This window comes from Dromaius novaehollandiae, chromosome 1, assembly GCF_036370855.1.
Source record: "Dromaius novaehollandiae isolate bDroNov1 chromosome 1, bDroNov1.hap1, whole genome shotgun sequence".
Classification (NCBI taxonomy): domain Eukaryota; kingdom Metazoa; phylum Chordata; class Aves; order Casuariiformes; family Dromaiidae; genus Dromaius; species Dromaius novaehollandiae.
In genome coordinates this window covers 94,377,271-94,521,449 of record NC_088098.1, presented here as the reverse complement: position 1 = coordinate 94,521,449, position 144,179 = coordinate 94,377,271, and the positions used below count along the sequence as shown (strand labels likewise).

Here is a 144,179-nt window from a genome sequence, read left to right as displayed (position 1 = left end):
GGTGAGTTTGTAGTGTTGCTGTGAGCTTGCCCTGGTGGGAGTACATGGCTTTGAGACTTACGGGGTCAAAACCACAAAAGGAGGAGCGCTGAGCAGGACTTGCTAAAGCAGCACCTGCATGGGTTTCCTCACACTCTTGTTGTTCAATACTTCTCTAGTTTACAGCACAAACTGCATGCAATTGCCTGTAATTTAGGAGTTGTCTGTATTCTGCAAGATCAACTGGTCTATCCAATTTGATACATTTGTCACCAGAACGAAGCAGTGGTTCTCCTTGTGCTGTACCATGCTTTTAAAACCATGGTAGCAAAGTGAGCTTCTAGTTGCTGTCATGCCAGTTATAATGACTACTGCTGTCTGGGTCAGCGAAAGGTGGCCCCTCACCTGCCTCATGTTCCTTTTGTGGCACCTGGCCGGTTGTGCTGTCTCATGTCGTGGGAAAAAGAGGGCTCTGCTTCCTCTTCCTCCAAATTCTAGAAGTAATCTATTCCTAGCCTGGAAGGGGCCAGAATAACAATTAAGCACCTGATGTTATTATATTAATGTTAAGTTCTGTACGCTCTCTGCAGTAAAACCTGCCGACAAGGCAGCAGAATCACAGGCCTTGGAAACAAAAAGGGTAAGAGGCCAAGTGCCATCCATGGGTGCAAGGCGGCGACAGGTACAAACTGGATCGGTGCGGAGTGACACGATGCAGCTCATGGAGTAAGTGGAACTTCACTTGTTGCTTAGGGAACTGAGAACATGTTTGTGCTGTGTGGTGGAGCATAGAATATCAGCTTAATTTCTCAGTTCCTATCACTCAGAGACGTTGGTTGGAAAATAATGGTTCGTATGTTTTTACTGAGAAACTTATATTTTAGCCAAAAACATTCCTATTAAAAAAAAAAAAAAAAAGAAAGTAGAGAATAAATCATTTCATATAAGCAGAAATCATGATTAGAAGAAAACTCTATTTTCCAGCATTGAGGAATTCTGCTAGTCCCAAATTTTCAGTCTCTAGCTCTTCTACAACAGATTTTAAATCATCTTATGAAGAATTTTCAGCTCTTATCCAGAAGGCAATGAAATGGCTGTATATTTACACTTTTCATAAGTTTTAGTGACTTGGAGCAATCAGTATTCTTGGTGGAAAATATTGAATGCAGAGATCTCTTTGGAGAAAGGAAACTTCTTATGTCATAAGCTGTGAAATGGTATGGAATATGCTAATACAGTAAGCCTGAAATAGGACTGATTGGTCATACTGAGCAAGTGAACCAGCTGAGTCCAGAATTGACATCAGATACTGGCTGTGATGCTAGGTATGTGCAAGTCTCTCTTGGATGCCAGAAAATCTATAAAACTAATTTAATATAAAGTTACAGAAGAAACACTTGGGGTCCATTGAAGGAGCTATTCTGAGGCCATAGAATAACTAACTGAAGGCAGTGTCAGATTTGCTGTGGATGAATTGTGCAGCATCTGTGGCAAGGAAAAAAACAGGTAGTTGTAAAATCCTGATGCCCTTCTGTAGCGAGGGGGCTGGTTCTTCTCTTTTGTGCTGTAGTATTAACCCAGAATGGCTAATATTGAGTTCATATGAAATGATTCAGAATCTGACTCTAGAGTTTCATAACGCTCGCGTGTGCTCTCTCATTCTCTTGCTCTCTCTCGATTTTATCTTCCAAATACCAGGTGCACACATTAAATACCTTAATAAGCTCAAATCTGACAGAACACAGAAACAGCTGTACAGAGTCAGATGTCCTTCTAACCTAGTATCCTGTTTCTGACAATAACCAAAAGTGAATGCCAGGGAAGCACAGAATAACAGATCTAGCAGGGGTGGTGCTTCCTCCAGGTACTTTCTCAGCCTCAGGTTGTTTATGGCTCAGTGACTTCCTGACCTGGCCATGGGCTGTATGTATTTTAGTAATCCACCTGTGTGCAGGGCCAGGAACCATCTCCTCTGGATTGTTTCCAGCCTGACTCCTACTAGCTTCATTTGATGTAAGCTGATCCTTGAATTTGAAGATACAGTGCAGAGCTGATTTGTCTCCACACACAGTCCACAGGATTTAGGATTTTACAGCCCTCTATCATATTCCTTCCTCGGTCATCTCTTTCCCAGACTTAATTTCTATAACAAATGTCTCCAGTGTATTGCCATGTGACATACCACCATTACAATACTGTAAACAGAAACAAGCCAGATTGCTAGGACTGTATCTTTCTTCAGTGCTTTTACAACTTCTGTTCGCACAGTGTCTGAGTATCTGTGAGAGGGGAAGTATCGTTCCCATGCTCGGGAGAGGAGAAGGTGGTGTTACTGCCTGTGCCATACTGCACAGACAGGCCCTGTTTGCTCTGCTTGTGCTCTGAGCTGCCCAGAGGTCACATCCAGCTCACATCTAAAAGCTGCATAGTGTGACGCCCAAGCTGATATACCCTGTCTCTGCAGGACTTCTAAATGAAGGCTCTGTGCTGTGCCAACGTGTGACTACACAAACTCTGTAAGGTAGCTGGGCTGTAGCTGGCTGCACCACAGAGAGCCTATGGAGGAGATGTGGGACTGTATGGCTGCACCTAATTGTGCTGTCGTGTCCAAAGTCATGTGCCTATTGACATGGTGTGATGGAAGAGTGGAGTAAACAGCATCTCCAGAGTAGTACCATACCATTAACCCACCCTTCCTATTTCACGCGCAGTCTGCCTGGCTAGCACAGCAGCTACTGCTGAAACAGAGCTTTTCCAGTGCCAGCTTCTTCATTGCAATGCAGGTGCATGTTGCTGCTCATATCTTGGCAAGTAAAGCCAAGAAGGCTGCAAAATTGACTCTTGATTAAGATTGAATAAACATTACTGGATTCAAGGCTGGCTTTTGCTACAAGCACAGCTCCTTGGGCAGCAGATTGCCAGGGACAGCAAAAATGGTCACAGCGCTATTACCTAGGCCAAAGACCTGAAAAACTACATCTGTGGTGGCTGCTGCCAAAAGAAGAGACTGATTGCGTGGGACTGCAGCTACTGCTGAGTGGGGTGGAGGAGGAATGGCATCCCTCAGCAGCAGCCCCTGCTGTCCTTACATTTCCCGTACTCTTGGCAGCAACAGAAGCAGTAAGGCGCCTCTCCAGAGTTGTACTCTGCCTGGCTGGGTCCTCCCAGTTTTCCCTGTGCTGCTGTGAGCTGTTGGAAAGGAGAGATAGTTCTAGCTTTTTGCTATATTGAAAGAGATAGCATTTCATAGCAATATCCATCATTTGAAGAATACTAACAGCTGTATGAATAGGAGGCCTTTTGTTGTTTATGTGTAAATCAAAATAAATCATCTAGCCTAAAGAATGGCTGTTCTCCACCTGCAATCATATCCAGGGCTTGTTTCTCCCTTCTCTACCTGAGGAGTAAATGTGGCGAGGGATTCTGCATTCTTCAGGTGCGTGTGGCTTGCACACTGTCCAGCAGCAGTGACATTGGATACCCCAGTAATACAGATATCTCATCAGGTGGTCCATGTGTGTTTTCAAATATTTTCATTCTTCCCTCCACCCAGAGAAACAGTATGCAAAGTTAAACGCTGGCCAGACATTCTCCATGATCTAAGACGATCACTGCTTGATGAAAAGCAGGGATGATCATCTGCAGGTTCCTGCTCAGCTCAAGGAGTGACAAGTGGCATCACAGGGAGGTGCTGGCTATTCAAAGCTGGGCAGCTCTTTCTGCCATTGCAGGTGGACCAGGCAGAAGAAGGTTGCCCACAGATGGTATGGTTGCACAGATGGCAACACTGGGCTTTAACCCAGGTGTCGTGAAACACTTTGCTACTTGTGAGTTGCTGGATGTGCTCCAGGTCTTCTCAGCACCTGTGTGCTGTTCTGACCTGGGCTCCTACTTCTTTCCCATGACAGCGTTGACTGGGACACATGACTACTGTAATGTTATGAGAGGAACCTTGTTATAATTCAGTCCGAGAGTATTTTTAAAAGGTGAACGTTTCCAATGTGGGAAGCTGACAAGAAGCTATTGCAGAGCTCTTCGTTTAGCGAGGCTGCTGCTGGGACACTGATGAGCAGTGATACCTTTCTTGTTGGGAGCACCAGGGGCCAGAGAGATACTGAGAAGCTGGAACAAATTCACAGGGAGAAGTGATGGGGGGCCTGGAAAACTTGATTTATAGGAATGATTAAAGTGCTCAGTATGTCAGATTGGGATAAAAGACAGCTGAGAAGAGACACAACAAATAGTTTTGTTGATAAACCAAGAAAGAAGAATTATTTAGGATCCCTTGTGAGGGCAGAAGAGGAGGTAAAATACTGAAGTAAGGAAAGGGAAAATTGTGCTGGATACCAGGAAGAGCTTGTAAAGAGGGCTGTATATTCAGATGAAGACTCAGATTTTCACTTGAATACGTGAAGCAATCTCATATCTTGAAAACTGCCATCTTGGATGGGCCTGTTGCTGGGAAAATAAGGTGGCTGTCCTGTACCAGCTCCCAAGGACCTGGGTTGCCCAAAGTTTACGCAGAGCTGGTTTGTTCAGGGCACCGTATAAACTCCCCATCAGACTGTCCGCAGGTGGGAGTCTAAGTAAAACAGAAGGGACAAAAGACAGCAAGAGTGGGAGTGACATGCCCAGGCTCACATCACTGGATATTGATGATTCATGGAAGAGAATTTAGCCCCCGCTACCAGATCTGGCACTTGGCCCTTTGGGCTGCCTGCTTTTTTCAACCTGGATGACCCAGCTCTCCCAGTCTGTGAAGTTACTACAGGAGGGTATGCTGCTTGTTCGGGGGGAGCCATTCCTTCTCTGAGCATCTTTACGAGACTACTATCTGTGTCTTCAAGTACTAAAAATAATTTCACTTCCTCGCCAGGCTTTTATTTGTGCCATTCCCTTCTCTTCTGTTTTCAATGTTGTCTTTTGGTCATGCCCTTAGGCTTCTCCTGCAAGAAGAATGTAGTGATTTCCTTGTGTTACGCTCTTTTCTTGTACTTTCCTTGTGTTACGCTCTTTTCTACTTCCTGTTTGTCATGTAACCTCAGTAGTGGTGAGTACTCTTTCAGTGTGAAAGCTGTCAAGATACCAATGCACTGTAAGTGTTGAGGGGAGAAAGGTGACCAGATCATCTGATCTACTTTCCTGATACTGACACATTGTTTCCTCATGTGAAGTCCGATTTAGTTTTAGCATTCCCAAGCAATGGATTTCTCACTATTTCAGGGGTCAGCAATGTTTTTTTTTAACCTCACAGTCTTTCTTTTGCTGTCACATTGTTTTTCTTAACAATGGTCCCTTGCACTACACTTGACAATCTGCCTTCTTTCTTGGTATTACATGTTCCAAAAAATGTGATTGGGATGTGGCACATTTCAACCCCTTAGAGATGAGGTCAGTATTAGTATCACCATCTTACAGGTGAGGAAACTGAACCACAGAAGGGAAAATAGATCGCGCAGCGAGCCAGGGACTGAACCTCCGATACCTAGTTCCCAGTCAGATGCCCTTTTCACCAACTGGTCCTGCCTTATGTTACTGTTGCTCAACACTGCTAGAAATATCGATCAAGTCATCCCCTTTTGCTTCAGCATCACTGCCCCTGGATCTGCCTGCTGTGTCTTTAGGAGCTGATGTACCAGGAGTGGAAGGAGGCTGGGTGTGTTAAAGCCTCAGCTTTCACAGGAGACTAAGCTACCTCTTCCCGAGAGTGGAGATGGACATCCCACTATGCCATAAGGAGCCAAACTGAGTCCTGCTTGGGTGAGCTGATGCAGTGCATCATCATCTGCTTCTGAATCATGCTTTTTTATGAAAACATCAGCTGGCATAATGTGATCGTACTGATGTTTGTGTTACAGTAATGCTTGGAAATCTACCTGAGCCCCATGTGTCTCAGCCCTTCTGCACTTAGTAAGACATCTCATATCATTAGGGCTTACAGACTATAGCAATAATACAAGTGCATGGAGCTGTGAAGAAATGGCTGTTATTCCTATTATGCTGATGAAAGATGGCTGGTTACATATACTGTTTGAGAATTTAAAGTGGCTGTGACAGAGCTGAGACTTGAACATATATTAGATAAGTTCATGCTTTAACCACAGGCACTTATTTAAGGATATTTGCAGCTTTTTAAGCAGCACCCCTGGCAGGTCAGCGCCCCCATCCAACATACCTTCTCTATATGGGAAAGGCACAGAGCCATAGAGAACTGAAGCTGCTTGCTGCAGGCCCCGAGCATGAGTTCCAGTGTCAGTCTGGGCTTGAATCACGGGCCATAAACAGGCAGTTGTCTCTGTTTATGACTGGGAGAGTCAAAAATGGCCAGATACTGTGATAGCCACAGCAGTGTCTTGTGTGCCGTTGGTTGTAGAAACAGATATGACTTGTCAATTTTAACCCTGAAGGAGGGATGCTTACAGTCTGACTAACTATCTTTCTTCCAGTAGTATCTAAAAACTGCTGTCAAGGTCTAATATGGTGTTGTGCTGGGTGTTGTACAGAGTAGAGCACAGTGAACTTTTCTGGTGTTCACTGACAGAAAAGTTTATTGTCTTTGGCACCAGTCTGAAGCTCTGAAGGTCCTAGGCTTGTCACTAGTGCTAATGATTCATTGCTGCTGTCCTGCTAGGATTTTGATTGAGGTTTTTAAAGTCACTTACCTACAGCCATCTAGCCAGTCAGTAGAAGAGTTAGAACCAGACTTTGCACACAGCTGGATCTTTTCTTTTAGCATAGTTTGTGACTAGATCATTAGTTAAATTAAACTTCAGGCTGACGTTATGCTGGCAGAACTTTATACCTAACTTGGTGTCTGTCCAGAATGCCAGAGGTAATACGCTTTTCCAATGGACTGCTTAAAGCAAATTATCTTTTTCTGCTTGCTTGTTATTTCCTTCCTTCCCAGGTGGGAGTAACCTTGTAAGTGACTCTGATTAGCACAGATGGCTGTGTCTCTGTTATCCCAGCCCTCCCAGCAGCCTGCTCTGATCTCAGCAGATGGAGTGGGCTTGGTGCTCCAGTGTTAGGAGCTGCAGAGGACAGGTGTACGCTTGGTGGAAGCAGCAGACTGAGTGACTAAAATATTTATGGTGCTCTTCCTGTTGAATAGACTAATGCAGAGACAAAAAGTAAAGTGCAAAAAAAAAAAAAAAAACAAAAAAAACAAAAAAACCCCACTAAGCTGCGAAAGCAACTGGGTTCCCAATTTGGAACTATAAACAGCAGAATTGTGGAGATTGATTTATGAAGAACAAAGAAAGGAGAAAGTTTGTAGAGCTCATTTAAATGATGACAACTGCTAGGCAATGAGGAAGGCAAGACGCTATTTAAAGTGGGGCACAAGGGCATAACCAAAAGGAAGGGAATGAAAGTGAGCATGCAAAATGCTGGCTGAACATCCTAGAAATGTTGCGGGCAGTAAGATCTTTCTTCTGCTTCCTAAAGGGGAGTGGGCCCTGGCACTCGGGATAAATCAGTTTTGTACTGAATGAAACACTTTCGGCTAAACTGCGTCTTAGAACTTTATGGCTGTGCAGCGCTGTAGCAAGGGAGTGAATCTGGGCTGTTTGGACCTCGGATCTGGCTGTGCAAAGGTGAGGTCTTGCTTCTGGGCCTTGGAGGAGCAGCAGGGAGAAACGGAGAAACTGTAATTGCTTGTTCTAAAGCATCTGTCTCTTTCTGCATCTTTTGGTGAAATTGGGGAATTACAGTAACTTCTCTAGCATATTCTGTGAATATCCTTTTTTCTTCCTTGTAGTCTGAGCCGAGCCACTTCTGGCTCGTATAAGCTGCAGGTTCTTCATTCCCAGAGAGCTCTGAGAGGGTTAATGTTAAATTGGAGCCAGGTGCTTAGGCTTTCTTCATGTTTGGGGATTTGTTTGGAGAATTGGAAGATAAGTCAGATGACATGCACTTTGACAAAAAGCTCTAGGGATCTAGATCACTGTGTCACTACACTTCCGTGTCTCTGAGATGGCAAAGTCCATGCTCCCTTCACTTATCTGCGGTTTTGGGAAATCCTGTTCCTCACAGTTTCTTTGGAAGGGGCCAGCTGTGTTCCTTCCCGTAAGGTAATTAGTGCAGTCATATGTGATTCACTGAGTGAAATATGCTTTGAATATCATATAATTTACCACACGGATGGAAATTGGCAATAATGACAACTAAATCAAAAGGTTACGAAGTTTGAGAGCAGTGTGAAAGTGGAATCAGACCCTGCCATTTAACAATGAAGCATTTATGATTTTTGAATGATTTTTGCTTCCTGGAAAGTATCCTGGAGCAATACATGGTAGGTCAAAAAATAACAAAATGCCGGAAGGTTCAAGGATAAAATCTGGGAGTGATGTGCAGCCCACTCAACGTGGAACAATCTTAGTCTCGTTCAAAGGCCCCTTTCAGGTTATTTCCCCTTTCCACTATGATATACCCTAGCTCATAACCCAGTTCACATAATGCTGCCTGCTTGGTAGTTTGGTTTCTTAGTTTTGATTAGAGAGATTAGTGTAATAGGTGAGCATCCAAACACTTTTCCTAGTATCTTTTTTGTTCCTAAGTGCACAGGAAATGCAACATCCATGTTCAGTGTCCATGCAGTGATCTGTAATGAGGTACTGTAGTGCCTTTTCCAGTCTCTATCAGTTTAGAACATTTTTCATAGGGAACAGCTAAGCCCATGAGTACTATTTAATTCTGATTGCGTAGGTATAGAAGCAGGAAATACGATCTGTACGTGTCCTGTCAGAAGACAGGAGCTACTGCACTGTCCATCTAGAAGAGAACAGCTACCTCCTACAGGGGCCAATGCATAGTCTTCAGAAGTAGGTGTAAAAATCCCATCTATACCTAATGACTCAGGTTGGATCAGTGAATAACACATCTTCCGTGCCCTGTGTGGAGAGCAGCTTTCTTGTCTGAAGTAAAAGAACTGAGAACAAACTATCATTTTTATCTTTACTGGTGTAACAACAGATTCTGTGCTTCATCACACATGGATCCAAAACCTTTCGTTGGCTTTTATGAAGTTACTGTACTTACCACAGTCACATCCTATACCGCTCAGTTTTCTACCTTTCTCTTTCTGTCTTCCCAGACATTGTAATGCATAAAGTGCCCTTACTTTCTGCCATTTAATCTGGACTTGGAGTCAGACTAAATGCCAGAATTTTAGTCTGTGGAGGACTTTGAATGTCGCGTTGGTGAATTGGGCTTTTTTCTCATTTGGTCTGTAAAATGTTTCTCTAGGTCACTTTCTTCTTCTCTTTTCCAGAAGATGCTAACACTTGATATGGGAGTCATGTACCTAACATGTCCTGGGACTGTCCAGCCTTCTGCTCTTGATAAGTTAGCTTAGAATTTTTTGGAGAAGGTCTTTCCAGTGGACTCCGAGGCTCTTCTACAGCCATATATTTTATTATGATTTAGTTTTCCTATCAATCACTGTCATAGATTTTTGTGACTTTAGGCCATGATGACAGTGAAAGTTAATATTTTTGTAGCAGTGCTGATCATGATACTCGTTTGCTGTGTTTCTTTTAAATGTTTTGCTGCCTAATGCCTAATATAGTCTTCCTGCTTACTAAACAGCAGGTAAAATTATTTGCATCTTCTAATGTTTCTTTATCTGTTTCATGGGTGCCTTTAGAACAATGACAGGCATATATTTTGTTATGATAAACACAAATGTTACTGATAAGTAAGACCATTTGTTTGGCTTCATGTGCTGACAGTAGTCCCTCCTTCCATTCAACAATGTATTGAGCAGATCTAGGCAATACCATCAACAAAACCCAATATAATCCTGATAGGTCTTATAATATTGCATTACATTTCTTATTTGCCTGTGGTGATCTCATTCTCTGTGGACTGTGACCCAGTCCATACAGAGAACAGTGGGGTAGTTACGTGCTCTTTCCAGACTCCAGGTGTAACTGAAGGCCACTGGCTGATGTTGTCCCCATCTCCAGGTACATATTCAGTGGCACAATCTTTTGGACCTTAATTATTTTTGCTAATAACCCATCATATGCTATAAACTTCCAGAGATGTCTCTTTTGTTATGTACTTTTAAAGACCCTGCAGTAGCCTGTTAGCATTTCTTACAAGAGGTGCCTGCTGCTCTATGCTTAGTATGTTGGAAAGCAATGGTGTGGTGTAGTTGGTGTGTGAGCTCTGCACTCTGAAATTTGCCTCTTTTTTTTCAGACCTGCTGATCTATTTGATCCATTCCATGGTGATTTTGCACTGAGTGATGTGTACCTTCTCTAGGTATTACTCTTGGGCAGGTCATCTATCTTCGGCAGTGTTACTGTGAGGTTTCTTCCCCACTGGATTCTCTTTCTTGTTCTATATCTTGTTTGAAAGTCTAAAGAAACTCTGAAGGGTTGTTCTGTCACTTGACTTAAGCATCTCGCCGGTAACCTTTTGCTCTCCAGCTGCTTTCCTATTTTTACGTTTAACAATGGAATTTCCTTTCAGTGTTACAAGTTAGTTATACATAGCTCTAAATATTTCATGCTATGCTACTGCTTTGCTGACTTCTCTTCTGAGCACTTTTTTGGGCTTGCATTGGGGAAACCTGTTTCGGACATTCATTTCAACTGCTACTCATTTGGAGGGTCATCATCCATTTTAATTCCATAGTCATATAATATACCCTTCAAAAGTATTTGTAACTAGAAAAAATAGGTATAGAAGGAGTATTCTTTGCTGAAAGTATGAAACTTGTAGCATATGCATTTCCTGAATGAATGACATCTAGGGTTCTCATTTCAAATGTAAATTACACATTGCTTCCTACTTTTGGATATGCTTGCAAGTTTCCAAGACTTTGCATCTTTTACTGAACTTGGCATAGATTTGTACCAAAACCATAAAGTAGGAATCTTAAAATATTATTCACCACCTGAGCTACAGTCCTGTACTGTATGCACTCAAACACATTAGGAGGTGATCACACCTGTTACGTTTGTGATTGCTGTTTGTTACTAACTCACCACAGTCACTTCCTTCAGTAATACCTGTGTGTTTTCCAGAAACTAAGTCATGAATAATCTTATTTGCTGTTCCCAGAGCACTGGTTTGATGCCTAGAGTTCTTTATATAGTTCTGAGGAATTTGAAGATTTTTAAGAAGCTGCTCCCTCTCACCCCCAAACCAGAGCAAAATACCAGAGGAAAAAAGCTGTCGTGCTGTTTCGGGCACTGCTAATAATAGAAATTTCTGGCAGTTCCAGATTTCAAAATCAAGGAAGTTTATATAAGTGTTCAAGTTTGGCTGCTTTTCCAGGCCCTGAAAGCTGACCTCATAGCTTCTGGCTGTAAGTGCCCAGCTACTTGTTTTTAGCATCCTTAGCAACTAGTAAGAACTGAAGGTCAGATGAAATGTGAAGTGAGATCAAAGACTCAAGAGTCAGAAGAACTGACTTATTTCTTCTGAATTGTACTACAAACTCATTTTGGCTTGGGCTCTTTTCACCTCTTATGTCACTGCCCGTAGTAAAGATTTGGCCCCTGGAGCTTGATTGATGGACAAAACTGAATGGAACCTGGCTTCTTTGCTGTTTTCTCTCTCTCCTTTGGGTTAAATAGAGGATGTCACACCAATGCTTTGCTCCTGTATTGATTTCCCTATGATTGCAGTGTAGATTTTCAGGTGTCTTTTCCATATGCTGACTTTTCTAGTCTTTGCCACATAAAAGCATGTTTTTTTAAATAGCTACATTTATTAGCTATGCACTGATATTGATATTGCTACTCATTGCCTATAGCAAGGCTGCTCCTATTGCAAGGCAATGGGACCCCATGTCGGTCATGACCTGAAACAAAAGAGTAGGAATTTGCCTTCCATTCCCATCATGGTAGCACCCACTCGCCTTCACTGCCACTCGTCATGGCTTCTTTCCACAGGAACAGTGACAGCCAAGGGTCATGGTGTTTTGAGGTCAGGAGACTGAATTTTCACTTTCCTCTGCAATCACACATTTGCTTTCTGGCCTCGGTGCAAAAATCATTTCTTCCACTGAGCTTTCCCTGCATCGTTCTGTTTTTCACAGGTAAAGAGAAAAATTAGACAACCCTCAAATCCTTAGAAGTGCAACCAGCGGTCTCTCCCATGTGCAGTGGGCAAAAGAGAGAGAGAGAGTGAAAACTCAGAAGGTGATAGTGTCTGACAAAAATGAGGACAATATATAGCTTGGCACAGGTAAATCCTTATTTTTTTAGAGTGACTTGAGGAAACAGAGAACCAGTGGAACAGTAAAGCCAGATCAGTAGAAGTGTGGTGCAGGACAGCCAAAGCGCCTGACAGCCTGCTGGGCTCCCGCCAGAGGCACCCATGTGTTCAGTAAAGAGCTGCCTCTATACCATCAGTCTCTGAAATAGCTTCCTGTTTAAATACGCCAGCTTTAAGGAAGTGACTTAGGCCCCCAAATTCCATCCAATTTCAGAGGGAAGTGAGTGCAGTGCACCTTCAGACTCCGTTCAACCCCTAGCAGGTGATTTGTGAAGGATTTAACGTACTTCATTGTTTAGCGGAGACTCCTTGGAAACCCTGGAGAGGAGGTCTCTCACCTGGATGCGCCAGTGTGGCCAACAAGTTAACTGGGAGCTCCCTCTCCTGGTCGATGGGAGCTGCTCTGGCACTGAGGGGGCCAGGGAGGGAGGCCTGCATGTGCCAGGAGTATGTGTGTCACCACTCAGCAATAGGAGGACAACATGACAAAATACAATTGATTTCAACTCCTTGTGACTGAAGAAAACCGTACTGGCAAGGTCAGCGCTATGAGTATTGAAAAAGAGGTGACACCTCCTCCCCCCCTCCAAACGAATTCTCCCTTTATCTTGCAAAGATAAAATGCACATGCACACCCAGCACTGGATTTTCTGTTTATCAGTAATGCCCACCCTTGCAGTTACCACACAGTGTGACTTCTTTTCTATCGCTCAGGGTCAGGCAGTGCTTTACCTTGTTGCTTTCATTGATTTCAGTCTCACACCTCTTTGTATTTAGGATATGGCAGAAGAAAACATCTCTCCCTTCTCCCCTCTCCCACGCTGGCTGTTCAGTCTCACCTTCCTGGGTTCACTCTGTTGTGTACCTGTCAGTCTCTCCTCTGATGGAGACTTAGTATCTGTGGGATGATCTGCAAAACAAAATGGTCTGGAAAGCAGATCAAGTTACTGTGTTTGCACAGTTTAACAAATCCTTCGCAGTCTCCTGCGCCTTTGGTTCTTGCTGCAAATGACTGGATTCTTCACGTAAGTGTCAATGATTTGGGAGAGCAAAAGACTTAAAGAGCTAACAGTGGACCAATTTTGAATGCCACCAAGGCAAGGCACTTCCCTGCTGATTATCCCCATTTTAACTTGGGGGAAGAAAAAGCTGATGGCATGAGGGTGGCAATGGTCATTTCTGGCAGGGTAATAGAGTGGATCTGTTCCTCAGGTATGGGAAATAGGGGGGATGTGAGGGAACAGAGGACTGGTTTGGAGGAGGTCTGTCACTGAAGGGTGGAAGGGAATTGTAGGCAGGGTAGCTCTGTGTGTATGGATATGGATTGGTTTTAGGAAAATGGAATGCGTCTCTGGATGGAGATGATCTGGGGGGAAAATGTGGTAATGGGAATCTCATATGACCAAGGACAGAACATAACTGTTTTGAAGGGAATTATATGTCCAAATATTAAGAGCAGTTTGAAAAACAGCAAAGTAAGGAAATCTAGGGCAATTGCACCACATCAGGTCATTGAACATTATTTACTTCACTTAACTGGCCTTTACTGCTAGGAAATATCCTACATGTCATTCTTGTTTAACCATCCTGTAGCCCTGGGTGAGCAGCCTGTTGCTGCAGAACAGAGAGGAGAGTGTCTGTCACAAAAGTGGTCTGCCTGAGCCTAAGTTGCAGCTTCCCTCTTGCTCTGCAGATGTCGTGTAGCCCACAGCGGCTGGGAATGATCGTGTTGTTGCCCACTTAGGGTGGTGGAGGTAAGTGTGGCCTCAAGCGTCTGTGTTGGGCCTTGTCCTGTGTGACAGTGGGGACTTAACTGGAAACTCTCTAGCGGTTTTGAAGGGCTTCTTTATGGCTATGGACAGTGAGATGGGAACACAGTATAAAAAGCTGGGTGCCAGTTTACGTGATGACACTGAGAAACACACTACAACTATCAGTCAGGATGGCCGAGCGGTCTAAGGCGCTGCGTTCAGGTCGCAGTCTCCCCTGGAGGCGTGGGTTCGAATCCCACTCCTGACATAGTTTGTTTTGCTGGGGGTGAACGCCAATGGTATCCTGGGCTGCAGTAGGAAGAGCATTGCCAGCAGTCGAGGGAGGTGATCTTCCCCCTCTACTCAGTCCTCGTGAGGCCGCATCTGGAGTGGTGGGTCCAGTTCTGGGCTTGCCAGTATAAGAGAGATCTGGAGCTGCTGAAGCAAATCCAGTGGAGGGCTATTAAGACGATTAAGAGACTGGAGCATCTCTCATACGAGGAAAAGGTGAAAGAGCTGGGACTGTTCAGCCTGGAGAAGAGAAGGCTGAGGGAGGATCTTATCAATGTGTGTAAATATCTGAAGGGACGGTGTAAAGAGGGTCAGGGAAGACTCTTCTCAGTGGTGCCCAGTGACAGGATGAGAAGCAACGGACACAAACTGAAACACAGGAAGCTCTGTCTGAACATAAGGAAAAACTTCTTTACTCTGAGAGTAACAGAGCACTGGAACAGGTTGCCCAGAGAAGTTGCAGAGTCTCCATCCATGGAGACACTCAAAAGCCATCTGGACAGGGTCCCAGGCAACATGTTCTAGGCAACCCTGCTTGAGCATGGAGGTTGGACTAGATGATCTCCAGAGGTCCCTTCCAACCTCAACCGTTCTGTGATTCTGTGATCTCTTGGCAAGGATACTGTGGTAGAACCTCAGCACAAGAGAATTTGCTCTGTGTGACAAGCTCACATATTGATGAGGTGTCATGAGATCATGTGGGATCGGGTAGCCTCAGAAGCCACGAGAACAAGGGACCACTCAGGCACTTCTAGTCTTTGCACAGTTGCACCCTTCACACTCACTGGGCATCTGTGTATGGAGTACCCCTGAGAGGCTACTGTTTTCACTTTGCATTGCTTTTTTTGCTGTCAGTGCTACATGACAAGCACCATCTTGCTAGTCATGTAGCACCAGGCTGATCTCTGTGATTTTCCCCATATCTAAAGCCAATTAGTGTTTCTTATCTGGGTTACTGTCACCTTCTAGCTTTCTTCCTCGAGGGGGTTACAAGGATGTGAAGTTGGCACCAGTTGCATAACAAAGTTCATTTCTGCTGCTTTGTTTTCCAGTGCATAGCTGAACCATTAGAGCAGGGCAGAGCTGTCAAGGTCTCACTTATCACAGAAAGCCTGTTTTTTTTTTTTTTCAGGAAAAACTGTGTGTGTGACTGCAGAGCTTTCTCTTGCTTAGGTTGCTGGTGCATGATTAACTGCTGAGCCGAGGAAGTGACAGGACATCCCTCAACATAGTAAAGCAATGGAGATGTTGGATCAGATAAGGGGCTAAAATAATTAAAAATCTGTGCTAAAATAACACTAGGCTGCTGTAGCCTGCATGATGGTGGGGCTGTGGCAAATATAACTTGCTGATCAGATCCGGCAAAGGGCTGTTCTGAAAGCTTCGGTTCTTGGTGATGGGTGCTGATGGGTCAGAGTTCAGGGCTTGTTGTGCTTGGTAGGAGATGAGCATTTCCCCACTGTTCTCATGTGAAACTTTTGTTTTCACGACCTCTCTGAGGAAGGACTGTTTCAAGCACGTGGCCCACAGCCCAGGCTACTTGCCTGCACACCAGGTGCCATTCACCTGGGAAACACAGATTGGAAAGCTGGGGCACCCTGAGCAGGAGAGAGCTCAGTCCCATTCCTGGGTGTGTGTATGGGATCCACGTAGATGGACCTTCTCTTTGCAAGGATAGGAGGTCACCTGGAAGAGATGAAGTTCATCGTTAATGGAAACAGCTTGTGGAAACTGAGGAAAAGGATGTGTCGCCTACTTTCCTCTCTCAACATAGAGGCTTTCACTGTTTCTGGGAAATGGCTGCTTTTTTGCTTTCACTGCAGTGTTCTTTGCCTCTGTGTACTGAGGTCTCGGCCACAAATTTGTAAAGCACTGCGGTTTGTAGAGCACACAGTGCATTGTAAAACTGCAGCTAATCCACAGACAGTGAGACTGAGATATGTGACAGGAGGAGGATGAAGGGCCAGGGAGAGGAGGGGAAGAAAGGAGCCACTCCAGGCCCCTTTCTGTCCCATCTCCTGGGTGGCTCCACTCAATCCAGTGACTGCCCCATAGATTATCTTTCTTTCCTGTGTCTGAGTATGGGCATTGCTAGCCAAAGATTATTGTATTGATGAGCATGCTCCCATCACCACAAAATGGAGAATGACGCCTGAAAAATAACTGTGGCTCCACCACTTAAATGGCATGTCTGGGAAAATCGTGGCTTCCTTGAGCACTTTTTATTTACGTTTAGCTCTTGAGATGCCTCTGTTCAACTGTGATATGTTCAGTGCTAGGAAAAGCCCTATCCAGAATCACATTACAGCAGCTTTTTGCTAACCTGGTGTCTGTGTCTACTTGACAGGGGACTAAGAAAGTGATCCTAAGACTTGCAGACAAATGACTGTCTGATATAGGGCCAGATTACGTGAACACTTTCAGCCTCAAATGCATTAATGTCCAATCTTCATGCACATTAATTCCTCTTAACTTCTCTCCATCCAGTTAGTCAAATTAATTATCCAGTGCTTTTGCAACCCTCCACAGCAAAGCCAACAGGCTACAAAACATGGAGGGATACTTCTGATCTTTCCTTTCTTCTGTTTTGCATCCTTGCACATCACACTGCCTGCTGACTCTGGGGATGGAGTGGGCCTGGTGAGGGGTACTCTGTATCCTCATTAGCTTTGTGGAGAAGGGAAGAGACAGTGATCTGGAGAATTTTGCTGATCATGGTAATTTGTTTCAGTCTGTGAAAGCTGTTAAGGTTTGTTTAGATACTGTAGGAGGAATTAAACATCTTGGCAGCACAGTGACAGATGAAATTTAACATGGATAAGGCTTCCGTAATGGCTACTGCCAAGAGTAATCCAAGTTTCTCTGCACCTGCCTGGGCTCTGAATTTGCAATCTGCCCTGGAGGCAGAGGGTTACGGTAGATGCTATTGCAGATATTACAGGAAGATATTAAAAGCACCTCAAATTACATGTTATGGGATAAATACTCTAGAAGATCATTTCATCCCTATTCTTCAGAGGCGTACGACGGCTCCTCTTTGAGGTGAGGAAGAAAATGTGTTATGGACATGGCTATTGTTTTCTTACAGAGCATTTTATCTCTTCTTGAAGCATTAGTACTTGCTACTGCCAGGGGAACAGGATACCAGACTGGGCTTTAGGTCTGATCCAATGAGGAAATAAATTATATTTCTATGTAAAAATTATAATGATATACAGGACAGTGCCTTGTCATATCAGTAAGCTCTCAGGTAATACTCAATTCTTAAAAAAAAAAAAAAACCAAAAAAACAAAAAACCCAACAAAAAAGAACTGACACTTTGTTAAATGCTAAAATCTTTGAAATTTTGTGCCTAATTGGGCAACAATTCATTCAGCAGGACAAAGTTTACTCATATACAACTTTCAAAAAGTCTAAGAATCAAATGTGAAAGATAGATTTTTAAAAGGGTCTGGAAAACTCTGCACTCCCAACAAGCGAGTTTGGGGCTGCCACTTTGGCTTCCCCAGGAATGAGGCACAGCAGAGCATATGAGAAGTCCTCTGACCTCTTAAGGTGAGGAGCATAGGGTATACTAGAAAGTAAAAGGAGAACCAAGGGCAAACATTGCATTTACATGTTGCATAACACTTTTAATGTTTATAGTGAATGTTTTAAACCCATGAAACTAGGAAATACAGGCATCTTCAAAGCAAGCATAATTATCGCCTTACAAACACACAGGGTAGACAAAGATCTTTTCATAAGGTGATCAAATGACACTGGGTTATAGATAGCTTACTCCATGATTTACCAGTTCAGTGTCAGGTTACAACCCACTTTTTCCTGGAGCAATAATTCTTTGGAAGCCATTATCACACCAGACTGCACAGCTTTGGGGGGGGGGGGGTTCTCCCTCACTTTGCCAGTCTGATGGATTTGCATCTGTTTTGGAGGTATTATTGTACTGGGAAAGTGTTGTTCGGACAGTCTAGAGGTGAGGTTCCCTTCCTTGCATGCAGTAGCAGCAAAAGAAGAGGCAAGATAAATTCCCAGTCCCCCAACTGTGCCTCACCTGTAACACCTGGGTGTGGGAAAACAGTTCAGTCACCAGGGTCTGACTGTCTTGTGCTAAGTCTATTATGGGGCCAGCTGACATCACTGCAATGTACTGTGGGCTCACAGGAATAGAGCTGAAGCCAATCATTTCATAAGGGCCCTTGAACAGCTACTGGAGGGGACCCATGGTTTTTTTTTTTTTTCCATTGCAGAACTGGGGTCTGTTAATGTAGAATACCAAGATGAAGGTGTCAGATCTTTTTGCTTTCAGTCTGGAGCTACAGGTATGTGTCGTCTTTGACAGGGTGGTGCAAACCAGTGCTGACTGGGAGTCTGAAATGCCTAGTGACATCTCAAGATTTTGCTTTCATTCTGGCTGGGAGCTCAGAGGGCTTTACCTCAAACAAAGCTGTGCAAAATGCTCTAGGGCAGATTTTGAGAAAAATCTCATGCTTGGCTCTTCCCAGAGGGGATGGTGGGAGCTGTTGGGCAGTAAGCACTCCCAGAGAGGGGCACTACTCGTGACTATAGTTCTCAGTACTGGCCTTGTATCCACCCAGTTGCTAAGACACATCCTGGCCTGATGTATTTAATCGTTTTCTTTGGGGGGAGGGGTAAGCAGGGAGAAAGAAAATAATTTGTTTCCACAAAGGCAGAGCTCTTACATGTGCGTCTACGATGTTAGTTTGCAAACTGCATGTCTTCTATAAATGGCCACAGTGATACATTCCTTGAATCTAGATCCTTGTTTGTCTGAGGAAACAAAGAGTATGATTAGCTCCTTGATGAAAAATGGGATTTGAAACCAGTCAGCTTTTACTAGCCAAGGACTTGGCTCATGCTCTTTAAATGTCTGCTTTTTGTTTCCTTTTTTATCATTTCTTATGATGGGAAAAAACTGTTAAGTAAAAAGAGAAAAGATATCCCAATGGTCTCCTGTGTGCCTCTTCCAAAGTACAATTGAAAGGACAGAGGAGGGAGGCATAAATAGAGTTTGGATAGGGAGGGAGTAAAGCTTTGCCACCCCTCTATGTACTATTGTCCAGTATTAGAGCAAGGCCTTTGAAATCTCCTGCTGCTATGAAGGAGTACTGCTCCTCTAGCTAGGAACACTATCTATAGTCTCAGCGCTATAGCTTGGATATTTTGTCAAGGGTTCAGAGACAGCTGCTGAGGACGGCATACTCATCACTGTGTTCAAAGCTGCTCCTACGAGTCATGTCTAGTCCTTAGTGACTCTCGCTCAATTGCAGCTGAATTCTGAGTGGCTGCTGCTGTTTTATGAAAAGAACATCTAATTGTTTAAAAATATAATAGTATCAGCATTTATTGATTTGCAGTTTGTACTCTGCACTTGCAGCAAACTGATGTTTACAGCAGCCTGTGTGGCTAACTTGTGTAAGTGGAGCTAAAGAACCATAACAGTGCCTCTGAGCATGAAAAGGAGTTAATTGTATGTTTTCTGCTGAGGATCTTGGAAGTTACAATAAAGCTTAATGGGTTCCAGTCATGCGGTATCTTACAATTACACATCATTGCCTTCCAGTCAATAAGACTGCTGGTGGCGCTCCATTTGCTAGTACGGGTTGATACAGCCCTGCACTATGCTGTACTTTGCCGTGGGAACACTCAAGTGCGGCAGTAACTTGGCTGGTCAATGAAGTGTTACGTACCATCCTACAGCTGCTATGGGTTGTTGGCTTGTTTGGCAATTTTCAAGATACTAAAGCAGTCAGATGATCTAGATCTCATTCTCTCTTCCTCACTGTGCAACCTGTGTCATTCCAGCCCAGTACCTCCGAGGCTATCTTTATGTCTTATGACCAAATGAATGACCTGCATTTAAAAAGACTGTTCTCTCATTTCTCTTTCTTTAGCTAGAATTGTTTTGTGTGGAGTATATGTTCTGGAGAAAGGAAGGCAGGAGTCTTGACACAGCTAATCCAGTTCGTACTTTACTGAAAACCACACGTCTGCTTCAGCCAGGACTTGGATTTTAAATCCAACCTGTCATATCTGTAGGATATAACATATCCCACAGCTTGCCTTGTATAATTACTGTCTTGTTGGCAGGCCCAGATGAGAGTCCTACTAATGTATACAAACGGAAAATGAACTGTCTCAATCCACAACAGAAAGAATTGGAAGTGTAATTTTTTTCACTGGTGCCATTACAGCAGAGATAGTAATGATAGAGGCATTTTTGTGGGTATTTTTACAGTGTGTCTTTAGGCAATGCCTAAGGTTGTCTGCAAAACAGTATGCCCTATTGCTCCTTGAGGCTAGCTGGATCCATAGGTCCAAATTTTGCTAGTGTATGGACTGCGCAAGCTTCTCCATCCCCTTCAAGGAGTATAAAACTCATTTAATAGCTACCAGCAGGGCAGCTTGCCTTGCTGCAATAGGCCTATTTTGTACAGGAACCAAAATCCTACAGCATATACATGTGTTTATATATACTAAGTCTACTAAAGATGATATTCAGGTGCTGTTGAGTGATTTTCATCCCCTAGCAAAAATCAAAAGCAAAATTAAGCCTACATTTTTTTCAGGCAGGAAATGCAGGAGAGAAGAAAGACTTTATGCCGTGTATAAAGATCAACCTGCTGAGGTTCTGCTGGAGCATAGACAGAAATAAATTCTGGAGTCATGGACTGTCTTTTTAAGTGAACCAGACAATGATGTTTGGTATCATTCAGGATCAGGATTTATTTCATTCATTGTCTTACACAACATAATTTTTATAAGCCTGAGCTTCTGCACAGCTCTGCAGCTGGCTCCAGCTGGCTCTTGCGAGAGCCTCCTACATGTATATCTCTGCTCCATGATACTACCCCTGTAATTCATTAGTCAGGAGCCAGCATTTACTAGGACATGTGGAAATGGTTTTGGCTACATCTGATGGAGAAGGTCTAATAAATTCAAGGAGCATGTGGTTTCCCTTAAAACCTTTTGTGCCCCCTTGCATTTTCAAGAAGTTTTATATTTAAATTGGAGATTAGAGAGATTCAGAATTTACAAGACATCGTGCAAGAGGGCTAATGGGAAGGAGTTGCCGTCATGACTTCTGCTGTTTGTCTAAGGGTTTTGAATGTAGCCAAACTTGCTGGTTTTGGGGCTGACAATCACAAAGTCTTCTAAAAAGTCTTATTTTCAGAGCTGTTTATTCTGAGGTGGGTAAGAGGAAATTTGCTACTGTCCACATCCTCTCTGAGCCTGAAACTTGATTTGTAAAGGCTATTTAGATTCTCCCTTTACAAATGGCATGAAAGGTTATCACTGATTTCTCAGCCAATACCCATATATTTTACAGACCCATATTGTGTTTCCATTGCTTTGTTAGCTGAAGCGAGTCTTTAAAGGATGAGATTTTATTTCTGATCTTACTATGAAAATCGTGAGAAAAAATCAGCTTTTTTTTTTTTTTTAAAGCTGACTGGTCAAGAATGAAATATCTATTGAGACAAAAAGTTAGTGTGACATTTCACCTTTTTTGAGGTTCCAGTGATTTATTCATTTCTAAGTGAAATTTTGTTTCCCATGGAAGCAGAATTCACATCCAGTATCTCAGTGATTTATGCACCCACATGCTGTTTTGGGCATTAACATGTTTTATGTTGTTGTATGGACTTGCAGAGATCCTTTGGCCAAGAGGGGTTTGTTAGGGGAGACTGGTTGGCTTAGGATTTGCCAACAAAACCCTTCTTTGCCTAGTCTTTCCTCTAAATTTCACATTGGGTGACAATATTTTATAGTCACAGCTTGTTTTATGGTGGCCAATGTGAAAAGAATTGATGTTATCGGTCAGGTCTGAATGGACGGGCACATACATCGAAGGACCATGGTGGATGTCTGAGCTGCAGTGGCCAGTGTGAAGATCCACCTCCGCTATGGATTTACAGCCCACGGTCACTCCTGCCTTTCTCTTCCATTTCCCATCGGCAAGGTGAGGGGAACGACCCTGCTCCAGCTTATAGCCCCCAGGGGCAGAATTAGCAGTCCTTGGCCTAGTCCCTGGGCATCACAGGCAATTATGGTAGAAGAACCCTAGTTATTTCTGCCTTCTCGTGGGCCTCATCTTTTCATGGAGACTGATATTTTTCATTTAGGGAATGGTTCCTCCAAGTCATGTTCCAGACCTGTTTGAAATGCTACTTCTGCCTTGTACCTTTTCTGCTGATCAGTGAAGGATTTTAGTTTCATCACTACAGTTCACTCGGAGTGTGGCCATCTTCTTCTTTTCTAAAATCATAAAGCTGCAACCCAAAGGCAGACACTTGGTGTGGACTGGCTGTAAATGTTTGCAGGGATTTGTTTCTGTGACAAAAACGGCCTAAGAAGAGTTGTCTGGGTCTCGCAAGTGAAAGCATGGCTTGTTAAAGAACACAGCAGTCTTGTGGCCAGGAAATACAGTTTCTTCATCATGTGAAATATGTGGTAAGGTGGGGGAAAATATGTCTGTGATGCTGCATACTTGGAGGGGAAATGTTGGCCAAGTGAAGGGACAGAGTGTGTGGGGCAGGGTGTGTGTGAAGCACATAGGTTGGAAAGGGTTTGTGGGCAAGGGAGTTTGTGAGCGTGCTGCGAGTTGGTGAAGAAAAGAGTGGGCTTTGCTGCCAGCTGCATCGTGTGCTTAGTAATACTTTTGTTTGCAGAGGAGGAGAAACATGGAGAAAAAGAATGGTGTCATAGGGCTCTTCTGAGGTAATAAGTAACCTGTGCTTTGAGGAGACTTAACCATAACCACGGGTTATCTGAAAGGTTGGAGTGGAGAATATTTACACTGGTTCAGTTTCCTTCCCTTTCAACTAGTCTCTGTACTTCTGAAACAGTGGCTTGGGGTAAGGCCTTTATAGTCAAAGCACGTGGAGACAGCACCAAGCATTGACTCCAAGTCATGCTCGCTCTTTTCTCCACATAGAGGAGCACCCCAAATGCTCCAGAGGTTACTTTCTGAAACACGGGGGTCTCTAGAGGCTAAGGTTCAACTTCTGTAATGGCTGGTGTACCTCTTCTGATGGCTTTGAGCAGTAGATAGCAAATAATTCAGGCAGTGAGTTTTAGTAGTATCTGGGTGCTTAATTAAGATCCCTGTTTCTGGACCCTATGATGATTGTTGGGTTCCCTGCAGTCTTTTTGGCCAAAAAACCCTTTTTGACTCCTCCTTGCAGAGCTTCTTTTCGTGCTGAACTGGGTATGGCTGTGCTCCCCCCAGGACAGCTACACCTCATTGGGCTTGGACAGTGGTCTGCTTATGCCATCCCTCTGGTGTAGAGATACCTCTTTTGCAGTTACTTGCATAGTATCTAGAGCACAGTCCAAAAGCCAGGCATGGCACTAGCAATGCTAAAGTGCTACTTGGTGCCACCATGTCCCCAAAACTGCAGGCTAAGCAAGTAGCAAATTAATTGCTGGTGACTGCAAAACCTAGTATTTCTCTCCATTTCTTTGTGCAGGAAGGTTCAAGCATAACTGAGGATGCCTGTGAAATTTCATTTGTAATCGAAAAATAAATAATTCTTGCCTGTTGAAGTTAAATCCAGTTACTTGCCAATGAATGCATGGCTCTTGCAAGGCTGTATGCACACATGTTAACCTGGCAATGCATTTGCAGGAGCCTGTGCCAGATCGGTGGTGCCTGGTGCTCTGTGGTATTTACCACATTGCAGACAGGCTGCTAGTCCCCAAAATGCATCCCATTAAAGCCAAGCTGTAAACTGAAATCAGATTAATTTTGGGCTGATAGTTCAACTAAAAGAGATGGCTTTGCACTGAAAGGGGCATACAAAGTCCATGGGGGAGAAATTCAGATGTGCCTTTTAAGGACAGGTTTATATGAGCCTGTCAGCGTTAGTGTGGGGATTGCTACAGTGACCTCTCCCCATACCCTTGGCCTTTTCTTTCAGTGACTTTTCCCACCTCTGATGCCCATTAGGTCTGTGACAAACGCAAGGCTTTTGCTTGTTGCTGCAGGCTTTTTTTTTTTGGTTGAAGAGCAAAGCTACAATAAGCTTTCCGAAGGAGGCATGGAGGAATATGTGAGAGTTGGGTCTTCACTGCATCCCACTGGCTTTGAGCCATACAGAGGGAATGTGCAACAGCTCAGCTGCTAACTGTAATTTGTGGGAAGGTGAGACTTCAGGCAGATGTTGGTACAGGCACTTGTAAGTCTTTATTTCTGTAGTAGATTCCCAGGGCTTGGGGACAAAAGGACAGTAATTCAAAGTGAGGGTGGCACAAAACTTGCTGGCTAATGTAATGCTTTCGGTTCCACTGATTGTTTTAGGCTGAGGATCTGGTGCCTTCTCCTTCTGTTTCAGGTAGATTTAGTTTCATTGTAACTGGTTATTATTGTTGGCATAGGAAGCGAGGGAGCAGCTGCCGCCTTTGTTTGCTCTGATTTTGAATTTAACTTCTGGCATAGGCAGTTTTGTGCCCAGGATCAGAGATTTCTTTTGCATCTATCTATTATGGAACTAGATAAACAAAAGTCTGTCAGCCCAGAAGTTGAGGGAATGGAATCATGCCATTGGGTGAAAAGCCAAAGAGCATGGAAGGAATTGGATACCATATTTAACCCCCCCATCAATTACGATATGACGGTACGTTTTCTGCCCTGCCACATAAAGGATTGTTTCTATATTACATAAAATGTTGGAATATTCTCTCACATGAGGCTAAGAAAGGACAGAAGACTGTGATTTAATTTTCATGGAAAAACTCTTTCTCCTACTAGTTCCCCAGGACCTTCTCAGCAAGCAGGAGAGCAGCAGAAGAATATGCAAATAGAAGAGCTAGAAAACCTATGTCCAGGCTGGATCTGGAGTCAGGGAGAGAGGATAAATTTAGGGCCAATTGTACTTTTTTGCAAAGATCTTTTTTAGGCAGGGAACAGGGAAGGGGAAAAGAGTTACTAGAGCGAACACACAATGGCTGCAAAACTGGCAGCAAGAATTATATGGCTTTGCTGGAGAAGACCCGAATTGTATTTTGACCAGCTAAAATGTTATTAGGCTAGATGTCTGTTTATCTGACTGCATTTGAAAATACTTAGCTATATGGTGTATTGGGACTTAACTCTTGGTGCATACCCACTGGGAAGCTAAGCAGTTAGTTGTTTATAGTAATGTACCAAGCACTTTGGGGAGCTAAGAAGGAAAGGCAGGTAATTAAAAATATCTTTTTGGCTCATCAGGCCTCATTTCCACCCGCAATGAATTGTCTGAAATCTGCGTTATCTGTAGCTTTAGATATTCAGCCTTGTAATAGGCTTTTCCATATATTGCTTATGGTCTACATGAGACGTATTTTTTGTATCTGTGCTCTGTGAATTCTCAGTTGTATGTGCTTGGTCTTTCAAGCCTATTTCTGTTCAAACTAATGACTGGAGAGAGCCTTGCCTAGGGCCACAGATGGTTAAATGTACTTGAATCAATCGGCGTTTAATAGCCAGAAAGAAAGCGTATGGAGCATAGAGCCGGTATAGAAAGGGTATATATACGTGGCAGGCACATTCACTTAGGAAATTACCATTGGGAACTTCTTGTAGTAACAAACTTACCTGTTTGAAAGCTCCGGTCTGACAAATCACTAGGAGCATCCTGAAAATCAAGCAGGATGCACCCTCCTTTTACACTAGAGTGCTTGACAGTCTATAGCCTGTATTAAAACACAGATTAGACCCTTGTCCTTTAGGAACAAGGTGGGATTTTAGCATGTATAGTAAAGACAAGGACTAGTGTAGAAAAATCTAACCGTGATGCTGAGCTGAACGTTGCTGGGAATCTGTCCCACAGCTGAGTCACCTCAAAAACTATTCCTAGTCTGGAAATAAAACATCTTTTACTTGCGTTTGTGAAACGGCTAACAGGCAAGTGGACCCTGAAGCAGATATCCCATGTTAATGGCAGTTCTTGCAGTTCAGTAACAAAACTCATTAGGAGTTAAAGGAGCTAGAAATAATCAAAAGCCATAATCATGAAGAGGCAATTGCTAGTAGCCCGTGTCTAAATAAGAAAGTAATGACTGGTATGGTATATCTATTTTTTGTATACTTTAACCTTTTTGCAAAGCAGAAGTAATGCGACCTGGACATTAGAGCAAAGGACTGGGAACCAAGGGACTCATTCCAGTTTCTGAGACCTAGTCTGTGGAACTCGCTGTACTCACAGCCATAGATTTTGGGCATCTCTCGGAAAGGTGGTACTATTTTCAGTGCAGTCAGTTAAAATGGGAGGGATGTTTTAAAAATGCAATCCCACCACTAGGTGGGGGGGGAAATTGTTATCCTCACAGTAGCTTACAGTGCTCCTTATTAAAAGGAGGGGAACAAAAAGCTTTACTGTACATGCTGCTGCTTTACTGTATAAATTGTTTTTAAGCACGGTCCATCTGAGCTAATGTAGGTGCCTGTGATCTGAGCAGGTCACTTTGACTCTGTATATTCAGTGGAGAATATTTAGTGGAGAACAAAATGAACAATGGTTCATTTTGTCTTTTTCTGAACTACATCTCTAAAACTAGTCAACTGAATTGCTTTGTAGAAGGGCTTCTTTCCACTGCTCTTGACTATAAAGGGGAGCCTAAGGGGACTAGCTGAGGTGGAGACATCTTTGCTGTGGAAGAAGCAGCACGAGGCAGCTGGAACTAGTCCCACACCGTTTCTTCACTACCTGCACGTGCTGCCTTTCACACTCTCCCTTGCTGGGGAAGCCCTGCTGTACCATGCAGAGCAGGATTAGGGCACCTCCTTCTGCCTTTGAAATCTAGGAGACTTGGAAGGAGTCTCCTTGTTTCTCTTTTACCATCTATCCCCTCATGCACAGGGTAACCTCGTGGGAGGAGGGTTGCTCCTCAGTACAGCTGGGGGCTCACGCTGCAGTCAGGGCTCCTGCCTGCTGCAGATTAGTTGGTCTTTCTCATCAGTGTCACACACGCTCCAGCCCTGTGGTCGCGTCGGAGGGAGATTTGGAGTCATTTCCACACCTACCCCCTTCTCCAAGCAGCTTTCAGTTTAGCTCATGAAAAAGTACAAGTCTGGGGGGGTGTTAAAGTAGGGTTTTTGGAGACACTGTTTATTTTTGTAAAATGTGTGTCCATTTACAGTATCTAAATTAAACTGATAATGGCCCTTCAGGTAGTTCTTCATCTTCAAGCAGGTATTTCAGAGAATCTTTGGGCTTGATTCAACCCACAGAGAAAATTAGCAGCAAAGCTCTTCTAAGTTTCAGTGGTGATGGATGAAGCCCAGAATTCAATCAACAAATCCAGATGGGCTCCTGTATGCAATTTTTTCCAGCAAAAATGTTTGCAATTACAGTTTAGTTGGAAGCTGTTAAATTACAAAAAGAATAAAAGTGCTCCCAATCTACATCTCTCAAGGGTATCCAAGTTATCTACTTCCCTGATTTCTGTGTTCATGTTTAGTTAAAAGGACACAAGTTATTGCAACCTCGGTCACTGAATGCTTATTTTCATCTCTTTTGCTACCTTTAGACGCACCCTTACATTAAAATGGACAAAATACACCTGCCAAAAGCTCTAGATGTTGCAGATGCTTCCTGCTTCCTTTACAACATGTAAAAATGTGTTTTTACTTAAGAGCAGTTCATGGTGAAAAGTTGTCTGAGGCACACCTTTGTATTTATATGTTGCTGTTTTGTATTCAGTACTTCTTTTTTTTCAGGTTAGAGTCTTGTTTAGAGGAGGAGGAGGATTTGGAGGAAGAGTGTGTGTGGCAGGAGTGGAGAAGGCCCCACTGGGGGCGATTGCGGAGCTGCAGAGTCCTGTAGCTTGTTCTGCTACTGGCACAGTAGCAGTGAAAATTTTCACAGGAGAATGTTGGCTTTGAATAAAAAGCTGGGGTTTCCTTTCAGGAAAAGCTACCTGCGGATTTTCTGTTTAAATCAATATCTGGAAGCGAACTGATGATTTTTATCTTGCTTTGTCTTAAAATAGTCTTCCGTTTTCATTATTTTTGAATGAAAACAGACCCAGAGTTGTGTTGTATGTAAGCTGAAATGAAACAAAAATCATTATTTTGTTTTGCGTCAAACCAAAAGCATGAGCTTGAAATGAGATTATTCTTTTCAGCCATACAATTCTGAATAAAGGTTTCATGACTTGAATTTATCACTGGAAAGCATATCTGGTTTTCCAGCTGATTTTTAGCTATTAATAAAGTTGCACAATACCAGTTAGCCATAGATAATGTTTATTGGAAGTTAAGAACATGAAAGGGTTGAATGATTGCAGTGCAATACACTTACGACTCACTCTCAGGTAATCCTTGCTTTCATGGTCTGTCCTGCTGCATTTAGAGGCATCAAGAAGATGCATAAGGACAGCCATACAAATGTCATTGATAGAACAGGGCGCTGGGAAATGAATGACCTCCAAGGGGTATTGAGATCCATCTGCTTTATCATCATCATCTGTGCCTGTCTGCAGGGCCGGTGACAGGTGTAAGAGCAGTAGGCCGCTGCCAGGGTAAGGAGGCTGCAGGAGGCAGTAGAATGGCCCTCGCTTTTGCAGCGCCAAAGCCCCACAAGCCAGGCTGCTGCTGCCGGCACCAGAGAGGTGCGAGCGCAGGGCTGCCCCTTCGCGTGGCAATGGCCTCGGCCGCTGCAGCTTCCAGACCTACAGCTCTTTGCCCCACGTCCTTCCCTTTCCCCTTCCCGCAGCAGGAGCAGCCTGTCCCTGGTCTCCTGTCCCTGGACATCAAAACGGAATTTTGCTGATGGAAAGCCTTGAGCTGGCTCTGCTTGGCTGCGCAGTAAATAGACTCCGAGAGCCTGCTTCTTGCTGCGTTAGGCAGTGCTGGGGCATTCATCACCTGCAGCTGCTGATCAAAGAGGGGAGGGACTTTTCCTTGCGAATACCTCCTTGCAGATTAAATTGTGCACGTTGCTCAGGTCAGTTTGATTTTTAGCAGACTGCCATAAATCTGTGCGTGTCTCTCTCTTTTTAGAACAGTATCTGCACCTTTCCTTCTGAGATAAAAGTCAAGCTGACAGTAGAAATAATTCTTTATGTGTACAGACAGTATGCAAAAATACACTTCAGCAACATCAGCTGGAGAATAGAACCATTTATTTCATTTGCTGTTTGCTTTTCTGGCTCCGACATGCTAGACTTTTTGGAAGGGCATGTTGTTATAACTAACTCTGGGTGGAAGCTACACATAAACGGTTCCATTTTTGGTGCAGCTCTAACACCAGAATGGAAGTCTTTGAGATATCAGAAAAGAAACTAATTCTGGTCATGAGGTTTGAACGGCTATCCTAACTTGATAAATGGCTAGGGTAATTGGAAACAGCTAAAAGAAGCTATCCACTCTCTAATCTTGTTGGGGGGAAAAAAAAGAAGTCATCTGTCCTCAAATACATCTCTCCTCTTGCCAAATGACTGCTGAAATGAGAGTTGTGTTCTCTAGCATTTGCTTTAAACTGTATGGAAATAATCTTCCAACACACTGTCAAGACGAGTTACTGTGTTAGCATTATATATGTGCAGGAAACTGTAAGCAAAGTGTCAGAGAAAAGGGGTTAGAAAAGAAAAAGCAGACTAGTATTTGGGACTCCGAGATCTATATTTTCTGCCTGGAAATATAGATCAGGAGGATAAGCCATGTTGGTCTGGGATGTCTTTTAACCTTACAAACTATCTGGCATGTATTTGGATAGGAGCCCTCCTACTGGCTGACATCCACACTGCCCTGGCAATGAGGGTGGTGATTTACTTTGCCTCCAAACTAACCCCAGATTGATCCAAATGGGAGTTGTTAGATTTCGTGTTGGAGGAAATACTATCCTTTAAGTGAGAACTAGAACTGAAGGTTTAACCTCACTTTTTATAATTTCATTCCCCTCATTCTCGAAAACCTTTGTTTTCACGATAGTTTTGGTACCTGATTCTTGCTACGGTAAGATCTGATTTGTTCGGTATTTCTTGCTCCCTGTTTTCAGACTCCATTTTGGAGGTGAGTTAAGCTTGAATCATTTTTATTTCTCCCTGATGCTCTTGTAACTTGGTATTTTTTTCTTTTGTGGCTTGAATTTTTATAATAACAGTTACTCCACTGAGGTCTGGGCTTTCCCTTGTTGCACCAGAAGCTGCAGCTGCTCACGCCAGACTCTCTGCATTCAGAGTCCTTGCTCCCTGACACCCGCAACCAGCCGGAAAGGGCAGCGGGCAGGATCAGTGCCCTGCACAGGGCGCGGGGGCAGAGCCAGAGCCCCAACCGCCCAGCAGCCAAGGGCAGAGTCGCGGAGGGCATGAACCCATGATGTTCTGCCTGCACACGTGAGCTTCATTAACAAGTATATTAGTGGGAACCAAAATGGACTATAATTCTACTTTTTGCACATAGTGATTTTTCATTGTCTGATTCATGATGTAGTGTTTTTTATTTAAGATTTAATGATTTTTTTCTTTCGGATGTTTGTTTAATGCTAACCGACCTGTGTACTTTAAGTGTCCTTCTGAGAGCTTGTTCTGTAAAGCTTATGGGGCTTCTTATCAGCTCTGCTTCAGAGCTGACCTCTTTGGGTATAGCTTTTCTGGCCTTTACCAGTGGAAATCCTACTTTACTGAAGAGCGTTATGGGTGCCATGTTTCCAGCCTGATTGATGCCACAGTGTGGAGGCCTCTGAGCATGTGCTTGTGCAGAGTGTCTCTCTGCCTTTGCACATCTCAGCCCCCTTCGAACCTTGGCTAAACTTGGGTTATCCCAGCATGCCCTGCGGTCTGGCTCTGACTCCCGGCTGGTTACCCTCCTGCTCTAGCCTCAGGAAGGCTCTCCAGCATTCAGATTTAAAATGATTTGCTCAAGGTGGTATGACATTATCGATACGCTTTTCATCGCAGAGCCCCCTTTTCCTATTTTCTTCCATTTGCATGTATGTTATTTATCCTTTTAATTTGATTTAGACAGGCCTTTTTCATAGGAGGTGGTGGACGTTTTAAAAACCTTTGTAAGGCTGCATCTGATGTTGTGCAGTGTTTGAAATGATTTTAGCGAGAGTAATGAACTGGGGATACTGGGCATAACTTGGAGACCGCTGTGGTCAAGGGACCACGGATGCACTTTCCAGGAAGACTAGTCATCTCCTCAATATGATCTCGATAACACGAATTTAAAGGCTGTCTTGAGGCAGTGTTTTTTGTGACGCATTGTACTTTGTGGCCAAAGGCACTGGGAAGGAGTTGACTTTCAATGTGTTCAGCTGGATAAGTCCAATTGGAAAATTTCTGACTCAGGATAGCTTTTTCAGTGAAAAAATAGGGTTTGTGACAGTTTTGGTGCAGAAAGGCTCCTTCTCTCAGAAATGTTTGCTTTTCTTAGAAAAAAATAGAGGTTGAAATTCGTTATTATCAGTGCATGACGCTGCTTCTATCTCTAGTTTGCATTTGGAAAAAGAACCTTTTAAAATGAGTAAGTATTGAGCCAAAAGGTGAGGCCCAGAAGTGTGTGCAGGAATACAATTCTCCGATTTTTCCCTTTTGTTCTGTCGCAGCTGTAACAGAGGGAGTTGGGGCAGCAGTTCCCCAGCCCTGCTCTTGTGTTTCTCTCTCAGGGTTGTAGCGGATAAGCTCTGCTAAATCACGCTGCAGCAAGCGTCACCTTTCCCCTGCTCTCCGTCCTGCTGTCAGCCTGCTGCATTTTACAGTCATGTGGCAGAACTAGCAGCTTGGGCTGTGTGGCTCTGTCTCAGCTACTCTACCTTGGCATGTCAGTCTGGCATATGAATTTTCATTGCTAGTGAAAATGGCTTGCACAGCTCTGCTGGGCTGGGACCTGGAGCCCCAGACAGATGCACCGGTCTAATTGGATGTAAAGTTGGTAGAATTACAGCAAAAAGAGAACTGACGAACTTTGTTGCTCCTGACTTCTCATTTTCTTGCTTTTCCTTTTCTGGGAAATGTTTTATCCATGCCAGCTCCTTGTGCTCGGTGGACTTGAACAGGCTGAAGGTGGGAACGCTGTCAGGTGCAAGGCAAAGTTGGTTTGAAACTTCATCTGTGCAGTTTTACTTCCAAGCGGAAAAATTTCTGCTCAAGTCTTTCATGTGTTCCAGAACATTCACTTTTAATCTGAGTAGGCGTTAGAGGTTTAAAAAAGAACCTTGTAAAATAGTCCTGAAAAAATGAAAAAAAATTACTTAAAAAAGTCACGTGGACTATACTTGCTATTCATTAGGCCTTACTGCTGTAGTTAGTGCTGCCCATGTGTTTTGCTGTAGCTGTTTTATAGCAAGGGGCAGTCTGAAAAATGGTCTCTTAAACTTGTATCGTTGCCCACTTAGCTCTCCACAATACATGAACTACTATTGTTTAAGACTAACAAGAGTTGCCCTTGTGCAGCTCCCTGGGTTCCAGCTTCTTTCTGACTCCAAGGAATCAAGCTTTGACTTGTTACTTATATGGCAGTATTAAAACCCATGGTGCTTCACCACCCAAAAACAAGTCTTTTTTTTTTTTTTGAAGAGATTGTAATTTCCTGGTTTTCAGTCATGTTCATACTCAGAGGAGCATCCCTGGATGGTGAATAAGGCCCAGAGACTTTGAGATTGTTTCTGGTTAGGTATCTCCACTGTGGTAACTTGATGTCACCAAGCTGAGAATTTGTAATGGTCTGTTCATGATAACAACTTGGCCAGTGGTAAATCTGGAGCTGCCTGATCTGAAAGATCTCTGTTCTGTAACTGCATCTCTGTAGGCTTACATATGCCCAGATATCCTTAAGCGTATGCCTAAATTTTTCATAGGCTCAGAAAAGATAGGGAGCTGGAGAACAGTGTGCTGGAATGGGTATGCTTTGAGAGTCCTGGGATAGCAACTGCTTTGTGCAGTTACATCTCACATAAACCTAAAGCTACCATGAACCACCAAGTGGTTTCAACAAGCATAAAGGGGAGCAAACATATTTTGATTTACAATTGGCTTGGTGTATCCTCAGCTCTTGGTTTGTTTTCCACTAAGTCAAACGTGAAGAACAGGACAAAGGGCCATTGTCTGGGACATGCTCTGCTGGCTTCTCATGTCTTGCTCTCAGTCTCTCTTTCTCTCTCTCTCACTCTCTCTCTTTTTTTAAGAATGCATAAGAAAAGGGAGGGTCAAGCACTAACAGGTGTAGGAGGGTAGGAGGGATCCTGCCAGCTTCTCTGGCTAACTCAGCATGGTTTCCCTGGACATGTTTCATTAATGAAGCAACTGCTGTTCTCATCTGGAGAATGTGGTTTAATATTTTACTGGTTTTATCTGTTCTTTCTTCCGTGTAGGACTTCGCAAAGAAGGTACCAAGCACAGAGCTGAACTGATGAAACTGACTCCAGCGGCTGCTGCAGGGAAGTGCTCACCGGCTGACCCTTGCTTCTGGCTCCGCTGAGGTAGATGAGTTCACATTTCATGTAGCTGGCACACACCATGATTCCTCTTGCGATACCCGGCCCAGCCATCCTTCCCTCTGAGTATTGTTTACGGGTCTGTAGTTTCATTAATAAACAACATTGGTACAGGACATGGATTGCTGCAGGGTTCACTGCTTTGTTACAGACGAGCTGATTTATGTGTGGCTAAAATCTGAGAGCAAGACTTCCCCCCATCAGGAATGATCAGCTTTTAGCCGTACTCCTTAGAGGGCTGGGTTAACCTTTGGCTCATACCTCCTGCTCCTGGCAGGGTGTGTGTCCATGCTGTTCCCAGCTCACCCAGGGCCACACTACAGCTTTCACCTTCCTCTGTTGGGTTCAGTGGTTTGCCTGCCCGAAGGCTGAAGGAGCGTAACCTTGCGTCTTAGGGCATGTGCTCCCACAGGGCACATGGGGAGCTCTGTCTGCTGCTTAACAGGTGCAGCAGGCTGGTCCTGGCCTCTCAGAGGCAGGAAGAAGACAGCGTACATTGGCCACTGCAGCCATGCAAGACACCAGGACTGAAGGCAGCTAGCGTGGTTTGCAGCTAGGCACCTCCTCCTGCCCCATGTCCGAGCAGGGAGGAGGCTGCAGGTCCAGGTCCTGTTGTGCTTCTCACTCCCACCTTCCCTGGTTCTGTGCTCTCTAACGCCTTACTGCCTCACGCAGGAAAGCCAGGCTGGCAAGAAGAGCGCAGGGGCTCTGTGAGGGGCTGAGCAGTGAAGATTAAGAAAGGAGCTCAGGGTTTGGCTGTAAGACTTGTTTATATGTTTTGCTGTTGCCTGGACAAAACACAATGCAGGGAGAGATGGAGCTAAAAATAAGAAGGATGGGAGTTTAAATGAAACAGGAATAACTAAAAGGAGGGGGACAGGGAAAGTAGCAGAAATAGAGGGCAGCACCAGCGCGAAACAGAAAGTGTGGTAGGAAAACAATGATGAAAGCAATCACCAAAGCCCCCTCTTCCTACATCATCTTACAAGTAGCGCTACACACAGCTCACCTTGTGTTCACACTAAATGCAGTCTGTTTCCTGTGGGGTTTTGTGTAGGTGTGGAGATCCATCCTCAGAGCTGCTTGCCACTTAGCTAGCTCTGCTTAAGGAAAGGAACAGTTGCCAGGAGAGAGCTAGGGAAAAACAGAAAACTAATACTGGGCTGTAGCCACTCTTGCAGCATCTCACCATCAGCAGAGTACAAGCACCGTACTCGGCTCTTGTGAAAGAAAATGAGGGGGCCTCTCTGGAGACTGAAGAGATGCACTGATCTCCAGTACAGGCCAGAGGTCTGGCGAAGGGAAAAGCACCAAGTCAGCAGTCAGACCTGCTGCTATTTTAGTTCCATTAAAGGCTCTAAAGCCCATTTTTATTTTGGGAAAATACCTGCATCTTTAATGGGCTTTATATCCATAAGATTATAAAAGCTTTCAGTGAGCATCTGCTGTATCTGGGAAGGCTGGCGGGACTAACCTTCAGATTTTAGAGGCTGAGATGAGGAATCTGCTGACAGGGTTTTGAAATAAGACACAGAAGGAACAGGCTGACTTGTGAACCTGAAATATACTGTCACGGGAAAACACCCTTGCCTGCTCACTAGAAAAGCTCAAGACAAAAAGCCTCATAATAACTCCGTATCTGAGAAATCCTATCGACTCCTTTGTGGAAAGCTAAGTTTGAGTGTCTGTAATGTGGGGATCTTGGCTAGCTAAATTTGTATCTCATAGTAGATCTATTATGTACATACAGGTTGTGGGGTGACTTAGAGTTACCAGGAAGCTGCTGTACCCTTTCTGGCCGTGTACAGTGATAATAATCTTGCCCTGTATATATGAATATGTATAAATATATCTCTAGCTATTTATATGAAATGAGAAGGTTGGAACAGTGCTGGTTATTTCTGAAAACTCTTCTGAAACAAATTATCTGTGCTCCTGTGTAGATACTGTGTATCTGTATAATGCACAATTTATTTCAAATTGTTTTTCAGAAATGTCAGCTGACATTCTAAAATGCCCCATTGAAGATGGAGTTGATGTCTTTTTTGGAGACTCCATTTATCAGTGTTTTCAGTTACAATTTGATTATGTCATCGAAGATGGGTATGTTCAGTTTCTGAAAGCACATAGATAAAGAAAGAGGCTTCAGTGATGTGAGGAATTTTTGTTATATACTTGGCAATGTTTGTTTGATGTTTTTTCTACATAAACAATGCAGTAGAACTTGCTGTAACACTTTAAAGCTTCTGAAAGCTTCCTTCAAGTCATAGGTTTCCTTTAGCCTTGCCACCTTAGAAATAAAAATAAAACAAAAAGTGATTAGCTACCCTGGCTAGGGGTGCTGTAAAAGTAAAGTGAGTGCAACCTTGACCTAGTGAAAAAAGATAAATCGTTTATCACAAAATATTTTTGTGACCTATTTTTTCCCCTTCTGAATTTTGATGTTTCAAAAAAATATTGTTGATTTACAGGATCAGCAAACATCAAAAACTTTTTGTGAACAGCTTTGAAAACACTTCTCTTGCTCAAAGCTTCCTCCTCCCCCCATGCCAAATCAGCTCTAGCTCAAAGTGAGTGTTAAATAGCACTGAGTCAGAACACAGGTTTACAACTGACTTACATGGAACCCAAACTCTACCCACAGCATTCAGTACAGTGATGAACCAAAGCACAAACAATGGAGAATCAGCTCACTGCCAATTTCATACAGTCACACGAACTTTCTGCTTTCTGCGAACGTCACACATAAGTTTGTTCATCTTTTTTTTTATTTAGAAAGTATTTCTGTCCTCTGATATGGATGCACATAAAAAATGTATGGAAAATACATAAAACTGGTGCATATTGAATCGACTACAATAAGAATGTCTTTGCAGTTCAGACAGACCAGAGGCCTTTCATCAGCAGATATTTTCTGGAAATAACTGACACTTGACATGTTCACAGAATTCACTAAGCAGTGGGTAAGCAACTGATGATTTATACAACTTAAAATTTTTGTGTAGTGCTTAGGATATTTTTAACTGGGTAGATTGTTTTATAAAGCAGTAACAAAGATAAGAGTCTGACAGGTTGAAGGGTTTCCTAAGACTCTTAAGAATGACTTGGAATCAAGACTCTTGCTTTGTTCGTAGGTCTAACACTTACTAGTGGTTTAAAAAGAGGTATGCCACTCAACTTCTGTCCCATTTAACTCGTTACACAATGTATACGTAAGATGTGTCAACAACTAATTGCTGGAGGTGTTATACTAATGCAAGTCTTAATAGATACTCATTATGCAAGAAGACACACTCTGATGGAAAAGGCTATGGAGTTTAAAATTTTTTACAGCCTAAGCTGGTGAAAACTCAAGAATACCGACTGGAATGAACCATTGGAAACCATGAAATTCAGGAAAAAAGGGGCAATTGTTTCCATTTGGAAAACTAAAAAAAAAGCAACACTAGAGTTTTCTATTGAATTGAAAACTTCTTTTCTTGAGGAAAAAAAATAAAACATTTTATTTATTCATTTATTTCAAACACATCTCAGCTTCACTGGCACGTCAGTTCTCCAGGCCGTTGCCAGGAATTTAAGGTCAACTGGCATTCCTTGGGAAGCAGGATGGATTCAATAATCCACAGTCATGCTGCCTCGAGCAGGGATTCTTTGGGCTTTCAGGCCTCTAGTGTGGAAGTCCACATATCCAGCATTCACTTGCTTCGGAGAAATGCTGTTATATCTGTTCCCTTGATGCTGGGAACCCCAAAGCTTTCATAATTTGAAACTGTAGATTTTCGAAAGAAAGAACCCATTACAGAGCATGGGCTGTCCGGGGGCCACGCAAAACACACATCGAGTGGATGTGTGACTGATGCGCATCTGTTGAGGCAGGATCACTGATGCTTTTGAGAGTCTCCATTGTCCCTGCTGGCCTATGGTAGGAAGAACAGAAGCTCTGAGAACACAAGTTTAAACCACGTTGTCGGCACTTGCTACAGAGTCTCCCAGCGAGCTCCCGGTGCTGTGCAGTCTTTCCCATTAAGCTCTTGGGGCAGTCTGAGGTTGAGGGACTCTTGTGGTCTTTGGGCTCTTGACAGGCTGTCTAGGCAGTAGAAAGGAACATAGCCCCTGAATCAAGAGAAGTTCTTTGGAACTGTGATGTTTCCTTACTGGATTTTGATTTCAGTAGATCACAGTTTTCTTTGTTGGAAAAGTCAATGGCAAGCTCTAATTATAATTTTGGAAAAGTGCAGCCTTAAGTCAGTGCACCCTTTTCTGTTAGACAGACTTTGAGACAGCTCTGCCAGTGTTCCCCAGCTGAGCAGCAGGCCTTGAGCATTTTTCTCTCCCTTCATCCTGAATTGTTGAAGAGCATTGCTAAAGAACAGTTTCACACAGTTGCTGATTTTCAGTGCTGATGTGATTCTTTGTGCATTTGTGTGGAAGAAGTAATCCACCACAGTTACTTCATGAGGATTTGTAAGGTTTCATTTGTTTGGTGATGCTATGGGTGAAAGATTGTTTAAGTGCAAAGTAGCAGTAATAGAGGTCAGTTGTACAAGAACTCATAGCAAAGGAGTATTGGCATAAGAAAAATTGTCCCATTTATTGTATTTTGCTAAGCAATGGGTAAAACATAAGGATATGAAGAAATACACTGGACTGACTTGAATTGAAAATGAGAGAAAAACAAGCTTGTCTTAGCACTGATTACATAAACAAACACAGAGAAAAGGCTTACCTACCTCTGGCAAATAGCTGAAACATTTCAAAATAAAACCTCTGTTGCTGCTCAGCAGAAAACATCCTATTTATATTGTTAGCTCAGTCTCTCCCTGATGCTCATCATATGGTTTAGAAGGGAGAGAGCATTATGTTTCCAGTCACCTGAGCGTAGCTGGGAAACTGCATTACACTCACAAAGTAAGCACAGATTGGATTTCCAGCTTTGCATATACCATCTCACTTTCTTAGCTGTAAAAGGGATAAGGCTTGTGAAATTGCTATAGAAACACTGTTGGCATCTTTACTGTTACAGCCCTTGCTGCTTTTCCTGTTAGTCACAAGCTGGTGACCACAGAGACCATCCCCCACATGAAAAGTAACTTGGTTTTATAATTGCATATAGTGGTATTGAGATGATCTAGATGGAGAGACCTAGGACCTGATGCCCTCTCTTCAGAGTAGATCCAGCCTGAACTCCTTCAAAAAAAATTCTTTGTCAGGATCCCCAGCACTGTTTAAGGGTATCACTGAGGAAGCAAGAAGGGAGATTAGTCTGTACAGCCTAGATCCACACTAGATGCAGGCTATGGAAGTGCCCAAAGGTTATTATGAGGCATAGAAAAAGCTGAAAGCAGCAATTCAGTTCCTCCAGAGTGTGTGTGTTTGAGGAGAGGTGAGTGTTTACACCCTTACTTAAAAATTGTATTAGACTGTCTCTTACCTGGAGGAATGGAAGTGCTGTGGATTCATTGCAGGGAGGGAGGCCATATGAAGGCAGTAAGCGATGAGAAGGGGCATGCCATCAGAAAGTTTGACAAAGGCCAGTATAGACAGTTCTAGGTCCCTGAGCTAAGTCTAGACCTGTCAGTGAGGTCCAAAGATATTGGCAAGAAAGCTGCCCATCAGCTGGTCAAAAGCAGCTCCTTCATGGTGAACAACCTGCCAGCTGTTTTCACAAATTCCTGTTGCTATTGCTCTACAGAAGATACGATCACACCAGTGATGTGGGAGTAGGACAGTCTTTTTAGCCCATTATCTGTCCCACATCCATCTAATGCCTTGTGCCATGGCTTGCTAAACAAACTCCTCAAGCTTTCAGATGTGGATTTTATAGTTTCTTAGTTGCTAGGAAGAATTTTTTCTCATCGCCATCAGCAACCCATGATGCATGGAACCCCAAATCATTCATTATCAGCACACAACACACTAAATACATGCTGTGTTTTCCTCATCCCATCACATAGAGGACCTGTTGTTATTTCAGTGGAAAACTCCCCTGCTGAATAGCTAACAGAACAAAAATGTGCTTTTGGTGACACAACGGCCATTTGCAGTTGTGTAAATAAAGAGAAGGAATTTTCTCACACTCAGCTAAGCAATAAAGTTAGCAGAAAGTGATCTCCAGGGTGTTAATGGCTTTGTAGAGACCCTGATGAAAGGACTGTGCTATCCTGCATCATGCTTGAAGAAGTGCAGGAGACCCAGCTAGTCACTGTGCCTCCCACATGCCCACCCCTTCTTCCCTCAGGAAGGCTGAACTTCATTATCTACCTCAAATGATGGAGTATGCTTGCAGGGATCTTTCTGGGTGCTTGGACTTGAAAAGTGCTTTTCACTTGAAAATTGTGAACTTAACATCAGTTCAACAAGTGGTTCCTAATTGAGAGAGAAATTTAAGCAGTTAAAGTTGTGATCTGTGGCTTTAAACTGCAGGACTTTTTTCTCTGTCAGCTAAGTTGGAAGTTAATGGGGCAGCCGCATTTTGCGTTAAAGAATCTGACCTAGAGTGAGGAGAGACACTGCTTTGCATGCCTGGAATGGGTTTATAACAGGGTTACAGTTAGCCCTTTGTAATTCTAGCTGATTTGATCTAAGGCCAAGGAGAGAGATGGAGCAGCTCACATAAAAATGCAGTCATGCAATATTATTTCATTATTGGCAGTTCTTTTGCCTTTTTATCTTACCTAGTTTTATGCAGAGGATCACCGACTCCTCCCTGACTGTACTAGCTTGCATTTAGAGACTGGAAGGATAGCTCTGGCTGAAGGAAACATGAATCTTGCACAACCGTGACTGCCTGTACCACCCAGAAGGAGAAGCAGAAAGACAGTCAGTCATACAATGTTGACTAAATCCATGAGAGACCTTGGCAGAGAAAAGGAACTAAAGGTTAGCTGATCTGAACAATCTCAAACTAGCAACATCCCCAGACCAGACTGTTCTTCTAAAGTGTGGAAACACTTTCCAGAAACCTGCTTGAGCACCAGTGAAAAGAATTCCCAGAGGCATAAGCAGCTAAAGCAACCATGATTTTGGTCAGTTAAAACTACAGGGCCAAATTCTGAGGGTCCTTAACCTGTATTCTGCTAAATACCTGCTGGCATCAGAGAATTTTGTTTGAGAGGTTAGTAACCTTACAGTGAAGCTGGACTGAGCGAGACTGAATTTGGCTGGTTAGGTAGTTCTGGATCTGGTTATCATTTGGCTGTGAGCACTGGAAACACCTGTCTGCCACAGGAGGTGAATAGGCAGAAGGACTTTATTGTGCCCTAGAATCACAGCTGAACTGACACATGAGGATTAGAGAAATAAATAGCACTGCATGCTTTTGACCATAAGATCTAGAGCTTAAAAAGTGGGTTTTACCCCTTTCAATATGTTATACTTCTCTGCCTCTGCCAACTCCTAAAGTTTTGCTTGGTGTGTTTTTCCCAATGTCCATCTGGGAAAACTGGGTGTTTTTCCCAGTGTCCATCAAGCTCTAGAACACTCCCTCCAGGCTCCCTCTGCCTTCGGAGCTGACTGTGAGGACTGCTTGGCTGATGGCAAAAGCAAGCCCCAAATGACAGCAGGCTGGTGGATAAATCCAGACAGAAAGGGAGGCTTTGTGAAGCCCTGAGCACTGGCCTTGTTTTGCTTCAGTTGAATCAGAGGATAGATTTTTTTTTTGTCATGAAACAGGAAGGGTGGATAGGGACTGAGTCCATGGGAAATTAATTGGAAATACTAGAGGGGAGAGGAGAACAGTTCATTACAGGGGAAGGCTGAACAAACTCTGATAGTACCCTGCTCCAAGGCCAAGTGTCTGCAGCTGGTGGTGGGCCTAAAGTACAGAAATACCCACTTTCCGTCCCTCCTTTGACACTGTGCTGTATATGAAGGGAGTTTGTATTCCCCAGAGGATCTTACTTCATTTAGCAGCTTCTTCAATTTGTAAGGAAAAAAATTGTAGGCTTGTTGATTTGTGTTAAATATATTCTTTTGACTGACTCCCAGAGTTGCAAGCTTCCTGGATTTTGGAATATTCCTTCTTTGTTTTCTGAGTTCTTTGAGGGATGAGCAAATTAAATTACAGGAAGTACAAAGCAGCAGTATGTAAGCCCTGGGCAGCTCTTAAAGGTTTGCTGAAAGGTGTAAAGAAACAAGTGACCAGGTGGTCATAAATAAACCTCGACTACATTAAGTTACTATTTTGAACAGGCAGCTGAGTTGTGTTCTCTGCCTTCCCTCGCTGCTCTTCTGTGAAGACAGTGTCTTTCTGTCTGTTTTTCTTATTGAGTGGTGTCTGTGATCAGGACATTGCACTGAGCACAGAAGCAAGCTGTTCCATGCAAGCTAATTTCCACAGTCATTATCTGAGTAAAAATGAGGTTTTGCTGGACCTTCCCCCACCTGCCCTAATGCAACAATTGCTTTGTTCATTGTGGCTTCCCTATCTGATGGTTTTTCCCCTCCTTTAGGCCTTTCACCAGCCCACCACTTTGTCATACGTGTAAATGTCAGCTGGCTTTAAAAATGAATCAGACCACTATTTCTGCCACCCTCGAATGCCTGATCACCCCATCTCTGTTCTTGACTTCTAAAATGCTCTCTGTAATTTCTCAGTATAGGCCAAGCTGGGCTAATTTAATATAATAGATCAGCCCAAAGTGAATTACTGGAACTTGTTCTATCCCTCAGTCAAATTTCAGACACCTCACACCTCTTTCCTTAGTTGTAACAGCTAATATGTTTAGTACCTCATCCCACACCATATTAGCATCAGTGCCAGGACTTGGGAGGGTTTGCACAACTACTCATCCCATGTTTGGGCTCAGATTATGCCAAAATACAAATTTCACAGACAAAGAGAATTCATTTTCCAGTAAATGAGACTTTATTAAGATTTATTTTCAAACTTTTAAAGGTATTTTTAAATTAAACATGAAATTTATGTAGATTTTTTTAAAGTTTAAACATGAAATTGTATATAGATTTTTTTGAAGTTTAAACATGAAATACAGATATAAACTGTTGAAACAGTTAAATCTCTCAGGATTTTTCTTAGTTTGCTGTTTGTTTTCTAAACACAGTAGTTTGCCAAGGTGGACATGAATTTGCAAATTGTTTTGTGCTAGCTGAGACTTTGGTTTTTTAACCTAGACATCAAAGTTTCAGTCACAACATGTCATCTTGCTTTACTTCAGCTGCAGGAGCATTATTGTTTAATGGAGTGAAGTGATACGATGCTGTGGCTTTAAGGAGCTGTTCTGTCTTATTCAGCGAGCATAGATTTACTTGAAGGGCCCTGAAAAGGCTCAGAGAACTCAGACCCTATCTTTCCATCTCACAGCAATGACTCGTATGATATATGCATTCACATATCATGTGATGTGGTTGCAGCTGGAGAGCTATTAACCTCTCGTTATAGTTAACTCCCAGAAAATCCATGCGGAGGTGAAGGGTTGAATGGAGCCCGTGTTTGTTCAGAGACTTCACTGCTGCCTAGTGAGTAGCAGTTTCAGGCAGTTTGAGGTGTGGGTGGTTTGTTTGCTGTTTCCTGCTCTGTTTGGTGCTATGTTTAGTTTGCTGCTTTAAGTTTGCATCATTGCTTACGAGTGGGTTTGGGAGACAGTGTAGTTCTGAGAGTGCATTTGGGAGACACTGTGTGATGAAGGCGTGGATATAACTTTAGAGTGGTCTTAGGAACAGACATGGCCTTGGGAGTGGGGGTGGGAGGAATCGTGGCCCTGCAAATGCATTTGGGAAGGAACTAGGAGAGCAGAGAGTGTAGGCTCGGGAGTGGATGGGGCCTTACAAAGGCATTTGGAAGAGGATGTGGTCTTGGGAGGGGTAATAGGAGTGGATGTCGTCCTTGGAGAGAATGTAGTCCTCAGAGAGCTCTCCGGGGTAGTTTTTGGACTGACTTTGTCTAAGGATTTGGGATCTCCCCTTGCCTTTGTGTGTGTTGAGCATGGCAGAAAATAGGTATGTTTGTGGAGTGCTGATCCCTTTTTCTCCAAGTGTATAACTGTGGTGCTTTTATTTTGGGTGCCAACTTCCAGAAGTGTGCAGCACCTGTAAATTCTGTGTGCGCAACAGCTCCGAAAAGGAAGCCCGTTCTTGTGAAAAAGCAATCAATTTTGGAAGGCATGAAGTGTAAGTGTCAAAAGGCTGAGAGCTCAGGAATGCCTGCGAGTGAAGTGGTGCTGTAATCTGTGGTTATCCCTCTCTTCCCCACACAAGTGTGTTGTGCAGAGGGAATGCGCTGAGGATTTACTGTGATGGAGACGTTACTGGGAAAGTCTGTGCTAGCTCTTACCAAGAAGTTCATAGCACCTATGGACATGTTCTCCCTTCCGTGGGATCTCCCTGAGAAATCAACTCACCCCGCTGCAGCCACCTTTCTAAGGAAATGCCATGAGCACAAAGGTCCACATCTGTAGCTTCAATTCTCCCCTTTTCTACATCCAGTCATTCATTTTTCTGATCCTTCTTTTGCCTGTTTTCTCTCTCTCTGCCTCCACACTCCTTTGGAATTTACTCCCTTTGCCTCTCTTTTCCTCTCCATTTCTTCTCTTGACAGGACCAATCCATCTCCCCTCTTTTTATTCCTTGCAATTCTTTTTTCCCTGAAAATGTTCTGGCTGCCTGTTGTGCCTTTAACAAAGGCTTTTTTAGAAAAAATCAAACTCACCTTGCAATGAAACAGCAAATTCTTGAAAAATATCCTTCCAACATAATCTCCAAGACATATTTTTCATCTCATTTTCACTTCATTTTTGGCAAAATTTTCTCCTCTTCAGCATGTTAGTCACGAGAGCTATTAGCTGCCTTGGTTACTCCTCTGAGCCTTGTCACCCCCAGCACTTCCCTTATGCTTAATAACAAAGAAACCAGAGTATTTTTCAAGAAACTTTTTGTTGCATGTGTCTCCATACATGGAAATGTTTAATAGCAAGTTACTTATCCCAAAAAATACAAATGCCAGGCCATGAGATATAAAACTTCTTTCAATGAAATTGCTGAGAATAAGCAGGAGCAGCAGAGATGATAGCAGTAAGCTCAGTGCATGTATAGGTTGTTTCATGAATAATCTATATATGAGCTAGAGGCATCTTTGGTTTTGTTGTTGCCTTGTATTGTGTGCTTGGCTTGCATAGGGCTACCTGTGACTGTTTTGTTCCTGTGATTTTTGTGCTCGGATTCCCATGAATGTTTTTCTTTCATTTGTGGTTATGTGTACGCGTGAGAACTTTAGCGACAGGTATGGTCTGTGCATTCTAGACAACATCAAAGCACCACTTGAAGAAGATCGTGTAAATAATGTGCAACAATAGTCTTCAAAGGTCTTAAATAGTACAAAGTCGGGAATAAGATTTCATAGTCTAAATCAGTTATACCCTTTTGTCTTGAATGCAGTTTTCATTTCCAGTATCCTCCGCATCCATGAAATATTTATCAGCAAGATAAGAACCCCAGGAAAGGGTAAGATACAGTGCCAAAAGCTTGACAGACTGATAAATGAGCAGACTAGAAGGATTATGGCTACATAGATTAGAAAAGGACAAATAAGAGGTGCAAATAAACTATGCACAGTAAAAAAAGAAAAGATTGTATCTGAAATCAACTCCGGACTTTTCATAAAATATGTCATTAACCCATGGAGCTCATTGCCATAAGGCATTAGTGAGATTAAAAGGTGATACCTACAGATATGACTTCAAGGCTTAACAGTTATAGGAGAGGGAATAAAAAATTTCTAAGGCGCAGAAACTCTCCTTGCATTAAGATGGAAGTCAACCACTAATTGACAGGGCATAAAATGAAATCTCCCATGTAGGCAAGTTATGCCACAACTGCCCTCAATAAGATTTCTTACAGGTTTGATCTTATGAATCACCTCTGGCTAAGAATAAATCCTGAGGTCATCAGAATGCTGGTGCAACGCGGTGGGAATTGCTGCCTTCCTCTTGGCTTGAAAGTTTACCTCTCACCGTGTGCACAGTGAAGATGCCAAGCCAAAAGATGACTGGGATTACTGCGGTTTGGAGTTTCATTGCTGGTGACTTCTTTGTCAAGACGGAGAAGAAAGTGATTAATGTGAGCCTCCTTTCATGGAGTTTATGTACTGTTACTCAGTGGTCAGTTCCTGGTTTTGCTAAAAAGTGTATCTGAGTAGTGGGAGGGGAATACATAGATGGATTAACTTTGGTGACTGTGAACCATCCCTTTCCTGTTAGTCATCTACTAGTGAAGGCTTTTCCTGCTCAAACTCTGCTGTGGTTGAAGTTCTCTGAAGAAAGCTTTATTTTAGGCTGTTTAATTTTAGCTACTCTTCTGCAGATCTGTGCTGTCTAAGTTTGAACACTGTGTAAACAGCCCCATGAAGGCACAGAATGACACTCATAGTTATCTCTTTGACCAACGGACCACTTAAAAGGAGAACATGCATGAAAGAAAAGCTGTTTTTCTTAATGGGAATAGGAATGAAGTGCCCCAATCATAGCAGCTGTGTAAGTCAATGGTCACTTTCAACTACATCTTTAGATGCAGGTTTGGAGAGGCACCACACGTGTCCTCCGTGGGTTGGGACTTGCCAAAACTCTTCTGCTTCCTCCTGTCTCCTGGGGAACACAGGCTGATACCACAAATCCCTTGGGGCAGCTAAGGGAAAGAGGAAAGGATGCACTCTCACCTGCAGGATATACCTAGCAAGCCACTTTGTGAATCACACTTTGGCTGGGGGCTCCAAAAGGCAGCCATGAGGAAGTTTGTGGGGTTTCAAAGCAAAACATTTTTTGCAGAGATTGCAAATATGTTGCTGTAATTCCAGACCAGGTTCGTTTGCTTCAAGTGCAGTGATTCTGTGATTCTCTGATTTCTAAATAGGTTTTGAGGTCTTTTTTTCAGTTTTTAAGGGCTTAAGGCAGGAAATAATCAATATGATGTACAATAATCAGCCCAAATCAAGAGACAGCCATTGCACAAAAACGTGCAGTTGAAAGTCATTAATAGAGCAGGACATGAACTTGTATTTTTAGCATCCTTTTCTTGTGTCTTGTTACAGGACCACCCTCTTCCTTTGCATTAAGAACACCTTTGATAACTTGGTCTAGAATCTCTTATTCTAAACCACAGCCAGACAGGAAGGAAAAACAAAACCTCTCTAGGAAAGATCCTGCAGTGCAACCCCCTTTTATGTGATCTCTTTAAAGGACCAGATCAGAGGAAACAAAAACAGGAATTCAATCAGAGCACATGCTCTGGAAATGTCTCAGATGAGCCTCACAGAGTCAGAAGGTTCATTTAAATTGAGTCCCATACTTGTTTTTGGAATAGTTGTTTATTGTTCCATAACAAGGTTTTAGAGGCTTTTCAAACTCCCTGGAGATCATGTTCTGGAAAGTTTGCCCATGGCTTGCTCAGATTATTTTCTAGATGGGGTCTTTTACGGGCTGATGCATCCTATTTCTAAGCACGGTGAAGTTAATAGGAGAACTCTTCACCTGCCAGTGCTTCCTTCCCTATTTAGAATTTAGAAACACAAAGGCAGATTGTACAAAAGTGGAAACACAGGTTCTTGTCAGTCTGAACCAGCCGGTTCACTTTTAATGCTGTCTAGCGTAGGGGGTGAGAAGAGTCTGCAGAGGTGGGTTTTCCCTGCTTTGGCATTAGCTTTTGTTGTGCTATTCCCCGCCTCCCACCTTTAACTCTCAAATAAAATGGGGGGAATGCTAACCATGACTTAGTGACAGAATATTTTGAAATCTTCTGTGCAGCCTCTGCAGGAGTTGTTTCTGCATTGTATCAGCAGGCCTGCTCCCTCATTCTCAGAGCTCCTAAACCAAAGTACAAATTGAAGGAATGAATTGGCTGGACAGGGCAAGATGGGAAATGGCAGACATAAATAGTTCCCAGAGGTAGTAAGTGCGCAGACCTTTTTAGTGGGCAGTAAGGGGAATCAGAAGAGCACCCTTGGAACAGTTGAAGTATCACCACAAGGGCCTTAGAAGTGCCTAGAGAGAGGACGGGCTCATTCAGACATGCAGCAGTGATGATGGTGATCAAAAAAAGCATTATTTACACTCTTACCATTCTGTCCAAATCAAATGCCCAGCTAAAACCCATATTCTGAATTACACTGTAAACCACATGCAGTATAATGATTTTCAGATGTTTCCAGTTTGCTGACTCAGAAACATTTGCCAGTGGTAGGGTACAGCTTAGGGCCTCCAGGTTTATGGCACATCTTTTCATCCTCTCTTTCCCAGCGAGGATGAGGCTCTCACCCTAGCACACATGCGACAGAGCAGAGGGATTAAGTCAAGTGAGCAAATGAGCTGCTACAGACTGTGACTTGTTAAGGACTACACTGCAGCTACCACCTACCACTTTCTTCCGCAACATCTCCCTGCCACTCTCTTCTTATTTGTTATACCCCTACCTTCCCTTTCACCTTCTGGTGTGCTGGTTTGCCATGAAATGAGTCAGTGTCTTCTGTAGCAACCCCAATAACTTGTGTAATTCAGTTGCAGTTTAAAATGCAAGGTTTAGCTTTCCAAAATCCATGTGCTTCATTACTCCACAGGGATGAGAGAAGGAAAGTATTTGTATTTGCTGTATGAACATGCCTACACTTCATGTCATATAACAAGGAAAGTATTTGTATTTGCTGTATGAACATGCCTACACTTCATGTCATATAACAGTATTTGTCAAAATAGCATCACTGATGCATAAATGTTTGCACACAGGTACCCAGTCCTCCTCCCTTCTCTTCTTCCCCTATATAGTCTTGAGCAATCTGTTAAAATATGGGATTAGTTGATGAAAACCTCCAGTGTAAAGTAAAAGACAAATGATAGAGTCAGAGGGCATGTGCAAAACAGTCAAGGAATATTCAAGCTTGTCACTGGGGGTTTGGGATACTGAATGTTGTAATAATGGTTTCAGGGAAAGCTGGTTATTATTGTAAACACAATTTTGCAGTTCCCTAAATATAAACAAACTTAGTGAAAGCAGTACAGCTGCAGTTACATCAAGTCATTGCCCAGGAAGTATGCTTTGTATGCAGAAAGTCAGCATGCCCCAATGGGATAGTGTGTCCTATCTACCTCTGTGGATGTCAGTGAAGCTGTGTATATTTACAGTAGCTGAGGGTCTGTCCCACCCTACTCTCTGCTGTCTTCACCTAAGCTAAAGATCTGAGTGCAGAGCAGCTCTTCTCTCCATTGGAGACTGGTGTGTGGTGCATGAAAGAGGGGAAATGGTGGCATGTTTCAGATGTTGTTAGCCACTGGTCAACCACATGTATTTGGGGTGCCCTTTGCAGCAGAGCGGCACACAAAGCTTACAAAAACAGTCCAAGAGAATCAAGGCTGGTGGTGCAGGCCACAGCCTCGGGGTGTGAGGAGGAAGGGGAGCAGTCACCACAAGTCCGCTGCTCCCTATCCTACTTGGGGGAGAAACGTGTGGGCAGCCAGGCGCAAGGAGGACGTCGGTAGAACCACAGTGCCAGACCTGCAAACGTACCTCAGAGCCCAGCTTCTGTTGGGTTTTTTGTTTGTTTGTTTCCCAACTGAGATGTTTCCTGAGAACACTGAGGAGACCCAGACTGGTTCTTATTTGCGTCCGATAGAACGACAGCGACCTAGTTCTTCATCTTCCACTTCCCTTTTTCTGTGAAAAGGAGGTTAAAACACTTTTTCTATTCTTTTTAAAGCATTTGGAGAGTGAAGGGGGAAAGTGCTACCCGGGAGCAGTGCCACTACTGATGAGCCTCCAAGGTGCACACAGCTAGAGAGGACAAAAATAGCTCACAATTGGAAACTGGAGCCCACGACTGGAACCGCAGTAAGGACCGGGGTAAATAGTGGTCAGGGAAAGACAGGGAACTCCCTGAGGTCTAATGGCTGAGGAAAAAGAGCTGTTGAGACCACTGACTGCCCATAGTAATTAACTCCCCAGAAATGCACAAGGGTCATTACAGCTCCTGCAAGGAATAGCAAACAAGATGTAATTACAAAGTAGGATGATTCATTCGCACCAACCATCATTAATCATTTTATGAACTATGATGAGGGTGAGCAGATATAAAATATTAATTGCTATCTGATGGTTAATTAATATATCCTCAGGTTGTGATAGTCCTAATTACAAAACTGATACTCACTTCAGTAAGATGAATTCCAGCATAAGATACTACTGAGTACAAGCAAAAGCATTAAAATCCTGCTTGCCAAAAGCATGGTTTTAGTTAGTCCTGTTCTGGGATAAATTAGGTCAGTGGGAGCTGATGGAGAGCTTACTGAGATAGCTTACCTTAGAGATGCTTTTATAGATGACCTGGTTTTATAGCCTGCTAGTATTTCTGCTAAAGAAGGGAATAGAAGTATTTCTGTTGTCTGTAATGTGAGGCTCTGGGGCCTTGAGACAGGCAATTCAGAGTGAATGAACACTGAGTAATACATATTCATACTCCTGAAACATCCCATCTCAGCATTTCTTTTTACTGGTAAAGCTCTTCTTACCAAGCTTGTAGCAACAGCAGTTTTTTTCTAATATAGTTGAAATCAAGGACTTCAGTAAGACAGCATTGCTGCATGTAATGGAGACTCAGTAGCCTTCCTTGGCTCTATTTTGTATTATAATATATAGAATCATCGCTCTCTAGCCTGCCTGAGCAGTGGCCTTGCTTTAAAATCCTCTGTCCTGGGTAGTGAAAACTAAATGCATTTCCTTCCATGGGACTGAGCCATGACAAAATAGGAGCCGCAGGAGACAAATTCTGTCCGGAGAGCAGGGATGTTTAAAGACTGGCTTTTAGGGTATTGTGATCTCATTTCTGCAGTGCAGTTTGGAAGTACTGTAATGTCACCTGTATCAATAACAGGTTACCTGCAGTGAAAAGCTCTGCAGTTCAGCAGCAGTGCAGGCTACATACATGGGAGTAATGAGAGGAAGTTTACTCCTAGAAGCCCCTCTGCTCATACCTCTCCTCCACCCTTCAACCTCCCCAAACCCAGAAGTTTTCTCCCTCTTCGGCCAGAGCCCTTCTGTGTCTGCTTCTGGTAGTGTGAGGATCATCGCAGGATTATATGAGGACTGATTTTTAAGTACCCAAACTTTTGAAGAGGTGTTAATTGTCTGAAATATGGGCTTTATAGCCAAAGCATGATGTAGAAAGCCCGGAATCAGATTGCTTTTAAACTGTTGTGAGTTGGAGGAAGTGTCAGCTTTAGCTAATTTGCCCAAAAGATCTCAGATTTGTGCTCTTATCTTAGCATCCTTTTCAACAGTCTCCATCTGCACTATGTACAAGGAAAAAATGTACCATTTTACTTCAGGTTTGCAATAACTTTATTAATATTCAGAACCTTCTATTAGTAGAACTTACTTAAAAAAATATAATAGATGTTTACATCAAATATACTTAGTTTTCTAAGCCAGGGAATCACCATGATTTTGTGAAAGAGACTCTTGCTTCCAGCCATGGTTTGTACTTGATTATTCAGAGAAAAGCAAAAGACAAAATAAAGCATTTGGTTCAGGTCTATCTCACATGAAGGTGAAACAGAAGTAACTTCACAGAAGTCAGGGTGCAGAATAAGTCTTCCCCAGTACACAACTGAATATAGAGTTACATTCATAGTCAGCCTGAATTGCTCAAGGTCATCCCTTAGTGAGAGTATCTATGCATCATAGTTGACTGAAGTTAGAACTAATAGTGCAATACTATGTATAGAAGTAGAAGGGCCAAGGATTTCCTTCTGAATATTGCACTGGTCAGGTAATGCCCTGATGCATGAGATTACTTTACTTGTAGCTTATATAGTTATGAGTAACCATTAAATTATCAAGAATCTTTTCAAAGCCAAGCACTCAATGCAGAACATGCTGATCTCCATCAGCATTGGTCTACACCCTGATACAACTCCATGGGAGGTCATCTTCTTTCATAGCATATGAACCAGTCTGCTACTCACCACAAAGTGCCATACTGGTCAGAACAGCAAGGGACTTTAAGCCACATATAAGATGTCTACATTCAGTTGTAAAGAATCATTGGTAAGCATTTCAGTAAATAAACAGCGTAACAGAGTCCAGCTATAAAATGAAGAAGCCACATTCAACATTCGGCTAGTGATGAATAGATTATGATGAGTTCATGTTTGTTCAGAGATTTTATTGCTAATTAATAAATAGGAGTTACAAGCAGATGCTCAGGCTTTCTTCCCTGTTATGGGCAGGACTGATGCTGATTTCATTTTGTTGGCCTTAGATGCTTTCCTAGGACAGGATTATTTGCCTTTGGTGCTACGTTTCTGGTCTATTTTCTTTATAGCAGCCTGTACCCATTTCTGTTGAGGGTGTACGCAGATCTTGATGCCTTTTGCAGTGATAAACCTGTGGGAAGGGAGAAAGAAAGCCAGGCAGCCATTAAACTCTAGTCTTCAAATTCAGGTTTAGTGCTTTTGGTTTTTATGCAGAACATGTGAGGACCAATGTGGTTAAAGTATCTTACAGGACTGAGTTTTTGGTTGTTACTTGGAATAATAGCAATTAGCAGCATCAGTTCCCTATTCATGGCATATGCTCCACCTCAACCTCTTGCTGAGATTTCTTCCCACTTTCTGGGTCAAAACGGTCTGGCTGTTCAGTCAGATTTCTACTGGCTTTGATGAGCAGCATAAATCCCTCAGATCTCTGAGGCTCACCCCTCCTCCACTGCCTGGTGACTGCTTCAGGGGGGAACTGCAGTGGGTGAGCTGAATGCAGTAGGCTGATGTGGTGAGCTGGGCAGTGAAGTGTCCACTCTTCTGCTGCCCTGCTCTTTTGTGATGGCAGTGTGTTTGTATGGATGAGTCTGAAGGAGATCAGTGTGCCAGATACTTACATGACAGCGTTTACTGGAACTTGTTGCTTTTCATAGTTGACAAGCTTTCTGATGTCCAGTTTCTGTGTGGATAGACTCACACATGCAAATTTGCGCATGGGCTGACTTCCAGCGCTCCCTAGTAGAGGTGAAAAGATAAATGACAAGAGCTTCAATAACATGTTCACAACTAGCCACAGTTATTACTTCTAAATTGTAAGTCCAGGCAGGTTCCAATTTTGGTTAGAACATCAGTGCCTCTCAGGATGTACAACCAGAATACCGCTTATACAAGAGAGCTCAAGGTGTCTTTTGTGAGATGTCCTACCACCTCTAAACTATCATTGCTATTTTAATTAAGACATTAATCTTCCTCCAGTCTCTTAAACAGTAGTGTATCATTCTGCTGCCAATGAGTAGCTGCTTCCACTAGCAGAAAAGATACTTGCATGATGCCATGATCTGTATCATCTACATGTAAGTGTCCACATGGAGTTGCACTTAGAATTGGCACCTTTTCTGGGTGGATTTCAAATGTCATCTGAAAGTGGATCAGTATTATCACCCCTGCTTTCCAAGTGAAAGTCAGGATGTTACTGTGTTTCACACTGGACATTCAAAAATAGCAGAAAAAAAAAAAAAGGCACTGTTGAAAGAAAGGGTTTGTAACTGCCAGAAAGACAAGGGCTGGCATACTCTTGCTATAATGCGAATTTTTTAGCCAGTGAAGGGCTGCCTAATCTTCTCTTCCATCCAGCATTTGCCTACGTTCCAGGGAAGTGCTCTGATGATCAATATCAGGGGGAAGTCAGTATAAAATTCTCTGGGCAGCTATCACCTCCCATGGTGATAACTAAAAGTGGCAGCTCATTTAAGTGAGGTGGAGCATATGTATACATTTTGTATTACCACTTGCTAATTTCTGGCTTCCTCCACCTTTCAAAGATGAATTTGAGGAAGCATGAGGGGGACAAGCAGAAACCTCAGAATACAGCAGTGTATTCTTTCTAAAGTCTTCATTTTGAAAACTTTATAGAGAAACTGGCTTGAGAAAAGTCCAAGAGCCATACAGGTACAATTTGCAAAGTATGAAAGCTGCTTCACATAATCTTATTGGCTGTGAGCTTTTCTTTGTTTGAAATAATTGGAATAGTTCAGGAAAACACACATCAGCCTCCAGAGATGCTGTAGCGTAACTAGTGCATAGGTACTGGCACAGTCGCTATAATTCTTGGGTTTCTGTTTGCCTGAATAGTCATGAGCAGCTCAATATATCTGCATCGTCCAGATTGGTTTCCAAAATATGGCAGCCATTAAAGAGTTCAAATATAATCAAACAATCCTTAGTATCCCTGAAATTATTCTCTCTTCTGCTAGACCATCTCCAGGGGATATGTACTGGGAATATAAGCAAAGCTATTTTAAGCTTGGGAACAAACTCAAACTGCTCTGTGGGACAAAATCTGCACCTGTAACTACCCTTTTCCCCATTTTTCCCACTTTTTGTCATTCTTCTTTCTAATCCTTTACTCCTTACATGCTACCTCTGTGTGCTGTTTCACCCCTGGGTGACATTTATGGCAAATTCTGAAGAATGACATTACAAACTGGCAGTCTATGATACTAAGGCACATGTTGCTGAGATGAGCAGCAGTAGCACTAGTCAACACACTAGAATCTAGTGCGATCTACTTCTAGTAGCACTAAGTCAACATCCTCAATGTGTAGCTACATAATTTTGTGAATGCTTAGAAGGTCTCAGTTTGGTTTTGGTGTGGTTTTGTGAAGATGCCTTTTCTGTGTGTTCATCTTTGTATATTTTTGTGGGTTCACATATGGCTTGTGTATCAGTGTTTTCTGTGATTTTATATGTCCTTATTTGCATGAATCTGATTATGTATATGTAGATGCGTGCTGATATGTGTGTTCATGCGTTAGTATGATACACTTAGCCTCATCCAAAAGTCACAGTCCTGGATATTATTCCAGACAAACTCATTAAAACATGGGTGGTTGCAGTCATAAATCGTCTCAAACAAGATACTACATTATATGAAATTGAGATAATAAGACATTGTATAAATCAGTTGCTTTCCTTTGCAATTTTTGTTTTTAGCTTACCCATCCATACCAAAAATACTTATCAAAATATTTGTTTAGAAACAAGCAGATAGGTAATACGCAGTACAAGACTGGAAGAACTTTTAAAATTGAAAACATTAGCAGGATTAGGACTATAGGGTTAGAGAAGGACAAATAAAAAAGGATATAATAAAAATAAATACTAAAGCCGTGTATCTAGAAAAAGGAAAATACAGCGCGACTGAAACTGGCTCAGGAAACTATTTTCATAAAATATGTCGTTAACCTGTGGAAGTCATTGCCATAAGGCATCAGTGGGATTAAAATGTTACCTGTATGTATGACTTCAAGGTTTCACGGTTATAAGAGAGTGAATAAGGCACAGAAACCCTCCTTCCATTAAGACAGAAGCCAACCACTAATTGACAGGGCATAAGATGAAATCTCCCATAGATCTCCTGAGTCCATAACTGCATTTCTTGCGGTTTTTATCTGTATTTCTTACAAGTTAAATCTTACAAACAGCTCTGGCTGAGAATGAATCCTGAGCTCATCAGACCCATGGTTCAATGTGGCTGGGACAGCAATATGCTGTTTTCCCATTGGGTTGAAAACTTACCTCTCACTGTGTTCACAGTGAAGACGCCAAGCCAAAAGATGACCAGGATAGCTGCGACGTGGAGTTTCATTGCTAGCGGCTTCTTCATCAAGCCTGAGAAGAAAGTGATTAACATGAGCCCCCTTTCATGGAGTTTATATATTGTCATTCAGTGGTCAGTTCTCGTGTGCACTATTGGGGGGCGTCATGGTAGGGCTGACTGTAAGTGGAAAAAATTGAGCAGAGGTACTTTTTCTGGTGACAGAGAACCACGTCCTTTCCCTCACCCATCCTTTACTAGCCCCCCTGTGAAGGCTTTTCCTGCTAAAACCCCGCTGTGGTTGCACTTGCTTGTGTGTTGCAGGTTGGGTTTATTTCGGGCTGCAGAAAGTGAGAGCTCTTGTTCTGCAGTGGAAACCTTTAATAAATGTTCCTGTCCTTTCACGCCTAGATTCAGAGAGTGTCGGCTAAGCCCCACCACAGAGGTGCAGAAAGACAGTCAGAGTTACCTCTTTGACCAATGGGCCACTTAAAAGGGGAATTGTGAGCTAAAGGATAATGGAAACAGGAACAAGTTGGCTTTTTTTCATGGTAGCTGTAGCTTGTCGGTCACTTTAATGCGTAACTTTAGATGCATATTTAGAAGGGTATCACCCCCATCTCTTATGTGTGGTGAAGCTTGTCAAAGCTTTTCTGTTTTCTCCCTGTGCTTTAGGGCCAAAGCTGATATCACTAAGTGCTGGGAGAAGGGAGAATAAACATCCTTACCTGCAGCATACAGCCAGATCCACTAGCCCTGATGTTGGTCATCCATAACTAAAATACAGTGGTTTCAAAGAGGACTAAGGGGTTATAAAGTATAATTCTTTTTATGTTGTGGTCTCTCTAGTATAGAAGAGGGAGCCCAAGAAAGTCCCCAGGCAATCAGATAGGCACACTTCATATGAGAGAAGAAAAAAGCTCATTACACTCATGTGTAAACATAGTGTTGATAACAAGTCTTTCAGCTTGTTTTTCCAGCTATTCTGGTATCAAAGGAGACCTTACATGCAGTCTGTGCTACAGCAGAGTAGTATTACTCAGTTTTATGTGTCCTTTCCGTGTTGCACTAAGGTGGTGAGAGTTACTGGACAGCATTGTTACATGCCAGTTGTTTTGTACCTCTAAGTATTTTCCAAGCAAGTTGTGAATCCCTAAGTAATACCTGTATCAGTGCTTGAAGTGGCATCTTCATCTAGAGCATCTTGTGAGAAATCTCCCCTCATTCTTTAGGCTCTTGAGTTCTTCCATGCCCAATAGAAAAAGCCATGCTTTGCTAGGTCCACTGAGACCCAGTTGGGACCCAGTATAAATAGGTAAGCACCAGGCTGCCTGATGCATGAGACTGTAAGGCAGTGGTGCAGAACACTGTTCAGAGCAAAGCCTGGAATAACTGCACTTTCACGTGAGCCTGAAATTTCCCCTGCTTCTGCCTGCAGGCCTCATCTCAGCTGGTCACTTTCATTTTTCCAAATTCTTGATAGCATTGATATGAATTTGCATTGCACAGGGGGAAATGCAGCATGTGGGAGTTGAATTACTCCCCTAAGATTCCACAAGAAAATTAAGATGGAGCTAAGAATTGAGCTCTGTTATTTGAAGCCGAGACTGTAATGACTGCTCTGTATCCTGAGGAACAGTCTATGCTTCTTATGGGCAGAAAAACACACTGTTTTGTTTACTTATATAAACACATTCTTTGTTGCTTTTGGCTTGATTCTTTCATCTTATGTATGCCATGCAAACCAGGGAAAAGCAAGGGCACAACTAGACTGTAAGCAGGCGGAAGATGCTGCTCTATTTGAATGCCTGCTTCATCCACTTGCAACACTAATGTAAGTTGCAAAGAAATAGAAAATTAGACTGAAGGTGTGAAGCCAAAACTTCAAGCAAAGCACCTAAAGCACATGTCTAAGGTCACATGGGGGAGTAGCCATACCAACCGCAGCACCACTATGTAATGTAAAGTCCAAGCACTGTGGCAGCCTGGTGTTTTGCTGAACACTGCCTGAAATCACTCCTTGAATGAGAAATGGGAACTCATTGCTATTTGTCATCTTTGAGGTGCAAGATAGCAACCTTATCATTGACAGCAGAGAGAAGTTTTCTCCACATTAAGAAAGGAGATGCTTCCCTACTTCTGCTCACTGATATGGTACATACGTGTATGTATATACTCACTGATAGGGTACCTAGAGCTTTGAAAGGACAGAGTGCCAGCTGTACTGAGCGTGAGCCAGCTCAGAGTCAGTCCTGCCTGCAGGAGCTCCTGCAGTCTGTGGATTCATCCCTGATGTGGCATTACAAAGCCTGTTGCTTATTCAGAGGCACAGTTTTCCCCACTCTTCTTAAGGTGGGATGAAAAAAGTGCCTTGGGACAAGTTTTTCTTTTCTTTGTCACTGTCTCCTGGGCTGTCCTTTGGTGTAGCTGGTTTACCTCCAGTGATGTCCACTTTTTAGAGGAGCGTTTAATGGGTGGGAGTGCTGGAGCCCCATGTGTGGACATTTGTGATCTCTGGCATTGTAATGGGACACATAGGGCTCATTTGTCACGTACTCTTAACACCACAGTTAACTGCCACTGCAGTGTGGCATAAGCTCAGTGCAAGAAGATCAGGCATACGGTCTTTCTGGTTTCTTGTTGCAAAGTCAAATTAAACACACAGCTAATATACCCACAGTACTTTTCCCATTACTGCTTCTCGGCTCTGGATAAGCTGAATGCTAACGATGCTGGTTGTCTTGGGGCTTCACTGACACTTGCATGGCTCACTCATCACAAGGTGCTTTCAAAGCACAAATATAATCTAAAGTACCAGAGCTCACGTTGGAGTGAAACAATCATTTGCAGCTTGTGATACAGCCGCAGATGAAACAGATGGTATGATTTTGGAGTTCTTTAATTGTTTGTAATGACTGACTAGTGGATAAAGATGATTAACATTAGCATGATGCTTCCCAAAGCCTCAGCTGCAGGTATGATGTTTTGTGGGCTATGACAGCTGTCCTTCCTCCCTCCGCTAAATCTCATAATTAACACTTGCATCCTTTGAGGGAAAGCAAGTGCAGACAGTGGGTATTGGAGGTATGGATGTATATAGATGCAGCAGTATCTAACCTTTGGAGCCTCCTCAACTACAGAAAGCTACAGGCTTCAAGTTAGTCTTTTAGGCTTCCTATATAATGTGGGGCGAGAGCCAGGCTTCTATAACTGTGACCTGAAAAGCCAAGAGCATTAGGAGGTGGTCAACAGGAAATGCTGAAGAGATGGACATGTGCCTCCCCTTTCTGAGACTTTGGCATGTGACTTTGGGTCACAGGATCCCTCCTGGCTTTGCCTGGGATCTGCAGCCCTGAGGCTTTTCCTGGGGTGGGCTCAAGCTGCTCTCCCAGAGCAGGTGACAGGAGATGGGCAGTGGAAGCTCTCCTGTCTGCAGCCTGCATGTTTGGGGTTAGAGCACTTGGTCAGGATGAGTGAAAACCAGTTTGAAGTTTCTCCTCTGTCTAAAGAAACTTTCACCCACACCCTTCATCTCCCACCAGTGAAGTATTTTGGGTTAGGGATTGTAAGACACTGCCTGACTGTCCAATTCACAATGTCCCATGTATTGAATGGAATAATTTGGTAAATATTAACTGATAAAGAGAAGGCAAGGGCAAGCTAGGTGAGGCTCTCACATGGGAGAGGGGACATCTAGGCTCCAGATGCTCTTTCAGAGAGCACAGACTGTAAAATACTCACCATTGACTGCTAGCTCAGCCAGCAGCTGGAATGATCTGGATTAAACAGAACCCTGGGAGAGAAGAGCAACAGCAAACTCTTGCCTGAGGAGATCAAAGACTCTCTTAAATCCTTCAGTCCCCATTCACACTGAGCAGGCTGCCTCCATTTTACAAATAAAGTAGCTGGGACACAGAGAGGTGAAAGGATTTAGGGAAATTCTCATGCACAGCAGGAAGCAAAGCCACGTTCAGCTACTCCTGCTCTAGCGCTGCTCCTAACCGACTGGTGAATGCAATAATTTTCTTAATTTTTAACAATGTCACATCAACTTAACTGAAATAACTATTGTTTACACCCTGTTCCTCATCAGCAGCCCCTCTGAAGGGAAAGGAACATGCAATGAGGAGAGGGTTGGGCCTAATATCAGAATTTCCTTACCAGAGCAAAGAGTCCGAAATAACCCATCATACTGTAGTTAGCTTTTAAAAAAGAGAGGCCAAGAGCTTCACAAATAACCAAATTCTTATATATTCCTTATATACTCCTAGAAGTAAGCACCTCTAGTGAATATTTGGCAGCCCTTTGAAATCCAGGATGAGTCAGCAAGTCACTATCACTGGGCACTCAGTGACTTTGAGAGAGGCCCTCAGAGCCTCAGCTTAGATGCATGGTTTTGAAATATCTGGAGTAGACATCTCAGAAAAGAAATGATTTTGCTGCCTTTATCTTTTCTTGGCACATATGTATATTCTTTTCTCTTCTTCACTTCAATAATAGAAGACATCATGAATTGTCCTGAAAGGTCTATTGTAAAGCAAAAAATCATCTACTACTTATTACCAGCCTTTTTTTTCTTTTTTTTTTTTTACTGTTATTCATTCAGGTGGTATCTAAACAGTCCACCTGGCTCAGTCCACTCTCCTACCACAGATCATCCTGATAAATCTGTAGCAAACAGTTCTGCCACACTGAGTCTTACAGATTTTACTGCATTCTCCGATTGCATTTGCTTTTTAAGAATAAAGTGAACATCCTGGTTCCTACCGTGTTCTTTGAATTTTGTCTTTGTTATCAAACTCGCATAATTTTCTGGCCATTTTTTAAAATAAAACTGTTTTTTCTTGCTCCGCGGAAAACTTTCCTTTCACAAAGGAAAATTTTCTTTTGTATGAAACAAAGATTCTTTGCATTTTTTATAAAAGTTAGTAGAAAACATGGGATTTTGGTGACTGGAAAACAAAATGATTGGGGTGGTATTTTCAATTAAACACCTTTTTTTCAAAAGGTAGCCCTCAATTTCCAGCATCCTTTGGAGTAATAAATGCATCTCCTTCATCTCTACTTTCAATTCATGTAAACTGTCCTTAGCATTAGTTTTTCCTATTATCATCATATTTTCAGTTACCTTTCCAGTATATTCTCTTCTGAATGGATGATATATTTTCTGTATCACACCATTATATGGTCTGATATATACGTCAAACCTTTTTGTTAAAAGTATTTTTGCTGTGTTTGTTATCTATGAGATTTCTTCATGGCTGCCCATGTCTGTATTGAATGGCATGGCAAAACACCTCCTGACTTAAATCAGGGCAGATTCAGGTGTTAATATAGCATGCAGGCTGCTTTGACTTTCCATGTTACATGGCTTGTGTCTTCTGGGACACATCCTCAGCTACTGTGCTGCAGTTCCTTCACGGCAATCAGTACAGCTGTGCTATTTTATATCTATAACAGTGCTGCCTGTGTAATTCATTCCTGCTCTCTCTCTTTCCGCAAACTTCCTTCCTCCTTCAGTTCTAAAGCTGGTTGCAAATGTGTGCTGCACGTTTAATTCGTATTCAGCTCACCTAATCTTGACTAGCCTATAGTTAGCGGAGAAAAATACACTGCTCCAAAATACACTGCAAAATACACTGCATCCTGTTTCAGGATGGGAGATATCACCCTCAGGAGATGCATGCCTCTACCTATTAATTGCAGAAGGAACATACACATGTATCTTAACACTGGACACTGTAAGCAAGTGAAGTTAAGGGAATCTCACTCTAATGTATTTTGCTGTTGCATTGTTTGTTAAGAGCTGGTGAATTGGTTTAAAAATTACTAGCAAGTGATATCTAGCTGTGATCTCTACCTGGTTGCCTTCCCTTCTTTCCCCTTCTTGCCATGTTTTTCATCACTTTTACTCAATAGATTTCATGCTGATTCCATGGGTATTTCAGATGTTTAATTTCACTTTCTTACTCAAATCACTGTTGACTTTCTGTTCATGCCTTTCTAGCAGGCTTGTTAGGTCTTGCTCTGTAGTTCAGCACAGTGTAAAGTATCTACTTATTTTTAAGTTCACTGTTGAATTAATCTCTGCTACACAATGCAAATTAAGCATATAATAAAGCCATATTGAAGTCAAAATCCTGCTTCAGTAACTGCTTAGGTTTTTTGTTCAATTGGGGTATTGAAGTATGGTCAGATAACTGCTGATGATGGAATTAGTATGATTTAGGAAGTTTCTGCCTCCCGCCTGGAACTGGCAGCTTGTGTTCAATCTTTTTGATTCATACAGTAATGGAGTGGAAACAAACCCATGCTCAGTGCTCACAGCTCAGGTGAGAGCCAGTGATCTTTAGCTCTAATTTGATCACTTAAATCACATCTTTAAAAACTATTCTATTTTGTGCTGGTTTTGGCAGAACTCTAGATATGTAACCATATTAACAGTGCTTTCTCTTAATCATATTAGAGCTTTTGTTTTGTAGAACATCTGTTTCCACTACCATATTGTCCTGTAAACTAAGGCCACAGCTTTTTCTTAATCCTGCCAGCATGCTGCTTCCTTTATAGATCATGTGCTCTCAAATCAGTTAGTTCTTTGCAAATCTCTCCTTCAGTCAACCAACTTGGAGTATTCAGGTATGTAAAATTAAGCTGGGAATGATTTGGACTGGAAGGGACCTCAAACCAAACATATTAAGGCAACTCTACACAGTCAGCTGTATGCAGTCATGCACCTGTTTTGCTGGTGTTTTGGGCTGAGGCAACATGAATGTGGCATTTTCCATACAGCAGAGTTTTTGGTGTCTCTTTCATTCAGTGCTTTTTTTCAATGAGTGGTTATACAGACAACCAAGAGTCTACAGGAGGAAGTCTCTGACTCCTATCTTCATAATCTTACTTAATCGTGCCTATTTGAATTCTGTGTGAGGTGCATACCAGGCAACTAGCTAAGCACCATACAATGCTATTGCTACAGAAAATTGTAGAGGTGACTAGAGCCCAGTTCTGTGAAGGTGTTTAAATGCCTGTATATGCTGAAACAGGAGCAAAATACCTTTGGGAATTTGTCCTATAATCTCAGTCCATCCTATTCGTTTTTCTTCTTCCTTGTTTTGGTTGGGTTTTATGTCTTTTTCTGCTTTTTCTTCCTCAACTGTCAAGTAAAACAGAGAATGCAGATTTTGTTTAGTGTTTCTTTGCGTGCCTTATCTGTAGGATCAAAGGTGAGGGAACCAAGTCTCATCATGTTAGTCTTCAGAAGAAGAATCAAGCCTATTGTGTGAAAAATAAACAAAACTCTTGGTTAACCACGGACAGTCAGTGTTTGCGGACACTGGAGATGGATCTGAACCAATATGCTGCTTCTGGGTAAACCTGAGCTTTCCTCAGAAAATTGAAGAAGCTCAAATGCTGGTATTTTCTCAATGGGGACAGTCTGCTCAACTGTATATTGTGCTCTGGAGAGAGCCACTGGGCCAATCAATATGTGCTTGGGTTCCTTTCTTCCATGAGAGTTTTCGCAGAGACTATGTTGAAGAGTTAGGGTTTTTTGAGAAAAGGAGAGTTGTAGGCGTAAGGACACAAATTAATGATATTTGTATGCTGCAGGCTCATCTGTAGTGCATGTACTATTATTTACAAGCATGCAGGGTTTATCTTATCATTATTGCCTGAAAATAATTTTACAGTCATATCTATTTTAATGAATGTTTAGAATAGGGGCTAGATAGAGGAGAATTGCAAATAAAATGACAGGTTCTGGAGAGCAGAGCAATGAGCAGAACCAATAAGCCTGGGTTCAACTTTCAGTCCTTTATCTGCTAACTCCTCTTCTCTTTACCTGAGAATTATCCTAGCTCCCCAGCAAGCATTTCCATCAGCCAAAGAAAACCATGCCTGTTCCGTGCATGCTTGTGGCTGTCCAATTCATGTGTGCTGACTGCTGCTGGCTAGTGCCAAACAATTAATGTCTTATTCTGCTGGCTTTTCTCCACAGTGGAGGCACCATGTTGAGTCTTTCTTCTACTCAGACACTGATTTTCAGAAAACTTCTAGGGATTTCCTCCTTTCTTTTAGCATCGATTCAAATTGGCTAGTGGATTAAAATAAATATTAAAGGTTGACAGACAGACAATGCAAAATCCATTTTTTGAAAAGGTGGCATTCTCTGAACTTTCCAAAAGGGAATCCATGAGATTTACTTTTCTGTTTTTTTCCCCTGCATATTTTCCCAGTAAATCCATTTGTTTAAAATAATCTTTATACATTTAAGCATATAGTAAGCAAGTGTTCATGAGGTCCTACGACAGAGTTGGGAGGACGTCCTATCAATTTTAATTCATATTTATGGTGTGACCCCCTTAAGGCTTCCAGGCCAGAATTTTTGCAAGAGAAATTGTGAGAATGTCCCTTTTTAAAAAATAAGAATATCTTTTTGTTCCTTCAAAAAGAGTTACAATAGGCACAGCCTTTTGAAAAAGTACTTTTGCACTTCATCTCTCAGATGAAGAACTGTCACACTTTCTAACCACACCACTAATGAGATACTTTGCCTTGCTTCATGCTGGTTATTATAATCTGGCAATTTTGGGCCACATCCTGTTCTACAAAGTGTTATAGTATTTCTTAAAAACGATCACAGCACTTGATCCTCATCTGCCATATGAAATGAAATTTTGTGGCCCTGCAGCTGTACCTTTAAATTGATAGAGAATGAGAAGAGGTATTTTCCTTTCAGTTGGCTTTTATATTTCCTTAGCCATATGCTCTGTGAGCCAGTGACAGTGGGAGAGTCACAATGCAAGTTAATGCTTAAATGACAGGGGTGAGGAAAAAAGAAATCAACTTATATGGGCCTGGAGCGAACACCTACTCTTGAAAATGTTCCACTCAGAACTTTCCAAAAGAGAATCCTTGGGTTTTGTTCGTTCTCTGGGTTTTTCCCCTCATAACCACTATGAGCACCGCAGCGCTTGTCAGACAAATGCATTGGTTAGAGAATCAGTCTGATTATTCACCTGAGGTCACTGCACTGAGTGATGCAATGTGGGAGGCAAGAGGGGATGGGAAAGTTGTTTCCCCCTCAAGGTAGCATTCATTTTATACTTTGCAATTTCAAAGAGCAGTCCGTGGCTGTCAGATGCTGTTTTACTTTTCCTTTGCAAACTAATTTTATCTCTCACTATGGACTGCAGAAAACCCCACTATGTCTAAGACGGCAAAAAATTGTGAGCACCATCCCATGGCTGTTGCATTTGTTATGCTCAATTCAGCTGATTTCAGCATGGGCATGGGCTGCTTTATTCCTTCCCCATTGTTTGGCATGGGCCCATGTGCTGCGCTCCCCTCAGCCTAGCAAAGCATGCCAGACCTGCCGAGCGCCTCTGCTCTCCTTGTGCACAAAACCACCCTGAATCAGTCAGCTGTCCCAGGGCCAAGTAAGGCTACCTGCTATGCTAGGTCTAGCTTTGGATTATCAGTTTGCTGTCTGTGCATCTTATTTAGTGACATAGGACACTGGTTTCCTCCATCCCATCTACTTCTCTCTTCAGCTCTGTAATTCTTCAAGATAAACAATTATTTTCCCCATTTTATATGCAAAATGAAAAGGAGGCTGCTGGGATCATAATAACAAAGGCACACATGGGATTAGGTAACCTGTCATCTCTGCTTGATGGGGCAGTTTGTCCTTCAGATCTAAGCAGGTATGAATGCAGCCCCAAATTAAATGGAACAAGAGGTGGTTCTTTCTATCTAGGTATAAAACTGGGGGCCTGCCTTGCTTGTTTATCCCAGTCCTTACCGTGTTCCAGCTCTTCTTCCTGTCACTCCGCCTGTGACCCACTTTTGCTTCCTCTCACCATGTGCAACCTGCAGGTTCAGAGTAAGTAATGAAATTGCTCTTGCATAGCACTTCTCTCCTGAGGTTCTCAAAAGGTTTTAAGAATATTGGAAAGTGTAAGTAGTTCCCCTCTGCATTATAGAAGAGGGAAGAGGTCTAGCAAAATGGAGCAGCAGTGCTGTAGCAGTGCCCTGTTCCTCAAGCAGGCTGTGGAGAGGGCGTTGTAGCTGTCGGCACAACTTGTCTTTTCTTAGATGCTTCTGCTCCGTCAGAGGAAGGAGCTCCGTCATTCAGTCACAAGCAAAGTAGGCTCTACAGTCTATGTCTCAAAGACATAGAATAGCTCCTATAAATATAAATAATATAATATAATATAATATAATATAATATAATTATAATATAATATAATATAAATAGCGCCTATGAAATAAGTAGAAGCTGCACTCTCACCTTGAGATAGTAATAGCATTTTTCTGTGACAGTTAGCTATACTTCAGATAATTTTTTATTCATGTTTTTATCATTTGGCAGTAAAGCCCACAAAAAGTGCGCAGATGTGGTTTTCCTTTCAGAACTGCAGGAGTTCCCTCACAGGGAACTGGAGCTGGAGACTATGCAAACTATTTGGCTGCCTCCAAATTTGTACTTGGATCTTTCCATCAGAGACTTGGTTGAACCTCACAATAGTGAAGTTTTTTCTGCAGCCTTGAAGCACTCACGTGTTCCCATCTAATTGCCCCATCTTTCTGTGTGCTCCAACTAAATATATCTCATTCCTGTGTTTCATCTTCATGAGGGAGTACAGCTCTCATCGCAAATCAACTTGACAGCTCATTAGCTGGATCTGAGTCCAAAGGTCTGCCTTCTTTCTCTGTGCTCCTGTTTGCCCATTTGTTCTCCTCTGAGTTGGTCAGAGACTGGTGGGCCATGGAGGCTGCTCCTCCCCCTGCTTCAGGCCATGGCTTGTAAAGTAGGTAGCTTGTGCGGGGAATATGGACCAAGATACAGCATTAGTGTGCCACTGTGCCGCAAGGACTCACCACCTCAGTGTATGGCAGGTAAGTACAAAGAAAAGGGTGAAAACACGGAGCTGTCAGGAGTGACCACAGAGGGATGTGGCTGGAGGTAGCTGCAGGGTAAGTCACAGCCTTTAGTAGCTCTTCTACTCACTTTAATTATTGCCTATTCTCTATAAGCGCCACATTCGGGAAAGAAAAGGTCAAAAGATATGTCATAAACCCAGGGCCTTGGAGCTGGGAGAATTAGCTAGCCTGTGGATTCAGAGGAAAATGGAGATTGCAAAGAGAAGAAACTGGCAGGCAAGTGTTAAACCTGCTCTCCCTGAGCAGAAGTGTTGGAGGGAGGAGAGAATAGGAGAGCTTGGTTGCCTTGGGGAAAAGCAGCCTGATGGAATGGATTTCAAGGGTAACATGAGCTAGCTTATTTTGTTGCGAGGAAGGAAACTAAGAGCATTGGCTGTGCTGTGAACACCCCTTATTCTTCCCGGTCAGGGCCTGGGGAGACTGATCTTGGGCCTACCCCGGCCTGCCAGTACCTCACTGCCAGGTTAGGAGGAGGTGCCTTTTCCCAGTCTGTGTCATGCAGAAGGTTAGCTTGCACCAGCTAGGCAGTCTGCTGCTCCTTTCTGGCCTAAAAAACTGCTGAAACACATTTCCCCTCAGCAGAGGTTGGCATTGCAGCAATCTAGTTTCAGGTGACTTTGGGCAAGAGGGCATGACCTTGCTTAGCCACCTTCACAGGAGAAGAGAGGAGGATCAAGTTCAAACAGGTGAAGATCAGGTTTTGTGCTGTGATGATCCTGATGGCAGTTGTGCCTTGGAGGCTCCCTGCGCCCTGGCCACTCTGCACGGGTCTTTCTAGCTGGAGCCCAGCCAGGCTGGAAGCTGCTGAAGCAGAACAGAGGTGGTTTAAAGTCAACAGTGTGTACCAGGCAGGGATAAGGTGCTAGCTCCTCAGAAAGAAAGAGAAATGACTGTCAGTACTGGTTTTGGAAAAAATAAATTTCACGTAACAAAGACTGGATATGAAAACCTCTCTTCTCAGCAGCTGACTGTTGGGGGACATCTTCTGAGTGTTGTTTCTAGGCTGCATGCCAAGTCGGGCTTACAGGCACAGTTTTGAGGTGCAGACAGTCCTGTTCTCCTCAGCCTCTTCCGACAGCAGGGCAGAACGACAAGACTTTCCGTAAGCTTGGACTGGTAGCTGCTTGATACATTGCCAGCTTCCACTGAAGTGTGGTATATTCCTGCTTGAAACAGGACTGAACTGCACGCTAGCACTAACACCAACTCTGCCTGCCTATGCTACCATTTTGCAGCCAAACTCACTGCCTGCTGCCGGTGCCTGAGCTCCCGGGCAGAGTCCGAGTAACATGCTGCAGAGCGAAAGGATCGGTCAGAGCTAGATCAGAGCATTTCTCCCTGCAGTGCTGGGAACTCTGTGAGGGAGAAGAGGGGTCCCTGGACTGCTTCCGAGGGCTGCGCAAAATAGGACTAAGGAAACTTGGTGAAGGTCACTTGAGACATTTCCCAAGTGCGTGCTCATGGTGGCCTTCTGTCTTTGTTTCCTTTGTCCTTTTCTATCTCATATCTTGGGCTTCAGCTTGTGCGCAGAGACTACACCTCTCTGCCCTCCGGAATGGGGTTGCACAGCAGGTTCTTTCCTGGAGAAGTTTTATTTTTCCTTCCTGCCTGGATGTGGCACTAATTAAGCGATTCTGGACTGAGCTATCACAGTTGTTCTTTATGCGAAGGAAAAGGCTCGCTTTGTCAGAAGGCACTAGAAAAGTACACTGAAAATCTGGGGTTTTGTCATGTTTTTCTGCTGATTTCTTCCTGTAAACTTTTGCGTGCTGCTTACATTGACTATGCCTGCCCAGTGAAGATATTTTTACTTTCTTTCTCTGTCTTCTTTATTTAAAATGCATGGTCTTAAGAGACTTAGGTGTATGATATCTAAATTTCCTGATTCTAAACTCTAAGAAGCTGAAGGCCTCAAAAGCATGAGGTTGGATTAAAAAAATCATGGCACTTTCAAAGGAGCGATTCCCTTTTTTGCACTGAGAGTTTTGAGTATTGAGTGATATGGTCACATCACATTTTCAAACTTGTCTCCAAAATCTTGAGGGAAAGATTGTTTTCCCCTAGAAGGTAAAATAGAAACCAGAAAACCCTTTGAATTTCCTTGAAAGAATGTATGTTCACCTGATGAGTGCGTAAGGAAGCAAAAATTAGGAAAGGTAACTGTCCCAATTGTACTGGGAATTAGAGCAGTGCTGAATGTCAGATGGCAACTGCTCTAAAATAATACTGCTTTTATGGTTTCCCTGCTACTTTAGTTGGGCATATAATTCCAAACAATGAAAAAACTGATGAGTATCACTAGCCCAGCATGTGAAACCAAACTTTTAGCTTCTCTTGCCACTTGTGCCTCTGACTAGCTTTGAAATGACCTGCTGAGCACAGGTCCTGTCCATATACACATCAGGGTGGCTTGAAATGCTGAAGGGCACCCCAGAGCATAACCGTGCTCCTGTGGCAAAAGCTGGGCTGGCTTCAGGATTTTTCCCTTTGTTTTCCCGAGCATTGTGTTTGAGCTCTGGCTTTTCTTGGGCCGTGGGCAGGTAAGTGCGTCTCCTGCGCACCATTAGCCCAGCGGGATGCCTTGGCGCTGCCTGATCTCGCCTGCGCTCGCACTACCATGGAGTGGCAATTCAAGGAGGTAAAAGCCTGGGCTTCATGGAGGCTTTGATCAAGGTGTGCCTGCCTTTTCTGTGCCTGTTTGCAGAGCTGTTTTTCAAACCGCTTCCTCCGGACAGGGAGCGTGACACCTCTGCGGTGCGCCGGGCTGTAATCTAACCCAGTGGGCGATTGCCGAGCCTCTTGCGCTCGGGTAGCTGTCCTCCAGCCCCACCTGAAACTGCCCATTCCTGCCTTCCCTGCTAAACAGAGTGTGACAGTGAGCGTGGCCTTGGGGCTGCTTTTACCACAGGATACCAGCCTTGTCAGTGCATTTTGAGATCCTGTTCTGAGAACATGGAAGGCTGTCAGCTTATATAAAGTCTTATGCAAGAAATTATTCTAGGGAGAATTCAAAGCTGATTTTTCCTCCCACCTGTGGCTATCCATTACATTTTGCCTGCGTGTTCTTTCCATGCCTTTTTTATTCTGTGGTGAACATAATACCTAAGCTACTGAGCATATTAGTAATGCTTCGCTGCAGCCCCTGGCCCCTGCAGTTCGGTTCCAGGGCTCGGTTATTGCAGCCGAGGGAATGTCCTTGGCCTCTTACTCAGCTGCTCGGCGGCGGGGAAACAACACCTCGTGAATATCTTTTACTGACCAGTGATTGCTAGGTGTTGCTTTGTGGAATGTGAGAAGGGAAAGGCTCTGTTGTGGCACTCAGCCTATCTCCTGGGTATTTATAGGCCTGCCCTGCCTATAAATAAACGCTTAACAGGAATTGTCCCAGTGCGAGTTATCGATTGACCTAGTACTGTGACAGCAGGCCCTTTTATGGGGGGCCCTCACAGGCCTGATTTAATGAACAAAGTGTGGGGAACCATTGCAGCACCAGCACGGCACACAGGCTGCCTCGGGGCCAGGGAGCAGGGCTCCCAACCCATGGAGCAAGAGACCCCCAAGCAGGGCGGTAAAGCCTAAATGCATCAGTAACAGCTTGTGTGTATGGGGATAATACTTAGTCCAAACAAGTTTCACCAAACAATGAGCTTCTCCTCTTAATTAATATATTTAGAAGGAGCTTTCTTTTGGAGTAATTAGGGACAGGGCACTGTATGCTCCTTCCTATTGCCCTTCATTCTGCAACAATTGCTGATGCTTCTAGGCCACCTCTGCACAAATATTGCACCTCTACTGGAGAAAGGCAGCCACCTCAGGGTTCACCAAGTCCTAATGATCAGGAGTGTCTCGCACTTTAATTTTTCAATTTAGCATTAAAAAAAAGGCACAAGAGCAGGAAACCTTTTATCATATTATAAAAGCATTAGTCCAGATATATTCTGAAGGAAAAGGACTTTCACTGAAGTTCCTACACTGCTGTTTCAATGCTTGGTTCTTCTTAGAGATCTCCTGCCTAGCTATTTGCCAGATGTCTGCATAATAAATATCTAAGCAAAGGTGGCTAATGGGTAGAAAATACAAGTGGAAAAAGGTATGAATTCACATGTGCAAGGTTTCCCAATGGAAATCTAAATCTAAGAATTGTGCTTATCTGGTGTAGAAACAGAAGACTGCAGTATGACCCGAGTAATGCGTCTAGTTGAAGCTGAGAAAATTCACTTAAAATTTGAATATTGAATCCTCAGAGGGAACTGAAAATGATCTACAGTAAGGTGCTGCTGATTCACAGTTATTTGATAAGTACTAATGATAATAAGCATGATTAATATAAAAAAATAGTTTAGAAATTTTTTCTGAAATGATTTTCAAATTAACTTGAAGGAAACTTCATCAGATTAAGTTATTTTCTACGAGTCACTCTACTGGATCTATGAGAGACTGATTTTGAGTCACTTTGGTTTTAAATCAGCAAGCAGAAAATTGTCTTTTAATTTAATGACTTTAATTATATATTTATTTTGTTTGTACTTTTTATTTTCCCAAACCCAGATTTGTACTTACTGGTAGCATTAACGATAAAACATGTTTATTTGATTACAGTAGCTAAATAAAAATCTTTATACAAAATGTTTTTCCAGCTACTAAGAATGGTATTCTGTATCTGTGTAAACTTACTTAAGCAACTATATAAGAATATTTTTTTACATGCATAATTTTCACATTTTAGTAGATTTAGAAAAAGATGAATGATATGTTTCATATTTATGGCATAACTGACTTTATACATGCCATTTATATCAAGTTACTTGTGGAAGGAGACTGGAATTTGGTTTCATACATTGAAAACCAACATTGCAAATCGTCTCTGATATACCTTAATAGATTTTTCACATGTAACAATTTTTGAAATCTTCAATAAAAGTTGCACTCCATAGAATTCTGAATAGCAATGGTGAATAGCCCAAAACAGAGACTTTAAGTGCTGACATTTGAATGAATAGAAACTTCCTTAATCCAAGAAATAGTTTTACTGTTATTTATTTATAATGTGGGATATGACAATTTTGGTAGAGATGTTTTACCCCATTCTTTCTACTAAAAAAAACAAAGCTTTTTTATCCACTTACAGGAGCTCATCAATTCAACAAATGATGGTTATCAATTATTTATTTTATTATAATATACTTAGTTATTTACATTTGTTGTTTTAAGTTCAAACTGAGATATAAAATAGGCTCATTTTTTAACGTTTAATAGTATAATTGGAGAAAGATCTGACTAAAATGAAAACCTCTGTTTCTGCAGTTTTAAATAATTGATTTTAATCTCTCTTGCTTACTCATAATTAATTGAAGTTTCAAAAAAGATAAAGCTACCTCACTTACAAAGAGTTCTGAAATCAAAGTGAAAAACAAGTAGTCAGAAATGGCTATGGGTGGTTTGCAGTGAGAGCTCAGGTATCTAGTAGTACTACAAATGTAGTTTTCCCTCGTGTTGAAAATAATTAAAAAGAGGTCTATTTATTGCCTGCTTGTATTTTAAATTGCTGGAATGCGTTTAAACTCTGCAGAAGACAGATGTTTGCCTGGTGTTGGACATCTGGGTGTTGTGACTGGGGAATTCACGTGGCGCAGGTTGCCTCCATCGTCACGTGGCATGTGTGCCACATGGGGCAGTACCCACTGGGTCCTTATTGCTGGATTGGACCCACCTCTGCTTACCTTAATGCAAGCGGCAGTCCTTTGGAGTTCAAATGGGCTCTTTGTGTCTGTAGAAGAAGGCAGATATATAAGCGTCTTATAAACTGGAGCCCTACCTCATAATTCTGATTTTTTTGTATTCGTTTCTTTGGCTGGTGTAAAATAGGTAGTCTGTTTTCTGCTCAGTTTTGGCATTTGGAGGTTGAATTTGCAGGGTAATGGGACAGAAGTCTCGAGATTTTGCATCATCTATCTCATTTTATTCTTCCCTGTTGTTTCTCATGTTGTCTCTTTCTGCTGTTTTGATCATGAAACCTTCCTTCTTCAGTTGCTTTTAAGAAACTGTACTGTTAGAATGACAGACTTTCATGAATGTAGAGGCCAGCTCCCTCCCGTTTAGAAAGGGAGAAAGTCAGCCCTTCTCAGTGTGGAAGCATATGCCTTTTCAATGGGGAAGCTAAAGCCAGAGAATTAGGAGTTTTGATTCATTTGAAAGAATTCTGCAAAGTAACTTTGCAAATTGTGTAAATAAAAAAGTGAGTTTGAAAAAATACTGTACATACGTGTAAGAGAAATGAAAAAAGCCCTTTTTTGCCTGCTGTTAATACAGCCGTAGGGGAAATGTGAACGTTACTTTGTGAAAAGACAGGAGATGCACAAAAGGACAGTACTGGAAATAACAGTGTTGACTGAGCCTGTCTTAGGCTGAGTGAAGAGCAGAAAGAAAGCAAACAGATTCACTAATAGCTCCATTTTACTGTCTTATTTCTAGTAATTTACCCTGAATCAGAGTCTGCTTTTTACTGGTTGCCTGCATTTTATATCTTCCAAGAGAAATAAAGTGCATCTAATACCTAATGACAGTGATACAATCCAGACATGTTTGTCAGTCTGTATGGTTTCTTGCAAGGTGATAGCATTTGTACTTTCTACATAGGTTGAAAAAACTTACGTGCATCTCATTTTCTTATTGCTTTCTTCTTTCCCTTTCCACATTATGGTCAAGTGGCCTGAATCATTCCTGTTTTCTTCAGGTCATCTGCTGTTGATGCTCAAGGTTGGAGTGATGTATGGATATATGTGGGGAACATTTCACAGCATTTATCTTTATTGTTTTAATTGTGAACCACTAATTTAATAGCATTATGACTGTACATAGTACTCTGCTCATTGACATGCTATATGAACTAACAGTATTTCATCTTAATCTTGGGCTCAGCAAGATCATTGGGGTCAGGCTGCTGTCAGATTATATAAATTGTCTTCAAAGTAAAAGACTGAATGCTGACAGAATATTCAAGCTAGAGATGCAGTCCTGTATTGAGTTCCTTTCTTTTCATGTTCCTTATAATGTTGGTGCGAAGAATTTATATTTGAAGATTGTTTCTAATTTTTTGTCTAGCAATTAGCTAGCTCATGGACAAGAAGTCATAAAGCATTTTTGTAAGGTGTTCTAAATGTCTTATTAGTTGACTTCTACCAAAGGTAGAGTCAACCTATCACTTCTGATTCCAAAGGAGATGATATTGGCTGTATAAGCCTAAAAAAGGCATGGACTACCTGATTACATCTTTTCTCATATACAACTTCTATTAATGTAGGTGATCCTTTAATTGCATTACATATATTTTCTGCATCTGTCTGTGGCTTCATCAATTATTGAGAGATACTGGTCACATGTGAATGTAGTGATCACTTCAACTGATAGCTTTAAGAAAGCTATTCTTGGCCATAGGAAAAAATTTTCTTTGTTATCTTTGTTATCACAGTAAGATCCAGGAACTCCAGTCTTGCACCAAGAACCATTGTGGCAGATAATAAATGAATATGTAAGAGAACAAGTTTCTGTGTAGGGTATGCCTACAACCTAAGTAAATAAGCTGAAAAGTCCATATCAAATAGGCACCCAAAACTGTATTCTAAAGAAGAGCCTTCAAAATGACTATGTAGTGAAACTTTGTCAAATGATGTCATGATACGCTGTAGGCCTGCCAAACCATATAAACATTTATTTATTTAGGCTATAGACATTATATTTTTTACATATGAGATTTACAGAGAGATTTTTTTAGATAAGGATGATAATTCCTGTGTGGCTTTCCTAAAATCATATTTAAATATGAAACATTAATAGCTCTTTGTAATAGCACAGAGTATTTACAGGATGGAAGCCCTCTGAGCCCATTTTTCCTTCACTGTGTGTGTCAGGGTAGGCCAGCAGGTAGTGCACGGTTTTCTTTTCAGTGGATTTCTTTTTTGAAAGCTTCTGTGATCAATGCAGACATGAACCAGCATTCATTGGACTTCCCTTGTGTTTCTTCATGTGTGCCTTTATTGCCCTCACATACCAGAGGGTAATAGGAAAAAGGAAAATAACTCTGAATGCTTGTAAGACAGAGCAAAGGTTGTGAAGAACTCAAAAATGTTCTTGGAGAAGGCCAGACTAGCCAACAAGCTCTTTTGCACACCGAAAGAACTTGGGATTCTCAGTTATATTCATAAAACTTCTCTCTCAGCTGAGACTGATTTAAAGATTAAATTAGTATATTCATCTACGTGACAACTAAAAGGGGGTACATACTAATGTTTGTAAGGATGGGAAGTGTTAAACCAAAAAGGAGAAATATCATTATTAAGACTTTAATCCAACAAGGTGCAAATTTAGAGTAAACACCAAGAGCATGAATAATAGTTAGCAAAAACACAGAGCAGAACATGAGAGAAATATTATCCCTGTTTTACGGCTGCAATACCAATAGATACAACCCAGTTCAAGACTAACTACTGAGTTTCTTGCAGGGCCAGGGATGAAATACCCATTGCCTTTTGAAAGTGCGAAGGACTGAAAATTATTATCTGTAGCGTTAGGAGTGGCTGGAATTGCTACATGACACTAAAAAAATTCTTGGTACAAGCTTTTGAACAAGAGAACTCCTGGAGAACTGGCTGCATGCACTTAGTTTTATCTTTGTTTTTCCCTGAATATCTTGTTGTACATAATCACGTGCTTTTTTTGTTGTTGTTTGTTTCATTAATCTATGGTGCAACCAGTGTATACTGCATATTTCATTAAGCTTATTTCCAACTGTGTTGTCACTGGCCTTGTTATGTATCTGTGAATAATTAGTATGTGAAGTCTCCCCCTCTAATGGTTTACTCTTCTGATTGGTGCTCATGGCTCCTTGGTATCAGAGGGGGCAGAGGTTTTGAAGGAAGTGGTAGCATCTTTTGCTAGACTAATTGAAATATTCAGAATATAGAAAGAATATCAGAGTCATGAGAGGCTTAGCTGAAGGAGGAATTGAGGTGACCCACCTTCATTCTCTTAGGGACCAAAGTGAAAAACACTGAATGCTGACAAAATATTCAAAGCAGAGAGGTGGTCCTGTGCAGAGTCCCTTCCTTTCCACATTCTTTCTAATTTTATTGTGAGGAGTTGATATTTGGAAATTGCTTCTCCTTGTTTATCCATAAATAGCTACTTCATGAACATGCAGTCCTAAAGCATTTTTGTAAGACCTTCTGACTGCCCAAAGGCCTTCTGCATGTGAGTACACGGTGGCTCGGTTCCCACACCAAGAGCCAAAAGAAAGTGTAAACTGAGCGAGAGGACAAACATCCTGAATTTACAAATCCTGCTGGTTACACCCAGCTGGTTGGTGCCTTTCTGAAAGCACTCTCCTCCTCCAGGCCCTTGATGTGTGAGTTATGCCAGCCTGGGCTCCAAGGACCAAAACCTGAAGTGATGGGGTGTGAGTTAATGTTTTATAAGAAGGCTGCGAGACCTATGTAGGCTACAAGTTGGACCAAAGAGTATTTAAGCTGATATCATTTACTGGAACTATTGAGGGGAAAGAAATGTATCCTAATAAATTAAACAGTGCCAGAGGTTGTTCCCAGGCGCTGAATATGATTTTGTTTATACTGTTCAACTGTTGCAGTGGTCACTGGCCTGCTTTTAGCCCTGCTCGGCTAGCACTCTCCCAAACAAGTCCCGTGCACAGCTTGAAAGCTAGCAAGGACCCAGAGCCACCCTCTGTGGGAGTCTACAGTCAGCCACTATGTTTTGGACTCTAGGAGAGTTTAGTTGATGCGAATGGGGCCAGTCGGTACTAGAGAACAAGCGTTGGGCACATTTAACTTACTGCTCGAGGCATTTGGTATCCAATGAATGATGTAATCCTGTCAGCAGCGCAAAGAAAAATGGTTGTGAAGCTGTCACATAGCATGAATTAACCAGGGTGGAATAGGATGGACTTGGGAAAGAGTATTTTTGGTCTTTTTTGGTTTTGACAAGAAAATGTAGTTGGTCCCAATGTTATTTTCCTTTTAGAATGGGTGATCTTCTCTATCATGTAGATGAGGTATCATCTTCTGTATGAGGATGAAATAACTTTAGTAGTGTTTTGCTTTGGTTTCCTATTAGATACTAGTTCTCCACCTGGAAACTGATTGTGGTCGTTATCTTGTTTTGTATTTGAAAAAAACCTGCGGTTGAATGAGAATGGAGGTGGAGAAACAGGTCTTTCTGTGAAACTTTGAAAAAGCAAAACATTTACTTCTGAAATGCCATCATCATTCTTGAAAGGAGTTTTGTATCGGCTGCTTCCACTCCGCTAGTCGGCGGCTTCCTTTGGGGCCTCCACCTCGGCTCTTCCCCTCCCTGAAGGCATAGGCTGTCTGATGGCTCAGGGCAGTCACCTGCCTTCAGTGCATCATCCATGGTGATATCTGCTAGGAAAGCAGCTTGCAAGCAGTCAGACTTTTGTAACATAGTGTAACTCTGTATTTCCAATCTTCCCACTCCCTTGCAGTCTCTAAAGAAAAGCCAGCGAACCCAGCTCCATAGCTTTACCTCTTCACTCAGCACTGAAAATGCCCTGCAGAGTAGGAGAAGCACTGCTATCCCCATCGGATCGGTAGGGAGACTGAGGCACGTACGGGTAGAGAAACTGAGGCGCGTTGTCTGGTCCAAGGGGAACAAGGGGAATGTCTGATGCTGTCTCATCCAAGGGGCTTGGGAATGGAGCCCCGATCCTGTGCCTCCCAGCCAAACACGCGGGTATATGTGACTTATTGGTGACAGGCTGTGGCTGCAGACAGCCAGGCCTCCTCGCTCAGCGGTGATTAACATTCCTGAAGAGCCTCCCCAGGGCTTTTCTCAGAGTCATGATTTACTGCATGTGAGGGTCTTTATATAAGGTTTTCTATGCCAGCAGCGGTAAGCTCAGCTGCCTCCAACACTGACTTCTAAACTGTATTATTTAAAAGCCTCTCCTTGATTGAAATAAGCAATATTCCTAAATATTTTGCTGGAATAACATGGAGATGTGTCATGTCTTCTGGAGGAGTTGAACAGCTTAGTGCTGGAAGACCTCACTACAACGTAGCATAGATCTGTTTAAAAGAAAAAAAGATCCAAAACAGAGCTGAACTTTCAGTTCCTTCCTGTGCTGGAACAATAGAGCAGAGGCTGCTGCTGCATCACCTGTCTTCCCTGCCTGCAGTGGTTTTGCTTCCCTGCCTTCAGTAACTAGGTACCTCCCCTCCTAACGCAGCAAAGCTAAATTTAGCCCCTGCAGAGTGCACATTTCCTATATTTAGTGTTCAGAAAGTCAGATTTCAGCAAGTAACTGGCTAAACTATTAGGTGTTCTGCAGTCCCGGAGACAAGAATAGAAACACAGCTAAGTGCCTCTTTGGGTTTTCCCCCTCCGGGCAGGCAGCAATGACAATGGTGGGGCCTGTGCAGGGCTGGGCTTCTTTTTTTTAAACATATATTACAGTAGTTATCTTGGGATTCCTGGACGTAAGCAGGCAGGGAGCTGCAGAGCCCAGTGCCACTGGGAGAAGACTAAACATAGTCCCTGGCTTTGCGCTGGGAGGCTGCTAACAGCTCACGCTGAGCCCTGGCAGCTGCGTGGGGACACTCGGAGATGCATGGAGGTGCACTGCCAAAAGCGGTGGCTCTGGCAGGCTGCTGCAGCATCCCCAGCGGCGCAGCCCACTGCAGCGACGATTTAGGCTGCCTTTTACTGTTCTGCTGCACGGCCATATATTGGTATGTATGTAATATACAGAAATAGATGCGTATCCCTATATACAGAAAGGGCCTGATTCTCATTTACCCAAAGCTTGCTTAACATCAGCTTGGCAAGATTTGTAAAGGCAAGATAACATCATTTGTCGAGCGAGGCGATGTACTGGGGAGAGAAACAGGGAAACTTTTGGGTGCTCTGTGGGTCCTGCATCAGTATGGGTGACCCGGCCCAGAGGTACCCTACCAGGGTGGAAATGTGGTGTGGCTTTTGCTCACTTGACACCCAACTGGACAGGCACGGTGGCACGGCGGCCCCCGATAGCAGTGCGTACCCACCCTGCGCGGCTCTGTGCCGGACCCAGACCCGAGCGCGGTGTGCACCGCTAGGGGGCCCACAGACTTGTGGAAAGGGATATGACTTGCTGCTTCTGTGCAACAGACTTGAATTCAAATTGTAAGATATGCCAGCATTAAACCCCTTTTATGCTACTGGTGGAGGTAAACAGAGACTTAATGTAAATGGGAATTCAGTGATTCATAGATCACATCAGCCTACCTCTTGGGTCATGAGAGCCACAGGATTTTAATTCCTGAGTGAATCAGAAGGCATCTTTTGGAGAAACATCAGATCAATTTGGCTGGACAAATCTCTGTTTGTCTCTTCATTCAAGTCTCTGGAATCTGCACCTTGAACAAGATTGCATTAAAATTTGATCAAAAAGGCTAGAACCCTGATGCAGACTTCACTCTGTAATGTATTCTGAAAGCCTTGTGGGAGCCTGTTTTTAGAAGAAATTTAAGTGCTATAGAAAGAGAGATATGCAGGACTAGAAGATTCCTGAAATGATCCCCTGCTACTATAACCATCAGGTCATACAATGCTAAAACTTCCCTAAACTGGTCATCTTCTTTCCTAAAAATAGCTGATTTTTTTGCCCCGTACTGCTCCTGAAAGGCTCTTTCAGAACACTACAGGTAGAACTGTTTTCTAATTTCCAGTCTAATTTTATTGTGGCCCATTTATTCCCATTTGCTTTTGTGCCATTGGTCTTCATTAGTGCTCCTTCCTCCCTGATGTATCTCATCTATAAATATAGCCGGGATAATCATATCTTGTGCCAGCCTGTCTTTGTCTAGGCTAAACAAGCAGAACTCTTCAAATCTCAGATTATGAAGTAGGTTACCAAGCTTCAGGATTATTGCCACCAAGGCCTAAATATTTCCTTTTCTCCCCCCTTCATCCCTTTTCTGTTATGGAACATTGCACAAGGGGGGTTGCTATAGCATGGGCACCACTGGCAACTATGTCTTCTGAAGTGTGCATCAGGGGAGTTTTCACAGACAGAAAATTGCACTGGAGGAACCATTTTTCTGATACAGAATACCAGGTACTGGCCTAGATGGGTGATTTGCCTCTTCTAACACCTTGATTCCTAGTTTTTCCCAGCAGATGGGTTAGTTGCTGTAGAGAAAATCACATTGTTACAAGCCAAGGAGCATGACCTCAGGAGAGGATTGAGAACAAAGCAGCAATAGCAGAGAAAGAAAAGCAGAGCCTTCAAAACATCTTGTTTTCCCAGATTCTCTGTGAGATGCCAGGAGTGTATTAAAAGATTCATGACAGCATTCAGATATTAATTGCTTCCTATGTATGGGATAGTCCCTGGGAAGGAGAAAATGTTTCTAGCCACATGACAGTGTCCTAGACAGGGAATGAGCCCTGTGTTCCCTTTGCCTCTGTTTCCTGGCTGAGTTTACATGCTTGTAATGAGTTGCCATTGATGGTTTTTGACTGCTCGTTTGAGCTGGGATCCAGCAGCAAGGAGCTGGCGGGGAGTGAAAACCAAATCTGTGTAGAAGTGGAGAGGAGGGAAGCAACTCTGAAAAGCAAGACTGGGTCCATGCAGCGAAGCAGAGCTAGTTGCTGGGAAGAAGCAGCTCAGCAATCAGTACCTGTTGCTGTATATGGACCCATGCAGAGCCAGGAGATGTTTGCCACTTGCGGCGGCCATGAACGACTGGCACAAAGACAAGTCCACATTGCTTAAGTTCCAGTTTAACTTGTCTGTTACCCATAAAGCACAGTCTGATTTCAGCATTTGTTCATATATGTGAACATTAGATGTATCTGCAAAAGTATATCTATTTTGACATCCTTTGGCCCAATGTTCTGGACAAAGTTTTGATTAAAAAGGGGAAAGAAAGGACATTATTTTAGCTGGAGGCCCAACTACTAGAAAGGAGCGGAGATAGAAGGGGATTTCTTGTTGAAAGTAATGAGAGAAGATGAAGTATTTAAAGTGAATGCTTCACTGCACTTAGAGTTAATGCGAATTTCACTGGTCTGGGAAAAAATGCTGAAACGTTGCTGCTCAGATTTGCGTTAATGATTTTTATATGTGCTACTACATGACCCAACTCACTTTGCCATGAGAAGAGATTAATTATGATCCAACTAATGTCCTGAAGACTCCCGGAAAAGATTCAGGAGGAAGAAAGCCGACTCTGTGATATGCGTTCAGACAGCCTGCGAATGATTTAATATTATCTCACTGTTAGATGCAAGACCCAAAGGAAATGGAGGCCTTGCTGAGCAGAACCATGCCCAAGAGCAAAGTGGTGCTCCCCCACTAAATCTTAGTCCAAACAAATATGATAGAGAAACAAGGGAGGATTTAGCATTGAACTAAATGGGATGTGAAAAGTGATAGCAACCTGATATGATACGGGAGCATGTGCCACTCTGGCAAGTATCAGTGTTTCACAAGCAAAGTCCCTTAGCCTCCCCTCCCAATAAATGTGCACTTAAAGAAAGGTGGTGGAAATAAGTATAATACAATTGCTTTTATAGCCAAGAATCTAGCAGCAGAATAATCCCATGTAAGTTGCTATGGCTTGGCTACATGGCAATTTCCAAATTTATGTCTGATAGCTCGGGTTCCAGCACCTGTACAGCGCTGTCAACGCACTGCCTTGCCTCCGCGAATCTGGAGCCCCTCTGTGCCAGGCTGGGGCAGCTGCAGGGCTGCTGGAGGGGGCCCAGCTAGGCAGTAAAGTGTCGGCCTCGGCCTAGGCATCGAGCCTTTGCAGTACCTCTGTGTCTTGCTGCACCAAAGCAGCGGTGAAAACCAGCTGTGTGCAGCCAGACTGCCAACGGCTCGAACGAGGTCAGGATTTCAGCCTGGAGAGCTATTCAGTGTTGTCATCCTCCTTGGGGCCATAGCCTACAGCCTCATTAGCCAAGAGATGTGAAACCACATGTGATTTTTCCCTTCATGTTCCTAATTCACCTGCTAAATAGATACTGAGTACCAGTTTCCCTTCTTCTGTCTCTCAGGTGCTTATTTCTGTTGCCAAAAAGTCTCCCTCCCTGGCAGGCAACACGAGAAAGGGCAGCAGCCCTCTCTCTGTCCCCAGATGGTCACGGCTGTCTCCTCCTCAGCCACCAACTGCTGAAAGTGAAAAGATTCATGATATGAGCGTTGACATAATGAGAGGCTGAGAAATTCCCTGGCTTGTAGTACTGTCCTCAGCTCGACCTTCCTCTTCATCTATATTTTCATTTGCCACTCAGGGTGGAGGAGTGAGGCTGTGAGTCATCCTGGGGGCTGATGACTCATATTTTCAGTCAGAGCCTTAGGTATACTGAGCTGTGCTGAGGCTTTCTCGAGAATATGCCCAGGCTTTTATGCCCGGAAGCTCAGTAGCGGGAGGGGACTCTGCATTTGGGGTGCGCGCATGGGTTTTTCTCACAGTGATTTCTAGCCCCGAATTGTCTTTTCTCTCTATTTCATTGTTTCCTCCCTTGCCAGTAGCTTTTATCTCCCCCACAATCCACCTCTGTGCTCTCTGGTTCCCCAGTGAACTGATTTTCCATACATGCTAACATTTTCCTTTAATATCCCATATTCTTCTGCTGCTCACAGAAAACCCACAAGTATTTACTGTCTATATGAGATACAGCTCCATCATGGCTTGGAGAGCCTGTGTATGCACTTGAGATTGTGCTAATAAATATTTATCGCATTCTTCTGAGCGCTTGGTTACTGCAGTGTATGTGCTGCTATATGTCGTCCCTTGCAGCTGGTATCACCATGGGTTAAATGGGCTGCTTTCCAACTGCACATCTGTGATGCTTAAAATACCCGTCTGGTCCCCAATTGAGGTTTGCATATCATCATCGTGACTGGCTGAAGCAGCTGCTAGGCCCAAGAATGACTTGTCTCCTTCTCCTGTCTGAGCTTCACCTTCACGGCGGACTGCTGTATCAAGAAGCAGCGTGCGTGGGATCTCAAATAAGAATGGTGGCTGGGAGGCTGGTCCCCCGCTGAGTGGGGTCTGCTCTGAGAGGAGGTGATCTTGAGGTGGAGGTGGCTGGTGTGAAGCTGCAGGAAGGATTCTGCTTGAAGTTAAAGCCAGGGCTGACATTGAAAGGGGATCTGAATGAGAAGGGCGTATGGGAGCTGCAATATGATGGAGAAACTGGAAAAAAGGACAGGATTGGAGGGGAGCAAAACACTAATCAAAGTAATCCTACCTCCTTTGAACTGAAGAATAGTGTGATATTCAAAGGCACCGAAACATAAACCCAAAAAAAGGCACTATTTGTATCAAACGGTGCATGGCTGATGTATTAGCAATGCTTCATTGTCACTCAGCGTGGCTTTTAATTGAGGTTACCTAAAAACAATAAGGAACAGAAGTGTTTCACCATGACTGAGTTCTAACCATGGGAAAGTTTGTAGAAAAATAATATATATGATGAAGAAGAATGGAAAAAACAAATTATGTTTTCCTTGGTCATTTAATTTTCTCTTTAATTTGTAGGGTTTTTAAGTAACACACCCAAAGGCAAGTGATGCAAACAAGTTATAGCTTAGTTCTGTCATATTTTTTCTTTGATTACTGTGCTTTTCCCCAAATTAAAAATAAAAAGAGAGAAAGGAGGAAGGAAGGTGAAAAAATCAGTTTGGGGCTCTTCATTGAAAAAATCTTTAAATTTTCAATATGAATAAAAATATTCTTCATAATTTTCATCTTTGAAAAAAACCAGTGTTTCTCTGTTTGTTGGAGAAAAAAACAAAACCAGCATGAATTGAAACTTTCAACCAGGCTTTGCTTGACAGAATGAAAAAACGGCTCCTGATCTCTGCATCTATCTTTGCTTCTGGAGATTTAAAGATGCAGTAGACATAAAAAAGGCATAATAATTACCCTGTTTACCAAACTGCAGTGCATCTCACATTTTATGTGATAGGTTGAAAAACTTGTATTTGATGTGAGCCAGCTCATGCATTGATAATAAATATAGGAGTTGTTAACAGGCTATCAAGGAAGTGAAGGCATTCTGCACCCTTTTCTAATCTTGAAGTTTAAAATAAAATCAGGAAGCGTATATATATAAAAGTTCTCGATCAAAGTGTACCCAGAAAAAAAGATTTGCTGGAATCAAGTAGCTTCCAAAAGCTCTGGATAGTTGCAGTGGTACTGGAGCCAGACTCCCTGGAAGCTGCCAGCCGTGCTGTGTGTCTTTTGGCACCTCTGCAACATACGTAAATAGCTGGAGACCTTTCTGCAGCCAGGAACAAGTGAGATGAGAAAAGGCCCTGTTTCTAAATTTGAAAAGAAAGCTGTAAACAACAGGCATGCTGACTGTAAATGTGCCAGGGGACTTCATGAGTCTGCCCTTTGGTCTTCTGCGCAGGCAAGGTCAGCTTCCCCTCTTTTTTCTAAGTAAACACAGACAGTGCATGAGCATGGTCCAGGATTGCTCTTTTGTCAGGACCAAATCCCAAGCAGGGAAGAAAAAACTGTTTGGCCAGTGTGATCAAAAGCCCAAAATTCACATCTTGGCTTTAATAAGGCATTGCTTGCTAATTGTCCAAAGTGTCTGCTGTAACAGTAGATGGTCCTTTTATGCAGCTCTTCCATTTAATCTAGCCTTTGAAAAGGTCAGGCAAGATTGTTTTCAGGGGAAGTCAGGGCAATAAATAAGACCTTAGGCCATGGAGCTCTCCACTAGCCTAAGTTAAGTAAGTGGCAATTCACTACAATGTGAGTGATGGCAGAGTCCACATCCTACCGCTCTCTGGGACCACCATGTGTTTAGTATCTGGCCAGGTGTTTTTGTAACTGATTTATCTGCAGCTGAATGTCTTTGCTTTTCCCTAGCCCTATTTAAATGCTAGCCATATTTCCAACCTCTGTGAACTCTGCACACTCCACACAGTAGATCACAGACTCTGTTGAAGGTACTGTTTTAACCAGGACTGATCTACTCAAACAAGCAAAGCCATATGTTAAGCTATCTTTTCCCAAATTTCCACCATTTTAAGAGCCAGAGCCTCATTTTAAAGGAATTTAGTTTGTTCTTAACTGAAATTTTTGCTACATTACTTTGCAGTGGTGTCTGTATAGTTTCATGTATCTCAGGACTGAAGAGAAACGTAATCCAATAGGATATTGAGGAATCTTCCAGCCACAGTGTTATGTCAATGACATTTTAGTTCCTTTAAAAAAACAGTTGTGTAGTACATAGAGATCAAGACTGAAGTCAGTGGCTACATAGGTAGCTAGGAGGTATCGTGTGGCAGTGAAAACTGTAGCTGAGTAGGCAGCTGCACATGGTACATTTCACACCTCACCAGCTTATAACCACTAGAATAATTTTTCTATTATTCCCTTCTGCAGGCATAGTTGTGAACTGGAACATGCCAGAGAAAACATAAACCAATACCTAACCCCCTAAGCTGCTCAGGACACTTCAGTTTATTAAGCTTTTTTTGCCACTTTTTACATGGTTTTCTAGTTCATTAAGGTGACTCTTCAAAGTTTTTAGCAGTTTACAGGGGAGCTGTGACTACAGGCACTTTATTAGCCTTTCCTTGCTAATATATTCCTCATATTATTCTTAGGAGTCATTACTTTATCAATTTTCTACTTCTGTCTTCAGATAGCTTGTCTTGCAGATGAACAGGGATTATACACTTTTTCCTTTTGGGCCTAGACTTGACATAGCAGAGAAGAGTTTAGTTTGATGGTTCACCAAAATGTTCTTGGTGGCATTCTCTGTTCTGCTTTTTGAGAGGATGCGCCTTCCTCCGTCTGGCCAGTCGCATTTACCCAGCTGCTTTGGCTTCTTCACAGTTTTTCCAGAAGTCATAGCCCATTTGTGACAAATGGTCTGGGAGTCTTCAAGTGTTTATGCAGAACTTGTTTTCCTCAGAGATCTTCAGTCTGGTATAGGTCTTCCTTTTTCTCATCTTTTCCATGGCTGTCTTGGAAATGTTGTGGTACAGTTCATTGATTGCACCTGTCACCACAATAAAATCAACTTTATTAGTAGTATGTAATAATGTTTAATAACATTTACAGTGCAGTCTGAAGACTACAAATGAGTTCAGTGCTCTGTTTCACAAGGAAGCACAGTTCTTCCTATTTTATAGACAAAGAGTAGGACCTTGAAAAGACTATCCAGAAAACCATGGAAAAAAATGGTTTCTCTTCTGAATCCTTTTCTATTACCTTAATCAGAAGACAGTCCTTCCTTTTTGGCATTTCCCCAATGCCATGAATTACAAGTTGCTTATTTACCAAATAGTAGTGTTCTTCCATGCAGGAATATTTTGTTCCCAAGTCTTCACAACTTCAAGACACAAAGAATAACTTGTGTCTTGAATAGCTTGTATCTTGCAGATAAAAGAGCTGTTATTTTAGAACAGCTGTTCAAATGCACATAAACATCGTGATGACATTGCTTGAGCTATTTTGCATATGATTTACATTACTAAGAGGATTTAATAAAAGTTTGTAGTATGAAACCTAATTTCAGCTCATGCTTATAGCAAATGTGGGTACAAGCTGCAATTGATTAGAGCTATGCCTCAGTTCTGCTCCACTGAGCTGCACAGTACAAGGGGCTGGGGGGGAACTGCCTTGGGGACAGGTAGTGGAAAACACCACTTCTCACTTGTTGCCTAATGACTTTTATCCATCCCATTCCCAGAGTTCCTACTTCTAATGGCTTCTTGATGTCCTCCATGCTAGGCATTAGGATGGTTTCAATTACGTTCCCAGTTAAGAGCTTCCGTAGCAGCTGATACCCTGCTCTTTTTTCATTGCTAAAGCAGGGGAAGTATTAGGGCATTGGGGAGACAAAGTCATTCTCTGAGTGCAGAGCTGAACCCAAAGCTCACTGTGGTGCGATGGAAACATGTCTGAGGTGTGGAAAAAGAGAGGGCTGCCATCGCCGTGACACTGCTGCTGTTCTTAAAGCAGGATACTTTCTTTTTGTTTTCACATAATGAGTAGCTAAGTGACTGACATGAAAACAGAGACATATCGACATGAGATATACCTGCATTTCAGATATTTAATACAATGCAGGGAAGAAAGTATGGAGTGATGTGACCAGTACAAGTGGATTTACACATACACAGGGTGGTCAGATCTCGAGCAGCTGTAAATGTGCTTTTTGTGTTGACCTTCATGGAAGAATACCAATTAACAGTAGCTGATTCTTTAGCTTCTAACATAAAATGATCAACTAAGTCTAGATTTTGATATCTGATGTTTGTTTCACATTTTCTTTGTTTCTAAAACAGTTAAATTTTCCAAGTGTGTTCGTTCAACACAGAGCATGTAGCTATCAGTAGAAATCTAAAAATCTCTTTATTGGTGTTACTGCAGCAGCACAGTTTTACAGATTTCGATCTATGTCGCAGAGACAGGGTGAATATTTAAGAACATCTCTTTTGTTAATGGTATTTTTTTTCAAGGTTGAAGTCTTGGGGATGATTTGCTGAACAAATACTGAAGCTTGAAGACTGACCTCGGCTCCCAAGGAATGTAATGGCAACAGAAAGTGGTGTGATTTTGACTCTCTTCCTTACCATGAACTTCATGTGTGACCTGGAGCAAATCATCTCTCACTGTGCTTTGGCTTCTGACTTCTGAAGTGGACGATATTTGCCCTGCCTTGTCACTGAGAAAGTTGAGTGAATATACCATTTTAGTGATGATGAAGGACAACAGAGATGCAGCCATGTAAGTAAATATTGAATGTTGTCAATGGAGGTTATTTATATTCTTCCATATTTGTATGTGTTACATGCCTTCATCTATGTCTGTTACAGCTATTTATTGTGCAAGCTGGTGCTTTACTTTCCAGTACACAAACTCATGTTTTCTAGTTTTTCAAGTCACGGTCCAGTCCCCAGTGAAAAATGTAAGACCAGCCCTGGATTTCAGAGTTTCCCAGCCCAGCACTGTGGCTTTCTTCAGCTCCTTGACCTCTGCATATCAGACAGAGCAGAGCAGTTCACTGAACAGCTGCAGCTGGCTTTTGGGCCCTTCTCTAATGGCAGCTCTTGATCACGTCTCCACTCCTCTCATCTGACCCAGTGTGGAAGGGGTGGCTGGGTTGGGTTACCTGACCACAGCCATGCAGCTGTGCAGTGCCTGCATGCTTGCCACGGCTGTTTCCACTTTTGCATCAGCTTATACCACTGTGACACCCCTTGAACTGAGCAATTTGCAGACCTCAGAGCTGCATGGACAGGCAAGAATTTTCCATTTAGAAGCTTTTCCTCATGAAAATAAGAGGTTGCATTTTGAGACAAAATGTTACAATCTAAAACTGTAGATGGTGGCAAGGCTGTGCTCTGGAGTTCATTCTTCCTCTCCAAAATTCCTATTAACCTCTTCAATTGAAGATAATTCCAGATTAGAAACCGAGAGTCATTGTGGCTTGTGGGGCTGAAGAGGGATGTAAATATAGGGGCTAATGAGTGGGGAAGGGGGGTTGTTCTTATGTGTTTGCCCAGGTGGTTATATGACTGTCCCGGTGATAACTCTTCTGATTGACCAAAAGTAGTGAAATAGTAGTGTTTGCTCATCTCTGTGATTGCACTGCTTTATCCTAGCTGCAGACTGATATGATTGCCTCTCAGACAGAATGAGAAAGACCTATTTTCAGTTCGTTTTCTGAATGTGTAAGTTGGCTTGTCAACCAGAGTCCTCTGAGGAAGGACAATCTAATAGCCTTCTAGTGTAAGGACAGTACACCCATGTAAATGTGCTTTTTTCCGTGTTCTGCAACTTGCAGCTGCTGTTACACCAGAAGTGCCAAAGTTGTTGTCAGTGATCTGAATGAAACAATTGTTATTGAGCTCCTGGCTTTCTGGAGCAGTCTGTATGGTTTCCTCCAAAAGTTACATCGGAGAATCAGTCCCCTGGAAACTATCCTTCTCTGAGTACAGTGCTTTTTAAAGAAGTAACAAGATTGGTGACAGTGAGAGAAGTGGGAGGGAATGGAGGCTGAGGGAAGTTAAATCATCATCATAGCCTGGGAACCTGTCCCAGATGCAATAGAGGACCAGCAAGACTCAGCAGATCTCTTCCTGATTGCAGGCTGAGCAGTTTTATGACCTATGAAAATCTTTGCTCCTTCAGTGAAGCTGTTACTGATGCTGAGGCCCCCTCCAATTCCAGCTAGAGTCTATGGAGCAATTCTATGGAGTCTCAAGACTTTGGAATGGGCATCCTACACTTTAACAAGTCAAAAAAAGAAACCAGCCTCACTCCTAAAGAGTCTGTCTGGGCAGTCTGAGTGTGATGAACGACAGTATGGTAGAATGGGGTAGAGGTTAAGAGAAACAAGCATTTAGTGAAGAGAGGGAGGGATATCATCTGAGCCAAAAGGAGAAGGGAGAGGATAAATTTGAAGGATGAAGGACGAAAGTTTACCAGGCAAAGAATGACAAAAAAGAGTATCTTGTACAGAGGCTGTTTTGATGAGCTCTTACAGATTGGCAGCTATCTAGTATCTATCTAGTTTACTTTAGCAATCCAGACAAGGGTTCAGCAGTTAATCTTCACCTAGCAATCAGCCACTGACACTGTGATACATTAGAGAGAGAGTCTGTCATTCAAAAAAAAAAAGGGATTTATCAAGAGCAAAACATTGCAGGCCTGCGTCAAGATAGAAGGGGAACAAAGAGACTGATACATTTGCAACCTCACATTCGCATCAGCCTGACTACTGAACCTGCCACTTTTAAGTGAAAGATGTCACATTTTAAAACACATTTAGATCCCTAAGGATGCGTAGAGGTGGCTTATGGCATTCTCAGAATTGCCTACACATTCTACTCAAGGGCAGCAAGTGAAGAAACTTTTATTTCCTTACCTGCATTTCAGATGCCTAAAACTTTTTAAAAAGCTAATGCTAGGAGGTCACATACATCATGGCTTACATTCATTTCATGACTAACATGTGACTGCTGTCGTGAATATTGTTTAAAGGCTTTCGCCATATTATTTACGGCCATCATGCTGCATGCATGCCACAGGATTATTTTAAAACTGATTGTATGCTTTTTTAAAGAATATATAGAGATTATCTCCTCTCTACTTTCCAGTTCTCATAAAAAGAGCAGAAACAATGCAGGTTATTGTGATGGTGAAGTGTAAAGCATTAAGTGGTTTGCCTTTGGAATGACTTCTCTCATGAGGCCTACTGTAATCTCCTTTCTAAAGAACTCTCCCTCTCTTCCAGAGAGATTTTCTTTCCTAATGATTCCGTAGTCATGCTTCTTTTTACAAATATTGGGCTAGACTAGGCAGGGAAATGACACCTTACTTGTGACGGAGATGGGGCAATCAAACAGACCAAGCACTGCACTTGTAGTGCATGTGTTGCAGAATGCACAGGTTGAAATATGTATCAAATACAGCAAAACTATTAGCTGAACAGTTACTTTTCTTCTCTAATTGCTACTTCCTTTGCTCTTTCGACCTTTCTCCTTTTCTTCATGTTTCCTTTTCTGTCTCTTTCCCTTCTTCCTCCTGCTTTAATTTCTTTTCCTTATTGTATGTAGGCCTGCTTGACCTCAGGTGGAAAACTACATCTTTAGACCTTGATTCAACACAGGACCTAAACACAAAACTTAAACCCATTGCTAGGTCAAGGTGGTAGGTTTTAACCTCCTCTTAGGCATTTGATTTAGGAAAAGGAATTCGAAGGAATATGGGTTGCATTGACACTAGAGCAAGGGTCACCACTTTTCATAGGCATCCATCAGAATTTCAGGATGTTTTCTGTGTACAAGCACAGGATCAAAGGCATTCTGTTACCAAAGGCAATGAAGAAATCTGGCAAAAATCTCTACTGAAAATCTGTAGCTGGGGGATCAAAGAATTAAGAGCTACCACTGAGGCAACAATTGCAGATACTACTGCAGTGAGTTTAATGAAGAGAAAAATAAATGGCCAGAGGCTGGAAAAATATTCTTTTCGATCACTTGTCTGCAGACGAGTTTGGTTGTCAGACAAGAAAATCCATCTGTCTCAGTTTTCAAGCTGTGGTCCCATTTTTTTCAGCTAATTTAAAACAAAATGTGGTGTCGCCATGCTTGTCTGAACGCAGTTCTCTGCATTCTGCTTGTTTTGTTCGGAGGTGACAATGTGCAGGTTTCTCATTCTCCAGCCTATGGCCAGTCTGAATCATACTTGGATGCGTGTATTTACGTTCTAGTTCTGTTGTAAAGTACCTGGAAATACCTATTGCTGTCACCCTCTGGGGATGGCAAGGTGACTAACTGTTGGTGCAAAAATACAAATCCTACTGGATAGAACAAAAATGTTTGTGATGATGCCCCTTAAGTTTGCTGGTTAGATTTCCATCTTTTCCCATGATTTATACTGATCCCCTAGTGCAAAATCTTCTTAAACTGACCCATGCAACCTCCACAGAGTCCCCAGAGTAGATTACTCGTATCTTAGTAACAGCCAGGTCATAAGAGCCCAACAGGGACAAAATAAATGAAGAACATAGAATAGGCTTGCAAAGAGTTGTGGTGGTTGCTAAGTGGTCTGCAGCACTTGATCACTAATGTACAGTTATAACTCAAGAAGCAGCAAACAAACTGCTGCCACAAGAAAATGCCAAGCTCACAAGTGGAATTCTGTTTTTGCTTTTGGGTGTATTTGGACATTAGCCTGAACTATGTACTGCCCTATGGAATTCAAGCTCTGCCACCTGGTCTTAAAAGCAGCGTTCAGGCTAAGAGTTTCAAAGAGAAACAAAGGAAAAATTCTAGGAAACTGAGCAGGCCCCTCACTTTCTTCACGGGACACAGGCTGATCAGTTGTGCAGGAGATCCTGGTCCATCAGCCCTGCTGTGGTGGGGAGAGACGCCTCTGCAGCCACTGCTTGTGCTGGAGCTGTGCCTCGCCTCGCTGCATTGTCCCTCATCCACAGAGGTTGTTCCAAGGCAGCAGCAATAGTGGTTGCCCTGGGAGCAGCATTCCTCTTACAAAACCCTAGTGATAGTCCTTTCGAAGCTGCTAGAGGAACCAGTAAGATCTACAGCTGTTGACATGCCAACAGGCGTGAAAGCCTGTCCTGCAGGTGGTATCCCCAGTGTCCGTCAAATTGCTACTCAGCCCACAGCAGTGAAGAGGAGTGGAAATTTGTGGTGGAGTATGAGTCAGGAGCCAATATGAGACTGGTAGGAAGCAAATGAGTCTGAGAAAGGGATTTGTATTACAATTAATGCTATTGAATAGTGCTGGATAATACTTGTTCTTTCTGTGAAATCACTGTGGGTGATGGCTTGAAAATGCAAATGCTTTCTGGCTAGCTGGCAAAAGGATGTAAGTTAAGCCAGCTGCAGTCCAGATAGGGCACAGCAGTACCTGTATGTGCTGCTGCTTCAGCTCTTGGAGAGACTTGACTTTACTGGCTTGTATTTGTTAGGCAGTAAATTTCGTTCTCCTTGACTAGCTTCTTCAGCAGGTGTTGGCCGAGTTGAGGAGGGGCGCAAAGGAACTGTTATTCTATGGAAGTGAACGTAACGCTATTGTATTTTGCAGACTGGCTTCTGAGATGCGTTCTGAGCCCTGCATGCATTAAAACTTTAACAAACAGTATAAATATTTACAGATTCTGCTTCCTTCTAACTCTCCACATGGATTTGCTCATGAGAGAGAGAACCAGGTATTATATGCTTCCCACGCAATCAGCAGAGTATGAACCGAGTTCTCACTCTGGGATGATTGAGCCCATCAGACTCAGATGTTTAAGGGCAGCCATGACCTTGGTCTAAAGGGAGAGCTGCAGAGCCATGACTGTGTCACATAGTGCAGGACTGCACACTGCACTGCTTGGTGCTGGTAGAAAGGCTTAATTTGCTGGTAAATCTGTGCTCAAGTTTGCAACGCCAGCATTTGAGGAATGAGGAGAGCATTATTTTTGCTTTTAGAGATCTCACGTTTCATCTGGAGTTAATGAAAGGCAATAAATGCTGAATGAGATGGTACCATATTTAGTAAATGTCCTCTCAGGGACAGAAATAATGGCTTCTAAGTCAATTAGAAATGTTGTATGTGTGTTCTCAGTGACTTCATTTCTATTGCCTAACAGTTGGGTTTTCTACAGTTTCCGTGTATAAATAAATAGGCTGGTTTGGCTGTGCAGAAATCAGTAGGTTGGTCAGACTGCTCCTTGAGCTAGGTGATGACCAAAATGAGCAGGAAGGATACTGTTTGGGTAGAAGCAGTATCCTCCAAGGATAATTATTATCCTCCCATAGGGTAACAACTTGAAAAACATGGAGTTTAAAAAGCCCTCTTGATAGCCAAAGGAGATCAGAAACATTTTGCAAGAATTACTTGAAGTCTGCATAATTCAGAGAAACTAATAAACCAAGAGTTAGCAGCTACCAACTCTGTAATGCAGATGGAGTTGCCTGATCACCAGAATTAGTGTTTAAAACGGCACATTTTGTTGCAAGACTTTGCTGACACTTTTAGAACTTACAGAAATGCTAGTTTTGGCTAGTTAACTCTAATTTTGGCTATTTTTTAATGCATGTGACTATAATACCTGCTTAGCTGAGCTACTCTGCCTTTTCCCACCAGCCTACCTTTACCACTGCCTTCAAGGCATGAGCTCAGGTTGCAAAAGGGAAATAAGCCTTGGCCTGCTTAGCCTCCAGGACAGCAGCCTGGTGAGGCTGACTTCTGCCTTCTAAGAGGAATTTCATTTAAATCCCCAGCTCCTCCCTACAGCCACTAAACAGCACATCAGATCGTACCAGCTTTTGACCACTCTGAAGCTGGACCAGGTTTAGCTGGGTCATGTGGACCTGAAACTTTATCAGTCTTCTTATAACCCAGTGAATCCCTCCTTCCGCCAGACAGGCTTATCCAATTCTCTCCTCATCGTTGCAAGTGCTTTCCCTCAGCTTCATTTTAGTTTCTGTATGAGTATTAGTTGTTGCTGATTTTTGTGTAGTTTATGTTTCGTCACCTTTGCTCTATCCTTTACGCTGTGGTTGCCTTTTTGTTATTGTAAAATAATGAAGCAGGATAACTCTTACAGGAAACTAAAAGATACAAGGGAGAAAATGAGTGCACAGGTGCCACCAAAATTATGACCCAAGGGAGAGGGTAATTTTACTAAAAGTTAGCAGTTTCCAGTTTTATTAGCTCCATTCTTAACCTGAAAATCATTCTGACCTAGCATTTTGTACAAAGATTTATTAGGAATAGAGAAGAAACGGTGTGACTTCCCTTGTGTATACGTACGCACACCTACACACATTTATAATGTATTTATTCTACCTTTTTTAAACCTATAATAATGAGAGAAAAGCTCAAGTGAGAATTATGACTTGGCAGAAATTTAGATGTGTTTATGTTGAAAGGATTTTATGTTGTTTATGAGATAAAAACAGTTCTTTGCTCCTAGGTCAGAAATAGACACATAAATCATCATCGTTTACCCAATTACTTCCCTAATTTTGTTGCTTGATGAAAGGATGTGACTGATTGTCATAGGCTATTTAAATTTATTTCCAGTATGCTGAGAGAATGTAATAGGACGTAGGGGCAAGTGGGAAGCTTGCTGACTTAAGCCATTGGCTGTTTTTACTGACCGACTTTGGCCTATAAGGGTACCTGATGCAATAGTAATTGCTTTACCCCACAGCAAAGGGCTAGGGACAGCTTCCCTTGGCAGAGACCCTGTAGGACTGAGTATTTTGAAAGTCCATATGATTTTAAGTGGCCATGTGACTGCAACACAAATTTCCCAGGCAGGGATCATCCACAGCTAGGTTTTCCAGTGTGATTAGACTGAAGCCAGCCCTCCTCAACAAGGATTACACCATGGTGGTTACACAAACCAGACTGCAGGTTTGCTTCCCAAGATATGGCAGTGCCAAAACATGGGATCTGGGAGTTCAACATGTAAAAATAAGAAAATATCAGAAACCTGCACATTCTCTAACTTCAGTATCAACATTTGTGGCTAGGTGGCTTTCTTGGCCACCCAAGAAAGTTAGAAGAGCTCGCCATCGTCTGGTAGATCTCTGCTGCCAAAAAATCTATACAAATATCTCCTTTGTTGCCTACTTCCTGCAACTGAAGGAAAAATCCTGCAAGGTTCAGAAGAGAAGGTAACAGAGCAAAAGTAGCTCATCATTTACTTATTCTAAGGAACTTAGTTTCTTCTTTTTATTTTGAAGGAAGATGTTTTTGATGGTAATGTATGAAATGTGTGTGTTTGTATGCCGACACATATCATTGAAAAGGCTGCCTTGACATTGGCATTGGTGGTCCCTATCTTTAAAACCTAAATCTGCAGTTCAACTCTTCCAGGTATTGCTTCATTTAAGATAGTTATCTGAAACTGCTAACTTGCAAGGTGTGAACTTTGCTTAGAAAAGCTAATTTTGATCTGAAATAAGCAGGCAAACTGCTCTGTAGGTGGTTAGATTAAGAAGAGGGTACATGATAAGAAGAAAATGACTCTTTCTGGTGTTAGCTACATGATCTGCTCTGGTTGCTTGATAACTAAACCAAATTGCTGCAAAGTTGTTGACCAACCTGCTGATCTGTGAGGTCAGGTTCAGTCATCAAGATTTCCTCACCATATCATTCAATACCTACTGCAACCAGGGAAATTTTAATACTCTTCATCTGTGTGGTAGGTTTCCCTTAAATCAATGTCAGCTTGCTTATTTGTCTCACTCATGGCTATGAAAATTACAGAGCACTGATTTATTCTTTCTGAAATCATCATGGGCTGAACTGACGTGGAATAAGGTGAAGCAGTTGAGTTAGCATGAGTTTACATTATCTTCTATTCACTTTAAAGTTTTCCTCTCACAACCTTTCAAGAAACAAACATCATCAATGTTAAATGTTACATTTTGGAAATAAATTATCCTTGCAGGTGACTCCCACCAAATGCGCTAAACAAAACTATATGCTAGTTGTTCCCGAGGGGATTGTGGTAGACCCTTCAGGCCCAAGAAGAAGTCATGGATTGTACTAGGCACAGTACAGGTAAATAAATGGAAGTCAGGAAAAGTTCCTGTGTCAGAGAGCTTGCAGTATTAGCATGTGAACAAATGCTAAAGGGTAGAGGCTCCAGCAGAGTTTAGAGCTGTGGCTCTTATAGTTTCTGCAGAATGAAAGCTTTGCTTTTCCAGAGCTTAGCAGTAGGTACTACATGGGCTTGTGACTTAAATTTAAATTCAGAAGTTGTGTCCAATCTTCAAATCACCCATGTCCTGCCTTTTCCTAAATCCCAGCCTTTCTGTGAACTAGATTTGAGTTAGCAGCAGTTTGACCGTTGCGTGTATCGTTTGCCTTTGTAAGTGCAAGAGAGACGGTCCATTGAAACAGCTGCAAGGTATCAGGTCACAGAGCTGCTCTGAGAGATCCCCCACGGACAAGCCAGTACCTGCCCTCCCCCTTTCACCATTCCTTTTCTGGGAAGTAATATACCAGACCAGTTAGATCCAGTATCTGATGAGAAACTGGAGCATGTGACAAGGTGATCAATAGTGAGATTTCTTTCAGGATAAATTCACCTTCTGTAGACGCATGAAGTAGTTGTTATTGCAGGCCAGAGTTTCAAAGTGATTGGAAGAGAGCAGGCTTGTTTTTGAAATATTTTTTTATCCCAGTAGATTTGTAATAGGTGACATTTGTTTTCATTTTGATCAACATTTGTCATAATTTTGTGATGTTTGTCAAAAATGAAAAAAAAAGTTTCTTTTTTTGATAGCCAGAAGATTGTTTTCTTCCATGAAAATGGACTCCATGTGGACTTTTCTGTCCAAACAAAACCCACCATTTTTAGTTGGCCAAAATTCTGGATCAGCTTTTCATAAGAACAAAGGTACTGCAGTGTTTGAGGACATGCCAAGACTCCTGTGTTCTGGTTACCCTGAGGGTTGCGTGAATGCTGGAGAGAAATTTGTAAACCTCATGCACTGGGTGACCTTGCTCTGTGTCAATGCTGTGGGAGAAGAGGGAAGTTGGCCTCATCCTATCCATCTGTGGCATGAAAGAGTAGTAGCAGCCCAGTTGTCTTGCTGTGGTAAAATTAAAGTCAGAAATCAGATTTTTTCAGTTATGTAACCCCTAAGGAGTCATGTGCTGGTACAAAGTGAATGAGTTCTGACCTGGAAGATCTGTCACCCCATTTTGCACAAGATAAACAGGACGTCACATTCAGGAATCCACATCTATTTTATCTACTAACCTCTAAACAAGCACCGTTCCAGAAGTTAGTGTGCAGACAGGATCAATGCAGCTTACACTGCGTTCACAGCTAATATTATATATCTTTTTTTTTTTTTTTTGATACGCTGCACAATAATGCTTGAAAGACTTACAGCTGAGAAAACAGGCCATTTGGGGGAATCAGGTGACAGCCTGCTGGTGTTACCATTGGGCTTGTCCAGGTGCTTTGCTCTTTCTGAGAACTGGGCAACCAGCTCCGACACTGCATTAGAGGGCAACACCTGAGAACTATCTTCAGAGATATGCCATGAGAAACAGAGATGGTGTTCAGTGCGTATTTCTTTCACAGTCTTTTCTATATAGACCCAGTATACAAATAGAGGAAATGTGCCTTAAGAAGTTGTATTGTAGGGGACAGGGAGCAAGGTTGACATCCCAATCCCAATACTAACTCAGTATGATCCTGGATAAATCCTTTCCCCTCACTTACACTCATTTTCAGGAGCCACAGATCCACCATAGAATAATATTTGCCTTTCTTATCATGAGCAGTTAATGACTGGGAAATGCTTTGAGGTCTTTAGTGCAGTGGCACCAGATTTATAGACTACATTGTGCTGCATAAAATACTGGGAGTGTTTTAAAGGGATAGATGAAAAAGGGCTGACTTTGAAGTTTGTGGTAAAGTTTTCACTGATTTCTGAGGGCTTCAAATCAGATAATCAGTGTGGCAGGAAGGGCGGAGGTTGAAAAGACTTTTGCAAGGTCATTGTCCATTTGTCTTTAAAGAAGGAAGCAAGCTGGTGAACTTCTGATATAATTGCCCTTTATGCTGGTTCTCAGAAGAAAGGAAGGTGAGGGAAATGTTATTGAGATCCCACCTCCTTGCAGCCAGGTTTGGGACAGATCCTGGAAGCTCTCTGAATCAGTGCTGTCTGAATTTTTCTATCCACAAACAATGATCTGGTGATGAATGTGCCCATGAAAATGGAAAAAAAACCACTAGATGCTGCAGCTGATCTTGCAGTCCTCTCCCAAACAGACCCTCGACCTACTGGGAGTCACACTGCCTGGGTTATTTCAAGGGTCAATGTCCGTCTGAGGAATGTGACACCTTGGGCCATTTATATAACCATTGAATCGCGTAACAGGTGAGCAGGGAGTCCGCGTACAGTGTAAACAAATCCCTTCGTCATTTTTTCCTGTAATGTCAGGCTATTCTGATGAAGAAAACACGTGAAGCCGAAGCCAGGGATCAAAGCTTGGAACCTGCTCACAGCTTTGAGAGGAAGTACCGAAGCGAGGGAACTTTCCGACATGTTTGAAATGAGGACCAAAATATCCCCCCTGCATGTGCTAGTTCATTTCTGAGCTGCCTCAGCTGGATGACTGAGATATTTGTGCTCAAATGATGGGAGAGGGGATGGCCCACTCTGTAGCATGTGACATGGCGCCGGGCGCTGGGATCTGTGTGCACATTGTTATTTGGTCTCTGATCGAGTTACGGGGTCTCGGCTTCTTATCGGTACGCAAAGTGTATGGAGAGACTGCGTGTGTCCCACACTGCCGAAGCAGGAGCTGCTCATCTCTGCTGCTGCCAGCGCAGGCTTCTCCTTGCCCGGAACCTGGTGGAGCGCTGGTGGGAGACCAGGCAGAGACGCCCCTGACTAGCCTTAGTCCTTGGTGATAAGGCGGACTGGCCACAGCAGCTGAGAATCAACAACTTTTCTCTCCCTAGAGAATCTTCTGCATCTATATCCCATGGCCAAAAAGAGCATCTATAATGGGCACTTATTAATTGTTCAAGACCATCAATTTACCTACCATAGATACTAGCACATATTTTATATGTTATGTAGTTTCCCCTTTTCCCCTCTATTTAAATGCAGCATACTGTTATACTTAGACAGTTCAACCTGATCGTTAGAAAAGAAAGACATTTTTCTAGGTTTACCAGGGTTCTACTGTAGTTATCATCAATAAGAATATTTAATAATGAGTTGCACTTTCTTGAGGGAAATAGGGACTTTTATGGAGTAACATTGCTTGATGCCCACTGAAGATTTTCAGCCAAGTTTCATAATTTGTTTTGAAATGTATTTTTACTTGATTTTTCTCTGGCAAGCACACAGTTAAAGACAGTGATGCACACATTTTACTGTGCGTAGTAAACTTAGTCATTTAACATTAGTCATGTTAAATGGAGAGAACAGAGAATGAATAGCCTAGTTTAAGTTTTCTCAGAAGGCAGATAATTTTTATAGCTGATATATTGCCCTGTGTCCTAATTGTGGACCAAATTCTCTTGTATCTGCACAGCAGTTCACCACTCTGTTGGGCTGTTTCCATCTGTGCTTATATTATTTATCGTTGATGTGTCCATTAAATCAGCATCCTTTAATGGAGCTTCATTTTGTTTTCCCTGTACAATGAATATCTCATGTCTTGTCTGTCTGGATGATTTTTTTACATTAGGGGAAGACAAAGAACAAAAGGAGGAACAGTGCTCCAGTGCTGAGTCAGAGCGAGCAGGAGCTGTTACTCAGTGCACGTGTCCACAGCTGCACCTCACACTGCCTCCCTAAGGCAAGCAAGAAGCCATCATGCTCACTGCATGTATACATCAAAAACATAGCAACTGCCTTAAATTAGCATAGCTTCATATTCTGTCCCCATGTGAACACTGATCTAAAAACCACTGAATTCCAGCGGAATCTGTTCTTCTGCTTCAGTGGTCTTTGTTATCTGGGACAGAGGCAGGAGGAGAAGAGTACTAGAATCAAGAAAATGTGCAAGAAGAGTTTTTCCCAGCTAGTCACAACCCGGCTGTGCTCCAGGAGGCCATACACAACCAAGCGATGGATCATTAATTAACTTTGAAGAGGGAGAGAGGCAGAAGTTTCTAGGACCTGTTTAGGACATCCAGAAGGAGATGTTCTTTATGTGACTCTTACTGAAAGTGTCCATGGAAGTACAGAAATCCCAGGAGGAGAAATAGCCTACTTGTACCAGGGAATCAGTGGCAAACACACAGAACTGTGGAAGTTTTCTCTTGTCCAGTCCTGTTTGAAACACTTCAAGTATGGGCCTTCAGCACTCCAGACAACCAAGCCATTTGCAGAAACTGTCAGTATGTATTACTGCTAAGCAACTGAAATTTCCCTTTTTGCTTCCTTTATTCTGTGTTAAATGTTCTTTACTGGAAACACAGTTGTGCGAGAATGTAAACGGTTTAACAGAATTTGCAAAGACAGGAATGATACTGCACTAAGCCTGACTCACACTAAACCTACTAAGCCTCATGGAGAGCCTTAGTTGTGGTTTTGGTATCTTAGCCTTGGTGTTGAAAAACATGCTGATAATGGCTCAAAAGTGAGGCAATTTCTGCCTTACAGAGGATTTTCCGTAGAGAATTCCCATGCAAAGTCTGCCAGTGTCCGATCGTGCTTGGCTTACTGTAAGAAGACTGCCTGGATCACCACTCTCTATGCTGGGCTTTTAATTTGCTCGCTCTGGACCCAGTCCAGTGTCCCTGACGCCCTTCCATTGATTTCAGCGTGCACTGGATTAAGCCCAACAGTCATCCAAGCATATTCATTTCATGGTTGTTTGTGGGCTATGTTTTGGAGGTTATAAGGGTACTGACTGTTATAAATATCTTTATAGTTTGGCCTTGCAGAAATGTGGCAGCTTTACCATGTTCTCATGTCTTTATTATTACTGAGTCATCCCGTTTTAAGCAGTCAATGGTTTAAAAGTGGCGAAACCTTCCATTACAAAAACATAGCAACCTCCTCCATAGAAGAATATGATTTAATGTCAAGTCATTAGCTATGGAGCATTTTGACTTGGTTTGCTAGCATTTATCTAAGCCGCTAGGCAATGCAATTCCAGCAAGTGGGTCTTAGTTCCAACTACTCCATACTCAAACTCTCTTTAAGCTCCACAGCCTGTACAAAGGTCTGCTAATTAGAGTAGAGATTATTCCCATACTTTGCTAGCTATCTAGGGAGACAAGTTTTGAGAATGTGGAGCTAAAAAGGGTTCACATTTTCTTGGCTACTGAATCAAGCATTATGTCAACATCTTCAAGTTACATCCAGCCTTGACCTTCAATATCTAGCCTGGGACTTTCCGAAGCAATATTCTTTAAATGGAAAGGGCCACAAACTTAGAGCCCAGAGTCTGATCTGTCTTGTATGGGCTACCACAAAAGATGCACGTGCAATCGCACCCCAGAAGATGCATGTACAAGCGTGCTATGTTTTTAAAGAGCTAGTTCCACAAAGGAGCATGAAGTACCAGGTAAGGTACCTCAGCATCTCCTTTCAAACCCTACCCAGCAGCTGTTTAAGTCAGGAGTGCCGGCTCTGTGTGTGTATGTGTGTATGAATGTGTGTATGAATCTTCCAGGAAAATCCTGACTAATTTATGTTACTGGGCACAAATCCAACTGCTTAGTTTCATTTGGCTCCAACGTTAAAACCCAACAGGACTCTCAAATTAACCATCTTTCACCTGCAGGACCCAGTGTGGTAGATTGGAAGTCCTAGTTCCCAGGACTTGCCTACTAGTTCATGCTGTGAACAAAACAGCAGGGACACGCAGTAGTTAGAGTGCTTACTTAGGATGCAGGTGAACCAACATAAGGTCCCTCCTCTGTCCAATTTGGAGTAAGAGTTTCGCATTTTCCACTTGCTGGGAACTATCAGGCTACCCCATGTTCTGGCCTGCATAGCTTGTCTTGCTGAAGCTGCTTTACTCTGTATGAACTACTTAAGCGTTTGTTAGAGCAAATTGCTTCTGCCAGTTGAATGTGCTAGGTGATCAGGTTACTGATTTCTTCTCTCCTTCTCTGGGGCTCAGTGAATGGTAACAGTGTACATGCTGTTGTGGCCTTGCACCAGCAATTATATCTTCTGAGCTGAGTAACGACAGTAGGCAAAACAGCCTTCTGTCTGAGAGGAGGGTGAGAGGCAGCTTAACTTGCTCAGTATCACAGCTGTGGAAGGCTGCCCATGTTGTGCAGCATGAAAACTCATACACACACAGATACACACACACGTGAAGTTCTCAACTTCCTGATAACCCTCCCCACCGGGCAGCCCTTTCTTCCTCTATAGGAAGAGTCACACAATTTGAGGGAGCGTATGTGAGTGTGTCAAAAACACTTTCTCAGCCACCAAATCAGCCCTAGTAAGAAACTGGTTGAGCAACTGCATTACACAGCAGCCATGGCTGTGTGATAGTGCTGGCTGAAGTGATACATGAGAAAGATTCCCCTTAAATCACACAATCCTGTCCTTTCTTGAAAAGTGGGTTTGCACTTGAAATGTAGCCTCACTTTCCCCTCCTCCTCACCTCTGCCTGTGCTCTTGCAGCTCTCGAAAGCATGCCGTTCCCTCCTTCAGGCACAATCTGTGATTCAGCAGAGTCCCTGAGAGCTTGGGCTGGCTGCCAGCACTCCCGGGCTGATTCTGCTTTTCAGTGACACCACCTTCTCCAGCAGTATGCCATTTTTAAAAAGATTCTTGGGGAAAAAAAGGCATTTTTCCCTAATGGGGGTACTTGTTTTCCCTCTTCTGAGTAAAAACAGTACGCAGTTGACTGTTTAAAGCACAAAGATGCTGACCTCAGCAATTCTTACTCCCTAGGATGAGAGGTGATAGATAAGACAGAATAAAAGAACAAAGGAAAATAACAAGGATTTATGACAGTGTCTTTGAATGAGACTGAACTCTATTCTTACACTCTGTGAGAAGTCACTTGTGTAAAATGAAGTACGTGAAATTACTTGGGTTTGTAGTAACACAGCAATGCAAGCGGATCACAGCTGCCCTCTTCCTAAGCAGAAAGTATATGTCTTATATTCTAATATAAAACTGGTAGATCTGGTCAGGGGGAATATGCCTGGTAGCACCTTAGATGGAAAAATAGAAAAAAACATTTTAATCCAAGTCGTACTTTGATCCCTTAGGAAACTTTTCCCTCTTTCTTACAACCGAGGTGCGTGGTGATGACTGCAGGAAGATATCCTTTATACCTCTCGTTGCTTGCAGCACTTCACCTGTCTTGTACCCCACAGATCAAAAGTGCAGCTCTAGTATCTTAGGGGCAGCAGAGCAGCTCCACTGCTCTATCCTGAAAGCCCCTAACCCATAAAATAGGTAGTTGGCACGGCTGCAAAAGAAAATGCCTGCCTAGATCACTGGTGTACTTTCTCTCTTCAGCTGAGTGACTCCTTAAGGGTGTGAAAGCCAAGTCCATTTTACAGCTGGCTCATTGACACCATCAACATGTGGTAGCTGGCCTAGCAGCAAAAGGCAAGGTAGGCAGGGTGCTGGTCACTGGCCATGTGTGGTGTTACACACCACCGCTCCCAGAAGAAACAGCTATATTTGGTGAGTTAGAAGTGGTCACATGAGCAGGGAATTTAGTGTTGTTTGGTCCATCCTAATGACTGCCCTGCCTGGGAGGTCACCATGCTGCTGCGAGCTCTTGAGGGACCCATGGGGCAGAAGAGCCCAGAGGAGCCGTGCAGGATTTTCTTGGCGTCTGTAATCCAGACAAGCACAAAATGCCAGAGTATGGAGCTAGCAGTATCACACTATGATTCATCTGATTTTCCATATTTGGAGGTGTCTCACTGCCTTCTCTTTATCCTGTTATCTTAAAGCCTCATTGTTATCCTTGCATTTATGTGTGCACGATGCCCGTGATGACTATTACAGAAAGAGAGATGAGATGCAGAGAGGCACAGGGCAGGTCTAAATTACAACGAAACAAAGTACACAGATCCCTGTCTTAGTGTTAACCGAGCTATCCTGGAATCAGGCAAGCTGTGTTAGCTGACGTGTGCCTGGATGAATTAGCAGCCTGGACATAATGACAGTACTGCTTCCAAAATCTATGTTAGCATCTCTGTACGGGACTTATAGGAATACTGCCTCAAAGCTCATGGAGTGGTCTGTAGCCTTGTGCTGCATTGTGCCGTGGGAGCACAACCTAAGTGACCTGCTCAGCTCACATGGAGAGTGGATGGCAAAGCAAAGGAACTGGGCTTGAGCCTCTCAAGCCTCAAGCTAGTGTTTGAACCGTTAGACACTCTTTCCATTGGGACTGTTCACAGCGGGACTATTCACAGTGATTAACAGGAGGGCCTTTCATGGGACTAATCTCATCTCAGTTCTGCTGTGGATGCCTGTTCCCTAGGACTCCCTTATTTTCTGGAGGATTTCTTTTCTACATCCATTCCTTCCCCTCTTTCTTTTCTCTGTGAAGCAGTCTGACATGACTCAGACATCTTTTCGCATTGCGCAGCGTTCAGGACACAAATTGCTACTTGAACAATTTGTTGGAGCAAGATCCTCTAACAGAATAATGGATTTGTTCCCTTGACTGAAGGACTCTGTGTGAATAACCCAAAGGCCTGCTGCCCAGGCAAAGATTGGAAGATCAGCCAGGTGTTTCTGCACTGGACTTTCACCCAGAAAGGTGCCTAAGAAACAAACAGTTGTGATTATTTTTGCTGGAATTACCTTCAAGTTTATTGTCGTGCACCCACCCAGGCACTCTACAGTTTTTAAGAATTCCAACAATTGATTGCTTCACTAGCAAAGCCTCGTGATGAATTTTCGTTCTTAATTTGTTTCTAATTGGCATTTTCACACTTCATGGGTAAAACATTCAAAGAAAACATTAGCTTAGTCTCTCACTATCATATTGACTGCACATGTTTTGAGGGTGGTATGTATTTCTTCTATCCTTCTTCCTATCAGAACTTACGCTTTTTTAGGCACTTGCCTGGTTCTGGCTTTCAAATCTATGGCTGAGGTTTGTTGGAGCATGGGGTACCATGTCTACTCTGCCAAGGTGGTGCTTATAATGTGGCAGGTGTCACCTTCTTATCCTTTCCTATCTCCTATAAATCTGTGGTCTCAAGTACCAGCAGTTATTTTCACTCTCCATGCAGGAACTAGGGAAAATATCAATCTCCAGATTACAGATGAGGAGTGAAGACACTGAGGGTTTGTCTGCATTGTACACTGCACAGAGTAGCACTTAGTACTACCCAAGCAAATGATAAGCAAAATGGCTCAGATATAGGAATATGTCTGGTCATGACAGAATGGGACATAATGGGTCATGGTGGGCTATTTTACCTTCCTTCTCTAGAAAAGCTTCAAATAGCATTAGGATCTGTATCAGGGAGAAGTAGCTCTCAGCAGAAAGGAAGACCACGTAGTAGAAAATAGTCTAATTTCAGCCATCTCTGAAGCACTAGCCATTTTTGATAGTTTTTAATTAACTCAGCAGGAGAAGCATGATAAAATACTTCATGGTGAGCTCTGGGCAACTGGAATTAGACTGTTCTAACAAACAAGTTCATTTCAAAATGCTCCAATGTGTCAGCACCATGCTACCATCTGCTCTCCATTATGGCTAAGACCTCAGTGACTCGCCGGAGACCAGCACAGAAACTGAGACATGTCTTCCATGGCCCTTCTGTCTCGCTCAGGGCGTTTGGCTCTGAAAGCATTTATATCGTGGTTTTCTTTAGTTCTGCTCTTCTCACACTACATCATTGCCCTTTTCGTTTATTTGACATGGTCCTTCAAGCAACAGGCTGAAGTCTGAGTCAATTTTTAGTATATTGTTAGAGGAGGCAAAAGAATAACGTCACCTGCTTTTTCTTTCTCTGCTAGATCAGAAGAGTTAGTTCATTGCTGCTGTAAACTTTCAGCTCACAAAGATGTAACAGTGGCTCATTTCCTTTCACGTTTTCGTAGAGCACATTATGGAAATGTTATTAGCTTTCTTGAATGTGCACATAGCATCTGAGTGTTGTGGTGCAAGTGAATGTACCTGGCTTTGCAGAACAGAGTTGTTTAAATCTAACCCAGGTAATGAGATCAATAGGCACAGCAGGTGGAGAACAAGTGCACACGCAGGGACTTCTTCCCTGAGATGGAAGAAGTATTCCATGTCTGAACTGATTCAACTAAGTCTGTCCGAGAAATTTCTGCTAACCTTTCAAGCCAGCCACTGGGTGTACAGGGAGGCCTGTCAGTATGAGAAAGGTGGATTAAAGCAGGGTCAACCCAAGTGTCAATTTAAAGAAGAACCCTTGGTATTAGAAAGAGGTTTGCTCAAAGGCACCAAAAAATAGCGGTTCCCAAAGTATTAAGGTAATTTTGTTGAGAAGGACATGTGGAGATCCTGCTGGATTGATTTTAAATGTTTGAAATTCCTTTTGATGTTGATAATTTCTCTGTTGATGTTTATGTTTTTTTGTTGCTTCCTCATTACAGCTGTTATTATGGTGAGAGGGGAAAGAGGAAGAAATGAGCATCGTGGATGGCTTGACAGGAGCCAGGTCAAGCTAGCTATGTTGCGGAGTGGCTCATGGCATGCAGCACTGCTCGGGCAGAGACAGAGGCTGGATGGGGCCATTATTCATGAGATTTCTTGGCCCAGAAAAAACAGTGTGGCCACATGCTGAGCTCACGCCAAGCAGGAAGAGTTCCCTGACTGCCGAGGAACTGAGCCCATTTATACTACTAGCCAAGGGAGACATATACAGTGTATTAGAGGAAAGTAATCACTAAAGCCATGACCCACATTTCTTAGTTAGTAATCCTGCAAATGCTCTGAGTCTGTATGAAGTGGTTGCAGAGCATAGATGTTCTCTCAGACACTGTTTCAGATTAATGCCATGGTTATCTATGTATTTACTGTGTCTGCTGAAGAGCACTTCATTTCTCAAAGCCTAGCTCATCTTGTCAGCTTTGTAAATAATGTGGAGAGTAACTGCAAATGATAGCTCAGTTTTGGCTTGGTATTTTTGTGACTGAGAGTTCAACATTTGCTATGCTGCAATATTAAGTGCAGAGTCTGTGATGTGTATGCCATAGTTCCCATCTGCAGTGAAGGCAGATGTAAGACAGAGTGTCTGGAAAGCAGATAATGTTGAACTAGGGAATGAGCAAAATGCAGGCTGTGCTGCTGAAAAGGTTCAGATTTAGCATTTCTACATAGGGTGAAGAAGGATGTCTGCATCAATCTTGTCTCATCCAGTTCTCTCCCTGGACTCTTAATTAAGGAAATAGGTGGCTATTTCCAACCTAGTGCAGCATATTCAGCAAGCAAAAATCCTTGGAAAAATCTTTTCTTGGTGCTACAGTCCAGCCTGTGAGCTGAACAAGTGCAAGCTGCTTACAATTTAATAACTATTTGATTGCTGATCTTGAATTAAGTTTATGGTCGTAAGTCAGTTCCTAGAAGAGAAGCGATAGCAACTTTAAGCCCTTTGGTGTTTGTCTCAGCCGTGCAACTGTTACGTGAATGAGCCACGGACACTTAGCTGCTCTCCTGGACCCTGAAGAGGTCCCTCCCTGGGAGGCCAAAAGGACATGGCAGAGCAGTGCTGTGTATGTTCTGTGGATAGGAGTTTCTCCAAGGCCACTTAGGATTTTCCATCAATGCTAAGTTCTCTCTGAAAAGGTAGAATCAAGAAAAACAAAGGAAGAGAAAAACTATCCTTGTAAAACCATGGTCAGAGATTATTTATTTATTATAGCAGGTCTTGGCTATGTACTGTTTCACATCTTATTAAAACCGACTTCCCTGCCTGCTGCCAGCTTGGGACTGGGAAAGATGTGTGAGCTTCTCCTCATGAGATGGCTCTATTCCCTCACACAGGGAGTAGCGCAAACCTTACAAAAATCTGTGGAGAAGCTTCCACCATTATCAGTGGGCCTTGGGCCAGGACTTTGGACAGTGGCGACATATATCTGAAATTAGACCATGATGTGCTGTTTTAAGCTGTTGCCTATTATTGTTTATACAGTAGTGAATGCAGTTAGTTTGTAGTAACTTGATAAGCCAGGCAGGGAGAGAAGATTGTTGCCCCAAGGTCTTTCGGTAGTTGCAAGAATAACATGAATGCAGGAGAGATGTAGTTAAAGCTTGGGAGCTGGAAGCTCCAAAGCAAAATCATGTGAAACTAAGTAAAGGCCTGGCCACAAGTATGACAGAGGAGATGCTAATTACTTGCCTCCCAGGTCATAGCACTCGTGGCTAGGGGCTACCAAGGCAAAACCCGCAATGTTACATGCTTACAAGGCCATGTTCTCTGCCTCCCAAATGAAAACAGCGGAAAGGGATGAGAAGGACAGAAACTGTGAGCTTGCCTGGATGGAAAGCAGTGGATAGGAGTGACATTCACCCATGGACTAGCCTTGGCATCTGTTAGATTACAGTAGAGCACAAAACCACTTAATTTTTGCTGGTTTGTGTCATTATGATGTTGTTTTTGCTGATGATTGTATCCATTTCAGAGTCAATGCTTGCTCACCTTAAGATGCGCCTGAACCCAAACCAGAGTCTTAAGCAACTTCAAAGTTTGAAGGAGCTTGAGCAGTATGTTTATATTGGCTGAAAAAAAAACCTTGGATCCAGCCTCATACAAGCATGGAAAGCTAGAAGATCAGTTCTGGGGCCACATGAAGTGCCAAAGGCCCCTTTTCTTTAACTTGTTGAGGATTTATTTCCTTTTGATTCTTTCTTTCCTGTTTCCTGATCTGTGATCACCCCTTCTCCTGTTACTCACACTTCATCCTTAGTGTATTACTTCTGTTCTCAGCTCTGTTTTCTTTGGTCAAGGGCTGAGACCTCTGAGCAGAGATTAAAAGAATTATATCAACATTATCAGTTGGCTCGAATACACTTGGCAAATACCCTGCTTTTCATGGATGACATTGGATATATTGTGCTGTCTTCTTTCTTTGCACTTTTTGGGGATGTTTTCTTCAATTTCTTAAAATTTTGCTGGTATTATCCCAGGCATCACATCTCTCAAGATATAAGGGCATGTGTTTATTTTAAGGAATTACATAATGGCATATTCTTCAGGTGGCTTCATGTCTCTCTTCCACTGTTTTCACTTCAGTCCTTGGCATTCTCCTCAGGTTTCTCTCTGCAAGAACCATCTCTTGTTGGGCACCTATGTGTCCTTCTGCACTCTTCACAATTTGAGACGATGTTTTCAGGGCCAGGTTCTGCAGCAGAGTGACTTGCTTTGCTCAAGCAAGGTCTGAAGAATTTGATTCTGCATGTAAACTAAAGCTCATATCCTGCAAAAATGTAGCTGTGTCTTTCTCTTTATGTACTGGGATTTATCCCACTGGCATGGCTTGTATGCTAAGCTTAGGCTTATAAATTTGGGGCGTAACAGAGCACTAGGGCAAAGTTCCCATTGAAGTCAGTGAGATAATAGTGGTTTTGAAGCTGATACCTGAGTAGGAAATTAAGGATTTATTCCTACAGCAAAACTTCTACTTATTCTTTTTAAATGGTATACAGATAACCTAAGGCAGAGTGTGTCCTGCTCTCCATGAAGTGAAGTCAGTTAAAATTTGTGTCTGAGAAAGTGAGAACAGACTACACAGTGCCTTATCCGTCCCCCTTTATCTTGGCACACTCTTGGATTGATTCCCTCTAACTTGGGGCACAGTTTTTCCAGTCTCCCTTGTAGACATATTCCAGGTAAGCTCTGATCCTGAAAAGCATTTAGATGCCTAACTCTTGCTTGAGACTGAACTCCATTGATTTTGGCCAAAGTTCACAAGCAGGCCTATTGATTTCAATGGATAAGAGTGAAATCAATACTATTCAGCAATTCAGCTCAAAGGGCTGAGCCAAGCCTGCTGGCCATGGCCCACAGGCACTTGTGCATGTCTTTAACTGTAAGCATGGGGGCAGCCCTACTGCCTTTTCTAAACTTCTCAATGCACAGATGCAGAGTACTATGCAAAGTGTCAGCTACACATGTGCTGGTACCTTGACATAGTGATGAATAAGATAGCAGTCTCCCATGTAACTACTGTGTCTTGAAAAGTAAATCTAGGCACAAGCAATGTTTTATGTTTGACACTGTGTTATTAGCAGAACTCTTCCTGCCTGTGGTTCATGCCAGCATCACTGCTGGTGATGTTTATACTACCTGCTTGCAAACAGTACAGTAGCCTTAAAATTGCAGGCCATTGCAGTAACATGCTAGTGTGATAAACATTGGCTTACAATGAAGTTTAAAAACAGAAAAGGATTCAGTAACTGTGAGTCAAGGGTCAAGTCTAAGTAAGTTCTCCTAAGAGCCAGCTGGTCTTCTGCCAGGTCTTCTCCTTCATCCATGGACTGGTTTCTCTTCAGCTGTGTTGGCATCTGTCTGCCTGGGTGATGCCATGACTCCTTGCCAAGCTTATCTTATGTTACAAAATCCTGAACACTGGACTGACAGGTTGCAAGTTCCTTCTTGATTTTACAGGAAATATGCCTCCAATCCATGTGGTTATGGGTTTGCCATTTCTTTTTTTAACCAGTGCTGTGTTGCTAAGGCTGATCTTTTTCTTATTAGTCTCAGAGTATTTGATGTCCTGTAAAAGTAGTCCCAACTCCCAGATTTAGGTGATTAAATAAGAATCTCAGCCTTCACTTAAAAAAAAAAAAAAAAAAAAAAAAAAGACTAGGCTCAGAGTAATTGAGAAGTAGTTGAAAAGTAATCAGTTTAAAGTGCTTGAAAAATATTGAAAGTGAAAAATACTGAAAAATGTTGAGCAAAAACTGAGAAGTCAGAATGTGTGGAAAAAATACAGCTCAGTTTTTGCTACAAAAGTCCCATTTTTTTAAAGTTAATCTTGTGATTTGGGAAGAAGAGCAGCTGAGTCCTCCTCTCTGAGCTCCTCCTTTCTGGGGTTGGTAAAACTGCCCATATTTTCCCCAGCTACTTCTGCCATTATCCTGCTCATGAAACCTCTCTTCATGAGGAGTGGAACAAGTGGCTTATCAACAGCCCTCCCTGAATTTCAGGAGACCTACACAGCGAGCAAGTGTCGATATGTCTCTCCCTCAGCCCTCACGTTCTCACGTTTTTCTTCTTCACCTTTGTTATTAAGAGTTAGAAAAGCCTCAAAGGTTCTGCTTTTTTTTTTTTTTTTTTGAAGCTTGCTGCATTTTGTTTAGTGAATGCAAATATTACTCTGTCCTAGCTTAGCTAAAAAGCAACTGCCTGTGCTGACCATATGCCATCTGCAGACCTAGTAGAATGACTGAAGCAATGCTGCCTGTTTACCAAGGAGTGCTTTTCTCCCAAGTCTTTGAATTAAACGTGTATTATTATTTACTAAATAAATAAGGCTTTATTTGCTGATGTTTTTATTCATGAAGAAATAGGGTTTGATTTAAAATGTCAGGCTTATGTGGGACTTTAGTGATGCATAGGCCCTGTGTTGGCTCTCAGATCAGGGGTGACGATTACACCTTATGCTACAAGTGTTGGTGGGACATTTCTGTGCCACAGAACATATGAAAGGGAAGAAGTACTGTGGGCTGTTAGTTGCATTTGGTCTGTATAGGCACAACTCTTCATTTCACTGCAATGGCATCTGATTTGTGTTAGCATGAGTGAAAGGTGGGTCAGGCCTTTTCTGTGTAGTAAGGGTGTGCTAAGCAGTTTGAAATTCTCTCTTTTGTAGATTGGTTTTAGGGAACTCAAAGCTAGCTCGATCAGTTTTTGAAGTCAGGAAACTTTTGCAAAGCAGACTCACCATCGTGTTGCTCTGCACTGAGGAATTCAGGCTTGAACCTTATCAGCTTCAGTGATACCTTCCCACTCACAAGGATTATCTAAACATTAGAGGTGGATACGACAGCTTAGATAAAAACTAAGTATGGTTTCCAGCTTTGCTGACTCACCGTCCTAGGACCTCACAGGAACCATTCCTCCTCTGTCTTAGTTTTGCTTTTTCGTTTTTTTTTCTCCGCACCCCATCTCTGCCTGTCCACAAGATACATTTTGTTTCCCACCCACGCCTTTCCCCTTTTGCAAATTAACTTTCTGGAGGGGAGTTCTGTGAAATGTAACCCACACAGCGATGCATTGCTAGGGTGCTGTTGGGAATAGAGCAGGCAGCATGGGAGGAAGGAGGTGATGGGGACAGGGAAGAAGCAAAAAGGTGAGACATGGGACAATATGACATGGGAGAACAGAAAGCAGAGGAGACTCATCCAGGGGCTGCTGCACCCATTTGCAGGTGAAAGGCTGGGAGAGATGGCGTGTGTCCCCTGCCTTGAGACCTGATGAGCTTCCCGACAACAAGAGAGTTGGCTGGGCTAAAGGAAATATCCTGGGCTTGACTCTTCAGCATTGTAAGTCCTTCGGTCTGTGCTGACAGCACAAGGGAGTAGCAACAGTGCTGAAGATATAACTATTTGGAAAGTTTTCATAAGCCATGCAAAGCTAGCAAAAGAGATTTCATTTGGCTCTCTTACCAGCCATTCACATGAGAGATTGGGGGTTTGGCTGGAGTAAGAAAAACCGCAGTAGGGTTATTATCCTGCTGGATAGCAAATTGTGATTTAGAGTAGTCTTCACAAAGATGAAAATGATACAGGATGGACTGATTGACCACAGCTTGGTCTGAAAGGGTCAGGGTTATCTAAAGCTTCTCTCTAGTCTCCTCCTTCCTTGCTTCAGCTCAGGAGCGCAGTACTTAATTAGTATGTGCAAGACGGCTTCTCTCTGGAAAATCTGGCTTTTCTTCTGTGACTGTAATCTACCTGAACTCTCCCTGTCTAGAGAAGAGAAAATCTCTCTGAATGAACGGAATTGGTTTAATGTCAAACCCCTCCAAACATGGGACCAGCAGGAGTCCAAGGAAAGTTGCCTGTGTGTGTAGGAGTGGTTTGTGCACCACGTCTAGCTCAAAATGCTTCAATGAGAGGAATCTTTGCACATCCCTGAGTGATTTCCTCCGCTGCTGGAGGAAGGCATGTTAGTGTTCAGAATGTAACTTTGGGCAAGAGAGAAAGCAGATGTGCAGACAGTTTAAGACTACTGATTTCAGTTACCTCCAGCTAATCTGTCGTAGGAAATTGCATGCTGATGAAATACCTTCCACATCAGTCATTCCTTCTACCTATCCCAGAACTTTGTAAGAGCTAAATCTGCCTCATAAAAGTGTGCTGCAAGGAGTGGCCCATAAATCTGAGTGACCCCATATTTGCAGGTGGGCTGAACAGAGCAAACAGAGCCAGAGTTTGCAGGAAGGAGGGAGGTGCTTCATTCAGGCTGTTTCAGTGGGAATGGGATGCCTTGATACCTTCACAAATCTGCAAATACCCATGACCCTGATTTCTTCAAAGTGTGCATGTCAGTAGCAAATGTGAACGCTGATGTAAGTTAAAGAAATACTGAAGATGTGGTTTTACATCCACCTTAAGACGGCCAGTGTCTGTTGCTGAAAAGGACTCCCACCAGCTCCTACAGCCCCCTTTCCTGCTGGCTCCACGGTGCTGCTTGAGCATATTCATGGCTGCAGAGTCAGCAGGCTCAGGGGCCTTATGCAGCTGAAAACTAACACTACCAAAAAACAAACAAAAAATGTTTTTTTTTCTGGATGAGCTATCTGATATCCTTGTGACCATATGGCTCCGGGAGCAGTAGTGCTAGCAGAAGGAAAGGAGCAGAAATGAACGGTGGCTGCAGTGGATGAGAGAGCAGAACTGCTCCTTTCCATAGCACGGTGTATCTAGAATGGTGTGAGCTGATCTTGCACTGTCCCCTCAGAAGCCTCCATGAGCCCACAGTACCTTCGCATTAGACGTGGCATGTGCACACAGTTGAGAGCAGCCTAAGTAATCATGTTATAGGTGGTGTAGGGAGAAGGATGTACTACATAATGTTTGGGAGTCCATCTAGGGCAGGTGTTCCCAAAGATGATCCCTACCTACCTAATTCTAGTGCCTATCCTTTTCCATCAAATCCCTCTGGGGTGAGTGCCTTCTCCTCTGATGCTGTCTTTTTTGGAGCGCTCTTGGCTTTCTTTGCCTGCCAATATCAGCTAAAAAGCTTCTCCGGCTTCCCTGGGCCTCTTAACTGCTCCTTTCCACTGCTACTTAACATCTCAGCAACTATCACAGAAACTCCCTAATTGCCCTCACAGTCTCTGAGAAGGACTGAGGGATTTTTTTGTTTGCAAATTAGTGAGTCACTGTAGGAACAGTATAATCAAGAAAGAACAAGGCTGCAGCAGTGCAAAACCTATTATTCTTTTTATTGGACAAGTGTAGTTTTAATGCTCACACTTGAGGGTATGCTAGTAAATATATTAAAAAGGCTTGGGACATGGAAACCAACTGACCAACACCACTGTTCCTGTGAAGCTTAGAACCTGAAATTGGTACATGGGTTCCTCATGGCCCTTGAGCAGGTGCCACTGAAGCCACCGTAAGTTTGTCATTGACTTCACAAGCTAAGGAACTGGGCCCTGAATTCTGGCTTCTTCAAGAACAGAAGTCCCACACCACATCTTCCCAGAAGAGATCAGTGGTCTTTCTTGTTAGATTACAGCTGCACAAGTGCTGTGCAGTCTTGAAACCCGGTCAGATCATCCTTTACAGGGAATGAGATCTGCAAGTCAGAGGAACTGAGGTGATCTGAGGTCATTAGTTTTACTTGTCTGATCTGAGCCAAGAATACATTGTCAAGGCAAGATATTGTCACGCAGGCACCTATGGTGATAGCCCAATGCACCTGAAAAGTAGACACGTGATGGGTAGAGTATACACATTTACTAAGAGCATGGCCTGGCTTACCCTGGGTTTGCTCAGATTAGTGCTCTCAGGGTAGTTGTGGCATTGAAAACTTTTAGGGAAATATAAAAGAGACTTGGGATCTCAGTAAAGCTGGCTTAGGCTTCTGTTTTTATTGATGTATCTACTCTCATTTTAATCAGGTACTGACATCTTCCCTTACTGTACATAGCTGCAATTCCCCTGTGTAGACAGGCATTTGTAGCAGTGCAGCTATACTGGGAGCTGTAACAGGTAACCCCAAATGCAGTGTGTCAGAGACCTACTGGTACTGCTTTCAGCACACTGGTAGACATCACTGGGTTCTAAGTAAAAGCAGAAGACAGGAAAGACTATTGCATGTTGGAAAGGTTATATTATGTTTCCACCTCATTTGCAATGACTTTGCTCTGGGAAGTAATTTATGCAAAGGTGCTATGTGAAAGTAAGTTGTATGTTTTCAGAATGGCTATATATATATATATGTGTGTGTGTGTATATATATATATATATATATATATAAAAAAAAAGGTAACTGTGTATATGTTATAGACTTGTGTGTCATAAACATGTATGTCATCAGCAATTTTAGTTGGGGGATGCAACTGCCAGTGCAGCTTGAGGGAATCCTTCAAAATTGCTGTTGCAAGCACGTGAGATGGCAATTTATTTAATAGCTCCAGAGGCAAAGAAGAATTATATCTTCAACAGACAACTGATGAGTCTGGGTACTTTTTTTGTGAGCCTATTTGGCCCTGTCCCATAATCATCCACCCTCACCCCACCCTAGCCCTCCCTAAGCTTTCTGACTTTGGGATACTCAATCTTTTTAAGCATTTTGAAATGGGCAGTCATGCTCTGTCATCCTGCAGACAATGAATTTCCACTGACGATCCCTGTATGGGAAGAGAGACGAGACATAGGTGTTAATGAGACAATGAAGGGCAACTGCAAAGGATAAGACTGTACAGAGAAGAACTCTACACCAGACATTACAGCAACAAATATCTGTCTGCCATTAGCCTGTCTTTCCTCTGAGCACTTTGTGTTTTTGTTTGATGGAAGGAGGTTAAGTATGTCTGCAAGTTGTGATTCCCTTCCACTCCCCAACAAGATAAGAAAATCACCTCTCTGAGTAATCAGGTCTCTGAGTATCTTTCAGCAGACAGTGACTCTTGATGGTGATCAGTCCTGAATCAGCTTTAAACAGAGAGGAAACCAAGAGGGAAAGGATGGTTCTAGTCAAAAGTTATTGTCATGTGATGTATTGCTCAGAAATATGTACAAAGTGAAATGCAGGGGTGAGCTTCAAGCCATTTCTAAGTGGGAAGTTATCCCCATAGCAAAATCATTCCTGTTTTTTTTCTTCTTCTTCACTGATAGGTCTTCTATCTAGTGACCTTCATTAAAGATGTGAAAGAATCAATAAGTGACAGAAATTAAATTCGTATCTCATATCCACCAGTCACATGTGAGGCAGAGTAGCTTTTACTAGTGTAAGCAGAGTTTATGCTCCTTCTGCTGTGTGACTAATTGGATGTTTTAATTCTCTCTCAGGAGAGCAGTATGATACCGACTAATAATCATTAGTAAAAGAAACGTGCCTGGAGCAGCAGGATGCAACAGTGGAGGCCAGTGATTTCGTGCCCAGTATCTAATACTCTGAAAATTTCTGCCTTAGCTTATTGTACATTACATTTTCCCTGACGGAAAGGCATAGTTCAGAGGAGCAACTACTATCCTGCTGTGGAGCAGAGCATGCACAATGCAGCTGCTCAGTTTAGGCTATTCAGTACTGGGTAACTCCAGCGGTTAGAACTACAGTACAGTGCTTGCAGATGGCAGCAGTCATTTAAAGTAGCAATGGGTAATTCTCCAAAAGGCTCTGAAAGTCTGGATTCTGCTAATAGTGAACTCTTAAGCCTGAGACATGGGATGGGCAGTGCTGCAGGAGCAGCTCAGCAAGAGCTTTCTCTGCTAGACTCCTGCCCACGGCCCCGCTTTGTGCTGGCCAGCCCCAAGCAGCGTAGGGACAGGCGCAGGACCGATTGTCAGTCTTAACTAAGGGCAGGGATATGTCCCTACCTGAGGTTTGGGTATCACCTGCTTTCTTCTATGGTTTCATTGCTTAGAAGACTCTATTTACCCTGGAATGAGAGTAATTTGACCCTTAAACCCTCTGTAGGTGTAAAGCTTCTCATTTCAGCTTTCATTTACTGAGCTTTTTCGTTGAAATTTTACTCTGCTGATTCATTAGTTAATGCTGAGTGTTGTTTGGAACGGGTCTGTCTTCTACTCCTCAGCAAGTCTGAGGTTGATTATAAAGTTTTTATTTTTCCTTTGTGTCCTTTTTTCTTTAGACTTTCCTAGCGGGTTTTAATTATCTTTTCCTCATAAAACTGTTAACAAAGGTTAATGAAATGCAAACTTCATTTTTAGATTTATTTTAGGTAGTCCTCATTTGGGCTATGTGCATGCTCTTGAAAGGTATTTATTACTCTTTTGGTCACTCAGATACCCATACAGAGGAAAAAGATGACTTATATGGATTAACAGGGTTTTACCAGTCAAGATTAGCACCTGTTATCAGAGAGACTTTCATTGCAAAAGCTGAAGCTCAGTCATTTTTCTGGAAAAGGATATTGTCAAGTTAAAACTCAGGCTGTTTAAAAGAAATATATTCTATTCAAATGAAGTAATGACATGCTCTAAAATACTAAAACAATTATCTCCGAAGTTTTAATTTAAGCTTGGATTTGCAGACACTTCAGCATATATGCACATGGGTGATGGCCAATAGATTTATGCATTTAATGTCTTAATTTGATTTCTTTTGTACTACTCATGTTTGAAGTTAAGTGTATACCTACAACTTTTCAGCATGCAAGAAATTACTCTGCACCGTTGATGTTGTGTGCTTATTCCATAGCTGTCAGCCTGTTTCAAGTTGTAGATTCTTTGAAGTTTACCCCAAGGGGTGCAGATTCTTTTAGGAATTATCATATGAACATTACTATGTTGTATATATGAAGGTTCTACATATCTAGTCTATATAAGGGCCTGTTTTTGCAGACCCTTAACATCAGTTCATAGATCCCCCCCCAAAAATTACTGATTTCATGCATTTTGCTTGGCTTGGTGAGCCAACACTGGATTGTTACTTTTACTCTCTAGCTGTCATGTGCCCAGTGCTATTAGACTTGAGGTTTTCCTGCTGTAGGGCAAAGTTTCAATCTACAAACCTAAAATACCTGACAATTTATCCCAGCTCAGCCTGTAGGTATCCAGCTGTCTAGGCATTTCAAATGGACTTACTGTTGGGGTATCTGAGGGCTGATGCATCTTTCAGTGATGATCTAGCAACTGAGAAATTTTTGGCTATTCAGATCACCCAAATAGATGGAACAGAAAACAGTTTTAAAAAAGAAATCAGCTTAGGGCAATCTGCACATGCTACTTTATACTACACAGTGAAGGGCAAGCTGAGGCACATGCCAAGTGCATCTGATAGCCCCCACCTTTCTGTCCAAGCTGCTCCCCATGGCTTGGGCTAGCAATGTTCAGTGGTGCTCAGAAAGAGCTGAACTCAAGACCACTGCCTCATATGAAGGCTCTGCGAGGGAGCCCATGCTACCACCACTTAACAGGTTTCAGAGCTCGGGCTGAAGCTATTCTTGTTTTGCAAAGGGCTTAATGTGTAGGTCTGTGTGGGCAGTTTCTGTTGTTTTCAAACTACTTCACATATCCCGTCTCCACCTGCAGAAATCTCTGAAACTTGATTTTATCAGTCTGTCTAATAAAACATATTACCTCCCCTTAAAAATGTTGCCTTACTTATGTCCATAGCTCATCCTGTCTGTAGCAACATTACCACCAGACTCCCAGATGTGCTCCTAGAGATTTTCCAAGCCTCTGCCAATTCTTTCCAGATGCCTTTTTGTCTTGCTTGACAGACATTTGCTTTCTCCTTTTTGACCCATTTAAAATGGAGCCTAAAAATGTGAATGTTAACCACTTACAAAACCTATTCTCCACAGATGAGCTCATAAGGCCTCTGATGATGAAAAACAACTCATTCTTTCACAATACACAGGCATGGAAATTCATCTGCCTTCTTTCTTAGCTTTCTGGAGCATCCACCAGAGGCATTACATGCTGTCTCAAGTATCTGCACATCAGCAGTGACCCCAGTAATGCGGGGTATTAGGAAGTAGGAGGGGAAGATATGATTTCTGCAAGCTAATTCAAAAAGTCTAAAAATATCCAACTGCTTGAAGTGATTAGGATAGCTTACACTAAAATAGCTTCAGAGACTTTTTTTTGTGCTTCTTGTTAGCCCAAGCATTGCCTGACATGGGGTAAATAGTAGGGACACAGGTTTAATGTACTCGAAAATGAAAAGCAAGTTCAAAGTCTATGGCATGTGCACACAGATAAGCTGCACATGTGTGTGCTTCGGGCAGGCTGGGACTGAGAATAGCTTGTCTTGCTCCTGTTCTGCCTCAGCCAGCTGCGAAGAAATATTTAGAAGACAAACTTTGTCTACTTTCTCATGCACACTCTTCATGAGAGTTACTGCATGAGTCTGATTTACAGACTGGCATCACAGGAAATCTTTTCATTTGGTACACTAGCACAGAACAAGCTGGTCTTAGTTATTCTTCCCATATTGCACTGATAAAATGTTTTCTCCATAGTTTTCACCTGCTACTGTTGCAGGTTCATGTCTACCATCATAGCAGTGGTAGAACAGAGATGTTGGTGGCTGTTGCCCTTTCTGAATACTGTGATCTCATAACCTGTGAGGACTTGTACTCCTTACGTCCCTGTGATGCTCTCTCTGTTCTTGGCCAGTCCCACACTGTCACTCCATTCTGAAAGATTTCTTAAGCCTTTGGCAGTCACACAGGTGTGTCTGCTCAGAGGCGCTGGTTGCCGAAACTGCTCTGTTTTCCAGACTCATCTCTGTGATTCCTGACAGTACCCTGGTCCGTATCGGGTGATGGCTGCAGTCCAGCTGCAGAGAACGCATTGTCTGCAGTATCCCTCCTGCTTGCTGCAAGGGCTATGAGGAACCAGGGATAACAGCAGCACTGAGGAATATATAAGAGAAAATCCCAGTATAGGGAAATACCTTGCAGCCTTGTGTCTTCTTTATCCACAGGGAGGGGAGATACCTTTGAGTCAACCAACCATGAAAGCTATTCTTCCACTTGTAGGAATAATCTGTACATGCAACTTCCAGTTGGTAATAAACAGGCTAATGAATTTTAATCAGAAAATTACAAATTCTTGATCTGCCACAGTCTGACAGTGTGTTATCATTTCTGGAAAGGCCTCCTTATTTTAGGCAATCTTTTGGTTCAGTGAAACCCTAGCGAGCTCCAGCAAGCTGAGAACATCAGAGTGACTAAAACACTTCAGATCCCTTGGACAGCATTGGAGGCAGCTCTAAATATTGGTGTGCTTGAAACCCCATTTCTCCCTCCCCTGTCTCCCGTTCTCCCTCAGCCATTATTGGCAACAACTGGCTGGTGCAGTGCACCTTGACTTGCCATCTATTTTGTGTTTGATAACAAATGTTTTAATATACTGGACTGTGGTGTCTGAAAGAAGCGTCAGTAATGAAATAGCGCACATGGTTGATGAATTAGCAGTCAGCGAGAGATGAAGCAGTCAGGGCCCTCTTCCCACATTCAGATTTCTGTGAGTGCTCACATGCTGCTTAGACCTGCTGCATTAGGATCTCTGTAGTCCCAGACAGACAGCCCTGTTGGGTTTATGCGTAGTGCACCTTTTACAACTTCGCAATTGTACATAATGGAGAAGGAGAATTGCTTCTTTCTAACTGAGCAGGGCACCCATGCATCTGTTGGCATGACTACAACTTTACTATCCACAGGGCCTCGCTCAAGAGGAACAACTGATGACAAATATCACCAGGACTGAACAAGAGAAAGTAATGAACTCATTCCCTGGAAAGGAATAAGTGTGCATTGCATTAATTTTAATTCCTGGTGTGGCCTCAAATCTGTTTAGGCCTGTGCTGCAATGCTTCAGTTGCATGGATTGGGCATTTTATAACATTCAGATTGCAGTTTGTATTGTCTCTTTGCATGCTGGCAGATTCCATGCTTCTCTGTCAAGAAAGGTGGGCCAAAATAAGCCCTTCATCCCCTGAAAGGGCAAACCGTTCCAGGTTGGACTTTCACAGGGCTAGAGAAAGGATGCTGTAACTAGAAGTAGGTGAGAAACAAACTGAAGCTCTGTTATGTTTTGTGGAGCTCAGATTTAGCCAAGCCTACCACCACTGTATTTTTCATACTCAGATGGACATGGCAGATGATCCCAAGATGCACGAAGATCTCCTTTTCTTTGTACACCACCCTGGACAATTAGCCACATGCATTGTGGACTTTGGTTCTCAGAAGTACTAGCCTGATACTGAATACCACAGCTGATGGCCTGTAGCCATGCAGTACTTGGGGGAAATAGGAAAGGGAGAGCCTTTTAAAAAAATCTCTAGTAAAACAGAGCTAAAAAGCAAACCTGTCCACAGCAGAGAAAGTTGTGGTTGCCCCACGGATGTAATGGTCGTAAGTATACATCATCATGTCTATATCTTCTCCATAGTGTCCAGGATATTCTGTTGTTAACCTTTACATTAAGGAAAAAGAAGAAAAAATAATTGACCATCTTATAAAAAAGGCCAGTTGATGAAATGCAACTCAAAGAGTAGATTTTTCTTTGGTTTCCTAGAAAGTTCTTATTTCTTAACAGCACCACAAGATGCAGTCTCACCCATACTCTACTTTCATTTCTTTTCTATGTAGCTATTTGAATAATTTAAGCAAATTTAGAATTGTTAAGAGCAGATTGGAATATTATATATACATATATCTGCAATCCTAGGAGAAAAGCAGCCTGAACAAGAATTTAAAGCTTGTCTACTACTTATGTCTTTGTTGCAGGGATTTTTTCTGGCCTCTTGTCAGTCTGTTTGGTTTGCTACTGTAGAGTGCTGTAGCTGTTGCCAAGTTAAATAACTACAAGTATTTATTCATTTATGAATTTTATTAAATGACTGTAGAACTTAATCCATTCCTCTTTGTTCTTTCCACTTTCAGCCTAGCTTGTAATTTAAAAATAATGACTTGGACCATATTTTTTTTGTAGTATATTTTATCTAAGAAATTCGAAGTGTTTTTATCTAAGAAACTCAACATGCTTCTGCATATATTAATCAAATAATCGTTTCTGCTTTCCTGGGAAATAACAAGTAATACTGGACTTGGTTTTACAGACATTTTATAGGTTAATGGACAGTTGTAGGGAGGGACTGGGACCTTGACCGGTATTTAAGGTCAACGTTGTGTTAGAGGTCAGGAATGGAAACTTAGCACTCAATCTTTCCCTGCATTACACCATTTTATGTGGGAGTTGCTAGTGGAGTTGTATCAGCTTCACTTCAGAGTTACATGGGGAAGAATCAGGTTCACTGTATGGGAAATGCTGTCCCCATTGAAATGAAAGGCTAATCTCCTAGTGAGATTAACAAGGTTAAAATCCTGACATCTGGTTTTCTGATCTAATTCAGCCCGGCAGAAGGACTTGAATGATGCTTGAAGGTGATCCTAGCCCTCCCCATCCTAGGACTCATTTATATGTTTACATTTTATTAAATCAGTTGGATTTGAGCACATGCTTAAATATTTTACTCATTAGGAATACGATTATTGGGGTAGTTTTAAGTTTTAAAAATAAGATATTTTATTGGTATTTGGGCCCTAAACCAGTAGCTATTGAAGTACTGAGAAAGTGAAAGCTTACATAAAAACTGAGGGACTCCGGTATACACTGTATTAGCCTGCTTTCTTCTACTCACCATAACGAAAAAATACTCTGTAATTGCTACCAGTGTCTGCATATTTTACTGTCTTTTTGATCACTTTGTTTACCCCATTCTTATGTGGTTTACATCTTCTTTGCAAAGCAGATGTGACTTAAATACAGGTCATTTTCAGCTTTTGAAAATGGAAGAAAGCCATCACCTAGTTGGAACATCATTCCTAACAAATCATTATTCCTTGACAGATGAAAAATGAGACTGAGTGTGAAGTTCTGACGTGATCCCTAAGTCTCAACAGTCAACTTTGTTGAACTTCTCTCAGTCTCTTGCGTCCTGCCCTTTGGCCATGGCAATCGTCAGGTGAATTAACGGTTGTAATATGAGAGCGCCCATGTCCAAGTGCATTTGGGAAGCGGACAGCCTGGTCTGGTTGCAATGCCCATTGTCAGGGCTCTGACCAAGGGCCCAGGGATCAGCAGAGCCCTCGTGGTGCTGTGCTGTTGGTAAGAAACGGACAGCAGTATTTCACAAGTTGTACAGACAGCTGCTGCAGGCTAGGAGGAACAGAAAAAACTGCATACACAGGCAATTGTTAAGCTGGATGATTAGTCAGACAGGGCAGAGTCATCACTGTGCTCTGGAAGTGGGAAAATTAGAGCCACACTTTTCAGTCCAGCTCCAATGAATGTCCAAAATGAGGCCTCTATAGATTTTAAGGGAACTGGGGCAGGCCCAGACCAGGAGAATAAATAAAAATGTTACAGAAAGCCCTTTCTCACTGTGCCAAGTATGCTGGTAGATTTTCCTAGGCTGTAAAGTTTGTCACATAAATATGTCTCTGTGAAACCATGGCAAACCTAATTTATCCGTTATTTTGATTGAAGGCTGACAGTATCATTTTTGCTTTCAGGACATCTCCCCTCATGCTCCTGAATATACTTGTCAATGTCAGACAGTTACAGCTGACCTTTGAATACTGTTTTACCTAGACAACCTGTGACCTGAATCTCTAGTACACCTTTATGGCCCTATAAAAGCCACTAACCTGAGTATAAACCTGTCCCTACGTATATAGGGACTAGTTTGCTGGAAACCCTCCGGTTGGCAAAGAGCTGCTTTTAGGGCTCTGCACCCCATGTTGGGAGCTGCAGTGTGAATGCCAGAGGGCTGGAGTCCACAAAGACTGTCCTTTGCTACCTGGTTTGTATTTTATCCATTTTCTTTCCTCTGATACTGAAGTCTGGAGGAGGACCTGCTGCATGCCTGAGACCCACCTCAGTGAAGGCATGGATCTAAATTTGGCAACTTGAGGGTATTCTAGATCCGTAGCCAGAGGCCAAGAGAAACTGTGAACATCTATGCTAGTAAATTAACACTAGAAAATGTTTTGGGCACTAGAACTCGATTGCCCAGACTGGTAAATTGTTAGGACAATCCTCTGGACAGTTTTGCCCAAGACCACCTAGCACTACTGCAGGTAGCTCACCATTTGGGAGTCAGTGTAAGCAAGGTACCATTCACAACAGGTAGAATGCGGCCACTCTGTTTTGGAGGGTAAGAAAGTTTAATCTGCCTCCTGTGCCCGAGGAAAGTCTGTTTGTTTAGTTTACCAATTTGTAGCATGAGTGTTTGCTCGTGGAGACTTGGAAGGTGTCTTGGAAGATGCCTGGGTCACGGCAGGTATTTGGGTCCTATGGCATGGGGACCAGATATGGGCTAGGATTTCATTTTGCATTTCCCTATCAACTCTGGGCTGTTGGGCTTGGGGACTTTTTGGCTACTATTCTGAGAAAAACACTGAGATGCATGTATATGTTCCACCAAATGTATTTCAAACATCTGTTTGGCTTTCAGCAAGGAAAATGTTCTGTAATCTTGACTAGCACTGTGTGCTGGGCAGGCTAGACTGTGCAAAACATGAGATTTAAAAGCTGCTTTTAGCCCTACTTGGAGGCAGAAATGAAATAACTGAGAGTCAGTCCCTTGAAATAGTTTCATGAGTCTTTCAGCTAAAAAGTAAATCTGATGACGTGCTCAAGAATTACTGTGAAAGGTCTCAGGGATGTTTCTCAGAAGTAGGCAGTGTTATTCTGAAGTGAAGGGATGTGGTAGGGAAAGCCTGCATTTAGCTTCCTTCCCTTTTCTTTCTGCCTGCTATCATCTCCCCTTCTCTCTCTACTAACTTCTCCACATTACCATTCAGCCTTTCATGGCTCCTCCAGTAAGACATGTTCAGAAAGCAAATGTATGAAAATTACCGAAACAAATGATATGGGGATTTGAGCTGCTCTGCAGTTTGTCTTGTAATGTGGACAGATGCCTACTGACTCCTTTTGTTCTGGAGAGAAAAAATGTAAATAGTGCTATGAAAGCGATGTTCAAATTCACTTGGGTCTGTGTGGTCTGTCTGGCTAATTCTGTTCTCTTTGATGTTTGCTGTACTCATTTATGTAACCGTTCCCTGAAGCCCATGCATCCCAAGGTCACCTGGATTGCGTGAGAGCCTTTAGAAGGAAATGCAACTCATTATCCATATCGCAGGGTTTTGTGCTGTTAACCAGCCTTTGTCTGTTATCCCCAGCTTTGGAGTCCTGGGACTGTGTCTCACAAAATATATCAGCACTGAGAGATCAAGCTCTAGCATTGATAGCATAGGGGTATTCAGTACTTGGTTTTCTTCTCTTGGAAGGGAGAAAGGTCATTTAACTCAACAGCTAAAGGTCTTCTCAAAGCAGTCTGCCCAGCACAGGTCTGTGGCTCCCTCAGAATTTCTTGTAGCTTAGTGTGTAACCTTAGTATCAAACTTCCGACTGAAAATACTGCATGTTTTACTCCCTAATGCAATGCTGCATATCAACTGTGCACCACCTACCAGAGTAGCCTTTCACATCACCAGTGATTTGCAGGCAACTTATTTACAAATGTGGTAGCATTTGTAAGCCATGTGTGGCTTACATGACCCACGGGGAGTCATGACACAAGTGAAAAGAGGAACTCTTTACCCTAGTTGGTGAGAGTTTGCCAGTCTAAGGCAGTCTGGAAGAGCAAGGACAAGTTTAGCAAGACCCATCCGCAGCAGCCTGAATGAGAGCCCTGTAAGCACTTCCTAGCACTGACCTGTTAGCAAAAACGCCTGGGCTAGGGGAGCACTGAGGAGCCTGGGAATTGCCAAGTGCTGAGACAAAGCTGCTGCTGCCCTTTGAGGTGATCTAAGGTGTCTGGGACCAAGCAGTGGTGCTTTTGGAGCCTGAGAGAGCAGATGAGGGACAGCCCTTGAACAGAGGCTCGCAAAACAGCCGTGAAACCTGCATTACATTGATCATGGCACCTAGACACTGGATAGTTTGGGTCCAAATGAACCCTGGGGATGAAGGGGACCAGCATAGAGGCCAGCAAGCTGCATATCAGTGGGATTGTATCCTTAACCTGGATAAGCCCAGAGGTGTTAGATTTGGGGAAGGGCTTGCAGAGGAGAGGAAATAACCATGTGAGAACTTTCTCAAGTGGTAGCCTCTTCGTCTGAATGATCCATTTGCAAGAATTAGTACAGAAAATAGAGGAATTTTGCTTCCGCTATACAAATCCACTTCAGGTTAGTATTAAGGGTTTGACATTTGCACATGAGATATTTGGAGCAATACTGGCATTGCTGAGGGAGCAGAAGGCAGGAAATTCTGCTGTAAGGGCTGGGAAAAAAGGCTCATGAGAGAGAATGTAAGTGGTTTGGCGTGTGTGTGGAGAAAGGCAGGAACACCTGACAGAAAAGGGTGTTTTCATAATGGGATTTTTACCTAGTGCAGTTGATCTAGGATGCCTTCTCTTCTGACTGGTTGCCCCTCGCCCTATGCTTTATAAATGTACTTTAGCATAATCCCATGAATGTTGCTCAGGGCAGAAAATGTACTGAGGAAAAAGGCATCTTTAAAGGCATTGAATCTGTAACAGGATTACTTTTGTTATTATTTTAGTTCAAAAGTAGCAGTCTTGTTTATTCTCCATAATGAAGAATTAATGTGCTAGGGATTAATAGAAGACACAGGGTTATTTATTCAGCACTGAGAAGAATGTTGTAATAATCTACAGTGCTTCTTAACACTCTTTAAGGACTGACTTCAGAGGTAGTTATCACGAATCTCTTTTTCACAGATAAGGAGCTGGAGTCACACTGATGGCCTTATTAGTGTTTTATGACCCTCACCTTACTGAAGTAAATGGGGACTGTGGGTATGCATTGTCTTCAGATATCAAGCAGAGAAAAGAAATCTAAAAAGATCAAAAATAGTCAGTGGTAGAGCTCGTTTTCTGCTCCAGCTGTTGAATGTACTTATTCCCTGATGGTAAATGCATTGTTTCAGAGTGCCTTACCCTTTTCTGTTCTTGCACAACTATTATGCTAGCAAGATGAATGGCTGCTCTTTAACCTTTCTTTTCCTCCTCACTGCTGAACTTTTCCTCTAACAAAGCAACTGCCAAAAGAAGGAACTGATTCATTTCAAGAGTGAAGCATAAGCGTTGACATTGACTTTGTGATCTTTGAGGACAAAAAGTGTCCCATGAGTGGCCTTATTGCTTCAGCTGTTATTTATAATTGCTTGAAGAATATGGCTTTCCTAAAGGAGAATTTTGTTTCAAGAGCCGTGAGCCGGTATGTCACATTCACCGAACATGGGAATTAAATGCCCCTTTAATCAACATCAATTGCTTCTCTAGCTGGCAGACAGTGGGCATCCCCTTTTAACAAGCATGTTGTGCTGAAAAGCCAAAGCAGATCTTAGTAAACTGTCTATAGAAATTCCTGCCCATATTCATAGTAGAGATCCAGGACTGCCGTGCTGCCGGGGAACTAGAGATATCCTGGAGCTCTTGTAGAGATGAGCAGTTTTCTTATATGGCCACATCACATACATTTCTGGATTGATTTCAGGCTCCGCTGCTGCTTCTGATGTGCGCTGTGAGCCTAGGCATGTCATTGCACTTCTCTTTCGGCTCTGATCTAGTGAGAGCATAAACTCACAGGAGCTAAGGAGCCATGTGGCCAACACAGTGGGACCACAACTCTTCGTGGAGGCCCACAGGTAGTGCAATACAAATAACAGCAGCAGCTGAGAGCTCAGGACACCTTCTGCCCATTCCTGAAGAAAGACATATTTGAAATAACATTAGCCAACTTCCCAGGGTTAAGTGAATGTGTTTACTATGAGGTGTCTGAAGGATGGCCCTAGAGATTGAACTGTAAGGTTGCTTCTGCTAGGATAACAATAAAATCAATAAAATACCTTTAAAGAAGCACGGGGATGGGCACTGGATTGCCTAGAAGTGTATGTTTCTATCACATCTATTCTGAGTTCACCTCCTGGAATGATATCTGTGCTGCTGGCAATCCCATAGAAGCCTGCTCAGAATCTCAGTATCAGTATGGCTTTGGTAGCAGGTTGAGTCAAGGAAACAAACAAGTTCTTTAAGCCCCGTAACTCTTGGAAAACATAATTGTTGGCTGGACAATATCACAGTGACAGAGAGCAGCCAGAGTTCCAGACAGCCTTTCTGGCACTTGAACTGCTGGTTGTTTGGAGAGGGGAAACAGTCATAAACAGTTTGTGCAGACTTGGGGCTGCTCTGCGACATGTGTTTGCTTTTGAGAGTATGGGATCAAGCTTTCAATTTCCCTGCAAAGAGAAAAATCTGAGGTCCAATGGGACTATTTAATAACATTGTCTCCACATCTGCAAGGGATTTGCTGCTTTATGATTTGGATAACCATTCAGTTTATTTTACTGCAGTAGCATTCCACAGCCAGGTAAAATAATTGGAGCTTTTCTGCCTCCTGTGAAGAATGTTAATTATTTTCAGTATGGTAAAAATGTGCAGAATCCATGACAAGACTTGGCATGGTGAGGAAGGAAATCAAGTGTTTGTAAAAAAAATCAAAAATAACAAATGCAAAACTATGAGAATGCAAGAGATTAGTACAATTATTTGCAGTATGGGCTCACTGTGCAGCTAAACTAGGAATTAATAGTGAGAAGAGGAGCTGTGGAACATAACTGCTGGACTCTAAGAATATAGACTACTCAAGCAAAGTCCTTAAGCATGTGTTTGGCTTTAACCATGTGCTTAAGTTAAGCAAAGTGCTGAAGTGTGAGTTTCAGTTAGCATAATGGTGTCATAAATTGATATTCCAATAAGTAGCAGCAAGACTCAAAAAACACAGAGAGGAAAAAACACAGAGAGGAATGTTCCAGCTCTAAAAGTTGGGTCAAATGCTAACAAACCATTTGTATAGCTAATCTACATGGGAGAAAACTGTCTTTATTCCTTTCAGGGAAGAGAAGTTCACTTTAGCAGGAATATACTCCTGCATAGGTCTCCTGAAAGAGAAGATCCAAGAGAAACCATAAATAAAGATTACCTGTCTTACTAGTTATATATTTACCAGAGATCCATGTGAGGAGACATGGAAAGGGAAGGGATAAATACCCACAGTGAGAACACTAATTTAAAACAAAATTTTTCCTTAAAAATGCCTTTCTGCTTGCATTTGGCTCCATAATGAGGGATTCATTGCAAGCTAAAATTCAAGGCTCTAAGAAATTCTGCAGTGTGGACTGTCTTTTAATATGGATTTTCCTGTGTGTCACACATGATCCATGAGGCAGCACAGTCATTTCGTATTTCCCTGGTATTACTTTTCCACACAGTCATATATTGATAGATGCCTTTGCATGAAATTAAGCTGCTTCAACCGAGAAACAGGAGTCAGCAGCATATTAATAGCCATTTCTCCGCAGACAGTTTGTTGACAACTAGTTTCTGGAACGGAAGGAAATACCATTATAGGCTTGGGCAGAAACTGTAATAAATAACAGTACTATATACGTACACACATTTTTATGATATTTTATATGTACTGTATATACATTTTGATGTACTACCAATGATAGCCTAGAACTGCTTTGCAGATTGTTCAGAAACAGAGTCTCTGTGGCAAATGCATCTTAGGCAGACAGTGCAAGATACAGACAAGTGTGATGTCTTAACTGGGTTTTGTGGCAATAACTTGGAAAAATGCCAGTGGAAGTGAGGTTGTGAGTGAGACCCACTGGGCTTAAGGACTCAAAAGTTTAGTTCCTGAACACAGAAATTTAGCAGTTCTGACAAGCTGCATCTGTAGTAGTAAAAGTGGTTCCAGGGCATGGGGTTTCACACTAGCACATTATGGATCGTGTTCGGATGTTAGCATAACAGCTGACACTCCCCCAGACACTGTCTGGGGATGGTAGAGGGAATAAAACATAAAAGGACCTGTTCCCAGCTGACGATATGCATGAGACCACTCTGTTGTGGAGGGGAGAGTGTTTAGCTGCATGATGTGGGCCTTCCAGCAGAGGAGTCCTGTTCGAATCACAAGATACCTCAGGCAGCAGGGGACCTCAGGAGGTCGCTAGTCCAACCCCCTGCTCAAGGCAGGGTCAGCTGAGGTCAGACCAGGGTGCTCAAGGCTTTATCCAGTCAGGTCTGGAAAACTTCCAAGGATGGAGCCTGCACAGCCTCGCTGGGCAACTGGCTCCACCACCTCACTGTCCTCATGGGCAAAAGGTTTTTCCTTACATCCAGTCTGAACCTTTCCTGTTTCACCTTATGCCTGTTGTCTCTTGTCATCCCACCACGCACTGCTGTGAAGAGCCTGGCCCCATATTCTTGGTAACCTCTGCATAGGTCCTGGGGGGCTGCTGTTCGGTGCCCCTGAAGCTGCCTCTTCTGCAGGCTGCACAAGCCCTGTCCCTCAGCCTCTCCTCACAGCGCAAGTGCTACAGCCTCCAGGGCTGTCTCAGTGGCTGTCCACTGGACTCACTCCAGTTTATCAATGTTTCTCATGTATTGGGGTGTAGAGTAGAGCAGTACAGCTGCTCCCCACTCAGTCAGTCCCCAGCCTGGATTGTTGCCAGGGGCTCTTCCTTCCCAGAAGCAGGACTTTGCATTTTTCCTTGTTGAATTTCATGAGGTCCCTGTCAGCCCATTCCTCCAGCTTGACCAGGTCCCTCTGAATAGAAGCCCTACCCTCAAGCATATCAGCTTTTCCTCACATTTTGGTGTCAGCTGTAAACTTGATGAGAGTGTGCTCTGTTGCCTCCTCCAGGTCATTGATAAAGAGGTTAATCAGGCCAGGTGTCAGGACAGATCCTTGCAGTGCTCCACACTTCAAACTGGCGTCCAGGTAGAGTATGACCCATTAATGACTACCCGCTGAGCCTAATCATCCCACCAGTCTTTTACCCATCCAGTTGTCTGCCCATCCAGATGGTAACATCCTAATTTGGATAACTGTATGTAGAGAGGCTTGTATCTACCTTGCTTACTCCACAGGCAGAAGGAAAACTTGAAAGAAATTGGAAGAAATACTTTGTAAGGAGGCAGTCTAAGAGAGTCAGATCAAACAGGGGTTTCAGGAAAAAGAAAGTGTATGAGAGACTGTCCAAGATGAGAGAGGATATGGAAGTGTCAGGATAGGCTGGTAGCTTGACCAGAACTAACTGAGCTCCAGTTGGAGTGACTGAGGGGTAATAGTAGATGGCGCAAAGTGGTTTTGTAATAAACCTGTAATCTTATTACACTCCAGAACCTTTTCACAAGCCTGAGTGTCAGATCTGCACAGAGTTTTGATGCTGTGATGTTCAGCTCTCCTTTCCCAGAAGAATGTGAGCACAAAGGACCAGCTTTCTCTCCTACGTAAGTAGGGAAGCACTTCACCTGCCTTTGAAATGCAGCCTTTTCTGCATGGAAAGACGGTAGCTGCTGACCAGCATAACACATTCTTATTCAGGGATAAGAAACAGTGCTGTCGCTGTTTGAAACAGAAGGGCAGTACAGAAATCCATGTGCAGCTGTGATGGAAATGCAAGACATCAGTAACCCCAGACATTTCCATTAGGATTTACACTACTCTGTATTCTGATTTGCAAGAGAGAGACAAAGCCATTCCAAGGTTGTCAAGACAACGTCTGAATGCAACAGAATTGGCAACAATAACAAAAGAAATCAGAGATGATTTCTGTCATCTCACTGAAAATTCACACCATTAGAGAAGTCCGAGAGATTGAAAGAACTGCTTAAAACGGAGAGTGAGTCTCCCTCAGATGGAGGAGCCGGGGCAGGGGTGGAAATAAGCCCACAGGTGCAGAACATCTGTAGGCACTGGGGGCTGGAAAGGGGGCAGAGGAACATTCGAACATTTTTATAGAGTTTCTATCATTTAAAATCTTTAAAAATGAAAAAATTCAACAGTTCTTTTCCTCCTGACTGCAAGGATACTGAAGTCTGCAAGGCAAGGCACTGTTGTTGTGTTTGGCCAGTAGCCAGCCAGACAAGCAGTAAGACCAGTGGGCCTGTAAACATTTTGTATGCATCTCAATAGAAAGTTTACTTCAAAGTCGAATTCTGGAAACAAAGATTCAAGTACAGATTTTCTCCCCTTTTATCCTCCTTTTAACAGCGTACCAGGGTAATGCTTTGTGCCAGTGAAACTGGCTGGATTAATAGCCCTGAAGCCTGAAGTCTTGAGTTCTGTTACACAGAATAGATAGGAGCAGTATGAGCTTTCTCTACCCAGTCTGCTACTGTGCTTCCACCTCAGTTTAGAAAGACCACACCTGGGGACACTGGGAAACTCATTTTCCCGTAGTGTCTATGAGGTTGCCAGCAGCAGCGAGTTGTGATAGTCTGTTGAGAAGAGGCCATCTCTTTGTTATGTTTGGACTCATTTTGACTTAGGGCTTCAAACAGCCTTTAGAGAGGGAGCAATTCATATGTACTATAAAACAGAAAATCTCAAATTCTCAGCCAGAGGATGGTTTTTCTGAGGTAACTGGAAGGAAGTTCACTAGTGTAAGTTATTGCAGCCCAGTAGTGCAGCACAGAGATGCTCTTATTCCTGTACATGTGCTGGATCAGGTATTGGAAGCTGCATCACCCCTTTGAAATGAACTCCCACTCATAGTTTCCAGCATAGCTACACTGCTGCTGGCACCCAGACCAGTTCATTTAGGGCTATCTCAGATGTCTCTCCTGTGTTGTGCTATTCAGTGCACCTGTGCCCACACTTTCTTCCCTTAGCCATGGATCTTCAAGATGCCCATCGTCAGAGTGGAAATAACTTAAGCCCATAAACCATAGTTAACCTTTTCTCAGACAAGAAAGTTCCAACCCTTAATGGCCCAAACAGTCAATGACATTTACGGGAACGCTGGAGGAAAGAGGCTAACAGGTTTGGTTTCTGCTTGAACTCACCAGCATGAATATGGACATCTCCGGCTATAGCGGCAGCAGTAAAATTGCCATTCACGGTCAAGCACAGATGGAAAATACTGACTCTGGAAACCGGCCACTAGCCCATTGTTTGAACAGGTCTGATACCTAAGAAAAAGGAGAAAGAACAGAATGCAACAAGGAAAACATGATGTTAGATTCCCTGACAGTTTCAAGTGCTTTCTAAAACAGCATTAGAAATTGTGGTTCAGGGAAGATGTTAAGGGTTTAGCTCTGTATAGAGAACCACTGTTCTGTTACTATATATTGAGTAATCATTTTGGGTAAGAAAGCAACAGCAGTTAACTAATAATGCCTTAGTATTTATGTAGCACTTTACATTTTCAAAACACTGTACAAACAGTTTTTAATCATTTAACTATTCCAGTATGCCAATGAAGTAAAGAAATTGCTCTGGTTTGCTGTTCTCAAGTTTTTACAAGTTGCGAGACTGACTTCCAAATAGTCCATTAATGCCTTTATCATTGACTGATGGTATTTGGACATTTGATGTTCACTGGAGTCACTTTTTTAACAGTTTCTCTACAAACAAAAAACCTTTTATGTGAGAAGTTCAGCATTTTCTTTTCTCTTCTTTCTTTCTTTCTTTCTTAATCACCACTCAGGAGAAGGCACTCTTAACAGAAAACATTATAATCGTGATTTGCTAATACTCTTTCACATGAGTAAAATTGAGACCCAGATTTTATGAAATTATATGACTCACATAAATTTTGTCACTGGATTTTCAAAAGGCAAATCTGCTTCTTCATGTTTTCTGTGTAATGGAGAGTTATGTCATACAAATATATCAGTGCCTTCAAGTAGAACATATGTATGTTCTCTAAGCATGCATATATATGCTTTTCTCTCTGCACACCCTACAAGCAGCTGGTCACTGATACCCAAATTAAATCAAGCAGTAATCAGAGTTTGGATAGCTTGCTTCTTTGAGACAAAAGACCAGGAGAGCATGAAAACAGACAGCACACTGGCTCAGCTGTCGAGCGCCCATTCATTGAAGTACCCTCCCAGCCTCATTGTCTCCTCACTGGAGAAAATTACAGGAATTCAGTTTCTTCCATTTCCTTTGTCATGGAAAACTGGCAGCCTAGAGCTCTAGCAAACCTTCCTTTTGATACTGTAAAATCCAATACACTGATATATCCAAGAGACTTCATCAAGAAGTAACTCTATGATTAAAAATATCAAAAATGTTGCTTTAGTTTCATTAAATGACTTCGTAGTTTATTTTAATGGTTCTGGCATTCCGAGAAGGAGAAACACATCATCTAACAGAGTTTGATTTTAGGAAAGTCATTCACTTGTGCATACAGGGGCTGGTGCTGGCAAGGTGTGAGGCACCAGCACTTGATGCAAAAGCTGAAAACCTGACCAATTTTGACCTGTGCAGGGATCAATTCCTCTGCCTAACTTTAAGCTTCCAGCTTTGAACCAGGGGTCTCTTTTCTTCCATATGTCTCTTCCTCAATATTCTGTTGTTCAGATAAGTTTATTTACATTTGTTTGCATCCCCACATCTCCCACATTGCTGGGGCCACACATCCTTGCTGTGCTTTGCAAGAAGCTTTCGAGGCCCTTCAGAGTTAAGCAATGGTGGGGACTCTGAGTTGCTATGGTATCACACCAAGTAAGGCAGTTTGGCTTGTGCTCAGAGGATTTCAGCAGGACTTTGATAGGAAGTTGCTCTGGTTTTTTGGCACATAGGCCACAGGAACATATGGCTAAGACTCTGTGTAAACATATTGGATAGCTTGAGATGATTGGTGTTATCCTGATAGAAGGAAGGTAGATAGATACACAGAGATATAGGGAACGGTTGTACCTGTTGCAAAATGAGCACTTTTCTCTATTCTGTATTCTGTGTAAGGTAGAAACAAACTCGTGTCTCTTTACCTTCTTCTGCCTCTCCTCCTTCCCAGTTATGTGCATTCCCACTGCTCAAGTCCTTGGGCCCCTCAGAGTTTTTCTAGCTCTTTTGCATAGGTGCAGTAACGGGAGCATTTCCTTCCTTCTTTTCTCTTGCACTTCCTCTCAGAGGCTTTTGCACTGCAATTTCCCATCCTCGCTGACTAGTATCTGATATTCCTGCCCATACGTATCTTTGGGCAAGGTTCTTCCTCCTGCTTTTCTTTGCTCACCTGCTCACATTCAAGCTGGAAAGTCCTGCCTTCTTTCTTCCTCTCTTTCTCCTGTAACTGCTTTTTGTTATCTTGACACCTCTACCACCTCCAACTTAGAGGGAAAGACTCATTTTGAGAAAAAAATCCATCAGAGGTGGGCCCTTCTCCTTATAGTGAATTGAATAAAACCCAGCAAATATAATCTGCCGTGCTTATGTGCACACGTATTTGTGCACCAAACTTTGGGAATGTTTATTTTTAATCCCAAGTCAGTTTGGAACCTATCATAGAAGCTTTGTTTTAAAAAACAGTATATACTTTTGGAGCCTCCTTAAAAAATGAGTTTCTTTTATGTAGAGTATAGCTAGAAATGTCATGTCTTATAACGATATTGTCATTTTATTTTAAAAACATGAAAGGAAAATCTGAAATAGTCTTTTAAGCTAATGTCCACTTCTCCCTGTCTACCTCTGCCATCTGGTTTGCAACCTTAATGTTGGGTTCAGAGAAAGGAAAGTAATGTTGAAATTGAAGTACTTTACATTAGCTTGAGAAATTGAAGTACTACACTTTTGCTTTGAGAGAATACAAGTTTACTTTTCTTTTGATCTTTCTAATTTTCAAGTCAAATCCAAATATCCCTCCAAAAATGAGGAGAGAGACACTCAGAAACTGGAGTACTTATTTGTGAGTTCATGTGAAGTCTCTTCTCTTTCCTTCCTTCAGCTGGCCTCTTTTCTGCAAGCACAAAGTAATTCTTCAAGGGTAACAAACATCCCCCACACACACTTTTTTAGATAGATGCTTTGAACACTAATCTGAAAACAAGCCTTAATTTGTGAGAATTTTTTCCTTCTCTTTTGAATTCACTACTTCTGTTACAACAAATGCTGCAAACCTGTATGGTGAGTAAAACCCAGCAATTCAAGACCTTTGATTTATAGCCAAGTCAAAAAATTGCCTTTTTTTCCCAGACCCTGTCTATAGCGGTATTGTATAAGATAATTCAGTAGTATGGGATTGGGTTCCCCTCGCTAGTGAAAGCTCGGCATTGCTAAGAGGAGAGGAAGATACCTTTTAGAAGGTGAGTGTAGATGAGCATGACAAGCCAGCTGGGACTGTGTGGGATTAAAGTTGGCTACGGACAGGTTGTTTTCTCCTATTTGGCTCAGATTTTGATGCATCAAGAGCTGTGCTTTGGATCTGGTACTGGGAGATGGGGAGGTGAGCTGGCTGGTAGATGGAGGAGTGGGAAGATTCATGGCGGTGAGGATCAGGTGCCGGTGAATGGAAAGTTGTCCTTCCCTTCTTTCATTTCTATCTTTGGAGTGTGATTCTTTGGGACCCCAGAAGTCCTTTATACCACTCTGGCACCACATCAAAAATAAAGCTGTACGCAGGCATCTGCCTGTACATCAGTTACAATCTTAAAGCTGAAGGTTTTGTGTATTTTTAGGAAGGTATGTGTTTTGCAATACATGCTATCTGCTTTATTTATTTATTTATTTTTTTTGGAACTCAGAGTAATTCTGGGTATTTGATTAAAAAGTCATGTCAAAGTTTTTTTTTTTTTTTTTGCATCGTTGTAAATGCCTGCAGGGTTTCATAAAGTAACCTGCACAGCCTGATTCTGTCTGGGAGGGGTTGTTTGCAGCGAGCAAAAAGGGTATGGTAGCTGAGACTTTCCACAGCCTGCTGCAATTGCTATGAAAAGCACAGGACTTCACTAAATCTTCTTCTGAGCTGGTTAATAGTTATGTCCTTTGTACAGCTGAGTTCTGTCATGGTGAGCCACCAAAGTAAATCATCCTTGTTTACCGATTTTTGAGTCACAAGGTAGAATGATCTTGGAGCAGGCAAACTGAGTTTCTTTCAGATGAAACTTTTAACTGGAAGATGCATTCCACAGCTTGCCTTGTGCCCCCCAGTCACCGATGGGCATTTAGTTCATAGTACCAGACTAGAGCTGGTTTGCAGTAAACAACTCATACTGTGTGTTTGTTTTTTGGCCATCTGCAGAAACTGTTTCACCCTACAGATGCACTTCAGTTTTGCCACAGTTTTTGCAAATGTTGATGTAGCCTCAGAGACGAAGTGTATATCTCCTTGACTCAATAACTGCCTGACAGACTCAAGAAATAATATTGCTTACAGCAGTGCTGGTGTTTTGAACAGTACCAACAGTGTTGGTTTCATTTCACAATTATGCCTGTATATCCTTTTTGTCCTGTGGTAGACAGTGCCCTGGGGCTTTGTGCCCCACCTAATGCTGGTGCTGTGCTGTAACCCATCCTTCAGGCCCTCTGTCCCTCACATCTGCTAGGGATTAGCCTGAGCAGCGTATCGTCTTGAGCCCAGCCCGGGGAAGAAACCTGTTCACTACAGATCCACTCAGGGAGGCCTAAGTCGAGCTGCAATGGCTGATGCTTTCTGAGCCCGCGTTGAACCATACCAGGTGGACTAAGCAGGTAGCCCTTACAGTAGCTCTGGGAATGCCACGTGCAGAGTCTGATGCACAGCTCAGCTGACACAAGGCCATGCTGCATTAAGGGCACTTTGTTCCTTATAACAGGGTCACTTGACAGTGTCATTCTCCACACTTCCAAAAATCCCACTGTTTTGTAATAGAGCTGATAGCTTCTATAGAAACTGTATCATTAATTGCTTTAAAGCTGCCTCTCTAGGGCTTGTCAGAGCAGAACAGATCTGCATTTTATGGAGCTACATCAGACATGACAAACTGGCCCAGTAGAAATAATGTTGCATTCTTAATCATCCGCAGTCCTTCCTGGAGTGCCCATGGAGAGAGGTGGCCTAACCTCACTTGGTGTGTAGGAGCATGGCTAGAATGAGAGAGGCATTTCTTAATGAGACATGAGGCACACTGATTTCTAACAGTGTTGCTTCACCAAAGCCTATTATTTTCAATATCCTAAACTTAATTTCCGTTTGGTACAGTAATGGAGGGGAGGCCCCATCCCACTGCCCTGAGTTATTTTTGTAGGGTGTCCTTCCTCCATGAAACTGTTCATTGCATGATGGCAGCTAATGTGAAGGTCAGTCCGTGATAGATGAGTGGGGAGGAGAGGGTCAGGCCACTTGCAACACTGACAGTCAGACTAAGGGAACTGCTTCTCCATTTTTTTTAGGCCATGCTGATCTCTAATGGTCACTTCTACAAAGAGTCTTTACTATCCATTCTGGGATGGTGAGGCACATGTTCATGCACTTCCACATGGCCAAAGGCAATCTTGCTGTCATCCTCCATTGTCTTTTTCTTTCTCTTGTAAGACCCCTATAATCATGAAAGGGCTATCAATGACTTTCCTTTCTCCTCTCTGCCCAAAGGGAAGGCAAGCTCCTAATCCCCCAATTCATTTCTCTCTGAAAGTTACTGTTGAGACCTCCCTATCCACATAAAAATCCTTCTTCTGAGAAAATATTCCCACTGGCCTCAGTCTACTGCAGCTGTGTTAAAACCTTGTGGCACTATTCCTTTAATAAAAATGTAGGACTGTGAAGAAAATTAACTTGTTTATGTAGATAGCACAAATTGGAACATTTTTAAAGGGCAGCTTGATTATCAGGTTTGGGTAGCACAGCCTCAGATTTGAGACTTGGGATTGGTCAGAGATTCAGAACAAAAACAGTCCTTCGCAGATGTACTGGGATGTGCTGCCAGTGTCTGAACAGGAGGCTCCTACAGACATTTCCTTCCTTTGCTCATGAGTCTGTCTTTGCACTCGCTTATGGTAAATGGGATTGTGCATCTACTTGAAGGATCTGAGTCTGTGTGTTTGTGTGTATAAAGACAAGACAAAAGAGAGTGGGAATGGGAGTGGGGTGGAAGAATCTAGTCATCTGTTTTTCTCCAAGTCCCATGCAAACACTTTCTCGAAAGTTTAAACAAGGAAAAGAGGCAGCAAACATGCGTTAAGTAGCACTTAGCTAGAAATGTTTCTGTTTTATACCTTATGAATAACTGGGAGTATAGTGGGGATATGACGAGGTTCCATCTGTATGATGTGATGAGGGGTATAAAACAAGCAGTTCGTCCTGTAAAGAAAACTTGTTTGTCTTTGACTTGCAAGCTTTTGTTTATTTGTTTATTTAATCCCTGCCCTCTGATACAATCACTTTTGGGCAAGAAAAACAGTTTTTCTTAAATACCTCTTCCAAATATTGGTCTGTAGAGACAACTTTATAGTATCCAGAGAAGATATGAGGTGTCTAATGTTGATCTGTGTCATTGCCCTCTTTCTGTTGAATCATTTTTTCGTATCCCTAAGATGCAAAATCCAAAGTGCTTAATCCTAGAAGTCCATATGATAGCCAGTGTTAGTGTGGGAAGCAAACTTACCTAAACCAGCTCTGTAGTGGCCCCCTCCTGCCTTGCACTCTCCCTGTGCTCCCCACAGCCAGTTCTGCCGTTTTCCCCCAGCGCTAATGGCCAAAGAAAATAATGAGTTGGAGACTCTTTCCTTTCTCTGCTTATATTCCCACTCAGTTTTCTCTCTAAAGCTTTTCTTGGTTTGTTGTCTTTTCTAAGGAAACGTCTCTTGGATTTGTCTCTGTTATGCAGCTGCACAACACTTAGGAATGGTGATTTGTGAAATGGCACAAACGCCATTTGTCAGAGATCATTTTTTGGTATTTCTGCCAGACTAGAGTTTCTGGGACATGCCTGAGAAACTGGAGAGAGTTCAGGAGAGAGCCGCACACGTGTACAGTGCTTGCTTAGAAGCTTTGCAATATAAAACTGCCAAAGGAGGGTAAGAAGAAGGGAGACATGTTGAGCCTGAACAGAAAGCACTGTGAGGGTGCAGGGGTGAGGGAAAGGCATAGCTATTGCCTATTAATAAGTTAAAGGGACTTTGCAAAGAAGGTAGGGTACTTTTTCCCAGTACTCATAGGCAAGGAATAAAAAGCCTCAATTACAGCAGGGGAATTGTAGGTTACATTTTAAGGAAAATTTTGTGGCTTTGTGGTTATTTGCGGAACAAGCCATGGAATCTCCTCTGGATGTGATGTGCAGGGTGAGACAAAATTCCCTGCAAGGCATAGCTGAAGAAGAAATAATACAGTCCATCATATCCAGATGGGGACTGGACTGGATAGTCCAGCAGAGAGCAGTCTCAGCTGACATGAGTGTAATGTTTTGCTCGCAAAGAGAGTGATTAGTCAGGAGATCAGAGGGAAAAGAGAGGTGACCAAACAGGAACCAGTGATACAGATAATGACTTGTATTTGTGATCCTGCCTATTCTCTTGAGATCTCTCTTGAGGGTCTCTCTTGAGATCCTTGTGAATCTCTCTTGAGAACTGTGGGTGGCCTCCAAATAGCACTGAGAAGAGTATGGACAAGACAAGGGAAAGAGGTGCAGGCAAAAAGAAGTCATTTAAACACTGCCAAGAGAGAAGGTACGGGATTGTCAAAGGTACCACAGGCTACATCTGTGCCATTGCATTAATTTGAGGCGTGAACTTGCCCTCAGCCACCGGAGTGGGCTACCTCTGGGCCCACACTTTCAGTCCAGTCCAGATGAGCCTGCTGGGTTCTCCGACAGCAGCATTTGGGCACAGCGCAGAGCGCACTGGCTTGCAGTAAGCTTCCCACATGAAGCACCACAGATGCAACCGCCTCAGCCCTGTGGTATAGAAAACTGCAGAACACAAGCAGCCGCAGCTAGCTAGAAAGTGCAGAAAAAACTAGCTAATTAGGAGCACATATTCACCTTTTTTCCTACGGGGTTCCTGTTCCCAAGTCACTTTGGTGTATTTGACACCTCCAACTGAAATAGAAGAAGAAGGAAAGAGTTCTGCATAGAGAAGACAGAGAGATGTAAAAGTTTTGGACTCGAAAGGTCATACAGGGAAAAAATAACTAAAATTACTCCAAAAGCTAGGAAGGAGAATTAAACAGAATAATACGTTAAAGAGGGATTGGAAAGAAATGTATTTGGTAGAAAAGATAGGGCTGAGAGAAAGGCAATAGGGAAAAAATACAGGCAAGAAAGAGGACAAAGTGAAAAGATTTTTTAAGAAATGAAAGAAACAAGATTCACATAATATGCTGAGTATCTAGTCATACTAAGCATATGGAGCCTGGTGATGTATATGGCTCCATGGTTCAGATAGCAGAAGAAAACATTTTGTGTAGACTTAGACAGTATCCTTTTTGTAAGAAGTGAACTTGAGCAATTACTGCCAGGGGTTTTCAGAAGGAGAATGATCATTTTATTTTGAACAACAGAAAGGTCTCATTTGAAATTATTATGCAATAAGTATAAATTGCATTAGTATATGAAAAATGAAGAGGTAATGCAGTATTACCACAATGTCTTCTTTCCTTTCTGCTGTTCTGCCCTCCCCCTTTCTTTTCAGTCTTATTCCAAAATAAAGTGTGGGGTCAGTCTTTTTTTTCTTAACAGTTGCATCAGCCATAGGAATGTATCACATGGTAAATGAAAGAGTATGAATAATTCAGAACAAAATTTTGAACCATTTAAAAAGCAGAGGCTTCACATTTCATTTTTAACCTGTTCCCATAGCATGTGAAATCTACAAAAATTACATTCAAATTTTTAGAGCAAAACCATTAAAAATATTTGAAAATATTCTTCATTCATTTCACTATGTCCAAGGAGTATTTCATATAGAGTTTTCCAAATGCATGTTTTAAATCTCATGAAAAAATCAGAAGAAAACTAAATATTGGGGTTATATACTGCCTAAACATGAAACACCATACGTATTTCCATAAAATATTATGGCCATAAAATGTGAGCACATTTTGCCTCTAAGCCTGATAGAAAATGGAATGTTATAATCAACCAAAACTGACCATATTAGGGAATTTACGTGATCTTTTCCTATCATTGTCATGCATATATACACTACCATCATCACTCATGAGTGTGAATTTTTGGCTCCTTAATACCAGCATGACTAGAAAACAGCCTTTGGCTGGACCTAAGCCAAAAAGCTTAGCAACCAAAACACAAAGAGAAAAGCCAGTGCAATACTGAGAAGAAATTTTTCCTAGTGATAAGAGCAGGAGTTCAGAGTCAGGACTTTGAGGATTTGTTCCCCAGTTTAGTCACTGATTCGGTGTGTGGCCTTTCAGGAGTGACTTTATCCTCTCCTTATTAAAGGTTCATGCCTCATTGTGCTCATCTGCAAAATGGTAAGAGCAAGACCGAGCCACTTTGCAGCTGAGGCTGTGAGTGACCAAATGGCACAGCATTTGTAAAATGCACTGAGACCCTCCGGTAAGAAAGTGCTACAGAGAAGGCAGACAGCATCCTGATCACGTCTCATGCATGCAGCATCATTAATGAGCCTAAGGCAGTTATTCAGGGTAGCTAAGCAGATGGTTATGGTAGCATTAATATGCATTTGCATTGCTGTCACCACAGTATTAGCATACGCATTCCACCTCGGGTATCGCGGCTGCACCATCGGCAGATGGTTTGGAGTATCCTACCATTCGGTCCCTGCCCTGTTGATCTCTTCCCACCAGCACTCGGTCGGCTCGCCGAGGCTCTGGGCCGCCGGCATGCACGCGTAGTTCCACAGCCTGTCGGAGCCCTCCTTCTTGCTGAAAACGCTCCTGATGGCCACAATCACCTGCCCGTGCGGGCATTGGAAGTTGAAGCCCTGCCGGTACACGTTGGCCCATTCATCATTATCTCCGTAGTTGTAGGGGCCATAGTAGTAGTCACCATACTGGCCCCACGCCACTGTCACCAAAGGCAGGAACACACAGAGAAGGACAAGATCCATATTGACGATGCTTCTGGCTTAGAAATGCCCCACCAGTTTGTTGGGCTGGCCCTTTTATATCGCCTCTAACATTTGGCTTCCAGATGTTATGCTTCCAGATCCAAGTGCAATGTGTCATTGCTTAGCAAACCTTCTCTGAGTTACAGACACGTCCAATTACTTTTAAGGTGGAATTTGCAACTGCAGTAACTCTGCAGGCCATAAGAATGAGGGTTTCCCATGACCACAAGTCATCTATGATCCCTTGCTGTAGAGCTACTGTATAGAACAAAATAAACATTGTAATGCATGTCACAGACATCCCACTTGGGCCCTCAAGAGAGCAGTTCAGTTTGCAAACTACTTTATTTGAAATTAAAGCTCTCTTCGAAGTTGCCATTTCCCATCATTACTAATATCCGACAAAATGTGATTGTGTTCCCCCCGCCACTTTTTCCTTAAATATGAATGAAATGATTCTGTCTGTTCCTAGAAAGATGGAAATTGGGCAAGGTAAGGGAATTCACTACTCTCATTGTAAAAAATCCTTTAGACATTTTGGCTTGGTTTGGTTGAGGGGGGAGTGGAACCCAATTGACTGAGAATCCAGTGTTCTGGCTTGGCCTGGAAACAGCCCACATCACTGAGAAGCAGGGCACCAGCTTGCTCCATTCAAAACTGATTTTGCTATGGCTGGGTGTGAGCACTGTAAAACTGTGGACTCAGCAGATATTTTTATGTGAGAGCTTGTACATAAGGAAGTTACAGTGAGAAAAACTTTGTGTGTTACCATCGCCCATTGAACATTTTTGAGCAAGGCCCTTCAAACTACTTTGCAATTATCATGGAGCTGCTACTGGGAAACAGCTATGCTACAGGTTCACCACCTGGCTTACCACTTGGAAATGCATTTGTATAGCATATGCTCAGATCATTTCTTTATCAGGAAACCATCCTATTCAGGAGAGCATGGAAGGATGCACTTTATTTAACTGTATACTTCAAACCTATAGGAAAGTATGGGACCTGAGGAGGTTTTGTCAAGTAATATGCTTAAGCTTTCCTTGTTCAGAGTCCAAAGTCAGTGTAACGTACTCCATATACACATATGTTGCCTATGCTGTGTTACTAGTGAAATGTGTGACCATTGAAATGGCTCCAGATTCAGATCCAGTCTCTTCCAGTGAAATAATTGTGAAGGATCCGGAGACCTTTTTCTTGCTGCAGATTTCTCTTCTACCCTTTTTGCTATCACTGTCCTCCATTTTGGCCATGTGCAAAAATTTACATTTGAATCTTTATTGTGCTTCTGAGATTATCAGAAAGATGATCTGTGATGGGTAACAGAGTGGACTTGCTCCAAATGGCAGCACTTCTCTAGGAAGCTCCAAACCCATCATGTCCGGGTCTTTGCTTCATTGCTTTGCAGGAGCATAAGCATCCCAGGAGGAAGACACCTTTCCTAACCAGCCCCCAAACTTGGAAGCTGCCTGTGGGAAGCATGTCCTTCAGCCTTGTCAGACAGGCTGGGTGAGTGCTAATGTGCCTTTTGCTTTTTTTGTAGCAGAGCCTTGTTTGATGGGACTGGAAACGGGGTTGAGCTCTTTGCCAAGAGCAGAGTGCAGCGATGACCGAAGTTGTCCACACTCACAGTAAGTGCAGATTCATACGAATCTGAGCAGCTCAGAGCTGCTGATCTAGCTCAGCACCTCACCTCCAGCTGCAGCAGGAGTGGGTGCCCAGGGGAGGAGGATACAGAGACAGCACCTTTCCCTGGCACCACTCTCCTCTAGATTTTTGGTGACAGTAGGGGACACAAGTAGCCAAAGTCTAAAGAGAGAGGAAATGGGAGATTAAAAAAGACATAGTGTTCCCAATGGCATAAGAGTGCAGACTCGAACTGCATGATCTCACATAATTTTTTCAGCTAACTTAACAGTGTACATTTTTCCCCGCCTTGCATCCTCAGATCCACGTAGTCAGCATCTGGGAGCACCGTACAC

The 144,179-nt window shown here is 42.6% G+C and overlaps 2 protein-coding genes and 1 non-coding gene across 4 annotated transcripts; 1 reads left to right on the top strand and 2 right to left on the bottom strand.

Moving 5' to 3' along the window:
• The first annotated feature begins 14,149 nt into the window (after window positions 1-14,149).
• TRNAL-CAG (transfer RNA leucine (anticodon CAG)) lies at window positions 14,150-14,232 on the top strand. Its single transcript has one exon. It is a non-coding gene; the product is annotated as a tRNA-Leu (tRNA).
• Window positions 14,233-51,022: 36,790 nt separating this feature from the next.
• Window positions 51,023-55,544, bottom strand: LOC112990550 (lymphotactin-like). The gene is made up of 3 exons (XM_026112378.2): window positions 55,247-55,544; window positions 52,567-52,684; window positions 51,023-52,076 (listed from the first exon to the last, which is right to left on the bottom strand). Exons 1-3 carry the CDS (start codon window positions 55,392-55,394, stop codon window positions 51,971-51,973), a joined length of 372 nt encoding a protein of 123 aa, XP_025968163.1. The 5' UTR covers window positions 55,395-55,544; the 3' UTR covers window positions 51,023-51,970.
• Window positions 55,545-84,883: 29,339 nt separating this feature from the next.
• Window positions 84,884-142,326, bottom strand: DPT (dermatopontin). Of its 2 annotated transcripts, none has more exons than XM_064520773.1 (4): window positions 141,899-142,326; window positions 132,252-132,377; window positions 120,668-120,775; window positions 84,884-85,259 (listed from the first exon to the last, which is right to left on the bottom strand). In XM_064520773.1, exons 1-4 carry the CDS (start codon window positions 142,195-142,197, stop codon window positions 85,247-85,249), a joined length of 546 nt encoding a protein of 181 aa, XP_064376843.1. In that variant the 5' UTR covers window positions 142,198-142,326; the 3' UTR covers window positions 84,884-85,246. The 2 variants fall into 2 exon arrangements, with proteins under 2 accessions (XP_064376843.1, XP_025968081.1); XM_026112296.2 differs by lacking the exon at window positions 84,884-85,259 and adding an exon at window positions 113,581-115,014.
• Window positions 142,327-144,179: the final 1,853 nt, after the last annotated feature.

Excerpts from the sequence above, each read along its gene's own strand:
- LOC112990550 (XM_026112378.2), bottom strand. The coding sequence starts at position 55,394 with ATGACAATATATAAACTCCATGAAAGGGGGCTCATGTTAATCACTTTC. Across the intron at positions 52,685-55,246 it reads CACTGTGAACACAGTGAGAG|GGAGCGCTGGAAGTCAGCCC; the intron begins GTAAGTTTTCAA and ends CACCTCTACTAG. Across the intron at positions 52,077-52,566 it reads GTTCCAGTAAACGCTGTCAT|GTTTATCACTGCAAAAGGCA; the intron begins GTAAGTATCTGG and ends CCCTTCCCACAG.
- DPT (XM_026112296.2), bottom strand. The coding sequence starts at position 142,197 with ATGGATCTTGTCCTTCTCTGTGTGTTCCTGCCTTTGGTGACAGTGGCG. Across the intron at positions 120,776-132,251 it reads AGATGTCCATATTCATGCTG|GTTAACAACAGAATATCCTG; the intron begins GTGAGTTCAAGC and ends CTTAATGTAAAG. Across the intron at positions 115,015-120,667 it reads ACTTTCTCTGCTGTGGACAG|GGATCGTCAGTGGAAATTCA; the intron begins GTTTGCTTTTTA and ends CTTCCCATACAG.